Source organism: Apteryx mantelli, chromosome 15 (assembly GCF_036417845.1).
Source record: "Apteryx mantelli isolate bAptMan1 chromosome 15, bAptMan1.hap1, whole genome shotgun sequence".
Classification (NCBI taxonomy): domain Eukaryota; kingdom Metazoa; phylum Chordata; class Aves; order Apterygiformes; family Apterygidae; genus Apteryx; species Apteryx mantelli.
In genome coordinates, this window is record NC_089992.1 from 11,844,828 (window position 1) to 11,980,495 (window position 135,668).

Consider the following 135,668-nt stretch of genomic DNA (forward strand, 5'->3'; position numbering starts at 1 on the left):
TTGGGAACAAGAAGTCAAGTCTCGCCCATGCATCTGACCCGTACCTCCAGCAGCCTGCCATCGGCGACCCCTCCTTGTGGTCCCCGGGGCTCCCCGTGCAGTCTGCAGTGCAAGTCCTTTATTAAATCTATCCTGTCTAACCCCTTATGAACCTTGAGTGTCTCTCTCCGCCGGTATCCGACCCTCTCTTGCCCGCCTTGCGGTCACAATAATTAACTTCTTTTGCATATTTCTAACTGCACAACTTGAATAGCTGAGATCTGGAAAATCAAAATAGTTTCATACTAGCATTCTGTGTTTCTGTGTTCTAGAGTTTTGGTTTGTTTTTTAATAAGATTTTTTAAATTTCTATTCATTCTCATTTTAAAATGCAATTTACAGTAATTTAACTTGTACTTTGATCGTAGTTTAAAGGGAAGTGACAACATGGGATGAAATTAACCTTCCAAATGTCTTAGCAGAGGACTTTAACAGGCAGTAAATAGAGGGGTAATCATGGCTAACTGGGAAAGATCTTTGAGCTTTTTATATTGGTGAAAATATGTCAGTTGTTGGGAAGATGCTAGGGCTATGGGAGAAAGAAGTGCTAACTTGAGAGTAAAGAAAAGTGGTGTAAAATTTGAGATGCTTATTTAAAATCAACAGTTGAGTGGTCACTTGGAAAACTGTTCTTTCCACTAGAAGTGTTCTTCCACTACACCCCCCCAGTGAAAATAAAATTAATCAATGTCCAAAGAGCAGATTATTTTCTGTGAGTTGGAAACTCCTGAGGAGAAGAGAAGGAGGGAGGGAGATAATGGAAAAGAAGAAGAAGTGGTCTTGAACCCCACTGATCTTAGCAGTCTGTTACTCAAGGAGAACTACTTTTAATTTATTCTTTTCTTTCTTAGCAAATTAAAAAAAATGGTCTCTAAAATCAAAGGAGGAGCGAATGGAGGGATCTGCAAAAATGGGATGTAAATTTAGATAAAAGGAGAACCGGAAGCAGAGAAAAAAAGGATTGGGGAAATATGTTTTTAAATGTACACATGAAAGATGAATGGAGGAGGAAGAATGGTGTAAACATGCTAGTTCACACTTGCCACAAATGGGAGAGTCAACACAGCCTGGAGAGCTGCTGGCACATGAGCAGAGGGATTTTTCAGAGAGAAGACACACCTAGAGTTCTTCTTTATGAATAGAGAAATGAGTCATAATCATCAATCCATAAACTTAAGGAAAATGCTGTAGAATTATATGAAATTTTAGAATAATTTATACTTTATTACTATTTTTAATTGTTTTTTCAGCTACCTCTTAACTTTGCAAATTCACACTTTTTAGCATTTGCAAAAGACTACTTTTTGACTCTGGCAAATGCCAGAAGAGTATTGGCACTGTACAAAATCTGAAATATTAAACACAACAAAATGACTGTGTGACTTTCCTAATGTATCTGGACACTTCTTGTCCTGTCATGAGTTTTCTCAGTTTAAAAGTATGTAACTGTGTCACATGTTCTTTTACTATGAATTGTCATGGTCTCTGGTGATCGATTCCTAGAAACAGATCATGAGATCAATATGCTGGACTTGAGATGCTGTGCAGCTCTTGCTTAAAACTTTAACCACTTAAGTGCTGTGAGTTTGTCACTGGCACATATGCTTTCATTTGGGGAGTGTCCCTTAAGGTACAACCAGTCACACAGCAGGGCAGGAATTGGAGCAGGGAGCTTCGGGTCTGTTCTCCATGGGATCAAAAAGCATCCTGTAGCTCATAGATCTCACATGAATGAAAATCTTGCATGCCTATATACTGTTGCCACATTTGGATTCCTGTCCTTTGGTCATGTAATTGGCTTCTGACCATGTGAGGACAAAGCCTGCAAGATTGCTGGGAAAGAAAGGATCAGGAAAGTACAGGCTACCAGAATTAATAGCTTGGAGCTGCACTGTGACTCAGAGTGAACCACAGGCCAGATAAGCTCCTCTAGTGGGTCAGTTTATTGGCTTCAAATTGCATGCTCTTCAGGAATAAAATCAAAATGTTCCTAAAAACAACACGATGAAAGTATTTTTTAGGATTAAGTAAAACTGCTAGTGTATGGTTGGTAATGCTGCTCTTTTTCAGCCTGTTAATGTTTAATTCTTACATGATTGGGATTTCAAGTTCATATAAAATCTTACAAGGTTAGGACATTTTGAAACATTTTTAATTTTAAAACTGAAATCTAAATGCACTATTTTAGTGCTTTAATGAAAATTTGTCAACTCAATATTCAAAACTGCATGTTGAAAACTGTACCTACTAGATCTTAGTTTCTTGAAAGTAAACTTGTCAGTGATTGTGAGTGGCAAGTCAGCCTGTTATTTTGATCAATAACAAATAATGTATAGGTTTCATAACTTAGTTTGAAATGAACTAAATTAAACTTTAACTAATTAACACTTCAGCATTTAGTTAAACTCCTTTCTAAAAGCTGTTTGATGTAAATCCCGTTTAAAGAGTTAATCTAAAGCATCACTCACATTTTCCAAGTGATATGAAAGCAATTTGAATGAATTTGAGTATTGTAACGGTAAATGTATACTTCTTGGTAAGTGACACCAAGTTTAACATTGAAGGCTATATTTAGTTGTGGATTAGCATGAATGAGCAGTTAGCAATGATTGAGAATTAGTTCTATTTTAGGAAAGTAAAAAATATTAATAATGAAGAATGTTAACTGAAACTTTAAATACAGGTTTCCATTACTTAGATCTCCCCTTGTTGCAAACAAGCTCATTACTTTCACAGGCTTCTTCTGTTAAATGCAAACTGCTTATCATTACTTTAAAACTTCTAAACCTGTCTTCCATCTCTACCTTCTTAATTTTTTTGGTTATTATCTTAAAAGCTGATGAAATATTGATAAGATTATCTTCAATGTCATCAGTAAGAACAGTCATTTTTTAAAAGTCCTCCTTTCTATACAGAACTTCAAAATAAATGTTGTCTTGCCTAGTCTCAAGCGACAGCTGCTCAGGAAAGATTTTTCCTGGTTTTGGTGAAGATTTCTATCTCCTGGCTCACTGCTAATGCTAAAACCTCAACCAGTCATGTAGTCTCAAACAGTGGAGACAAGCCAGAGTTTTTTGCTATGGCAGTCTGCAGCAGGAATAGGAGACTCAAGGTCATCTGCTAGAATATTACTTGCTTTTCTCTCTTCTGTACCCTAGGGAATAGTGACTTTGACATAAGGTATTACCAAAGTAGAAGTCCTTGATGCTGTTCTCCTCATGATTGGGAAGCAATATAGCCTTGGAGGGTTATATATGCATATTTAGAAATACAGCTCTTCCCAGTGCATCAAAAGAGATTGCATTAGTATGTTAAGTAATTCTGCAGCTCAGCTGTTGTTTACAATTTAGTAGCTATGTATAACTGGTACAGCCAGATCAGTCTTGGGGAGTAATATGTATTTAAAACAAATGTATGCTATTAGGTTAACATAATACTCTTTCTTCAACTGTTTTATTAGTTTATTAATTTATAAAAATGTCATGTGGGCAGCTGTTGCATATTCATAGTGCAAATCTTTGACCTGTTTTCCAAATGCAAAGAGACTCTTACGTTGTGCTTAACTGCACATCAAGATACATTTTCATCATCTATATTTGTATATTGTTTTCCAGGTTTCTTTACTCAGATGAAGTTCAAATTGGTCCAGAAACTGTTATGACTACTCTTTACACTGCTAAGAAGTATGCAGTTCCAGCCCTGGAAGCACATTGTGTGGATTTTCTAACTAAGCACCTCAGAGCAGATAATGCTTTTATGTTACTTACTCAGGTAGGTTCATTTAAGCTTAGTTTTGATTTACTATGAAAATCAATATTTGGAGAGAAATGACTAAATAATATTTCACAGTGGGTTTAGCCATGACATAGTCTAGTTTATGTATAAAAATCTATCATTGCTCTATGCTAGCATTTTTATGGACTTGTTCTGGCTTCTTATCTGGTAGCGTTAATGTGGAAGGAAAGGATCTTGGGGTTTTTTAATTAATATGCAATGTATTGGGACATTTCAAACAGGACCAGTTTACTCTTCGGTGTATTTGCATGAATATTGTAACTTTTTTGTTAATACTGTATTTCAGTTCACTATAGTAGATTTGATTTGTACTTATTTTACTTACCATATTGCCAAAACTAAAAACATAAGCAGAAAGGAAAACTTGCATGCAGTGAATTCTCTTAAATCCTCAAAGTACGTAATTAAAGTGCCCTTTAAGGTATAAACACAGGTGTACTTAGACAAATCAGCCTACTAAAATTAAATCTATTCTAGAGTAAAAATATTTGTTCATTAAGATTAGTGGTTTGACAACTTGATGCTTGCAATACCAGAGTAACCAAAGTGGTATTTCTTTATTTTCCTAGGCTCGTTTATTTGATGAACCTCAGCTTGCTAGTCTTTGTCTTGACACCATAGACAAAAGTACCATGGATGCAATAAGTGCAGAAGGATTTACTGATATTGATATTGGTAAGTTGCTTTCTGTGTCCCAAGTATTACAGTTCTGAAAGGAACCATACTGTTTTGTTGCTGCATGGTTCTTCTCTATTCAGAGTTGCACAGATCTGGTACAAATTATGGAATACATTTAAAAAAATAATAATCTAAACTGCTGATTTGTTTCACCTTTTAGGAAAAGCCAGCAGTTGTAAATTTGGTTACTTCAATTTTTCCAAATTCCATTGTTGTTTATGTCTAAGATCTTACTCCAGTTCAGTTAAGATGTGTCAAAAATTCAGACTGAGGGTGGGTATTTCAGCTGCTTAAAGAACTTGTGAAGTCATTGTTAACTCTTGTGTTCAGTAGGTTTATGGTACTGTCTGTGACTGTTCATCTCTGTTCTTGGTAAGTCTCAATCTGTTGGGACTTTCAGATGTGATATTTTCTATGACACCAGATGTGCCTTGCTCAAATTTGGGGTATGTAATAACTCCTGAAGAAGATAGAATATTGAGAATGTGAAAACACTGTTTTTCAGGCTTGTGTGAGAGGAAAAGTAGAACGGACTAAAACTTAAATATTCACTACAGAATTTTTATCTATCTGTCGTTCATAAAATGCCAGAACGAGTATATAGGAAAACTTGCTTTTGTAAAACATGTGAATACCTTGCCTCACATCCTGTGTTCCACTTTCAAGCTTTAGACGATAACTGACAGCCTTTTCTGAAGGAGTTATTTCAATTATTGCTGAATTAGCTTGCACCTATACTTGCAAGGAGTGCTTATTTCTTGAGGTTCTTCACAGTATTATTCATTTGAATTGGTGTTCACCAAGTAGTTTCTTATACTTTACCATTATCAAAGTTGTGCAACTCCGTAGGAACTGTTTTTCTTAGGAAATGGACTGTGTTCTCTTTTATATAAAATAACTAAGAACAAGTTCTAAGTTAATATCACATTCGTGTATCCTTAAATGTTTTTTTGCAACCACTGCTTCTAGTGTCTACTGCTGATCCAGATTGGCAGGTGGATATGCAGATGAAAAGACAGTGTTGTCATGAATAACTTTTTTTTTTCTCCTCATAGTGTGCATTCATCGCTCTACTTATAGCAATTCCCCTTTTGATCTTTCCCTAGCCATGGAAGTTCTTTAGGGTATTTGTTGTCACTATAGAGATTATATGCAGTCATAATCTTAGGAATCAAGAAGACATTCATATGCTGTCTTCATAGCAGGAGGAGGGGTAAGGGTTTTTAGTTTGGAGTATATGTTTCATTCGGAGATTTATCTTAAGACATCAAAGATAAGACAGTTTGTCTTATGTCTGTTATAAATGTCCTTAATGTTTATTTGTTTAGCTTTTAAGCTTACTTGAGATGTATAGAATTGTTATTAGTCTGAATGAATACTGATCCAAGCCTGTCAACTTCTTCTTTAGACACATTATGTGCAGTTCTGGAAAGAGACACCCTTAGTATTCGAGAAAGTAGGCTTTTTGGAGCTGTTGTTCGTTGGGCAGAAGCAGAATGTCAAAGACAACAACTGCCTGTGACATTTGGAAACAAACAGAAAGTGCTTGGAAGAGCTCTTTCCTTAATCCGTTTTCCACTAATGACTATTGAAGAATTTGCAGCAGGTGAGTGTTTGGGTTCTTTGTCTTACTGTTGGACCATATCTCTGCACTATACTGTTCATCTGCAAGTGTTTAGATGCTTAATACTCTATTATGTTATTAATATCCTACTAATGAAAGATGTGATGCACTCTTAATCAAAGCAAATCATCCTGCAGAAGATGTTCTGGCCTTTGAAAAATGTTATTGTCATTTTCAGTTTGCAAATATATGTGGTTTAAATACACCAGTTGGAGTAATTCTTAGAATCACTGTAGACATTTTTTCTTTTCACAGGTCCTGCTCAGTCTGGAATCTTGTCAGATCGGGAAGTAGTAAATCTCTTTCTTCATTTTACTGTCAATCCTAAACCCAAAGTAGATTATATTGACCGACCAAGATGTTGTCTTAGAGGAAAAGAATGCAGCATTAACAGGTTCCAGCAAGTGGAGAGTCGCTGGGGCTACAGTGGAACAAGTGATCGGATTAGGTATGGCTTTTGAAACTATTTGGAGGAGAGGCAGAGAACTGTGGAAAGAAAGGAGACATCTTACTCAACTGCTGCTTCTTTGGCATAAGATACAGTAACAAACATGAGGGTTCTGTTTGGGCAGGTTTGATTTTTTCCTTTTTTAGGAAACTTAGGCTGTTCCACACATAGCAAAATATAAAGTAGCAAAGAACAAACTTTTGTAAGGCTGAATGCATCCTAGAGCACAGGATTCTGGTGACTGGATATTTGGTGCATATCCCATTTTAAAATACTAAGTCTCGATCTGTTTTTATTTTGGAGAGATTCAAAAGAATATGGTTATCTTTTGTTTAGTGATCCTGAATATTCAAGAATATCTTTGTATATTAGCAAAGCTTTAGCCTGCAAAACTGATACCTTAAGCATATTGCCATTGAAATCTAATAGAAAACATTGCTGAAAAAATATTAATGTAATGTCATTTTAAGTTTACTTCCCTACTCCTCAAAAGGAATCCTTTCTACTTGATTTGGAATAAGGTAACATGACAGTTTTTTAAATTTCTTTCTTGGCTTGTGTCTTGTTAGGTTCACAGTTAATAGAAGAATTTCCATAGTGGGGTTTGGGTTGTATGGATCTATTCACGGACCCACAGATTATCAAGTTAATATACAGGTACAGTATATTCTGTTGAAATAGCATATGTAGAAACTACTACAAGTACTTGCAAAACATCTGGTGTATATTTGAATTGGGTAGCAGCAGTATGTTAGGCAAAGAATCTAATCTGTGTTTTGATCCCAGCAGTGGTCATAAGCAGGTGCCTAGGGAAAAGTAAGAGCAATATGAAATTTTTCTCCCTTTCCCCTTCTGGCCTCCAGCTATTTTCAGTATAGGGGATTTCCTGAGAATGGTTTGGTTTCTCTGTTTAGTAGCTCCCAGTGAATCTGTCTTCAGAGGACTTGTCCAGCCTAACCTTGAACTCCTGTAAACTTACAGCAAAGGAATTTTACAAGTTTCTGATCTGTTCATTGGGCTCTAAGTCTGTCCTTTATTGAAATTTCTAGTAATTCAGGCAGTTACAATTCAGGAAAGAGATCTTGGATTTGTCATCAACAGTTCTCTGAAATCAGTGACACAACATGTAGTGACTGCCAGAAAAAAAACATTAAAGGTTCTGTGTCATCAGGGAGATACTGAAAACAAGATAGAAGGTGACACTGTGTTGCTGTATGAAAGCCAGGTGTGCCCACATGTTGAGTGCTGTGTTCATGCCTGGTCTCTCACAGTAGTATTAGAAGGTAGAGAAAGAAGTAATTAAAATGATTACAGGGATGGAACTGCTCCTTTATGAGAAGAGACCAAAAATGCTAGGACTCTTCAATTTGTAGAGGAAGAGGCTAAGGGGAGGTGTGATCAATGCTTCCATAATCACAGAGGCACTGGGTAAAGTAAATGCTGAACTGTTTGTTATTTACCAAATCCTACAATATTAGAACTAAGAGACTCTTACTGAGACTAGCAGGAGAACAAAACAAATATGAGTATTTTTTTATACAGAGGATACTAAACATGTTGCCACAGGAGACAGATATCCCTTTAACCTGGTGGTATTTGGACAAATTCATTCAAAAACAACAGATCCTTTAACAGATTCCAACAGGAATAGAAGGAGGATGTACACTGTAGCATCCCTAGAAGAACAGTTGTGCATGCTGGGAGAATGGACAGTAGAGTCTGGATTTGGATCCTGTCCATCAGAAGCATCTTCTGTTGCCACTGTCAGAGCATATTGGACCTAACAGACCAGTTGTCTGACCCAGTAGGGTGTGTATTATGTTCCTAGCTTGCCTAGCACGCATATTGGCCTTAGAGGCTTGTCATTGCCCAGGCCTACAACTGTTTGGAAAGACTGACATCTTGTTTGCTACTCCTTCAGTCTTAGGTGGGAGGTTGCACGTTACTGTTACCGTAACTGCTTTTGTAGTTACTTAAGTTTTAGGCTTACTGAAAACATAGTTCCAGCATGGGAATCTCCTCAGGTTCTTCTGCTGATAAATGATTCATTTGTGGTGGTCATCTTTTGACTTCTGTGTGAAGACCTTAACCTGCTGATGCTCATTTTATATCCTGATGGTGTTTACCCCACCAGAGAGTCTACAGGGCTTTCTGCTACTGCTGTGTTGAAAGAAGTATTTTACACTGGTTTTGAAGCTTTCAGCTGGCTGTTTCCTCAAACCTTCTCTTGGCCTGCTTAATTACATTTTTTTACATTTTAATCTGTCAGTTTGAACCTTTCTGTTTTAATCTAGATAAAACTTCATCTTTCTATAGAATGCCCCTTTTTGCTTCCAGTATTAGTCCTTTGCTGTCTAGTCATGCCAGCCTCTTTCCCCTTTCTCAAGCCTTTCCTAACAGGTGATATGTACTGATGTTGTACTTGGAGTATGATGTCCTTCAGTAAGTAGTCTGCATGCTATCTGTAAGGATTTGATTCTCTTAATTGTTCCTTTTAGCTTCTTTTTAACAAGCTTCTGTGTTTTTCTCTTTTTGAAGTTTAGCGTAACTGTGGTGGATTTGTTTTGGTTGCTCATGTAGGAATGTTGACTCTTAAGTATATTATGGTCACTGTTACATAGTGTTTCCATTATGAAATTTTGAATCTGATCCTGCTCATCACTTGGTACCAAATCAAGGGTTGCATTTCCTTCTACCGAGCAATTGGTAAGCAAGCTCATGAAATGGTCAGTGATAGCATCTAAAAATGTCCTCCCTGCTTTGTGTCCTGGTGTGACACTTGGCCAGTCTGAGAGAGTAATTTAAGTCATCACTAAAACTCTATTTCATGTCAGGATTGTCTTCTAGTTAAGTGGGCAGTAATACTGATCCAGCACTATATCTTTAAATATGGACTTTCAGTCTATATGAATTGTGTTATTTATTGCAATTAGTTTTGATTTGATTCTAAGCTTTCTAACACGTACTAATACTCTGTGACTAGCCCAGTTCTGCTGTCCTGTGTATTTTGTAACCCGGTATTACAGCATCCTATTGATGTGATATATTAGGTGTATAGGAAATTTTGTGGAAATAGAAAATCCGTGACTTCACTTAGCCCATCTTATTCCATAGATTTCTAGCATTTGTTGAAACTGTTCCATTCGTTCATTTCTAGGCATCTTTTTTTTTAAATGGCAGTTCATTTTTCTTCTGTTTCCTATTAAGTTTTTTCCATTCTCTGACCATCCTGTACTTAAGGATAAGAATTTTTGTGTCCGTCTTTCATGAAAGAATGTTATGTCTTCTCTCTTATGATGTTCCAGAGAGAATGTATCTGGGATGAGGTTTCAAAGGAATTTGTTGCTTTTTCCACATCCCTCAGCTTGAAAGCTCACTTTTAAATTCCTGGATTTGAAATGCCATGAGTTTGGTTTTTTCAAACTGCATCTATGTAAGTGAGTAGCACAGTGCACTAGGAATAGATCTTTAGAACAAAACAGTTGGTACTGAAGACCCAGGAGCTACACTATACATATTTTGGGATTTTTACTTTGTACTAACTCTTGTTTGATCCTTTGAACTAAATTCCTGTTAGCAGATGAAAAGCATTTGGTGTGCTCCTTCAGTGTGTTTTCCGGATTTATTTCCTCTGAAAAGAATTTAGTTCTTTCAAGGCAAACCAAAGCATGTTAAGAAACTAGTAAGAGATTCACTTGAAAAACACACTCCTGAGCCAACCTGAAAGGCTAGTGTACCCCTATGGTTCAGGTGAAGGCCATCCATCCTATACGGATTCCCTTTATTCTGGAAGTATTCCCAGTGCCTGATGAATCTGAAACCTTGTCATACAATCTTTTCAGCCAGCTATTTAAATTCTGCCTCTCTGCCTTTCTTCCTGGACCTGCATGAAGCACTGGGAGAGCTACAGAGAAAGCTAAACGTTTTATTCTTGACTTAAAATAGTGATAATTTATATTACAAATACATCTTTTGTGTGAAGTGGTATATGACTTCAGCATTATAATCTGTAGTATTTCTATTGATTGTGGCTAAAAAAACCCCACAGTCTGAAGCCCTATTTTAGGCAAGATGTACTCTGTCTTATTTGTGCGCTACTAAAATTATATAGTAATTTAATAATAAAATATTAAAGCTGATTGGATTCTTGTTAGTGCAGTAATCACAAGATGCAGTCATTCATGTTGCTCTAATACTCTGCTATCCAACTTCTGCAAGAGACGTTCAGCAGCAGGAATTGCTATCCAAAATGACAAGAGCATATTTTAGCTAGCGATTTCTGTTCTCAACTAAAACTGAAGGGAAAAGAAATAGAATATGCAGTCTGAATGTAATTTTTAGACTGAATGTAAAATAGAAAAAATTTGTATAATTGTATGGTAGTGGGGTTGTTGATCATTGAAACACTGAAAGTTTCTTCTTATTTCTGAGAATGTATCACGGTCTGTTTACATTATTTGTGAAAACTTGTTTTCCTAAATTAGCCAATGCCAGTGAAGAGGCAGGGCCTACATACTAGTTTTGCGCTTCTCATGTGGGCTGTGTAGATGTACAACAGAGATTAGCAAATCTAAGTACAGGATTGTACATAGTCTATGAAGGTCAAAAGCTGAAAGTCTAACAACTATTTTTCGTCTCCTCCCAAGCAAAACCTATAACCTGATCGGAGCGCAGTGTTTGTGGGCTGAATTCAGCCTGCAGATGGATAACCTGTGCAAAAATGTACAAGTTGTGCTTCAGCACACTGCTGGGTGAATCCTAATGGTATTATCGGGAAATTATACCTGCCTTCCAGTTCTGAGGTTGCACTATCCTTCCAGTAAAACTGGGCAGAGTAGGCAAGTGTTCACTTGTAATATTCTAATATGCATGTAACAGGAATCTTTCTCAAGCTTGTAAACCTAAAAATATTATTTTCATGTTTTTATGCAGATAATTGATTATGAGAAGAATCAGACACTAGGACAAAATGATACTGGATTTAGTTGTGATGGAACTGCCAATACATTCAGAGTTATGTTCAAAGAACCTATAGAGATTTTACCAACAGTCTGCTACACAGCTTGTGCTACACTGAAGGTAAGAACAGTATAGAAGAAACTGTTGTTTTGACCCAAGATTTTGTCTAACTTGTATTTGTTTTCTGATGGAGGAATGTCTTCTAGGTCTTCAGTTTAAGTTCAGCGCTAAAGAAGGCTGCAGTTAAATTCTGTGGTAACTTGTAAAATTGCTATTTCTGTTCTGTGCCGCAGCACAGAATTCATAACTGGAGTGAGAGAGGTGGGGATGCTAATTTATCTTCAATTTTTCTCCTTTGTTTTCCCACTTTCTGGCTCAGTGTGGGAGTTGGAATGGGTCCTAATGGAAGTCACTGTGGCCCTGTGTGGGCAAAATCACTACGTACAATATTTAATCTGGCAGCTATCTGTATCAAAGTTTAAGGGTTTTTTGTTTTGTTTTAAGATTTCTTTTTATCAAGGATATTTCGGCCAATAGCTATATCCAAGAAAATCAAAAGCTTTATTTTTTACATACTAGTGCTTGAAATACAGGAAGGAGTGATTTGTTTTAGGAATGGCTCCTCCTAATGTTAAAGACAAATGTATTCATTCAATGTTTTATCCAAAATTGTTAAAAATTAGTATTCTTTTAAATCTAATTCCCTATACAGAAATCAAAGTTGAGTAGGTTGGAAAAAAAAAAAGAGGCTGAGGCAGAGAACTAAGTGAGGGTATGGACAATCTGTATGACAAGGAGAAATACTATAAAACACTCATAACTGGTAAGGTAAAACCAAGTGATTTAAGTCTTCTTTCAGAGAAGCTTTTTTTATGTAGACTTCTAGGCTTTTACTTCTTTTGTCTGTGGTTTTGTATGTAACTTAAATTGCTGTGGATACAGTAATTTTATACTACTATAATAATCTAAGTCAATAGAACTTCAACACTTTATGGGTTTTGCTGCACATTTCCATTCAGTTGCTAATCTCTTCTGATGTTTCTAGGGTCCTGATTCTCACTATGGAACAAAAGGATTGAAGAAAGTGATTCATGAATCTCCTACTGCTAGCAAAACATGCTTTGTATTTTACAGTTCACCAGGTAACAATAATGGTACATCAATAGAAGATGGACAAATACCAGAAATAATATTTTATACATAATTTCACGTGATCACTTTGGATGTGTCAGTGTATCAGTGGACTTTAGCTCACTATTGGTGTCAGTCACAAAATTCTGTGAAATTACATGAATATGTAAAAACAAAACTAACTTGTTTGAGAGGTACCAGAAAAGCTATTTTCTCTGCATGATTACTGGCAGAATGGGATTAACTTAGCTTTTCCTCTTAACGAAGCCTCAAGTGGAATAAGTACGCTGTATATTGAAAAGATTGTTTTAAATAGTATCTTGTGATTAATGGCTTTGTATTTTGACCCCTTCATTTCTGACATAGTGGAATTCACCTTTTAAACTGGAAAACGTTATTCATTATGAACTTCTAGTGTACATTTTCCCCAGCCTGTCCTAAAAAGACAATAAATCTGCTGCTGTATTCCCAGCTTCCATGTCTCTCCAAAATAACCGTGGAATGACCCTATGAACCTGCATTACTATTTGTTTGTAAAGTTCATCAGCGAAGCTGGATTCATACTAATATCATTTTGACTCTTTGGATGAACCATGGAGAATTAATGGACTTAGCACTTCAGATAGCATCAGCAACTGTGGTGAAGAAATACTAAGTCAAAATCTGCAATATAGATGTATCCAGAATCTCTTAATTCAGAAGGGCTGTTTTGGAACATAGAGCTGGTTATGGAGATAGCCACTGTATATACATATGTGCCTGTAAGAAAATGTATAATGTGAAAATGAGAATACAAGACTTGTAATGTTATTTTATGACTGGATGCTCTAATACTAAATGCTAAAAAACTAGTATGAAATAAGGATTATTTGTGTACAACTAGTTTTACAGAATGTGTACAATAATTTGATGTAGTTATGGTACATATATGGTATTTAGTGTCTTGCAATATTTGCTGTAGTTTCACAGGTAAATAGTAGAACTCCTTCATGTACAGAGACCTGTGCCCTCTCCCAGACTCCCACAAACTGAAGCAGCAGTTTGAGAACAATACTGCTTTGAGAACACAGGGAAGAAACCTTATCTGCTCTAGAGCTACTACCGTGTGTACATTCACCTTTATAATGCTTTTACTGTCGCAGTAATTAGTTTACTTTTTAAAATATGGAAACAGGTAAAAACTTGCATCACTTCACTTGCAAATACTGCCTTTGAAAAGGCAGCTGGCGCTAGCTTGCTACTTTAACTAACTTGATCAATTTTCTATTACAGAAGATTCACCTTTTCAACTGGAAAATGTTATTTGTTATGAACTTCTAATGTACATTTTCCCCAGCCTGTCCTAAAAAGACAGTAAATCTGCTGCTGTATTTTCCAGCATAACCATGGAATGACCCTATGGACCTGCAGTCCTATAGTAATAGTAATCTTGCTATAGGGACTATTGCAAGAAAGTAATTCTATAGATATCGTTCATTGATTTGACCCCTTTTGTTGGCAGAGGGGTTTTAGGTGCAAGCTGAACTTGCAGCAGCAAACCAAAATGAAGTCGGGTTCTGGTGTCCGGTTGCTGGAGCTACTTTCGGGGGGGGGGGGGGTAACAGTTTGCTCTATGTCCCAAGCCCCACACTGGGTGAAGGACGAATTACCGCTGTGGAACTGCCTCTGTGGTTTTAGATGCATGCCCTACTTAGTGTTCAGCCGCCCGCCAAGGCGAAGGGCCGGTAGGTCTCCGCTCTCAAACACCGCCTTCAGCGTAGGCGCCGCGCTGCCAGTAGCGCGGAGCAGCGGCGGCGACGGAGCCGCCGCATCCCGCCAGGCCGGGCCGCAGCGCGCAGGCGCGGCCGGGGGCGGGGCCTCGCGCTCCCGGGGGCGGGGCTAGCTGCTGTTGCCGGAAGCGCCGGGCCGCGGGATGCTGGCCCTCGCCGGCCTCCGTCGGCTGCCGGGGCGGCGCGGCGCGGCCATGCCCCGCAAGGTGGGTGCGGGCCGCGGGCGCGGGGCCGGCGCGGGCGCGGGGCCGCGGCGGCGCTGACGGCGCGTGTCTCTCTTGCAGGGAAAGGGCGGCGGGGAGGCCGCCCCCGCGGGGCCCGTGGCGGCGGGCGGCGATGGCTCCGTGCGGGTGGCCGTGCGCGCCAAGCCCGGGTGCCGGCGCAGCGCCGTGACAGGTACGCGCCGCTCGGGCGGGCGGGCCGCGGCCCCGGCTCCGGCACCGGCTCCATCCCCGGCGGCAGCGCGCCCTGTGCCCCTGGCCAGGCGCGGCCGCCCGCGCTGCTCGTTTCGCCCCTCCTGCGGCGGGGGCCGGGCCTGCTTGGGGGTCGGTTTGGGACTGCGCCGGGCCCCCCTGCCCTTCAGGAGCGCTGTGGCTGCCGGCGGCGTTAGCGGAGCGATAGGGCTGATCTGTACGGAAGGCGCCTGGCGCTGAGCAGCGGGTGCCGTGGCTCTTAAAGGAAAAGTACGCACGGGTGCGACATGGTGACAGGCGGGAGGGTTTCCCTGCGCTGCTCCTGACCTGTCCGCTTAGCTCCGTGGCCAGCGGGGGGAGCCGTGCACCGGCTGCGCGAGGGCTCCGTCGCCCTGAGGTGGGTGGAGCAGGGCGGTTTGAGAATTTTGAGCGGTTTTACGGGAAAGCTGCTCCCGTGGCTTTTCTGGATAGACAGTGCAGATCATCTTTCTCACTCTAGAGACAGCTGTCAACAATTCAGGACGCAACGGTAAAAGTAGTTTTCTAACTAGACCAGTACTCACCTCCATCCCCCAAGTTGTTAAACGTTTCAACAGAAAATTGAAAAGTAGTAATTTCACATTTTTCTTAAAAGAAAAAACAAGAGTAGCTCTTTCACATTCACCTGCCGGTAGCACTGAGTGGTGCTGTGAGCATTATATAAATTCTTTTGAACTGATTCTTTTTGAAAAAAGTAACAACAAACATATTTGATCAGCTCTTCGATGTTGCATGTGTGATTTCATGCGTACTACTTGAGTCCCAAGAGCTTATGTGTTTTTTTCCAACTATAAAAGTTTGATCTAATCAAATGTGTTCCCCCTCTGCAAATCTGGACTTGCTTATGTACAAATTAAACCCAGTCTTTATATGTGTATGAGGCTAACATGGTGGACCTATTATCTGTAGTACAACTTACTACATCCTGTGCCTCTCATCAGAGGGATGTTAAAGTCTGTTTACAACTGTTAGATGTTTCAACAGGAATGAAAAGTAGTAGCAATAAAGCAGGTTAAGGCCATAATTGGTGTTGTTTAAAAATATATATAAATTTAAAAGCTGAAGCAGAGTAGAAGTGAATTTTAAGATCACATATTTAAATATTTACACTCAAGAAACACTGGGCAATTTGGTGAGATTCAGTTGTGTTCAGTAAAATGTAAACACGTTGGCAGTAGGTTATAGCACAGTATGCAGGCGCGCTTGGCTACCAAGAGTCTGTTCATGATAGCATAGATCTTTGTGCAGGCTTTTTTATCATGCTTTTTTGGGGGGTAACGCTGCATGCTGCAAAGCTGGATCTACAGCAGCAGCAGAATGGGCCTTGTATAGAGAGATTTAGCCCAATACCCCAATTGCTATAGTGTAAAATCCGTTAATTCTTAGATGCAATCTAATGCAGGTCCGTAGGGTTTGTTTGTACTGGCTGACTGTTTTAACTCAGAGTAATTTGTGGAGCGTAAAAATGGCAAGTTACCTGCTGTTCTGGGAGCTTATTTGGATTTAAATTAAAAACACTTCTGAAAACATAAATATTAATTTTTAAGAGCTAAGAACTAGATATTTTGAATACTTTGAGCATAAAATCCTTAAAATATTTGTTATAGATGTGACAACTGAGGCAGTAGGTGTAGCTATTGCTGCACCTCCGTCGGAAGGGGAGGCAAATGCAGAGCTGTGTCGCTACCTCTCTAAGGTGCTAGAGGTGAAGAAGAGTGAAGTTATTTTAGAGAAGGTACTTTTTTTTTTTCTCTCTCCTTTTCTTTCAGTCTTGCCGTGCTGCAGTTCAAATTCAAGCTTCTGAAACTTATTCACTGGACATTTGATAGAGGGAGCCTGTTCTCCAAGTACTGCTGATCGAGTTTCTAGCATTCAGTCCAAAAGTGTTCACAAGACATTTGAATGGTGTTTAACTGAGTTAATGGAATGACTCATTCAGAAAAACCTAGTATAGGAGGAACCACAGCTGGTTTTGAGATCTTTAATCAGAATGGTTCTCACTGTGATATATTTTCCAAATTTGTGTGGTTCATGTTTTCTGTGACCTTTAAAGATTCACTTGTTTTCTTTTCAAATCCACTTCACAAAATTAATGCGCTTTGCAGAAAATAAGTATTTTATTAGTAACTTTGCAGTCATATTTTTGAAGATACTTCTGTATTTGAGTGAAAAATTTCTGACAAATAATTCTGCCACAACAGTAAGAGCATATATAAATACTCAGATTATAGCTGGGCCTTAAGAATTTCTTTGTAGCAGCAGAACTTCCATGTTTTGGCTTTGGCAAGTGGAAACTGTTTGTTTTATTCATTGCACTGAATAAATAATTTATTTTATTAATTCATTGTACTTAAAGTCAGTTTTTCCAACCCTGTTCATTTATAGTTTATGAACATGAGAGCACAATGAAAAACTGTCCTTTTTATTTTTGAATGTTGGCTGTAAGTTTAATGTAGTAGTTGTAGAAGTCTGTTAACAGTGGTAATGACAATGTGATCAATGAATTGAGTGCTGCTTTGCTGAAAGGTAGAGATGCCAAGGTTTGAGTCCTTTTTTTCCTGAATCCTAGACAAACTACTTTATCAATATTTTATAGATAACACTGCTTTTCTGCCTGAAAGGGACGTTGAGGTTTAACTAGGTTATTCTCATAAATGCTAAGTAGAATCAAGCATAAAAGGGACCAGCATTGTCTGACCTTCTTGACTCAGTTGTTCTGACCTACAGCATCCAAATAATTGCACGCTAGCGTTTGCCTTTGACAAACCACTGTTTGCTCTCAGTGAAGCATAGTGGTAAAGTCTGCATTTTCCTTGTGGCTCACATCTTCCTTCTAATCTGCTAGGTGTACAAAACAAGTGCTTTCTGGTACTGGTTGTTCTCTCTTACTGATACTTGCTTTATGATAAGTGATAACAACATTAGCAAAACCAATCCAAGTAGGAAATGATCTAGTAAAAAACTGGGGTTACTGGATTTTTATGCAAGGGTCTTGATTTTCATCATCAGTGGGCTAGACTGCTTCAAAATCTATTTTTCATTTTAAAATTCACACCTTATTGCTGTATACTAGGGTTAAGAACTTTTTCCTCCTTCAGGATGTCTCTTGTGAACCTTTCAAATACCTTCCTGCTAGGCCACAGACTAACATGCAGCTTGTTTGTTTCTAATGTCTTCACTGAATGCCAGCAAGGTTGTGACCTCAGGCAATATGACATGAGCTTGCAGGTTTTATCAGTTCCTACATTAAATAGTAATTTTGTTGGTAATACTTGAAATATTATTGATTTTTTTCATAAATGCTGTATGAATCTGGAATGTCTCATAGGTTTTATGCAATGCCATTTCTTTTCCTCCTGTTAATAATTATAAACCTGAGAACTCAGCTTAAGAGTAACTAATATTCTTTGGGACACCATGTTGAAGGAAGATCTGAAAGTCCACATCTATCAAACATACACAGTAACTTTTTTAAAGCCAAAATGCAAATGTAGTTGGGGTCTTGCTTCTTGATGATACAACTGAATTATGGAAGTTTATCACTCCTTGCTTCTTCTCCTAGCCCGTAAAAAGAGCATCAATTTAGGGCATGCTCTGGCAGCTGTATCTAATTTTTAAAAGATAGTAGATAAAACATTGCTTTTCACTTTTAAAATAGCTAGAAAGAACACTGATGAACCATTTCTCACTTCTGTTAATTCTGCATACCTACACGCCAAGAGTTATTTTTCCAAGTATCTGATATATTGGCATTACAGCAAGATTTTTGGAATGTGTATGTGGTGGTGATTCTCTGAAAGATATTTTTTGTGTGTGTGTCTAAACCAGGGTGGTAAATCACGTGACAAAGTGGTGAAGATTTTGGTATCGAAGACACCAGATGAGATATTAGAAAAACTGAAAAAAGAAGCTTCCAGTTGACCTAAAACAAGAGCAGGAAATGGAACGATGCATCTTGGTAAATGGTGTGATGTTCTTATGTAAAACTGGTCCTGTTGAGAATTTGGATAATGACTAGGGAAAGATACTTCTTTAGCCCCTCTGTTAGTACAGCTGCTGCGTAGTTGAAGTGTTTGCGTAGGTCTGGACCTTCTCCTTTATTGTTGTATGTAGTGAAATTAGAAAAACTGGTCTTTACAGAGGTTCCAGGTCTGCCTCAGTCACTACAGATTTTTTTTCCTCTGGAGAGTTTCCTGTCCATACAAATTTGTAAGATTTGTCCTCTTTCCTTGTCCCTTAACAAACGGTTTAGAGAACTTGTTTTTAAAGGAAATAAACTTTGGTTCACAAAATAAAAGGCTTGGAGTGACAGGCTTCTAAGGCATTGGTTAGATGTCAAAAGAAATGCCGTGCAAAAGGATAAATCAATCTAGATGGTAAAGAGCACAGAAGAGCATTCTCTGTAATATCTGGTGGCAGGCATAGGGTGCACTTCCCCTCTGTTACCTGCACATCTGTAAGTCTAAATTAAATTTATTTGAAGCCAGTATCCTATGTTGAGCACACACTAACTAAAAGCAGAATCATCTCCTGAGTAACTGAAACAAAATCAGAAGTCTGCAGTATGAAAAACTGACCCAGAACCTAATAATTGCATACATAAAGTCACTTTGTAATAGTCTGTAATTAATTTCCTGAAAAGTAGAGATACAGTCATGGTTTCTTTGCCAAATGTCAAATGTAATGACTGTTTTTAATAATAAAAAAGGCAAAAATATTTCAAACTTTGTTTTGTATTTATATTTTTGACAAAAAAATTGTTTCCTAGGTGTCACTTTGTACAATGTTGGTTTTTAGCAGGGCTTGTTTGCAATCTTTTCTTGGTTTAAAAATTAGTAGTATTCTAGTCAGTAGAAAGCTGAGCAGGGTCTTACATAGAACAGAACTAACAAGAAGTCTGAAACAAAATGTGCAACCGTCCAGTGTCCCAGGATAATGAAGCTTTAAGGGGTAAAGAAGCCTTAAGTTTTCTCCTTATCGTGCTTCACAAGTCAGAGTAAGATTAAACCAGTATTTCCCCAAAATGGATGTGATATTTTACCAGTCACTGGTAGGAGTTTGCTTTTTATCTCAGTAACTGCTGATGTCTGAAATGGTACTCTCTTTACTGTGTTTGTCATTTAAAAAAAAAAAAGTAATTTTAATGGCTAAAATAAAAAAGAAAAAATGTTCTAAAGGTCTGTTTCAGGTTAGTCATACCTTCCTCTGGAAACCAGTCTGTTGTAAATGCAAAAGGTACAGCTAAATTTCTTTATTAGCTTCACATAGTGCAGACTTCATAGCTAACAATTCAGTTTTCCATGGTCAAAAATCTTTTGCCTTAGCTAATTCTTCCTGCTTCCTTTTATTCTTAATATTGCAACAGTTGTTTTTAGTGTCAGAGAACTGATCCTACTGGTGTATACCATGATGCCAGGTCCTTCAAGGAGACTCAATTTCACAGATCTTCTTAAAATGCTATTTGCTTATTTCGATCGAGTTTGGCGGAATAATTCTGTAGATCACGAATGCTATTTGTTTACTGTTTTGTATCAGGGCTCCTTGTTCTCTCAGGCCTGTGGCCAGCCATACGTTGCCTCACGTGCCTCTCCTTGCTTAGCCCTTTCGGTCTGGAAGGGCCGGTTTGGTTAAGTTCTGTTGTCTTTGCTGTCCTGTGAGCTTTGGCTCAGGGCTCCTTGCTGCTTCATCTGTTCTTGCCTGGCAGGGGGGTCCCATCTCTTGCAGAAAAATTAAGGCAAAGCAAGCAAAAAATAAGTGATGTGTTTTCTTTTTTTCTTAGTTTCCAGGCTTCTCTGTGTTATGAGTGGAAAACAGCAATCCAGAGAATGATGAATCCTGCATTAATAAATTATATGCTGAGATGAATCCTGCAACAGCCATTATACAGATTTCCTAGGAAACTGATACCACGTGTTACATGATATGTATTATACACTATGTTGAAATAATGTATTACATTTTTCCATGATTTCAGAGCCATTTTGAGGGAAGAACTGGGTGGATATGTACAGTCACTGAAGTATGTTGGTCTCCAGTGATGATTATCTATAACATTAGCCAACTTAATCTTTCCATTCCCTACTGAGACTTGGTTTAATTTGTCCAGTTTAGTTGTCATAGTTTGCAAAATTTGTTACAGTTAACTATTTTTTAGCATTGCTTCTTAAGCAAAAATATTGGTGGCATGTATTCAAGACCTAACTTCTGTTGCTCAATGCATTAGCTAGTTAAGGTCTTGGTGCAGGTGTAACAAAGCCATGGCAAAAGGAACCCACAGTAGCAATTAAAGCAGAGGGATGAAAATTAAGTTCCATTAGCAGTGGCTTCCCTCACTCAAGACTAAGTGGAATAGCTTGCAGTGTGGCAACTCAGCCTTTATATGCTGGGAACAGAGAATGTATTTAATATCAGTAACCAAAATTAAGTATTTTAGAAAGGTAATATAGGTAGAATTGTGGTGTTGCCATATCTGATATCTGAGAGCCTCTTATATCAGTATTTTTATGCACACTCCCAGTTATATCTATAATATTCCAGTTGCAGATGCATTTATGCTGGTGACATGCCTGGGAGGCAGGAAGATCATTGCTGATGCACTGTACAGCAGAAGTGAGAAACAAGAGTTAAGCTGCATGATCAAACAAGACACCAGTGCCAAAACTGTGATTTAGGCCTAGCTCTTTCAGATCTTGCGTTGAAATCCTAGCCCTTCAGCTGTCTCTTCGTGAACACAGTTAAGCATCTTTCACTCCATTGAGAAATTTATGGTAGCAAATATTCCCTAAACTTCCAGCGGAGTAAATTTTTCATAGAACTGTGCTTTGTGATACTGCTTCCAAGAACTTCAAAACACCCTTCACATTCCCTATCTCAAAGTACTAGACCAGTATAAAAACATTGCAGTGCCAGGTGCTGCCCTCTTTTTAATTGTTGGTCCCCAATTTTGCCCATTTGCCTGAGAATGTCTTTTTCTTCAAGCAACATGATTACTCAACTATTTGATATCCAACAAATTACTCAAGCTCTACCCTCTTTTCCTAATGCATTGTCTGACAAATCTCAGTAGGATAAGTCTAGCAGTGAACTAATATCTTAGTACTTACAGACCTGGGCAGTGGTTACAGATGTGCTTTTTTTTTATATATATAATTAAGTTGTTTAAGCATTAGCAAAATATAAGTTATCTGAATAAGTTTTATGTCAAGCAGTCTTATGGCACAGATCACTCTTGCTCTTTCTTCCCCTCTGTTACATTCATTTTCTAAAATCAAACTTTGAAAGTAGGTGCATGGTTTCATTGCAGCATGCTAGCATGCTAATTAAGGATATGTAATTATACCCTCTGAAGCTGGCCTCTTTGCTCTTTAACTTTCAAATCCACTCCATTTATCATGTGCAGCTCATCCCTATCTCTCCTTGTAGTCCCCTGTGTTTCTAAATCCCTATTTCCTCCTGTATTATCAATCCAAATAATCCTGTATAATTGACAACTTTGTCAATAACTGGCAGTGGCAGTTTACCAGAAAGCACAGTTTAATATCTTCCTTCCCTCAGCCTCCAGGAAGATAGATACACCTGATTTTTCTCCTCATTACTTCACATGTCTTGCGCTCAGTATTTTCCCTCTCATGCTGTTTGTTTGCATATGTAAAACCTGGACCAGCTGAGTCCCATTTTTTTTTTATTCTAGCTTACTGTATTCCCTTCTTAATGTTTTTAGCCTTTTTCTCAGGAGGATGAATCATTGTTATATTAGCTACTGTAAAAATGTGCTCCTCTGTCTCCTTCTGGGAACACAGCGCTTTACCTGCATGTAAAGCATATCTTGGTTAATATTCTCTGCCCCAAATGCAGCAGCCTTTTAAAAAGTGCTGTTAATGTAACCAAGATGCAATAAATAGTCAAAAGGCTGCTTAAGAAATGAAATACTTGCCTGAAAGACTCTGATACTTCTCTAAGGTCCTGGGAATCCATGTCTTCCTGGTCCTTTATATATTAGCTTTTCAAGTAATGAATTTTTAGTGAACCATAAAGAATTTCCTTCATCTATAAATGTGGTATTTGTTTGTTTTTGTGTTGTCTCAGAAGCTGGGAAAGCTGGAGTGAGTTTGTTCAATAGGGAGACACCATGCCGTCTTGCTGCAGCATCAGGCTCAATTTTTGGAACGTTTAAATAACATTTTGGTTCTTTACTGTCAGCCTAATCTCAAGAAAGACAGGTGGAAAGGGAAATACATCGAGTATCTACCATTCAGTCACTATAGAAACATGCTCTAAAGAGAACAGTTGGCCAGGGACTTCAGGAGAAAAGAATGTCAAAATGAACAGCAAAGGGTCAAAGCCTCATTTTGTGCTGCTCAGAAGAAGCAGGCGTCTGCCGTAAGAGAATAACTGGGGTTACAAAGTGCAATTCTGGGGTAATTGCCATTAAGCTGGTTTCTTTTTTCTATTACCTAGTATGAGTGCATGGGAAGGGTTGCAGCGTGCTGTTCTCTGGCCAGTATTCATTGCTATAATGAGTCTTGCAGAACGGTGGTGAACTACGATGCATTAAGGCATAATTTAAAAAAAAAATTTTTTTCAAAGCCCCTAATGCATACTTGGTGCCCATTTATCTGAAAGGGGCATTGGCAAGTTGAATTTTATAAAATAAGCTATTTCTGTGGAACTGTCTTTTACTGTTGCCCTTTTCGGTAGCTTGTCTTAAAATCTGCAAAGCTTTCTGCTTCTTTTTTAATGCTCAGGGAGGTCTTGGGGTAAATTTGAAAGCAGTAGCATCACGCGCGCTCAGCTCAAGCAGCCTTCTGCCTGGCATCTCGGGGCCTCGAGCTCGCTGCCCTCTCGCTGCCCCCTCGCATGTGGTTTGGCTGCTGCTGTGCCCTCCGGCAGGACAAGGCTCTTTAGTGCCTTGTCATCTGCTGGGATTGTTTCTGCTCTTTACTTGTTACGTCAGCAGCGCTGCTGACGCTCGTCTCCTTAGGTGGTACTGCCATTTCCTGCTTATTCTGCTTCTTAGGCCCAGCAGCGCCTTGAGATGCATTCCTTGTGGAAGGGGAAGAAAGATTTTCTTGTGATCCAACCTCTGCAATCAGAGGGCAAACTTGTCCCTTCTGGGGGGGGCTCGTAGCAGCTCTGTTTAGTCTCCTGGCATTCGCCCTTTAATAAAATGTCTCCTTTTGTCTTCAGTAAATCTGACGGCAGTCAGCTAGCGCGTTATGTGAGGTCATGTTCCTGCTATGAGGAAGGGTTGCTCTTAGCAGCTACTCGAATGCACTTCTGAGCAGAGAATTTTCTTCAGTATTTTAGCTGATTCTTAGCTGCCTTTTTACAGTGAAAGTGCAGTCTGTTCCTAATAAACCTGATGGGCCTTTGAGGTGGGTTTTTTTTTTTTTTTTGAAAACCATGATTGAGCTCATCACTGGCTGAATATCAGTGCTAATACATAGAGGGGACCAGGCAAACTGTACTTGGCTAGTTTTACATAATGAGCATGTCTGACTGCGCTTAGTCACTTCCTCACTGAGTTCAGGTTCAACTACTAAAACGGAGCCAAGAGCTTTTGGTAAAATATTTTTGAAAGATGAATAGCATATTATAATGGTGTTCTCAGACCAATTCCTCTATTTGCTGTGATTGCCGTGACATACCAGCAAGAATAAAAAATATATATATGTATTTAGGGCAGTGCCAGGCAATATTACTGGCAATAAAAGATAAATATGAAATTAGAACATCTGAAAACACTAATTTGACAACAGTTGTCATTAAGTTGTGTTTATATAGCAAGGCCAGTCTTTCAGTAGCCAAATGCCCGCGTGGTTAAGAGTAGAGAAGGTGTAAGATCTAATTAAACACAGCTTTCAGTAGTATAAATGTATATAATCCTTTGCGAAAATAAATAAAGTGAATTTGTCAGTGGAGGTGTTTGTATACCTGTATTTATACTCTTAAAGAGACAAAGACAAAAAGAATATGCAGAGCCAAAGCTTCCCATAAGCCAATCTGCTGATTTTATGGGGTTGCCATTGCATGTTTATTTTAAAAGTATTTTTTCTCTAATTTCACTGTAAGATTGAGCCCCACAAGAAATAGAAAATTTTCTGCATCACTGGTTATATCACAAGGCTGGTAGGAAAAGTTCTGCTCAAGCCATGTTTTATAGTTTAACAACCTTCTCTGTAGAAAACCTTTGGTTTCTCTGTGCGATTTTGAGTTTTATCAAACACAAAATATCAGAAAACACTTTTTTTTCCTTATAGAGTAAAAAATCTGTAAACAAAAACCATTTCCATTCAGCTGTACTACACAGCAGAAGCAGAGAAACTGATCCTATTTGGAAAAAATGCTGTTTTTCTTTATAACTTCAGTTATAGATGACTGTAGCATTACACATAACAGTGGTAGACAGAAAAAATCGGAATTGTGAGTCTGAAGTTGCTGGTGCCCTTTGGGTTATTTAAAATCAAAGCAGAGGAGAGGAGGCTTTCAATCAGACGTCTGCCATGTTGACCCCATGCTGAGATATCATGGGTCACACTGTGTTTATTGGGGAGTTTTAATCCCCTGTTTGTTACAGCTTTTCCAACGCACTTGATGTAAAGGGAGAAGACAAGTGAAAAGAGCTTTGTTAGGACTGCTGTGAAATCAGCTTCTGTGGTGGCAGTCATCAATTAAGTAATTCGATGTCCTTTTGGGGGCAGAAAGGACAACATGTTATAACCACTTCTGCATCAGAGAAGAAATCTCAGTAAGAAAACTGTTGCCAGGATGATAAAGATGGGCCATTCTAACCCTGACTGACTGTCCTGTTGTACGAGAAGCAGCTGTTTCCCCACAAGGCCTATTTTGAAGCTGCTGGTTCCCAGATCTCCTTTGAAATAGAAACTGTTTAGAGAAGAGAGGAGTTGAATTTCATGTGACATACCTCCTTGTTATTCAGTGGAAGAACTGAAGAGCTGCTTTGCTACTGGAGAATGGAACAAGCTGAGGCCTGCGAGCTGCCCTGCTACTTGATGGTCTGCAGAGTGATAGCACCGTACGGTGTAAGGTTTCATGACACCCATGTGAAGAAGGTGACACCAGGATACTGATCTTAAAGATAAGGAAACAAGTTCAGAAAGGGTAAATGTAAGTTCATGGTCTTGGAAGAAGCAGTGTCTGAAGCCCTTCTTGCTGTGCCACACTAGCTTCATCTGTAAAATGGAGAACAGTGGTATTTACCAGATGTGAAAATGGAAAGAATAGCAGATTTTAGATGCCAGCAGTCCCAAGATTAGGATTTTAAGGTTCCAGGGATATCTTTGCAAGCAGTCCACAGTGCAAGATGTCCAAATTAAAAAGAATTAAGAAGAAAATCCAAATGACTTGCTGTCCTGGCGTGGTACTCATTTTGGTGTCTGTACATATTGCAGTTCTAAAGAAATTAGCCAAGAACTTCAGCTTCAGTTCAAGAGTTTTCGCAGAGGATTTTCTTCTCTTACTGTACTGTTGCAGATTTAGTTAAAATATTATCAACCTATATATAGATATGAAAGAAAATTATTCAAGCTAGACTTTAACAAGCTCATCTAGCAAATGTTTATGTATGAAGTTTGTTCAGTAGTGGGACTACTCGTCAATTAGTAATTGATCACGCTGGTTTCCTAATGCATCGGTTGCTCTGTGTGTCCCTTCACCGAAGCCCCTGCCAGCTCGACCTTCAGACCTGGAGGTGCTTGTCCTGTCTCTCTACCCATGATCACTAGTCATTTGGCTCCTGTGTTAAAAATTCTTACTTGCTGCATCATATGGTGCATGTGATCAGCTGCATATGATTCCTGCTCACTTTAGTGGTCTAATTCTGTCTTTTTATCTGGGGCATAATTTTCTGAAGTGCCCAAGGTTTTACATGCCTGGGCTTATAAATTTAAGAAACCAATTTCTGTTTGTTTTCAGATCTTGGCTATTTCTAGGATGGGTTTTAGGCTTTGTCTCGCTGGTATCCAGAACTTGTTTGATCGATACCTGAGCTTGCATAATAGGTGAAGTTCTCCAATCCAAAAATAAAGACGTTAAAACATGGTGGGGAGAGAAAGGGAATAATTTACATTATCCAAAGGTCATTTGTTGGGCTAACTGTTGGGCTAACTGTTCTGCTTGGCTTGTTGAAAGTATTTGCTGTGCGTCTTGAAATCTGCTGGAGCAAAAGGTGCACAGAATAGAGGACATGATGGACTTGAGATGTTTTATAGCACCTGCTCTGCTGTTTAGCACTGAAGTCAGAATGGGAAAAATCTGCCACGAGAATAATAGTTTTTGTCGTGTTTTCAAAGACTGTGTAAATCTAATAATTTGCAATGTCATTTCCCCAGTCTTTCACAGTTATTTTTTACTTACAATCTGTGAATCTAGGTGGCAAAATGGTATTACGTATGGCCCTCTCAGGGTGGATCCTGAGCCCATTAAATACCCATCTGAAGCTTTTCGGGAAGGAAAGATTAATCTTCTGAACTTGTGTATCCATGCAAGGGCCGTCCGTGTGTAATATAAAAAGAGCATCTATTGGTGCTGTTGTTGTTTAGGAAAGTGCGGATTAAAATACAGATTTAGATGGAAAAGTTTGTGAGCTGCTCATAACCAGTTCATCTATTCTACCTTCCTATCTCTTTTAAGTACATTGCTTCTACAAAGGCAGCTACAGTTTGCCAGTATTTTTTTTTTCTTTTGGTGACTGAACTATTATCCTTCACAGCAAGTCAAGACCAACACTTTGTAATTGCTGTGAGAGGCTGGCACATCCCCTTGACACTCGAGTCAGCCAAGTGCAGCTGCAGGGGTCTCGTCTCATCTGCAGAGCTTCCTCCAGAGCGTCGCCACGTCTCCCGCAGGTTTCCCTGCTGCTGCCCTGGCAGCCCTGGCAGCGGAGCCTCCAGACATTGCCGCGGCAGGAGCTGCTGCCCGCAGCGCTCGCTCAGCTCGCTGGAAGAAGGGAAGGTTTGCTCTGCAGGGCAAGGCAACTGTGGACTTTATTCAAAATTGTTTCAAAATAGGAGACACTCGTTTCTTTTTCTGTGTCAGAAAAGAAAGCTTGAAGACTCTGATTAGATGACAAATATGAACTCAGAGAAATTAGTTCCAATCATTGCCATCTTCCATCTGCAAATTTTAGACCTAGCCTCTTTGCTGTAGTAATTTCCACTGTTGAAGAAGTACAAATACCAAAAGGTGATGACACTTCAAGGGTTAAGTGAAATCATTTAGGAATGGTAAAATCAGTCTTTCTGATTAACTAACTCCTTCTGTAGTGTGGTATGTGAGAGCAAAAATCAAATGCTTTCTTTCACTTTACTCTCCATGTGAACAGCATTAAGCGGAAAAAATCGGTTTGTTTCTTCCAAAATGATACGCTTTCTCCACAAAGGAGCCTTTGGTCTGCTGTCGGATGCCTGTTTGATGCGTGAGCCCACCGCTTTAGAGGATAAATTAAGCTGTGGCTTTTTAGCTACAAGAAAGAAGTGTGTCTGGCGGAGCTGCACTGATGGTAGTTGGCAGGCTTGGCAGCAAGGTTGCTGAGCTACTGAGACTGTTGTGAACTTTGAGTTGGCAACTGGGGAGATAGCTGTATTTAAGTATTTTAAAGAAGAGCTTGTCCTAAAAAATATGGTGTGAGCCAATTTTAGGGCTTAGGACCGCTGATTATCTTTGTGTCCAGTTTTGTGAAGAATAGACTCTTTTCCAAAGAAGGATGCCAAAAAAGCAAGACAACAAATGCTTATAAACTGGGTATAGCAATTCTGGTCTTTTGTCCTTTCCCCCCAGTCCTTTCTGTTTGTAAAACATTACAAATTCTCATTCTAAATTAGGTGCGAGTTGTTGGAGATGCACGCTGCTCTTTCTTGGATAAGGCAAAGGCTAAAGTCTCTAGTTGCCACTGTGCTACAAATAATAATAAGAGCATAATCAAGGTTGCGTTTATTTTGTGGTTATTCTGAACATTAGAGACTTGCAGCAATTATAATGCCATTAAGTAGTAATGGAAAAAGATTTAAAAGTAGATCATGAAACTTCTGGAAGGAGCTGAAAATGCTGCTCAGTTTTCTTTAGTATCAGAGGCATTGCATTCCTCTCTTTTATGGCAAAAAGAACAAACTAAAATGATTTCCAAAATGCTGGGGTGTAGATCCAGGCCTATGTAGGGTCATATAAAAGACAGGTTTATGCTTGAGAGGTTAAACAGGAATCAAGACAGTCTCAAAAATTTAGTTTTCTGTGATTTTTTTGGAAGTCAAGTGTGCCTGACTGCATTTAGTATGAACAGAGATAAAGATAACTCTGAAGTAAGTCTTCTGTGTACTTCAGTATACCTCTCAACATGGTATCTGGTTGCTTTATGAATCTATGCAGCCAGGGCTGGGGGATCTGAGACGCTGGAGGTAGCACTGGGGCCCATCCGTTCTGCCGGTCGCAGGAAGAGAAATCCCCTGCAATGGCGTGCTACTGCTCCCCACAGCTGGTGACCTCTTAAATGGCTGCATGGAGAACACCCATTAAAAAATTGTAAGATTAAATTATGTGCTTATCCTGAATTCCCACTTATGTATATCGTAGTGTAGCCTGTCATACTGATATGGTATTTATTAATTGCTTTAAAACCCCTTTATTACCTGGTTTGTCCTGAAAAACTGCCTGGAAATAGAAGGCTGCCATAAAAGAAAAACCACATATTTGTATTTCAAATAAATAGCATATGGTTTGAACATAAAATGAAGTGTTTTCAAAGTTTAAAATAACCTTCTGAATGTGCACCTTGATTCCACATAGGTATCTCAATATCTCTTTTGATTTAGGAGTTAACAGAGATGTTCACCAAATTAAACTTCACAGGAAATACACCAAGAATGACCATTTTATTGTAAGCTGCAAGTTAAAAGGCAACTGTAGAATAGCACTAGCTATTTTCAGTTTTGCTGACATTTAGTGTTCTCCTTTTCAGTGAACACTGTGTCTTCCAGTCATGCTTACGGGGTTAATACAGCTTCTGAGGTGGTTGAGCTAAGAGTCTGAGATGTGAAAGCTGCTCCATATTTTGAGGTACATGTTACTGCTGTAGATGGCTGCAGCTGATAATCCTCTGTCCCCGTTTTCTCAAGGATGGGTTTGTGCCAGTGCAGCGTCGTGCCTGTAGCGTGTGCAGCCCCAGGCCTGGGGCGGATGGCAAGAACGGCAGCAGCTGCACGGCTAATGTCTTCCCCTGTCTTTGGGAGGGATAGTTTTATGGAAACAATTTCTTCTGGGTAGTTTATAGCCTTGTATGGGTCATAGAGTCTACATTGTACATAGGGTCTACGTTGTACAGTGTCTCAAGAGAGGCTTTTACTGTTTTTACTGTATTCATTTGTGAGGGAGAGATGATGCATGTGACTTTGGTCACTTTGATCCTTTAAAACAAAGTCCTTCCAGTCCAAATTGGAAGAGAACATCCAAGGAGAAGGAGCAGGCTATGCGTGATAAATACCTCTCTATTGCATAGTTACGGCAGGCTCATAACAATATAAAAAATGTGATTTTGTTTTTCGTTAGCTTTTCAATTTCCTCTTAATAACTTTAACAGAGAAAAAAATTTTTTTTGATCAAAATCATTATCATTTAAAGCCATACAAATTTGAAAGCTCTTAGAAGGTTATGAAGGTTAATTAAAATACCCATTTTAATTGTTCCTCAAACAGGTTGTATTTTATTTTGTTTTATTCATCTACCTCTTCATTTTCTTGTGTATTGTGAAGTTTCCTGACAAAGGGCCAATGGAGAGAAATTATAAACTGATTTTAATATAACCCCATTCTGGCATATATCGGTATTCAGGAGGTATTACTTATCTTCACCTGACATGATGCATTAATTTGACTTGGAAACTGTGTAAGATGGGAACACAGGGTAAACAATTTATTGAATTAAATAAAATCATAACTACAAATCAACGGTTCTATCACAATGTTTTGCTAGTTAAAACCTTACCTTGCCTGCACAGGATTCTGCAGTTTGCCGGCTGTTGCACTCTGCAGCTTCACCTGCAGGCCAGCGCTGTCGCGCGGACAGGCAGGGCCTCGTCGCCCCCGAAGCGGTGCAGAACCAGCGTGGCGTTTACCCGCTGCCAGTCGTGACGCAGGTGTCATACGCGCAGGGTCCTTTGCATACTGTAACATCTGCTCAGGTTCCCAGCATGCTGCAGCGGGTTGGCTGCTGCAATGTTTTGTGTCTGTTATGCTTGCAGAAAATAATGTATTTTATTTAGCAGCTTAATCCACTGGAATTCAAATTAATTCTATCCTTTGGACCCTTTGCTTGTTTCAGGTCCATAGTATTACAAAATTAGAGGCAGAAAGAAACTTCATCTCAATAAAGATGGAAAGAATAGAGACTGCATTTCAGGGACTAGGGAGAAGATGGGTCTGTGGCAGTGAATGGCAACATCAGCCGGCCCCGGTCCAGATCCCTGCCACAGCGACACCGCTGCGATGGGCAGCGAAGAGCAGAGGGCCCTGCGCCCCTGCGGACAGATCCTGCTGAGGTGTCAGTGCCTTCTGACTACCTACGGTCATTTTCCTGTCTTAAATAACCTGCTTTCAGCTGTTGAAACCAAGGCAGTCTTGTGTATTTAACATGAGATTGCCGTATTAAATTCTCCTTCGCTCTCTTGCAAGCAGCAGTAGAGGAGCAGGGTAGCGATGTCAGTAACGGCTTAGCATGGGAAGGACTCTGGCCTCTCCTGAATTCAGCTGGCATCCCTAAATGGGCTGTTTTTATCCTGAGAGCAGTGCAGGCAAAATCTCATGAGAACAGAAGTACCATCAAGGCACCGTGACAAGCCAGTCCACAATGAAGCTGTCCCGACGTAACAAGCTCATAGCTGGTGATAAACAGTGCCGAGGAGGAGGTCACATATTTAAGGCATAGTTAAGGAGGAAGGAATTGGCCTTCAGCTCCAGTAGGTTCAGAGAATAGTTTCCAGTGGGAAGTATGGAAAATCTGTCAATCGGTTCATCTAAAATTTAACTGGACAAAAAACCCCAAACTTGATTGTAACTGTTTGGTCAGGGATTGCTCTGTGTGTGCGGAGAGATGGGATGACAGCATGGTGGAGTCGGAAAAGCTGGAATGAGAGAGACTAGACAAGGCTAAAGCTTTTCAGCAGTGAAAGTTCGGAAATTGTGTCTGTGCGACCGTAGCTCTCGATGCCTAAGTCATAGCCAGAAAATGCTTCTGCTGAGCTGGATGATGCTAAGAGCAGCGTAGAGTCGGGCTGTGCTCATACCGAGGGGGCTTCCTGTAGAGCTCCACTGGTAACTCTTTTTCACGACAAAATTGAAGCTCTTGCAGTTTTATGACCATAATGTCATTTCCTAAACAGATTGGACTGTGCTAGCAAAAAAAAAGTTCTTCCGCTTTTATATTTGTCTATGTGAGCGTGAAAGGGTACACCTTAAGAAAAAATAACTTTAAAAGCTGCATGCGTTGGCAGTACAGGAATGGATTTTATTGACGAGTGGCTTGAAAGCCTCTGAATAGGTAGCTATACCCCCACTGAAGAACTGGTCTATGTGTATTTTTGCATAGGTTTAATTAAACCCTTTTAGTTAGACTGTCATAACATTTTTGCATTTTAAGGTCCTTATTTTCCTCAGAGTGGCTTATTTCAGTTTGGTTTGACCTTGCTTCTAATTTTTAAGAAGTTTTAAACCAAAACAGCACATCCATAGGCTCTGTACAGACACACCAAAGGTGCTTTATCTACTTTGGCTTATGCTGAGGAAAGTGCCTTTGCCCTGTCTGTAAGTAACCAGGTGGTGCTGACCTTCAGTTTCTTTGTGTAGCTACTTTTCTATTTACACACTATTTGAAAACCTGCCCTAATTTTGCCAAATGAAACCAAGACACAGATACTCAGTATGGGTCTTAATTCAGGGTGGAAGTTGTGGTGATCTTGATGCTTATTTTGGGAGGCATAAATATAAAAAAAGAGCTGACATTATTAAAGTTTCTTTTCTTTTGTGCCTTACAAATGTCAGTGTTTTTTAACAGTCTTAAAAGCTTCTGTCCAAGTAGTAGAAAACCTGAAGAGGCTGAGAAGGTTCTCTGGTGCATGTCTTGGGAGACGTGGTTACAGCCAGGTTGCTGCCTTTTGAAACATGCTTAGGAGGTATGATCTGAAGAGATGAAAATTAACAGTTAAGGTCATTCATCAGCCAACGTCCTGTAGCACTGCTGCGTGCATGTGCGGCGGAAGTGGAGATGAGCCAAAAAGCAGCTGAGTCTGTGGATGGTTTTGAATCCAAAGTCACGCTGGGACCTGCTGGGATGTCTAGGATCCTCCCCCAGAGCATTAATGAAAAATAGATGCCATCTGGAAGGATTTTCATGCCAAGGGATTGTGATGCCATCTTTGTCTTCCAGTTCTCATCAATCACAAATGGCTTTTAAACAGATTTATATTTTACCTTCAATCAGATGATTTCATCTTCTCAGCTACTGAGGACACTCTCTTTGACCTTTCAATAGCCTCTTATAGAAGCAGGATTTTTCTTTCTGATCAGAGGCATTTGTTGTGATGGATGCTCTGTTACTCTTCTTTTTCCTTTTCCTGCACCAGTATATTCCTCCCTTTTTCATGGCTCTTCCACTCCTTCCCTTACCACTACATTTTCTTTCCTCTTGTCTTGCCATAGGTTTAAAGAACAGCTTTACCTTTTACATTTCTAAAACTTGGATGCTTAACTATGAAGTTGTAGTATAGTATATTGCATTAAAAATTTTCCATCTGCTAGATTGAAAAAAAAAAAAAAAACCTGTAATACTTTCAGAGAGGCTGGGATTTTTGCACAGTCTTACCGTGATTGCATGGTATGTGTGTGAATGCTTTTGAAACCAATTAAATATAAGTGAATGGTACATTCAATATAGTAGCCATGACAAGTTATGTTGATGTGGAATCTAGCTAGTTTGCATAGATTGCTCCCACATTTTTAATCCACCTCTCTCCAGTTCAGTATTAACTATCAGATTGGACTACCCATACCTCTTAGTTATGATAAGGCTGTCTTTATGCAGCTTATATTTTTGAAAGATATTTCTATTACGTCCGTAAGAGTTGGAATCATTTACTGTTTAGTGCAAGTCTAGTAGTACAATGCGTGGAGAGTTTTCTAGGCCACAGAATCCCGGGGGTGCAGCCTGCAAATAGTCTGCTATATAACAACACAGTAAAATAAAGGCGGGGTTTAAATCAAGTAATTGCCAGCATATTGTCTGTAATGTGTTTAGTTTTAGTTAAAAAAAATATCAGAAAACAATTAATTCCTTCACAAGAATGTTTCTAGTGCATCGTGTTGGGGCTTACAGAGCCCAGCTGAGGTTATGCTACACACCAGACACGTGCTTTAAATGGGGCAGTCCCTGTCTGGGAGAACTGGTAGCTGAAATGATGGTACAGAGGAGGGAAAAGGGGGAGAGTTATCGTTGTTTTCTGGATGGGAAACTGAGACGCAAAAGCGTTAAAGGTGTCTGTAGCTGAGGTGGGAATTCACACGTGTCTCCGGTTCTATCTTCTACAGCATCCTTTCCATTTGACTTCCTTTTTAGGCCAGGTGGAATGACTCGCGTTGTGGTGAAATTGTCTTTTCAGAATTTTTAAATAGCTTTAAAAAGTGTATCTTTAGGAGCGTTCAAGAATATGAGGAACCAGTACAACAGAGGTATCTGACACAGAGTAGCCTGATGCCTGTGTAACGACAGGATGCAGAGCAGTAAAAATACTTGATATGGGATTTTAAAAAACATTTTTAGGACAGTAGTAAGAATATGTCTATAGCAGATGTGGAAAGAAGTAGGATTAGGCTGATCTTTCATTAGCTAGTACTAAATCCATGTTGTCTCTAAAAACTAAAATCCTGCTGGTGAAGTCCAGAGAGGTTCTTCAACTGGATTTACTGGGGCTGCAGGGTATGTGATCAACAGGCATTTGTTTATCATTCCCTGGATCTGTCTGCCTGGCCTAAGGACGTGCAAACTCTGCTGGTGTAACGAGGCAGCTGCTTCACCCCTTGCAGCCACTTAGGTCCATAGTCCTCCTCCTTCCTGAGCGCTGAGGAGAGGAGGTCCCTGGGGGCTGCGGAGGGGGAAGCAGTTGTGCTTTTGGTCCCCCAGGCTGTGGAGTGGCAGTAAAGTCATTTGATAACCAATAATCAAATCTCAAAACATATTTTCCCCGGAAGGGTTCAGGATACAAGGGCATGAAACAATTGTGCCTTTAGGTGAGCTGTGCTCCTTCCCATCTTTGCCCAGGCTGTGCAGCATCCGCTCCCCGCTCCCTTCTTGCCCGAGAACAACAAAACATGTAATTCTGCTGATGGAAGTGTCCTCCGAGGTGCAGGGCTGGGCAATGGCATTGGCCCCAGTGGCAGGTTAAGGTTAAGCTCCTTTAAGTCCTTACAGCAGTTTAGCTGAGCTGCAGCGTGGAGGAGGCTGTGCGCACCCCAAGCGTGATGCTCCATCAGGTCACTTCAGAACGGATGTTTTGAGACGGTGGCATATAAACAAGTAAAATGAGGTTGATCTGAGGAGAATATGCATCTCTCTACACAGAGCTCTTGCACTAAACTGATCTAAACTCCAAAGGTTTCTGCTTGCTGAATTTAAAGGCTCATACCATTAACACCACTGAAGCAGTATTCTTAAACGTAATTTTTTTTAGGTCTCAGTGGCATTCATAAATCAAGGTGACTTGGTGACTACAGAAGGGTGAAGCATAAACTTGCCATGGCAAAGGTCTGTGTGTTAATTTTCTCTTATTTTGTAGAAAGGATATGTAATACTGTGGGGCTGGTTGCATTCAGTAATTATTATTATTATTTATTTTTATTAAACATATTTCCAATAGAAAACAAACTTCAGACATGATTTTGGACAAAGAGCAATCCACCATCTCATCTGCCCTAAAATTCCTTCTGCACGCTTAAATGCTAGGAGTATGGTGTCCAAAAGCTATATGAAACATCCTATTGCTTATTGGTATTTTTTAACCTATATCTCAAAACCACTAATTATAATCTTAAATATTTAATTTATGTGGATATATAAATACCAAATTATTTTTCCTCACACTGAAAAAGAACTTTGAAGAGCTTAATATCCTTAATGAATCTTTTAACATGCAATATGTTTCAGTTTGAAAATTCTGTCTTCCCTCATCTTACTATTTTTTCTAGAATAAGATTTGGCTTTGGTTGTTTTTGCAGTTCTATAACAAATAATTAAATTGTTTTCTTAATTTTAACTCCTCTTTGAATAGATGAGTTTTTCTTCAAATAACAAGCAGGAATAGCTATTGATACTGTATCATCTTTTATTAGTGAGGCAAGGTTTGAATCACACAGTATGCAAAAAAAAAGGCGAAAAATATATTTGTGGGAAAAAGTCATCAAGCTGCCGACTTGAACTCTTTGAATTTGAAAAAGAGGCATGTGCATATTAGGAACAAGATAACATTAACTTATATTCCTGCTTGTTAGAAATAACAAAAAAAGGTTACCAGTAGGAATGATTATATGATTTATCCTGTTCTGTGCTTTTATTAGACTTACAGGAAAACGTACTTATTACCAACTTTTACCATCTCTTGTAATAAATTTGCATTTTAATAGGACAGAGTACTTAAAAAGTCAGAGGGCGAGCTGTACAGAGGTGACATTTTGGCATCATTGTTCTCATAAGCAAATGAAGACTGACAACCACTAAGTGCAGTCAGTGCTCTACTGAAGAAGAATATAAGCCATGGTAAACAAAAATAAATCCAGGCCTGCAGGGCCTAATGAGAAAATAATCCTCTTGAGAGGAAAGATCATTATGCACCACCATACTAAAGTTACCATCTACTATCCTGACAGTTCTGGAGCTGCTGGACTCCAGGATTTATGTCCACCTGTGTTCAATCAGGCTGCATATTTCCTCGGTATTGTCAGGGAAACCTGATCTGCCCTATAATCTTTCTTACTCTCTGGTTGTTAAAATATCAGCACTATGCATAATTTAAGCAGGGTTATATCACTCTCTTCTAACACATGAGGACAACAGGATGGATTACAGTAATATTTCCTGATTGGCAAATGAAAGGTAAGGGAGTTGCAGTTTCATTAAAATGCTGCTAAGATGGGCTGTAGCTGCTGTAAGGGACAGTCCTGGTCTCCCTTTCCTGACCACATGTTCCCCCCCCTCGCTTTTGTCGGAGGGCTAGAGAAGGGGCGACTGCACAGGCTGCAGCAGCTAACACAATTAATGCAGAGTTGTATAATTTCTGTAAGGAATAGAGGGGGAAAAGAACCTTAGGTTAAATTTGATACAGCTAGAACTCTCCCTCCAGCATCTCAGTTTAAGAAGCAAATGTGAACACGTTTCTTGGTTAAGCAAAATATTTCTTAGCAAATTAATAGTGTGACTTTTTATATATATAAACATATTTAAACAGTAGGAATTTAAATATACTTGTGGTTCTAGAAATTGAATGTTGATTATATGCATATTGAAAGAATCACACTTCTCCTCCTTGTCTGAAATCTCTATTAGAGAGCCTCTTGATAGTATTTCAGCTTCTAGCTAACCTTTCAGAGCATGTCTGAACATTTCTACTGCCAGCTGTAGAGTTAGGATAAAATACATGCTGAATAGCAGTGAACACTTGTAAAATTGTATCTCACAAATCACACTAGGAATTTTTTCTACCGCTTTCTTTGCCTTCCAGTGGCTTTCAGCTTAGTACTGATTTGAAGGTATTTAGCCATTTTGAGCATACTAGTTTATCTTTCGTTTTATGCGTGTTAATAATGATGTCTGAGCAAATGTCAGAGGGAAGAGTTCTTTTAAAGTAAAATTTCAGGCACAGAATTTTAATGTTTACCCTATAATCTCCATTGTACTTGAACAATTTCTGTAGTTTTTGCAGTTCCAAATGTTAAAGTTTTATCCTCTGTAGCACTGTGTTATGCAAAGGGAGAAAAAACACTTGAACAAACCTTAATTGCAGGCAGTATTTACCAGATGTAAGTAGTTTGACAGACAACAGTAAAATGGACTTTATCATAAATACTAGCATCTAAGTGGACACTGCTGCAGGTAATAATTATTGAATTCTAATTATATTTCTCTCCAGTGCAAGGCATGCATATATTTTGAATGCATTATTCGTGAAAAAATTAGATTTTTGCTATAATTGTTCTAAAAAAGTTTTGTAAACCACACAAGTCTTAAAAGTTGAATCAAGAGTTGTAATGCTGAGGCAGTAGTGAATAACACGAGTCAAGAATGTAAAACAGAAACAAGAAAGCTGCATTGATCTAGGTGACTCTCTTGCTGGCTCAGTCAAGAAACTCAGAATACTAGAGCCGAGACCATGGAACGTGTGACATCCCCTTGGACAGGCCACCCTAATATATCTGTTTCTCCAGCTTGATCACACTGTTGTAGATAATTTTCCATACCCCATTCTTTATTCACTAGCTGAAAGACACTAAAATAAAATAGTTATTGGGCTTGAGAAAAGCAACAGATAAGGCAAAATCCATTCCTTTTGCCAGGTTTTATTTCAACCTGAGATGCTACTCCAGATGGTAACTAGGAAGAATATCCTGGCTCAGGCTGACTTCCGTGGCATAGCTGGAAGTGTCAGGCTTAGTCTTTGCAGAAAGAGATGCACTCTTTTCTTGGAAGTGGGAGTCTGGGCTATCTGGCACCTTGCATGTGATTCTACATAAAAAAGGAATTCTACAGTACCATCTCGCAGACTTCCTACAGCGCATAGAAAAACTTTGGATAACCTTATTGCCCCCATGTAACAACTCTGCCAATGTTTATCCATGTTAAGCATCAAGGGTTAAAAAGGTTGCATTTCATCCTGGAGATCTCCTCAAAGGAAAACAAACCTCATGCTACCAAATTTCTCAGGTTAAACAATCAAATTCAAGACAAATACTTCAGGGAGTAGAATAATAAAAACTGTATCATCAGAGCTCTCAACAACATTATATGAAAAGGGGGAAAAGAGGAATACTTAGTAGGTAGGTGGAGACACTTGTAAGCAGCCCAGCTTTTGCATCACAAGACTATGTAAAACCTACAAACAGCACACACTTCTAAGATCAACAGTAAGCATACTCTTTACTTTTAAAAGCTATATTGTGAGCTGGAAGACTATGCTTTTAACTTATGTATTTATTCTTTGTTTTTAAATCAAGATCCACTAATTTGAACTCCTTATCACAAAATGTGATGTGATGTAATGACTTATACAACACTCAGCCTGGAGGGTTCTGTGTTACTGTACAATAGCTGAAGAAAATGTCAAGTACAAAAAAATGCACTGTTCTGATACAAATTAGCTTATCAAGTAAACAGCAAAACAGAGAACTTTGACTCTCTTATAGTAGAATGTAAGGTACTGGATTAATGCTCCAGACTTCTTAATTAATCACAATATGTCTCATCCTCTTGATTTTAGCTGAATGGGCCACTCTTCTAATTTAAACCAGCAGCTGTCCAATATTAACACTTATCAGTTAGTGTTGATTCTTGTGCAGCTGTCAGCCTAGATGCCTGTGTTGCAATTCTAAACATTTCAAAAGTAGATTTCAGAAATATTCAGAAACATCCTTAAGCCTGAAATACGCTTTTATTTGTGTGAATATTAAAAAAATACAGAACTCAAATTATTTAAGAACCAAAAAACATACCCTATACTGCTTATGCTATTTTCTCATGCAAAAAGTACAGAACAGTACTTATTATGGTTCAAGACATCCATGAAGCACTTCATAAAAACTAATTACAATCATCATGATTTTACAGCTTTACTTAAAGAAACAGGAATCTCAAAATGTGTCATGCACATACCAAAATTATTTTAAGATGATATAAATTAATCCAAGTTTGGTACTACTTCTCAGATAAAACTTGTGTACCACTGACTATTAGAGTAAGAAGATACATATTTAAATCACTTAATTTATTTCAATTGTTACCATGCTTTAAGAGGAATACTGCATATAAATTGAAACCATCAATTCAACAGACAGGAATTTATCCTGTATGTGAGATCTTGTTTCTCTGATGCAATTCTTTTTATTCCAATAAATTCAATATTGAGAAGCCACACATCTTCATCAATATCTAAAAAAAGTTCCTCTCTTCAGTTTTCATAAATGCCAGCACACCATAAAGTATTTCTGTAATAGCATCTCTCATCTCCTTTTAAAACATCTGAAATTCAAACCAAACTGAGTTTTTCTCACTATCAAGAGCCAAACTTGGAACTTCTCTCCAAAGAAAGACACAATATGTCACTTCCCAAAAGAACTGTCTTAAGACCATGTGCTAGTGCTATGAGCTGCAGACTAGCCCCCTGACCTGTTTTCCAAAATGTAACAGAAAAGTGTACTAATACGCATTCAAACAAAGAAGAATATGAGATAGAAATTTAATCTAAGATCTGCAGCCTCTACACAAACTTAGTTTAATATGCTTTTATTATTCATAAAGGGTACTTCCTTTTTCAGTTTGCACTACAGATAAACAGGAATGGACTTCCATACTGATTCCTCAGTTATCTATAAAACTGTGAATCATTAGAAAACTGAAGACAGACAAAGCCCAACTGACTGATTTTTTTTAATGTATTGTTACTGGACCTTCAAATCACAAGTATCATCAGTAGGGATGGTAACGAGGCCCTGGGTTGTAGGAGTTGTAGCCATACTGTCCATAGTGAGAAGAGTAAGATTGTCCTTGTCTGTGCTGCTGGTAGTTGTTACCCCAACTTCTTTCTGGCCTCTGATTAGATCTATGGTCACCTTGCCAGTTGTATCTGTCCCCTCTAAAGTATCTGCCGTCTTGAAACCTGTAACGAAAAGAAGTGTCACAAAGTTTTGCACAAACATGAGATTTTAAAAGATGAACGATAATGAACTCTTAAATGTTTCCACAAGAACTGTCATCCAACTATTTATACACTCAATTACTTATAGTTTTTGCAACAAACTCTGATAAAAACATATCTACAGTCATCTGAGATCATTCATTTATTTCTTGCTACTACCCAACACATCATTTGCTGAGCAGCGGAAGGCAGAGTGTTTCCTAATACAAAGTATTCACAACGTATTAGATGAAGTTCTGGAACTTTGAATAAAGACTCCAACAGACCATACCTAAAAAGCAGTCAGATGGTATATCTGTAGATAGCTAGAGCCAAGCCAGTTTCAATCTAGTAGCTTCATGGCACTAGGCTGAAAGCTGTGGCAAAGCAGATTTAAGTACAACTTAGCTATCGAACAGTCTAACGTCTTGGAATTTGCATATTCCTTAGAATATATGCTATCATTGCTTCATGGTCTCTTATCAATTACCATACTCAAGAGAGCATGAGTATGTTACTCGGATACACTCGAGGAGTCGCTTATGGTATTTAGTCTTTGTTCAGGCTAAATTGTGTTTTTACAGTAGTAGCAGCATTGCTGTCCACACCTGAGCTGTCTCACAGCCATTTTGCTTGAATATCTAATGGTGTGGTGTAGTGCACTATAGACAAACAATATTTGCATAAGTTGCAATCAGCTTCATGACCAGAGTGGAGACACAACAGTTCATTAGTTAAAAGAAGAATAAGGTTTTGTAAGAATAGCTCCTTAAACAGTCATCCCTTTTTTTAATCTATAGAAACTGATTCTGTTTAACTTACTGACAAGCTTCTAGGGTGAGAAAAAGTTAAAGTGTTGTCCTTTTGTTTTACTTCTCAGAAGGCACAAATCCTGTTTAGACATTTAGTTAAGAAATCTTCCCAACTGTTAGCAGGACTTGCGTTTTAACTACTTTAACATCAAGCCTGATGTCATATGATATGCTGTCATTTTCCTTTTTCAGTCGCACAAAAATCAGATGTTACTGTTCAGAATTAAATAAAAAGCTACAATTACATCCAGAAGAAATGGTATAATTCAAAGTATTTTGGGGTAGGAAAGTATCATTGCACTTGCTAGATAAAGATGATGCATTTTAGTCACTTCTAATAGATAAAAAATGCAATGTTATTGAGGTTGCAAATGAAATGTTTTTGGACAGCTAGCAGTACATAATCATGTTGTTAGCCTGTTCCTTTGCACAGGCAGTTTCCCAATGATTATTATGCAACAGAAGATAGGCTGCTTAGTTTTGCAGAACTCTCATCTTTCCCCGCTGGAAAAGTGTTCCTGGCTGAACAGCAACAAATCCAAGGGCAATGGGTTGAGTGGTTCCAGCTCATTCCTTACTGAACAGCATTTTACGTTATACTTCTATACAACTGCAAAAACTTTCAGTATCAGTACAGAGAAAACATAAAAATTCACTACTTTTTAGAGGAGACTGTTTCTTTTAAATATAGAAGCCTATGAAGTAACAAAAAGATACTTCTGTTAACACATTACTTCTCTTTATTCTGAAATACACCTAACTATGTATTTGTGAAACTACCAAGATCTGTAAAAAAAAATAAAAAATAAAACAGTACCGATCTCTGTTTCTCTGGTTACCACCCGATCTATTTCTCCATTCTTCAACTATAGGAGGTGGATCCGTAGGACGTTTCAGGTACTCTTGGTATTCCTTATCATCTAGCGTAAACCGATGAGCAAACATCTTTTCATAATTCACAGGCATGTCAACTGAGGAAGCCATTCTGAAAATTTTAAACATGAATACAATAGAAGTGGCTTTAACAGTGTATGAAGACTTTTACTGTAATAGTTACCAAAATCCACCTAGGGCAAATCAAGGATAATGAAATGTTACACTCTGATTAATGCAGTAGATGAGTTTTGGGTGGACAATAGAGATGTCTGACTCTTAAATTTGATGATCTAAGACTGTAAATACAAACAAAATGCCCTTCGTTGTCTCAACTCTCCTGAATAGGTTATCTCCGACAGAAAGCAATTCCAGTTCTTCCAATGTCCAGTCTTTGACACCTGTACTGGAAATGCCACTGATCTATCTAAACACTGGGCATGTTTTTGAGGGACTCCATCCACAGTGGAGAAATTAGACTGAAACAACTAATAGCTAACATAGTCAGCCACTACATAGCAGTACTTTCAGATCAGTTTTGACAGACCTGAATTAGGTGAGGTGAACTGTGGCAGAAAGAAATGAGGCATTTCTGTGTTTAGGATTACTAACAGAATTAAAAAAAAATACTCCTTCAGTGCATGCTCCCAGTCCACTCCCAACCCGTCCTCGACAGCAGAAACAACACTACGATCAGCCTGAAAAGTCTGCTAAGGCAGAATCTCACGTGAACCCTACAGACATACATAGCCAGCAAAGCAAAATAATTAGTTTACTCAGTAACTTACGTGGTAACGATTTTATTCAGGGAAAGGTTAGCATCTAAGATGATGTTAAATTACCTCATAATACACCTCTCATAGGGGATTGGTGTTGAAGGCCTTAGTTTCCCTGTCTCCTTACCTCTGTGCATTTGTCCTTCAGAAGCTGGTGCCATCTAGTACCGTACCTCACTAGAAGTTTGGCCCTAACAGCAAGCGCAGAGGAAAGCTCCGCGGCTCCTGTTCTAACGAGCCACGGCTCGCTGAACAGCACCGAAGGTCTCTGCCTCTGGGCTTCCAGCTTGAGCTCCCCCGCTGCCCTGCGGGCAGGACGGGCGCTGCCCCTGCGGACCGGCGGCGAGGAGGGGGAGACCGGGCTCTCCAGCCTCCTCCGCCCCGGCTCCTCGCTCGGACCCGCGCATCTGCCCCCGCGCCCGCCGCGGGAGAAGCTGCGTGTGGGGGGGGGATGCGGGGCTCGGTCCCGGCGCCCTCCTCCCCCGTAGCCGCCCCGGCCCCGGCCCCGCCGCCCTCACCCTGCGCCGCCGCCAGCCGCCGCCGCCGCCGCCTCCTTCCTCTTCCGGGCCGCGCGCGCTGCCCTTCCGCCGCCGCCGCCGGCCCCCGCGGCCCGCCCCGGCGGCAGGGCAGGGCAGGGCAGGGCAGGGCAGGGCAGCGCCGGCCGAGCCCCGCCGGCTCGGGGCGGTTCCGGCCGGTCTGGGGCGGTTCCGGCGGGCTCGGCTCGGCCCGGCCCGGCCGCGGTGCCCCCGGGCGGCGTTGGCGCTGGACGCGCGTGGCTCTTGGCGTGGCTCCGGCGGAGGTGGTGTCGGAAACGCTTGAGTTTTAACGCAAAGGCGCTTCTGAGGAGGGTAAGGGGAGCGCAGCTGCCGCGGCCCCGGCCGCTGGGGGCGTCGCTGCAGCTGGGGCCGGAGAAGTCGCGGCCACGCTGATTTCTGCCCGCAGGAAAGACGTTGAGGCCGCCTGAGGCCTGCTGGCGGCTCGGTAACCGTGTGAGCGGGGCGCGGGCTCTGCCCCTCGCCCAGGGGTTTCGCTGCCCGAGCAAGGTACTCGCGCCCCTACCCGGCGTCGCACGTAGCGCTTCGTCCCGTTGCCCTTAACACGGGTGCAGTAACAAATGGGACTGAAAACTTGCCCAAACTAGGCCCCGGGTATGTAAATCGCTGGAGGCGGAGGGTTGTACCTCCTCTTGCGCACTCCTGGGGTTCTGCTTGTTACTGCTGATTTATAAGCTGCCATAGCAGGTGTTAGCAGCGCACTGCCCCAAGGATTTGCAATAGAGGGACCCATTTTGCCCCTCTCTTCCAAAGGGATGGAAACGTTGAGACTTTCCTGCAGAGGAAACTGTTTGTGTCCCCGTTCCCCTTTGCCTTGTTTCCACGCCTTTGACATTACAAGTATTTTCATTGCTGTTTTCCACAATTCCTAAGCCAAAATTTTTTAAATGTTCTCATGCTCTGTATAAGAAATGAGTTTCTTGTAGAGCCTTTTCAGAAAGCAATGCGTTTTTAAGTTTTATAAGTTCAGGGACCTAGCTATGCTTCACTAGAGAGTCTCCTTACTGCTTGCAGACACTAGCAAAGCATATAAACTGATAATCAAATATGTTACCTTAAGCAAAATACCCCAGCAACAGTGATACTGGCATCCTATTCTCCAAATATATTAGACCAAAATAAGTGCTTTTCATGTGATATAAACAGAAATAATTAAAATTTGCTCTCCAGCATGGCTTACTTCAATACAGACAGCCCAATGCAAATATCTTAAACTGGAGTATCTAGTTGTAAGTCAAACAACTTGTTATTGAGATTGAAAAATAATATATTTTAGCTTAAGTTTTCCTCATATAATCCCTGTTCTACTGACTGCCCTTTTAAAATGGGCAGAAATAAATAAGGATTTTATTCTTTCCCCAGATATCTTTCATTTTGGCCACTGGATATTACAGGTTCAGGTGTGTCTACAGGGGATTACATACATAAAATTCATGAGATGATCCTTAATAAAAGGGAGATCTTTGTAGAGCTTCTAGGCTGCTGTTTTATGAATGAAATATTTTTCATTAAAAGACAAAACTTACTTTAATATTAAACTTTTAATTATAGACCCAAATCATCCATGCATTTAAGCACATACATAATCTAAGCATATATATAGTTCCTTCGAAGGCACGGGCTCATTGTAAACACTGTGAGCAGTATACTACACAAATTGCAATTTTGGTAGGGTGTTGTGATGTACAAGAACACTCACAGAGAATGGCTAAATCAGGATAGCATATATATTTAAAGTTTTGTGTTGTTTCGGCATTAGATCTTTTTTCATACAGTATCTTTTGTGCCCACTATGGGTTATAACATCAATAAGGCAATAGCAGTCCAGGTGGCATATTGCTAAGACTTGTTGTGGATATTGTACTGAAGTTCAAACTGCATGTAAAAAAAACAAAGGGACAGGTGATTTTTAAAGGAATAAAGGCACTTAGACAGGAATATTGGCACCAAGTAGGACTTTCAGCACTCCCTAAGCACCTCACATAGCGCATACCTACCTACATTTGCAGGTGGCCGAGTACTTAAAGGGTTTAGCTCCAAGTGTTGTCAAGACTGAGGACTTGATAATCTGCTCTTGTAATCTTTCTCCTCACTTCAAGCCTCTCCAAGTAATTAATGTGTTGTTTTTGTACAAACAAAATCTCATAATCAGCACCTCTAAAGTCTACTGTAGTGTGATAAAGCCTCCGAGTTTTTGCTTTTTTTCTATGAAGTTTATGATGTTAAATATAGTACTGTTAGATAAAGGCTTATCTTACAAATTTTAAACTAAGAACTGTTCCTTTTAGCCTATCTGAAATTAATGGAGCTTTTGCAGTATGGTGCTTCCTGGCTGAACAAAGCAATAGGCACTAAAAGCTAACAAAATCTTTTCTGCCTTAAAACAGTGGAAAAAGACAGTTCTCTTTATAATTAGTGTTGACAACTTACTGTTCTGTCACAAAATTTTGTGTTGGATGTTTTACGTAAGTCCACAGCTTCTGAACTCAAGCGTTTTCAATATATTTGATTTTCATTATAAAAAAAAATTTTTAGCTCTTGTGATTATGGACACTTTTTTGAAAAGGAAATAAATCTTTGTACAGGATTCTCAGCCTGTACCAAGAAGCAAATAGAATAATATTATTAAAGTCTTATTGGTTTAAAATCTTATATTTTTTACAATTTTCCTTTTTTTGTGACAAGGTTCATTGCTTTATATCAGTTGAGGGTGATGGCTGTGACATTTTTAATGAAAAGTCAGCATGTATCTTGGTTCCAGGCAAAAAGGGAAACTACATTTTTTGTACATTTCTGTATCTTTAAACAGGAGGAATCCTTTTAATCAAATGTTAATATCTACCTTGAGAAATCAACTAAGGAACTAATATTCCCCTGTAATTGTGTCCTGTCTGATCAAGGGAATATTGGTTTATATATGAACAAGCAAAGACACCTGCAAATATTTTTATGGATCCTGCTGTTTTTTAGAACAAAAAATAATACATCTTATATGAGATACCATTTTAGTGAAAATGTATTTTTCTTCAAAACTCTGATTTTTTTCTTGCTTGCTGAAGCTGTTCAGTGATTTCCTGTTAGCTGATTAGCCCCTTTTTTCATTTTCTCAGTTATACTGTAGTTGAAAGCCTGTTTTGTTTGTACAATAAAAACTGACTTCTCCAGATAATTTATTCTAGGAAATGGAGATGGCTGGCACTGTCAGGGAGACCAAGACTTTGTGTTCTGGCTAAGGGCAGGTACAAAGGGCATGCGTGTCAGCCTTGTTATTGATTACCTGCTAATGGAAAGCCGTGTTTCTGTGCATACAAGAGGCGGTAGGACCACCAGGGGACATCTGAGTAACTAATGACCATAAATTATTTGCTAGGTCATTCGTTGCACTGAGATACGTAAGCAGAGATACTCTTCAGCCAATCTGTAGAAATATTTAGAGCTGTGCTCTTTCTTTAGGACCTCCTGTGCTTACCAGATCAGTTCTCATCACTGGGTATTATTCCTTTGGCTGGAAAGGATGATTGCCCAGATGAATCTCACTTAAATAAGCCAAGATATAGCAGCTGTTAGTGACGAAGGCATCCGAAGCCTGTGCAATAATTCTGTCAGATCTTTGCCTTGCCTGTGCCATTATCTTGTATTGTACAACATCACTGAGCTTCAGATACATACCTCCATATGGTATTGTAAAGTGAAGTCCATAAAGGAACAGACTGCAGATTTCTACCAGCTTCACTAAACTTAATACAAGAAAAGTTTCCTTCCCATAATGACCTTTACATGTTAACTGCAAAAAATATATATATATTGTTCTTTTTCTGAGAAGGAGAAAGCCTAATTCATGGTGTTTGATTGTGTTACAAAATAACCATTTTGGTGCTGCAAGGCCCAGTACTCTTACATTAAGCTTACAACAGTATGACTCTTGATTAGAAATAATTTATTCCTAATTTATGCTAGTATGAAAGAAGGCCTTTAATTTTCCAAAGAGCTATTTATGTTATCAGTCTTTTAAAACATGCAGTCACATTAAATTATATTTCTGGCATGTTGTTCTTAAAATTAGTGCAAAGGTGGTGTTATCCAACTATCATTTTATATATATGTGTGTGTGTGTGTGTGCGTGCACACACATGCACACATATATACAAATTAAAAATCAGTATATTCTAGCTGCCTTCTTTTATTTTCACCTTTTAAACTGAATAAGCCAGCTGTGCCCTTTGGGGTCTATAAGAATGAATCATTTTTATTATTTTTGCTCTCTTAGACAGTAATTACAGAGGAGTATGCTGTCTCTGTTTTTTAATATTATGGTGCCATTTTCATCCGTGGTGTAACACCATTAACTTCAGCAGAGTTGCACTAGAAATGAATTTGTCCCCAGGAGGCTTTTCCAAATGTTCAGTTCTTTCCTCATGATTACCCAGAGGAACAGCGAAGAAGATGACAAGACAGAGGGCCCTTTGATATGAGGAATCTAGTTCAAAGAGAAGTCTTGTGTGCCATTCATGGAGCTCCATATGTTCCTCATCTGGGATGGAGGTGGATTAGATCCTGTGGAGGCACGCATGCTGTGTCTGAAGGGCAGGCAGAAACTCTAACATAGCACATCTGGTGCACAGGTTATGTTCTTTCACTGTACAAATGAAACAAAGTGAGAGGAATATTCAGATGCTTAAAGTATACTTCAGCGGAACTGTTCGAAAGCCAGAAAATGAAGTAGCCAAATGTTAACTCATCGTAATTACCAAGTTGTCCAAACTTCAATCCAGCTGCTTATTAGATTTCAAGCAAACCTGTGCGAGGGGATATATGAATCAGTGCTACCATGGATTTGCCTATTGTAAAGATATTCACAAAATATAAAGGAGATATTTAAAATATGCCACATCAGTGGGGCCCACAGCTGGGCACAGCAGGGCTGCACCACAGCCAGGTCTGAGGACAGACACCCCTCATCAGACACTGAGCGTTGCCTGGGCCCGTGGGCAGAGATATGGGTGGAGGTGAGGCTGGTCAGGGCAATTAAAGCCTGTTAGTGCACTCAGGACCCTGACAGTCACATGTGGTAAAGATTTTTCTTATGTTTAAATCAGAAACTCAGATCCTTGCAGAACCTAGGATCTAGCGAAAGGAAATGCTTCTGCCTTTTCAGTAAATGTCTAGTGTTTTTCCTGGTTTTGATAGTTGATGCAGTTAGTGTGTTATACATCAATCAGTTGCCTCAGATACAGAGCCAAATATTCAGCCTCTAAATAGGATACCCAGATGTCCCTTTTTAGTCTCTGAGTTTCGCTTCTCTTGATAATTACATTCCCCAGGCACTAGAGAGTTGGTCTGAGGTTCCTAATGTGGAACTCAAATATTTTCTCAGGGACCCACATTTGAAAATTGCCTTTGTTTGTAGATAGATGTGCAAAGAGGTCCCGGTCATGTACGTCCTCCTGCAGCTGTGTAAGTACATGTTTAAACTCTACTAAAGGCAGTGAAATAGCGACAGTATTTAAGTGTTTTGTTCCCACTCAAAGCCCAGGTCAGTAGAACTGGTGTAAGTAATGCTCTTCCCTTAGATACTGAACATGGCTCTCTGCAGATGGCATTACTGAGAAGCTGTTAGTTAGCACAGGAATTTGTCTCCCTTCTTTCTTGTCTTCCCTTTGTCTGCATGTCAGGAAGACTTCTTGAATGTTCCCCCTAGTTCCTCTTCAGCTAAAGGGTTATTAGAGAATTGAGAGCCAACTTTGTACTGCTTCAAGCTCAGAGTGTCTTCTAAATCTGAAACAGTTTAAAAAAAAAATTGTAAAACAGCTGAGACCCATATCCAATCCACATTAAGACCACACTGTGCTAAAACTGGGCACAATATAAATGTATTAGCTGAAGAGAAGCCTCTAGGATTTTGCAAAGTTGGACTGAACAGTCTGCTCCCTGTTTTGGCATTGCCTGGCTGCTGCTGTGTATTTCCCCTGCCCTTCCTCCGTGTCGTCCCTTGTTCTTCTGTACGTAATTTGGAAACTCTTTGGGCAGACACCATCTTTTCGTTTTATGTTTGTGCCATGCTGGGGCTGGTCCCTGACTGTGGCTCTATTTCACTGCCACTACTAATGGTAATAACTCTCTCTCCTGTTACTAAATTAGGACTGGAGATCATTCTTTCCAGCAGACAACAGTTCCTAATCTTTCAGGAGGCTGCTGTGGCTGCCACCCCTCTGCTTCCCTTTCCTCCCTCCCTGAGACCTCTGCTGGGGATGTCAAGGCACGTCGTCCCTGCCCAACCCTCGGCTGCTGTAATTCCTTCTTCGTCTTTGCCCCTAGACTCCTGCTGCAGTGTCTTCTCCCAGAGCCTTTCCATAGTGCTGCTGTTTTCGTGTCCCTGCTCTCCTCACTCTCACAATTTCAGGTCACTCTCTCTTCACCACTTCCTTGAGTTGCGGCTGTTTCTTTCCCATCCCCTCACTGCCAGTAGAAGCTGTGCTGTGGTGGCCACCCATCCGTTTAATAGCTTGCTAGCACTCAGCAGAATGCAACTTTCAAATGTTGGTTGGGAACCAGTGCAGAGGAGAATGTTTACTACTGAACAGAGTACACATTTAAAAAGATATATCGATGTTACCTTGGAAAATGCAAAGTTCTGATGGAGTTCTGATGGAGGCCCATTAAAAACAAGCCCAGAAAAGTACACGCATTTATGAAAACCACATACTAAGTTTTGGTGATACTTCAAGTGTGGTATTTTTATATCAGGCTATGACTACTCATTCTAAGAATAATAACAATTATTTTCGTGGTCTTAAATGCTGCTGTGGGGGTATCACAAACTTCCGGAGTAAAAACTTTAATTAAAAAGCAAACGTTAATCTCCGAGCAGTATCATCTGCAGCATATTGCAAGATAAGACTTTGCCAACCTGGAAAACTAGGCAAGATTCTAATTAAATTGGGAAAAAATGATGAGCTAGATATACGTTTTATTTAAGGATCACAGTTACGTAAGATATGAAAGATCTCACAATTGCTATCTGGTGGGAAATGTTGTTGCTAGATCTCACAGGCTGTTTGCTGAAAGATAAATCCTGGTTCCCCTGGTTCCAAGTAGGATTGTGATATTGTCTTCAGTGGGGTCAGGACTTTGCCATGGCTCTGCATTTGACTCAGAAGCTACTTCAGTCCCGTTGAAAGCTGCGCAGATGATCCAGTAATGAAGCAATGGATCAGCATGGTATGAGCAAATGCCATATTGCTAATGGTGCCATCTTTCCATTGAGCCACAAAAACAAAGTCCTGACTATTTATGGTTATTAGAGGTCACAGCTCACCTTTTGAAAAGTAGAGCTCTTAATCCCAGTATGCTGGCCAAAATCTATTTTAGGTAATTCCACTCTGGCTATCAGCCTTTCCTGTATTGTTCCAATTGGATATAGTATTTGCCTTCACATCCTGTTCCAAACTGTGCTGTGCTCCTCTGTGTTTTGGAACGGTTGATATTTTCCAGAGGCTGCTACACTGCAGTGGTGTGTGAAGTGATCTTTATATATCCCTCACTTGTCTCACAGGAATGGAATGAAGATTAATCAATTATGGCTGAATCGTGATCCCAGTGAAGTCAAAAGAAGTGTCTTTCCATTGGCATCACTGGGGCCAGGGTTTGCTTTTGTGTACATGTTGTTGTTTTGAGATTCCTGCATGTGAAAACAAATTAAAATGCAAGGCATTACCTTGCTGAAGATGTCTGTGTAGTAAGAGTTCCTTTAGCTAGAGAAAAAAATGCATTTTAAAGGCTATTTCCTCAAGAATATAACTGCTTATCACAACAGGCATTACTGTGCGTGAAGAAATTCCAGTTCTTTGAATGTGGCTTTAAGCACCTGGTTTTCATTGCCTGGTATTTGTGGCTTTGCATGTTCTGTGCATTCAAAAAATGCCTTGTTACGCTTTTAGGGCTGGCTCCTGCTCTTTTCCCAATTCAGCTAATGGTGTGGAATTGTTATATCAGAAGCCATGTTCTCAAAGCCATCAAGAATTCAGCTTTAAATATTGGAAGCAAGTTGAATAGTAAGTAACAATACCTGCTGGTCATTCTCTTTGACCAAATGTTAATTCTTCTGGGCAAATAAACAGAGGCTCTAAAAAAGAGCAACTATGGCTAGATTTCTAAGAGACTGCAAAATATTTTCCACTTAGTTCTTGTGTCCCATGCCACTTATGATGTCACATTTCAAATTGTAAATCAGCTTTCAAGGTGGACAAACTATATCACTGAAAAACATTTTTGCAGGATCACCTAACTTCTTCCGTGCAAATATAATAATAGTACATCTCTTGTGCAAATATAGGAAAGAGTGGTCATGGACTATTTTGGGAAAAGTATACTCAGCAGATGGACATAGCAATAAGAGAGAATATCCAGTCAGCCACTGAGGAACAGAAGAGCTGTAATAAATATTATTAAAGGTGGGTATGGATGGAGGTTAGCCTATTCCTGTAGGAAAACTATCGAATTAAATTTAGAAAAATGTTGATACATACACAACATAAATCATGTGCTGTTCTGCAAGTGAACAGTAAATGAAAAACAGGGTATGTATCATTATTGTACAATATTAAGTTAATTTCATTCTCTCAGGTATGTAGAAAAGGTTCTGATATGTGTATATAAATATTATTCCATTGGCCATGGATTAATTTAAAACATTTGAAATACACAGCTCAGAGCTTTTCTGTAAGTCGTGGGGGTCATTATCCACCTTCCACCAAGTCCTGTTGAGTTGGACTGAATTCTTTAACGGAGTGCTTGGTGTTACCTCCTGTGGTGTTGCCTTGTGATCCCTCCTCTGGCTCCAAAGCCCTAACTGAACAGTGGTAGAGAAACTTAATTTGATACTAATACATGGGTGCTGCTGCCTGCCATATTTTCACTGCTTCCTCAAAACCCAGGTAGCTACTCTGGATCTAGAGCAGCACTCCTCAGGTGCTTCAGCTTCAAACATATCCCTAAAGTTTTTTTTTAAAGATTTGCAAATGAATAAAAATTTGCCTCTGACTTTTCCATATTCTGGATTTTATACATCCCCAAGAACTATGAAATTTCTCTGGAAAGGTGGAATCTAGGTTTCCCGTTAGGTATTACCACTTTTATAACGTATGTTAACTAGCATTACAGAAGATTGTGTTTAAAATGTCAATAGTAAATATTTTATGAGAAGCAAAATTTGGGGCTGAATAAAATATGGTTGTGTTTGTTTAACTGATATGTAGCGTTTGTTTATTTTGCCATCTGAATATTGTTGCAGAACAAAGTTAGATTAGGTAGAATTAGGAATGGAAAACCTCCCTTTAAGCTACCTTTATCTAGGGAAGAAATTCATACAGGAGAGGGATCCAGGTACCTCTGCCCACAAGGAAACACCCAGGCTTTTATCAAGTAAAGGGCATCCAAGTCAATGAATCAGAGCAGACCTCCGGCGTACCCATGGAAATGTCTGCTTTTTCCAATAAGGCAAGCAGGGAGCTGATTAAGGTGCAAAGTCTGCTGATGAGTAAGTTCTAAAGAAACACAAAGAACGAAGTATTTTGCATGAGTTGGGAGCGTGAGTACGTACATGCAGCCAAAGTAAACACTTCTGGAGATCTAAAATGCCCTGAAAGGACCAGTCTAGCCCGAGCCTCTTCCTCTCTCCTTTCTTATACAGAAGAGGAGGTGGAAATGGTGTTTTCTTTGGAGAGGGAGGAGGGTGGGACCACAGTGGGGAGTGACCCCTCAGGGGAGCAGGGTGAGAAGGGGAGCTGCTTGCTGGCCTGTCGGGGACCCTGGGAGAAGGGTGAGAGGGCAGAGGTGCAAGCAGACGCTGGCTCTGCTCTCATGGGCAGTCGCAGTTCTACATGCAGTGCAGGATCACAGCAGAGTGCCAGGCTCAGCAACGGGGCCTCAGCCCTCCTTCCCTCTGCGAGGCTGGGCCCTTGCTCTGCCCGGGGAGCAGAGTGGGCAGCAAACACCGCTGGGGCTCTTCCCCGCCACAGCCCTGGCTCCTCACCCCGTTCTCCGGCCCGAGCCCCCACCCAAGCAGCAGGCACTGTGTCACGCACTGTAGAGCCCATCGCAGCCAGTATAATGGAATGGGCTAATTAAAAAGGCAGCATCAAAGTGCCAGTCTGCGGTTGCTTGGAAATGTAATCCAACTTTGGTATTATTTTTGAGCTGAGATTTTTTTGAATCCAAAATTCCATGTGACGGAGGAGATGGGTATTTAAACAGATGTCTGCAATTTCTTTAAAAAATAGAGATTGAGTTACAGATGGTAAAAAGGGTCTGGGAATTAAAAACTCCTGAGCTACAAGAAAATTTACATGTGAGCAAAATGGTTTGCTAAAATGAATGGTCCTGCAATTCTGTGTGTTTGAAAATTAAGCTTCTTTCACCAAAAATGTGAATATCTTTTCCCTTCTATATTATCTGCTTCTTTACTAGTAGCTTTGGCTGCCACCATCACAGTCAATTTGCAATATGAGGGTCCTGTTTCTAACAGACAAGGCATATAGTTTTTTCCTTCTCCTCTCTCTTGTACAATCTGGCCTGCCAAGACCAAAATTTTTGATCTGAATTAGCTTAAAAAGAAAAATAATCTATCCCATCTGCAGAACTGGTGCCTGATTGCACTAACTTGCATGTTATAAATCACAAATGGAATTGTGTGATATGAGACCGGAACAAAACCAGAATCATCATTTGTACTTGCAAATGAGTTGGGATTTTAATTTTTTTCTTCTTTTGTGGGTTTAAAAAGAAAATGACCAAAATAAAATTTGAGTGAAAAAGCTAACTTGTGACATATGAAATACGAAGTACTGCATATTGGAAGGGAAGACTGAACATATTTTATATAGTTCTAAGGAGCAATTCAGGATCCATCTCATCAGCTGGTAGACCTGTGCATTACTGAGAACAACTTTATGAAGATCCCTACTCATACCTATGTGCTCAAAAAAAGAAGTGTTAGGATGTATATGAAACAATAACAGATTCCACTGCAAGATGTAAGAATATTTTTACATGTGGTGCTCCTCACCACAATGAGGAGTGCCAGTCTGTGCATTGCAAAAACAATTCAAATTAGTGTGATTTCAGAGAAGAGTTGCAAGACCCACTAGGTGCAGAGAAAACCTATCATACGAAGAGTGACAGAACTTACTTACTCTACAATGGAGGGGACATAATCAAATACATCCATCAGTGTATTAATGTATTAAGAAGGAGAACTGGGAGTATCTATTTTCTCTGCTTTATAAATACAAAAAAACAGTTCAGTTAAAGAGGCAAGCTTTTCTCCAAGTATGTGACCACCTTTACGGATGCTGAGGTTCAGTATTCACTCCAGGATGTGTTCCCGTCTGGATTTCTAGTAGACTGAAGTATGGAGGATGCCTAAAGGATCCGTACTGACTTGTTCATTAATGCTGACAGATGCTGTCTGATTATAATAGTAGTATTAGAAATTCATCAGCATGTTACAAGTTTGCAGCCTCTTACAATGTGCTGGGTACTTACAGTTCAGGATTGGGAAACCCATGTTGGCTGGTTTGGCATATTTTGGCTTTGCTGGCTTTGTTTATACATGTATGCCTTTTCTCCACAGAATCTTATATTACTTTTTGTTAGCTGTATTTTTGTCTTTATTGAGAAGGCAGTGTATACCACAGTGTGATGACAGCAGTTTTTGTATTTACATTAAAAACTGCTTTGAACTGATATTTGCATATTTTACAGGACAACCTTTTGAAAATGAGATAGAAACCGCTCATATACCTTCTGTTACTACACTAAGGCAGGAGCTTCCTGACACTAAGTAATTATATGTAAGAATAAACTACAAAGAATAATAAGAGAAGGTTCAGCTTACCCTTTTAAAGATGATTGACAAAAGACGCTTAAAAATGGGCTTGTCCTTTTCACTTTTGCAGACATAGAAGGTAGTTGGAAATGGTTGTTCTGGGATGTTTGGTTTATTTCTGGAGGACTGAGGGGAAGAGAATTGTTTTTACCTTAAAAATCACATGAATGTCAACTTTGGGTTTTTTTTCTGTCTTGCTGGAGGATTTGTTGAAGGTCTCAGATGTTTATTGTGAGCTCTGACATTTTAATTGAAAGGACAAGAGTGTTGATTTTTTTTAAACAAATAGATCCTTTGTCCAAAATGTTTATTAGTTGCTGGATTAAGTAGGTTTTAACAACAAAAATAATAAATCAGAGAGTTTTGAATGGTCTAACTGAAAATCCTTTCTTTTTCTCAGTTGCTTGTCTTTAAAAGTTTATATCCTGTGATATTATAATTACATTAATTCTCCAGCTATCAAGGGATTTTGAAAACTAATTCTCCATTTCAAATGTAAAAATGAAGAATTCCCCAGAGCTTTTTTGGTTAAACTTCTGGATAACATTTAAAGCATGCAAATGGTTGGTTATTTGTCAAAGCAAAAAGTGGAAAATGGCATAGTTCCGCTATAGTAAAATGCAAATTTCATCATTCTAGTTCAAAAAAAGAAAACCACTGTATTGAATATTTTATTTAAAACTATCTGCCATGGGAAATAGGGAGAAGACTGTCTTGAAGTATAGTAGTCCAAAAAGACCAAACAGCAGTTCTTCTGAAATAAGATTATATATAAAATAGAGTGGTAAAAGATGGCAATAATGAAAGCCAAACAAAAGGAAAGAAAATAAACACTGAGAGATAGGAAGAGACCAGCAAGCTCTTTGCTTTTCAGAATGCAGACTGCATGCATCCACTTAGGTTGCCAGAGCAGTTCTCTGAAAAAGATATTCACCCTGTATCTAGGAATCAAAAATTATATCTTTAGGAGGCCCATGGGAATAGGAGAAATTGCTCATCTAAAGAAGTTACATCCATTGCAGAATGTGGATATATTTATTGTTCAGCTTGAATCATGCCGAGGGATCCTGTGCCTTCAGCATTTTGAGTTTTCCTGAACCTTGTCACGGTAATAAAAGCACGTTCGTGAATACTAAATGAGGACTGAATTATCCCCATCCTGTACTGGAACCAAATCGGAAGTGAAATATTATGTCACATATGAAAGTTTAAGAGCTAATTAATTTTGACAGCATATTTATAGTTCTCATTTACAGAGATCTCAAAATACTTTAAGAAAACAGAATACTAAAAAAATTATACTAAAATAATGTGTATCAATGGGATCTCTACCCAATTTAGGACTCTTCATAACAGTGGAGGAATTCAATATTGAATCATCCATAGAGCAATCACTTCATTCAATACTGATAATGTTAAACAGTGTGAATGAAATCTGGGCCTTTTTCAAACCCATGGGACTTTTGCCATTGACTGAAGTGGGGAAGAGGACCTTATCCTCTGTTTGGCAGAGGGAAGAAGGCCAGGAGGACACACGGCCAGGAGGAAGGGACAGCCATCTGGAACAAGAGAGGGAATGAATGTCAGACAGAGTGTGCTTAGGGAAATCCAAATTTGACCAGGAAGCTAGGCTTAATTTGCTCTCTCTCGGACAAAACGTCTCAGGATCCTTGAGATGGAAGCACAACTTTGTCTTTTCTGAATGATGGTTCTGAAAAGAGCGTAAGTCAGGCTTTACAAAGGGGCAGGTAAACCAAAGCAATACACAAAACATTTTCTCTGTACGTATCATGGTAATTCGCAGCTACATATGCTTCCATAAGCCTAACCTTTTTTGTAACTAGGGATGAAAATACACTCCTTAATGCTAGCTTGGACAAGATTAAAACATTAGAAAACATTAGGAGAACTGCAATTTCAATTTCCAATTTCACTCCTATCACAAAGCTTGTAGTACATTACTCCATTTTGATCCAATTCTGTTACATAGTTTTAAGTCATGTACATCACTGGTTCATAAAACACCATTTTCTAATACTCACAAAAATGAGCCAATTAATCAGTGAGGACTAAGACAATGTCTCTCCCATAAAAAGAATTTGTCTGTAATTCAACAAAATGAAGTAAATGTTGTAAAAAGTGAGCTGAAATAATCCAATTTATGTTGGGAATTCTTCCAAAAGATTGTCAGACTGCTATTTTTTTCCCTTAGGGAAAGTTAGACCTCACTGTTTTCCTGAGAAGAAGTTATATCAAAGCACTGTTCAAGGCTAAGATCAGCATGAGTGTGAATGGATTAACACTTTGGCTATGGCTATCCAGGAAGACACAGAAACTCACTTTTGGCTGGCAGAACAGGACATGCAAAGTCTTTAGATGTCAGCAATTAGGTAAGGAGTTAAATCCCTTCAAAATCCACAGCAGGCTGCTTGACTATATGTATAAGTAGGCTTGCAAAGAGAGCAAGTATGTTGGAGAGGTGTTGTTCCCCCGCTCAGAATGAGGTTGTTGCCCTCTGAAAATGTATATATAATTTGTCGTGCTTTTTCCCCCCAGTCTGTGGACTTTATTTGGGTATATGGGGTTGAGATCCCATTTTGGTCTTCTAGACATCAGGAAATAGCTATTAGAGTGGGAGAATAAATAACAGCCTTATTTTTTGTAATTGAAAAGTGTTAGGTTGCTGGGTAAGTTTTCCTTCTGTGTTGGTTCTCCTGAGATCCCCAGGTAATACTGGGGATAACCCCAGTTATTACACACAAAATTGAAGAAAGAAAACATTAATCTTTTCCCACAACTTAAAAACCTTCTTGAAAGAAAGGATAAGTCAGCATTTGAAAATGAAAATAATCACTCCTGATGGCAGTATATTAATTATACCTTTGTGTGGGTGAAGAAGTTAAAATCCTCTTATGTGGATTGGGCATCTTTTCTCCCCAAGAGAGTAAATGTGTCTCTGTAAGAGAGTCCCGCAAATACCAGAGCTGGTGGCTCCATGGGGTTTGTGTCCTGTGATTGCACCTCAGTGACATTTCAGTGCCTGCTGAAACTCTTGTGGTTGGGCATCCGTAACATGGCTCGTCCGCATCGGTGCAGTGTTTCCCTCAGTGGAAAGGAAACATCCTGCCATTTATTTTCGTGAAACCTACAGGGAAGTAATAACTTTGAGACTACCCCGGCGCAGATTTAGGGGGGAGCGGGGGGGGGGGGGGAGGCTCAGTCCCCCTGTTTGTGCTGCTGACGCAGCTCCCACCGCTGGGTCACGGTCCTGCGCCAGGCCCACAGCCAGGTCGGGGCTGTGGGGCTGAGCTTGCCCCCGGGGAGCCCATTGCCCAGATGAGGCTGAAATCGCCTCAAAAGCTGCTCGGCATGGCCGGAGAGACAGGCACGCGTGGCGCTACGTTGCCTCCGTTTCCCTAGGAAAACCGGTCAGAAGTACGAGGAGCCGGGGAGAGGGCTCGCTCCTCACGGGAGCCCGCGCGTGCCCTCCGCTCCCGGCGCGGGGGCTCCGTGGCCCCGAACTTCCCCGAAGTTTCCTCCGCGCCGCTTGCCCCCAGCGGGTCCCTGCCGCTCGGCGCTGCGGGCGGCCCCGCCGGCGGGGGCGGCTGCGGGGCGCCCGGTGACTCCTCGCCGCCGCCGCCGCCGCCGCCGCCGCCCGGGGGGCCCGGCCCGCGCCCCGCCGCGCCGCCCCCGCGCCGCCGCCTCGCAGGGCGGCGGGTGCCGCGGGGAGGCTGCTCCGTGCCGCCGCCGCCCGGGAGGGAGGTTATGTAAGGGGGGAGGCGGCAGCGGGAGGAGGAGCAGGACGCCTCGCCGCCGCCGCCGCCGGCAGCCGCCGCGCCGAGACCCGCCACCGCCGCTGCTCGCCGCCGCCGGGGCCAGCGGGGCCGCATGTGCGAAGTGGGGACGCGGCCGCCGCCGGCCGCCGAGCCGCCCGCGGCCGCCGCCGCCGCCGAGAGGTGCCGCGACATGGGGTGAGTCCGCCCGCCCCCGCCGGGCAGCAGCGCCCCGCGCCCCCGCCGCGCGTGGGCCCCGCGCCCCGACCCCCGCGCGGGCGCCGCGCCCCGGCGCCGCCTCCCGCTCCGCGTGGGCGCCGCCCCGCGCCCCGGCGCCGCCGCCGCGGCCGCCCGCTGGGCGCTCCGTAGCCGCGCGTGGCGCTCCGTGCCCCAGCGCTTCGTCCCGCGCCGCGGCGGCGGCGGCGAAATGCGCCTCGCGCGCTCGCGGGGCCCGGACGGGAAGAGCCGAGCCGGGCCGAGCCGAGCAGAACCGGGCCGGGCCGCGGGGCCGCGCGGGGCTGAGCGCGGCGGGAGGTCCGGGCGCGGCTCTGCGAAGCGCGCCGCGAGCTCACCTGGGCGCGGGTGCGTGTAAACATCCCCCCCCCCCTTTTTTTTTTAATTTCCACATGTAAGGGGGCTTTGCTCACAGGTGACAGCCTGTCGGAGAACTCGTTCTGGTCCTGCTGAACATCAGTTGCGCGTTTTCTGTATCCTCTAACTTTAGCAAAAGGACAAAACCCCAATGCTGGCATTAGAGCCATTTGTGAATATTGGGAAAGCAACTGTAATACTGCGCTTTCAGCTTGAACTATATATAAATTTGAGATCCTCTCGACCGGAATGGAAGGCGATGTCTTGGGGGATTCCAAACCCACACATTTAATTTGCTTTATTTTTATCCTATTATGTTATCTTACACCTTTTCTGTTCTTTGCCTCTCCTCACCCCACTGTGGCAAAGAATCATTCTCTAATTTCTGAGCTTACTCATGCCACATCTAACTGTGCAAGCTCCCACTGTGGATTTGTGTATGTTATTGTCAAAGTGACACAATTTGAGACTATAAGGATAAATAATGAATTAAAATGCAATGGAGTGTCTGAATTTGATATCCAGCAGTACTGAATAGAAGTAAAGAGGTAGGGGGAGAAATAAGATATAAGTGAGTATCTCCCAGTGTTTCATTTCATAATTACCAGGGGCTCATCTGTTCTATAATTATGTAAGCCTGCATTTAAAAAATTAAGACAGAAACTGTCCTTGGAATTGTAAAAAGAAGCATCAAAATCTGACTGAGGTAGAATTGCCTCACTGGGTCTGTAGATGGACAGGAAAACCCGTGCAAGGGAAACTTGCCCCAATCGTCTTACTTGGGTGTCTCTAAATGCAAATATTTTCGCTGCCGTCATTTTTAACTGTTTCTGTACTGGCAGAACAGCATAGCTGAAAAGTTCAGCTGGACCTTGGGCAGGACGGGGTGGAAGATCATGGTGTCCCCCCGCTTGGCAGTCTGTCGTAGCTCAGAGCTGTCAACTCAGAGCAGTCAGACACTGCGTGAGGACCTGTCCTGCCTGGCTGCAGAGGGCTGCAAGCCTTTGGAGTGCTCTGCCTGCACCTGTGCATCGCACAGCTCCTGCCTGTGCTGCTTATGGAGATCGCGCAGGCAGAGGATATTGCGACCTGCATGGCTCAATACCCCGACTTTACTTTTTTAACTTCAGTTAAGTTATTTCAGACTTAAAGCAGTGTTCATGAGAGGAAACTCAAGCTCCCATCATTCTGTCCTGGGGTTTCAGTGTGCGTTGTACACACCTGTATGCTTTGTATGGTGGACAGATGGTGTGCTTTCTGGATGTGCATTTTGCAGGTGTCTTGTGTCGTTATACTGCCTTTCGCCTTTCAGATATAAAGAACTTCAAAGTACATTTGTAAGAGCGTTAGTGCAGCAGGAGCTTGGAACATGTGAGATGAGTTAAAAAAACACACACACACATGCGCGCGCGTGCGCGCTTCCCGTCTGTGAAATGGGCACCTTAGTACTCATTTGCCTTTTGGTAAAGCATTTTATGATAGGACTCAATCTTCGTGTAGCTGGAAGCACAGATTTTGTCCCAAGAATCCCAGGTTTGCTTCCTGGGCAGGTTTTGGTATCAGCTATGGGACACACTCGCAGAAATCATGAGAATAACTTGACTGTTAGAGTTTTAAATAGTTTTTATTTATTTATTTATTTATTTATTTATTTATTCTGGGTGTGACCATTACTAATGATTCATTTAAATGCTGCCTATGGATTTGGCACTGACGAATGGTACTATGAAACCTGATATAGCTGCTTGACCTTGACAAAACTATTTAAATTGCTCATTAGCTGTGAGCTATTTAAACTGTTGTTTCAGTTCAGTTTACTGGACAGCGAGGTATTGTCAAGCTTTACAAAAGTCATTTATATGTTTGAAAAAAAATAATGCCTGTAATTCAGTAGATGTGAAAACAATTTAAAAAAAAAAAAAGTGTCCAGGCAAAAAAAAAGTGTGCTTCAGTGACCATTAAAGGCCACGCAAAGGTTCCTGCTGGCTGAGAACCGCTGTCTTCGGGGCTAGCTATTGTTTGGCATCTCGCTATAGAAATGTTTACTTTAAAGGAGGGAAAAAAATCTTTTTCTAAATCACCACTTTCCTCTACTGTACACACCTGTCGTTACCTCAATAGTCTAAGGCTTAAACTTCAGCTATTTTAAAAACACAATGTAACACATTTCCAGTTGTGGAGACTTCTTTGTCTGAAAACATCCCTTGATTTGTCTTTTCATGCTGCTGCAGAGCTAACAAAACCCAGAAAATGACTAGCTCGTCGACTGCTTGGATTTTAGTGAGCTGTACCTGATAATCTAATAACGATGATCTGATTCAATTTGACCTCAATTTAAACAATATAAGCTAACTTTCCAGTTATAAAGATGCTTCAATTTTAGTTATTAGAATGATTTAAGGAGGTAATGGCAACCTTCTTATTCCTCTTCCTGTATGCTTACATTCTTGTACTACTTTTATTTCTTTAGTATCTTTGCATTTCCATATCTGTAACAAAATATTTCTTGTTACTAGGCATGTGACAAGTATCCAGTCTGGATTAGATGTGTAAATCACTTCGCTGCTGCTGAAGGTGTTATGTATGTATTATCTGCTGGATTAAAATTCAACTAATTTAAATACCCTCTAGCAATAAAATTGAGTTTGAAATCCATTTTTATAAATCATATCAAAATGAAGATCAACCACCCAAACATTAGAAAGTATTGGAGAAGGCCATATACCAACCTGAAAGTCATATGTGTGTTTACGTATGTGTATGTGTGCGCCATATAAGTTAATGATGAACTAGCTGGTAGCACGTGTTGCTTTTGGTTGATAGGAGTCTGCACCGTGTCGATGGGGGCTGCTGTGGTAAATTTGCCGCAGGCCCAGGCAGGGGATGCTCAGCTGCCCCCAGGAGCCCAGGACGCCCCGTCCAGGGTCTGCGGGGACAGAGCACTGGGGGTGCCCACGCAGGCACCTCTGCCTCATCCGGGAGGGCTGCGGGCCTGCACCATCCTCCCAGAAGGTGGGAGAAGCAGAGTTTCCAAGCCTGCATCAAGCAAAGAGGCAACCACATCTTGAGGAGATGGGACTCACGATTAAAATTTTTTTTTTCTTTTTAAATTCTGCCTCTCTAGTGTTTTCATGAGAAGGTATGATTGGGGGCCTGTATTTCCGAGAGTAGTGATCTATTTTTTATTACACAGTGACATTTAAGAACATGGGGAAAGCCTACTTTGCACTTTTCCCTTTTGCTGTTAGCAATAGCAATGTCCATCGGCCAATGTACCGCTTTAGCTCTCTGGGGAGTAAAAGGGAAACAAATGGGAGGGCAGAGGAAAGAAAAAAGTGAAGGAGGCAAGAGATGCAAAAAAGTTAGTGTTATAGGAAGCCCTTAATTTTGGACGGTGTTCAAATTGGCCTTTCCTGTACCAGCAGCATTTCAGATACCATGGTGATAAGCTTTGCTTAAGAAGCCCCATAGCAGGGAACAGCGTGTTGCAGAGGAAATTCACCTTGGCTGTCATCCAGCTCCTGTGGAAATCGATGGGAACCTCGTGCTGGCTTCCTCCGAAGTCCATCCGAGCCATCTGTCCGCCATGGAGAGGGCAGGGGGCCAGTGGGCAGCTTGCAGCTCCGTCCTCGCACTGCTCCAGACCAACAGAAAGCCGCGGTGCAGCACGCCCAAAGGAAGGGCACCCGTCTTTGCTGCCGAGCACGCAGCGCCCAGCGCAGGGCTGTGGCAAGCGTGCAGCTGGATGCAGCCAGGGGGGTACTGCGAGGTCAGGACCCTTTTTGGAGGCTGCAATGTTGGCAGCTTTGGTTTGGCTCCTGGCAGAGCTCAGAGGCCCGGTTGCACCAGGCATCATCCCACTGGTGATGGTGCTGGTGTCCGAAGGTGACGATCTGAATAGGCACTGAGGCTGTTAACCCCATCATTTTTTTAAGGCAGTTGGCTGGATATACTTAGTTCTTTACAGCCTTGGTTCTTTATCCTTGGTTTCTTATGTAGCTATTCCCATTTTGCAGAATGGGTCTAAACGGTTGCTGACTTGGAGAGTTCGGTGTCTCCGTGCACAGGTGTAAGTGGCTGTGCAATATCCAGTGGAGAAGTCAAGTGTACAGAATTTTAATTTCTGGAGCAATAGGCTGGGTCCATTGAAATGGATGGGAAAAACTCAGTTGACCTCAGCAGTATGTATAAAACCTATGTTATACATATACATAGTTCCTTTCATATGTTAAAACAAACTTAAAAAGGTTAGAGAGAGGGAACTTTGAAAGGAGAAAAAAATAGATAAACTGTTATGAGGATTTATTTATGCTCCAGATTTTGGTGTGGTTGCATCATGGTGAGGGATCAAACCTTTAATGTTGTTTCACCTGAGCTTGCCATGAAGTGCCGTTATTGCCCTTACTGCCTCTCGCACGATCATAGCATTGCAGATAGATGCATGTAACTGAATTGGGTCAAAAATCCCCAGTGTGAATAAGCTGCAAGGAAAATACAGGGTTGGGGGGAAACAATGATGAGACAAGCAAATAAAGAGTGGCAGAAAGAAATGATGAATGAGTGATTGCCATTAGAGACAGGAGGTGGGATAAGTGCAACAGGAAAAATCATTCAGTACCACAACTAGTTTGAGTGCTCTGGTGAAAATTTCACCAGAATTTGCTCACATAGACAATGCTATAGGAAAACAGTGATGAAAAAGAGAAGTTAATTCTAAGAGAGTCTTCCTGGTCAGGTTTCTTTTAGCTACCAGCCTAATTAATTACCACTTTAATTTGATTATCACTTGAAAAAAGCTTATGAATAAAATATTCTCCCCAAAGTTGGAATGTCCCTCAAGCCCCTTCCTCCACTTGCAAATAAAATGGTGAGTAGGTCTCCTGATAACAAAAGCATCAGCTGAAATGTTAAAAAGAATTATTTGATGTTTTGTTTCTTTTAACTGAAAATAATTTTAACAGGTTCAAGCTCTGACAAAATGTCTTGAACTGTTTGAGCATATTCCCAGTATGGCTAAAGCGGGCAGAGAAGAGCAGGGAGTTTTCTGGGAACCCCAGAGTAGAGGGCATCGGTCTGGTTTTGTATCTAGATTTTCTGCATTGCTTTTTGTTCATTCGTTTGGCTGTATTCATGCAGTACCTACAATAAATAGCTTCATGCATGAAAATATATTTAAGAAAGTGCAGGCATCTTGAATCAGCTGCTGGTTTTCCTGTTGACTTTTTGATAGGGAGTGTGCTGAGTGGGAAGGTCTTCAGTCCCAAAGGCTGCTGCACAAAGCTCTGCCTGCTTTCACCTTGAATACTATTAGTCATGTTTGTGCACTCTGGGCACCACAAATACAGTGTGTGACTTATTTATCCTGTGGTTTTGTGGTGGCTCTTTGGGATGTAAATGTGCTGAGGGGAACATATTTCAACTGTGTTTCTCCAGTAATTCAGCTGTACACTGTAAATAGCTGGCAATCCTGTTATTAAGTCTCAGAAAGTGCCAAGACAAGGGCACTGCCTTCAAAGTAAGACAGGAAACATTTAAGCTTGAGCATTAAAGAAGCGCTCTTAAGGGCAAGAGCAATTAGGCAGGGAACGGGCCATTAGCGTCCAGGGAGGTTACTGAGGCACCGTAAGCGCGTATCCTCCAGAACGGGCTGGAGATAGCAGGAGCAGGAATTGTGTAATGCGAACTCATGCAACATGCACAGCATCAGCTTGGATGATGCAGTTGGTCTTGATTATATTTTTGATGACACATACTAGCTGCTCTCTGCCTGCTTATGAGAGAGAGCTGCCCGGCGCTGCTGGCTTGGCTGCTCCGTGCTGAGCTCACGTATGACACGAGTCGCTGCCTGCTTGCTTGTCACTGACGTCGCAAGGCTGCTGGGCCCTCTTGCATCACTTGGAAATGCTTCATAATGGTAATTTTGCCACTGGGGTTGGGATTAAAATGAAGATAATATTTTAAATAATGGATGCTCTAGGCATTTCAGGATTTGTTTTAAAAAAAAAATTTTGATATTGCTGGATGACATCACTAAGCGGGACAGCCTGCTTAATGACTCATATGGGAGCAGTAGGCTCTGCTGTGTAGGTGTTTTTGGATTTGTGGGTTTCATGTTGAAGGCTGGCAAGACTAGGAGCTTTAGCTGCAAAACAACTGTGGCTGTATCATGGAGAAGAGAGAGCAGATTTGACACAGAGGAGAAAGAGGGTCTGGCAGTGAAGGTGTGAGCAGAAGTGACTGCTGCTTGCTGTGCAAAGCATGTTCACTTCAGTGGTAACTCGGCCTCCCTTGCTGCCTCCCCCAGACACTAGTCTGATTTTATTTGTTTGACGTGGCTTATCAAAATGCAAGATTGTAAGCATTTCTGAAGTGATAAACTGTTTATTTCTGTCTGGAATTTTCACTGCAGCCTACAGGATTTAGAGATTCAAATGCTGCTGCAATTCAAAAAGAAATTTTCTGTAGAAGTTGCACCCTCCTGCCTACACATTGAGGGGCCTGGAGAAGCTCTCTGGAGCTGCTAGGTGTTGTTTTCTGTCATCATTTGCATTATAATAATAGAAGCCCTGCAATTGCATCCGTAGCAGGCAAGGCTTAGTATCAGTGCCACAAGACAGCAAAGGTCTCTTTGGAATATATTTAAAAATATAAAGCCCTCTTGTACAATATATTTTCCTAAAGCAACTTCTAGTTGTGCTGAGGATCCTTCCTTGTGGACTGTGAAACGGTGTGTGCAAGCACTCACTGTGTAAATACTTGTTGTTTGTCTCTGCTTAACACTTTGCAGTAGATGCTCATCAGATATGGAGCACTGCACTCTTGAAAAAAGCGATATAGGTAAACTTGAAGGCTTGCATGGGCTCTGAAAGGAAACATTCATTTTATTATGTGGAGCCGTGAGTGTCTTACGTTCAGTGTTCATTACTGATTGCTTCATCCTTGGAAGAAGGACAGGTGGTGTAGCTAGAGCTGGCTTTTGCTTTGGAAAACAGTTCTCCAGCAAGATGCACGCGGTCTCTCCTTCACATTAATTACGTTGCAGTGACTGACTCAAGCTCTTTGCTTTTGGAGGGTTGCTCTGTAGTCTGTAACAGCAACACCTTGGGGTTGCCTTTGTTTCATTCCCCTGTTTTATTGTGCTTTTGTGTTCAGGCGTCTCACTATAAATGTGTCGCACACATCTAAAATGTCTCCCTGCAGTTGTTTAAGTGAGAACATGTGATCTGTTTTGTGATATTGAAAACTGTCAGTGGGAGCGTTTGGAGAAGGGGAAGAAATGCTTGGAGAGGGGCCGAGCACAGTGTCAGTGCCCGAGCCCTTCCCCGGGCCCGGGGCTGGTGCCTGCTGTGGGGCTTCAAGCTCTTTGCCAGGCGTGGAGGGAAACACAGGGAAAATCTGACACCTTATAATTATTTCTTTCCATGATGGTAAAGCCTAAAGATGAGGTCGGGGCCCTATTCTAGTAGGTGGCTCACAGAGAGAAATGCAAGGATGGCTGCAGCGTAGGAGCCTTGCATTTATGCCTCTGGAGTTTACATTTTTGTGCCTTATTTGTACCCCTGTCTCTGCCTTGACATCACCCCGTTTCTTACTGGGATTTATCTGTGCGTGGCCCCTCTGGGGAGGAGGGAAGCGGTGTGGCATACTGCCATCCCTACCTCTTCCACCTCTGCACAGTCCGAACTGCTGGGAACAGGGAAGCAGAAATACTCCCCGGCCAGCCGGGACGTTGCCGCACAGACACAGGGACCCTGGGTGTTTGCGGGGGAGGATAGCTGTTGCCCTTGGGTATACCGGGAGGAGATGAGAGCATCTTTGGACACTATTTATGTACACGTATAATCTAATGCTTGTCATAGTAATCTCCTCTCCTCCAGCTGAAAGAGGAAGAAATTTATTCTTCTGTGAATCAATACAGGATTTAGTTGCTTAAAACTTTACAGCATATATCTCAATGACAGCTCTCTGCTTTCACAATTATTTGGTTTTGTGTGTCTGTCATTTATATGTGGTCCATTACAGGAGATAGCTTGTTTTCTGTTGCCTGTTGTTTATAAAGGTGGTCTTTGTAAACTTGTATTTTAAGGGATCTTCTAAAAATGCTGGTACATAAAGAAGAGTCTAATTTGGTTTATGATCTTTTTTCTAGACGAACAGAAACTGGCTTGACTGAGAACTGGGATTTGACACTGTACAACACCCACCTAAATTCAAGGAAATCCAATTCAAAGCTTGAATCTCTTATCTCAGTTACAAATAAACACAATAGCTGTGGAACAAGGGTCAGATTTCATGTTCCAGAAAGTGAGCTGTTGGTTTGGGAAAATTGTTTGAGGATAGATGGGGAGGCTGTTTGCTGCCTCCCAGTCAGATCTAGAAGTGTGCATGAATCCATGCTTTCTCAGTGATTTTTTTATTTTTATTTTTTCCTTTTCCCCCTGTGCTTCTTTCCGTTTCCTCTGTGTTTTGGAGCAGACGAATGGGTTTTTGTGCATAATGTGAAATTCCACTTTGTCTTTTGAGAGATCTGAAGGACAAATAATGTCTTTAAAGTTTTTTGCACAAGCTCCTTCATGTTGTGATCCTCAATGACATTCCCTAGACACAGATGCTTCTGAGCAACTGGTTTCTGAGACCTTCAAAATTGCATAATGCGGCAGATATATTAGGTTTCAAGGCCTTCCTTAGTCATATTCAGTTTGATGCTCGCAACAACCTCTGTCACCCTGTCTGGCCTCTCCAGATTGCTCTGCAAAGGCTCAGGTTTTCTTGGGGCAGTGGGAAGAACTTCCTCCTTTGCCTGGCCCAGAGCTGGGCTGAGCTCCTTCACGAAGCTTGTTGCAAACACCTTTCCTGCAGCTGTGGTTTCCTCCTTTTTCCTCTACAGAGAAGGTCTGCTTTGGATTTTTCTGCCTCGGAGCAGTAATCCTGCATACATATTGTTTAGATCTATGGGCAAGAACTTTTCCCCACTGATTTAGAAAGTAACATTTCAAATTCTGCAGGGGAGAAATTGCCAAAGGTTTTATATTTTGAACATCAAATTAGAGGATTAGAGTTAGGAGCTGAATCAAAATATCTAATCCACTTTGCACTCCCTGTTTCATCTTTCATTCCAGCCTTTTGAACTGAATTGTTGTCTCTAGGCGGTAGAGCAATATTGTGTGACTTAGAAGGCTTCTCAAGACCATGAAATATAAAAGTAACATTGCAATGATTTGCAGCGTTTTCCAATAACTATTAAATCAGCATAAATGACAGAGCTGTACTGGAAAGAGATTATGCTCATCAACTCCTTTACTAAATGGCCTCTAAATTATTTGCCAGAAGAGAAAATAGACACATGACTGCTGGGAGCAATTTGGGATGGTTCTGTGTTGCCTGTTCTCCCTCGAAAGAATAACTGATTTCTATGAAATGGGAATGGTCCAAACTTGGTGGCTTGGCGCCTTGGATTGAAGTTTCTTGCTTTCCCTTTCTTTTCTCTTTTTCCATCTCCTTTTGGCCCCTTCCTGCCCCACAGCGACAGCCATGGGGGCCGGCAGGGGCACAGACACACACTACTGCATCCGGGTTGTCTACTGGGAGCTGCGGAGCAAGAAGCAGGCAATGCAATGCATTTTTTTTGCTGCCTTTCAAAGGTAGTAAAGCTACCTAAGAGAGCTCTGTTTAGAGAGATCTGTAACAGAGACCTTACAAGTCAAGTCGATTTGATTCTTAGGGTGCTAAAGTGTGAACTTGCAAAAAGCATAGTAAGAATTTCTCACCACTTGGCACCTTATCCTCCATAGCTGAGTGAGTAGTTTATCCATTCTGCATACTAACACCAGGCTCTAATTTTAGATCACAGGGACTATGAGGAGTGCAGATTCTAGCTCTTGGCTTGCTATAATTTACTTACAGCGAATAGGGGAAACCGATGCATAAACTTCTCTCCCAGAGAGGCAGACATCTGCCTTCACTAGCAGGAATCTCATGCTACGAGAGCGCACTCAAAACAAATCGCAGTATGATACAAGACAAGCACTTAAATACTATTTTAAAACACAGAAGTTTGGAATTTTTTTCTGAAATAAACTGAAAGTCACATGAATTGTGTAATATGGCTTATTGTTCTAGCATAAAAAGTGTGGTTTGAATTTATTGAGCTGATTTTGCTCACATTCGTTTGGTACAAGTAAGCAGTAACTCAGAGGGGAATCAGGTCTCCTGCATGTACTCTTCTGTTGTTTTTGAAGGGTGAATTCACAGCTGCATAAATCTCATAAAAGGTTCAAAGCTCCGCAGTGAAAGTATCGATAAAGAACAAAGCCACAAGCAGCTTGTGTCACCTGGGTTGCGTGTCAGCCTGACGTATTATCCATTGAATGCTTTGTTTGCATTTACTTTACTTACACATTATACCTTCCAGGGTTGCTTGGGCACAGCTCTGTCCCCATGTGGCTGATCACTCTTTTGGGGACAGAAGCAGGGCCAGCTCAACGCGTGCTGGGGGCAGCCCTGCTCCAGAGGTGTCCCTACTGCTCCTGGTTTGGGCAGTCCTCTGCCGCTTTTGCGTGAGTCAGGGCTTGGTATGTGGCTTCCTTTAAAAATAAAAGAATGATTATTTCAATGGTTTTTAAACCAAAGACTGGAGAAGGATTTGGGGAGGAGGGGAAATCAGGAAAAGAAAATAAATGTGTCAGTGTTGCCAACTCACAGGGCAACCGGAGCATCAAGCAGCAAATAGTGGCAACTAAATAAGGGCAACACAGAATAGCTAAAATGAGGCATGTTGTCCTCTGGCTATGACAACACTGTGGTGCTCCAGCTGAGGACCCAGCACACGCAGCCGCTTTGATCGATAGCAGCGTGACACCCTGGGGCCCTTGAGCCTGCGCTGGCCGGGAATCATGGGAAAGGGAGTTTAGCTCCAGAGCGCCGGCGTGGCCAAGCTTGTCGTTTTTGTCTGAGTTCACAGGAAAATTATTTTAGATCATCTCAGTGCTTTAAACATTTTGGTAAGTGTTAATATACTTTCAGTGCAGTGGAAATAATTACCATATGGCTGTAAGATTTGCCATCTGTCCAGAGACACTAAAATGCAATTAGTCCATGTAGTCCATTTATCAATCTATAAGTGACGATGTTCACAGTCCTGGCAACTTTGGCTGCTGACAGAATCAGAACTTTTATAGGCCTACCTGTCTGGCCTTATTACAATCAATACATAAATGAGATGGGGAAAAAAAACACTGTTCAGCTGGGTCCTTTGCCCTTGACAGAAAGGAAAAAAAGTCTACATTGGTGTAAATGAGATTGAGGAAATGTTACACCTTAATTTTTGTAAGTACTAATTGGATTTTTACATCTAGTAGACCTTAATTTTATAAGACAAAGCCAGATTTACTTGCAGTCTTTCAATCAAGAAATACCAGTAGGACAGAGTGCATTACAGGGGAAAAAATATTATTAAATGCTGCCCTGTTGTATTAACATATGAGGCACATAAAGCTAAATGTTAGAAACGTAAGAAATGTGATCATTAACATCGTACATTTAAGTAGATTTTTTTCTTCCAAGGTTTCTTGTTTGGCTTCAAAAGAGTGAGCAGATGACTTTTTGGCGTAGTGAATCATTTTTTGAAATAAGGTCAGGGCTTTTTTATTTTTAAGTTACTAATGATCTGACACTCTAAGGGGTCTGATTTTTGAAAGCTACTGAAAATCTAGTCCCTCGAGGGTGTCTTAGCTGGGCTGCTTAGAATCATTAGCCTCTTTAAAACTTGGGTTAGATTCGTAATGGATAATACATATCCCAAAAAATAACTTGGACTTTATATTTGGGTTTACATATTACCTGGACCACACTTAAACTTACAAGTTTGTAATAAAAAATGTGTGATCTTTTGTTTATTCTATCAGTTTTCAGCCAGCCCACGCTAATTTTTGAGATTCTGCTAACATACGAATGTCATTTTTCACATTATTTGCACTATAAACCATAATTATGTAGCCTGCATTACATGAAAAATGATGATACTTCAAGTTAAGTCCTCACATAGCCCGTACCCTCACATAGCCCACAAAAAAATTGGAAGTGTTGGCATTTAGCGGTCAGAGGTGTTGAGAGCTTTGGAAGTCAGGGAACAGGACTGAGGGATCAGAAATAGGTGGCCGTTGGGATTCAGGAATTTCTGGGATGAGTTTCTGCCTGTATTACCTGCAAATATGTATAGGTTTACTGCAGAGTCGGAAGGTTTTCAGGGTTTGGTTTTGTGGCATTGCTGGTATAGTTTTTTGGGGTTTTTGTTTTTTTGTTTTTTTTAATACTATGTTTCTCTCTTATAACCTATTGGCTGAGTTTTTTAGGCTTAATCTTCTCCGTGAAGCTCAGAAGATTACCAGAGGATCTGCACTTGTGTGCTGGCATTGCTGACAGCTTATTATGCTAACAAATAAATACACACTTCTGAGATCCCTACTATAGATCTGATGGCAACAGATGGTGTTATATTTTTAAAGATTAAAATTATCACTGAATAACGTTAGCTCCTAAATGTTTGAAATTTCCTTTGTATTTTTAACTTGAAGCAGAAAAAAAATCTGTCTGTCTTCCAATAACCTTATTGGCTGCTAGTAAATATATTAGGTATAAGAACTGAGGCTCCAAGTTCCTTAGAGAATTGCGTGACTGTACTAGCAGCAACAAAAATATTATTATTGTTGATGCTATTATTCTCCTAAAGTTCCCAGAGCATAGAAATCAGCTTTTCTCCAGGTAGTCTAATTTACACTGTACTGAGTGTGGAATGAGGCTGGCTTTGGCGGTGCTTAGCTGTGTGCTAGCACCTCTCCTTCTCCGGGCAGCAGCCAGGGGGTTCCTGGCTGCAAGCACGGATGCGCTTGCGCTGCGATCTGCATCTTGCGTTGGCGATGCCCCGTCCGTGGCGCTCCTGGCTCTGCATTTGGTGCTTTTTGCCTCCCAGAGGGCCTGCCCCAGGAGGAGGCCTGGGCTGTGGCTGCACTGGTTTTGGCTGTGGTGCCGCTAGCCGGCTTGCCCTCCGCACAGGCAAGCTGCTGCACGTGCCTGAAATCTGGCGTGGGCACTGCCTTGCTTGCAGCTGCCTAACCCTTTATGGGGTAAATTGTTTGTTCATTAATTGCCTTTAATTTTTACATGTTCAAGTTTCACTGAAGGCGCGCGTCATCGTGCTAAACCATCTGTCAGCGCCCTTGTTCATGTCCTCTCAGAAATGCGAGTGTTTATAGACCTCCCAGGTGTTTTGGCAGGGTCTCGGGTGACCACAAGCAGCACCCCGCACGCACGAGGGACACCGGAGTGCTTCCTCCCGACGGCCTGGCTGGAGGGATCCCATCTTGGATCCTGCAGGCAGTAGATCAAAAAGTTATACAACTTGTTCTTTAAACTGAACTGATTGCCTTTTTTTGTTTTGTTTTAGTATAAGTGGAAGAAAAGCCTCGGGAGAGCATTTGAATAGTGTATGGGCAAGCCTGTCAATGATTACATGCATGGATTAATGCACACAAGAACTCTCCTCCAAGGGTCTGCTTAGTTCTGTGGTGTCTGAAATAAGGGAGAGTTTAATCATATTATTTCGCAATAGTGAGGCCTTGATTATGTTACTGATTAAAATCAGCTTTTCAGATTGTTTGTGCGAAGATAACCTCATCTGGCATTCAGATTCTTCTCACATGGGAGGGGAAGAAAACCCTAAACATGTTGCCCTGGTGGTGTCGGTGTGTCTTACATGCACAAACACACACAGATGATCTTTTACTTTAATCTTATGTTTGTAGACAAGATGCATTTAAATCAAATTTGGAGGCTTTTCTCCAAAATATAACCTCTCTATTTTTTAAAATAAACCCGAAATGGCACACACAACCTCAGACTATCCCCTGCCTTCTGCAACACGAAGGACACAGTGCAAAGGATTAATAATAATAACAATAAAAAAAAAAAGAGGACTCAACTAGCAACTAGGACTCAACTAACACGCTAAAGAATGCGCCCCATCTTTTTCAAGTGCAATACATGACGTTCTTCCTCCAAGGCTGTGTCTACATTTTTTTTCTCCTCTTTGACCGTTTCTCCCCGATGCTAGCACTAGAACAGCACATCCTCCATCAAGGAGGAGGATGACGAGGGCTCAGTGTGTGTGTTTTGCCCGAGGGGCTGTGGCGCCCTGAGGCCGCATGGACCTGCTTCGGCTGCCAGCACCGTCTGCGCCTGGGCGTCCTGCGCCTCAGCGCTGCCCAGGCCAGAGCTCCTTCCACGGGGATGCTGCTCCTCTTTCTTGGAGGAAGCTCCAAAAAACTGTTGTTTGGACTCCCTCCAGAATTGGCTGCCAGGCTGCATGGCCGTGTGTTTACCTGCATAAAGTCTGGGGTATTCTTGCATCTTAAAGCTGCAAATGAAGACCTCAGTGCGCCCATGGGCCTATCCACCTTGCTTGTGCAAATGCCCTCCCCGAGGATGAGTCAGGGAACGGTGCTCGAGGAACATGGTGTACCTCAAATTTGCAAGCTGCCTCCTTATATCTCCTTTGCTGAAGAGGAGAAAAAAAAAAGTGAGCAGTAACAGACAGGATGTGCCCTGAGTTTGCATTGGGATGGGAAAGTGTGGGCATCAGAGCAAAAAAGAGAGAGAGAGACTGGTTTCAGGCTTTCTTACAAACTTGCACTATCTAGTTCAAGATTTATACTTTCAATTTACAATGAAAATCTGTCAGTGAAATATTACAGTGCAAGCAGTACCTTTTTTTTTGTGTCAGAGGAGGCTGTACTAAAAGCATTAACTCTACTGGAACTGAGGCAAACCCAGAAGATATAATTTTTAAGCTGTCCAGAGAAATATGAAGGCTTTGGGGAGTCTGTTTATGCGTTGATACAGCCTCATTTGTCACTAAGGGCAGGAGAGTGTGTATCTATCCTAGCAAAGGGGGAAAACAGAGTACAATAATCTATTTTCCTCAGTTTTACTGGGTTTGCATTTATCCCTGTGTAAATGAGAGGCCATGTAAGCATTTCTTGGGTGCAAATGTATGGATCCTCTTTCAAAGTCTTCTAAAGGAGAATCTCTAAAATAATCAAAGTTACACAACCAGTTTCACACACATATGCTCCAAAATAAACTTTCATGATCTTTGTTCGTGATCTGTCATACTGGCAGCCTGAATTTGTTTTTTTTCAATAGACAATCTTACCTGTAAAGTATTAGTTCAGTTCAGTTCTTATCACCTGTGTATGTCTTACTCATAGAATATCTTGAAAGGTTAATAAGCCTCTGGAGGTAGCCCAGTAAGTAAAGTGCAAGCTTTTTCACTGCCCAAGTTAAGCCTTTTAATTTATATATTGACTTCATAAAGGCACAATGGTATTGTGAGATCGCACAGATGTTACAATGATTTTCACTCTGAGAGCTTTTGTCCTGAAGATTTATTGTTTTGGACTCAGCTGCAAATCTAAAATGAATTTAATTAACATCTGTGCTTTTAACAGTAAGTTCCTCTTTAGCTAGCTCGGTCTTTTTTTCTTAATTGTTTGTGTCTAAGTAACTAGAACTATTACATTTCCTACAAATGCAAGAAACACTTCTGCTAATTACATTCTGTCTGTTAAAATAATAATTCCTTTAAAAGAAGAGAGCTAAAAAGATGGCAAGAATTTAACGTGTTTCTTCAGGTGAGCTGATATCAAATGTAGTATAAAGTAGGCACTAGAGAATCACGGTTGTGGTTATTTGAACAAGTTGCCTGACCTTGCCCTTAATTAGCACTGCTGCTGAATGCAGAGCTGCTTTCCGAGCGGGTAACCTCATCGCGGTCCCTGATGAGGGTGGAGGTGCGGGTACAAAACACATGAATTTCAGCAACTGAAAAATCACAAACAGGGACTTTGAAACTGGGTAAAATATACTTAAAAAATAGCTTTATCTCTTTTTTGTTTTCACCTTTTTAGGTATGGTGTAATCGCTGTCCAAATAGTCTGGGTTTTTCAAAAGTTGTCCCACTTACACTCCTATTTTTACAGCCAGAGTAACTGTGATTCTGTCCTGCAGCAAAAAGATGCCTGCGAATGCAATGTTTGGATACTGGAGTACTAACGAATGCAGTTTAGGAGGTTCCTGCATTTTTTTTACAGAGAAAAAAATGCAAAAATCAAGTGCAGTGGCCTCCTGCTAGCCCAGCCTGCGGCTCTGAGCCTGCTGCTCCGCTCCTCACGTGGGACGGCTGCTGGGGCCTCCCTTTTCCATCTCGGAGCTCCATTGCTACCTCTTCTGTCCTGCTTCGCTCCGGGTTGCTTCTCCGTCCTTCCACGTAACTTCTGCTTTGGAAATACTCGAGTGAAAGGGGCTGTTTGCACCTGAGGACAAACAGGAGCTAATTAGACCTGGCCGAGAGGTGCGCGATGGCCTCGCAGCCCGGCCGGGACGCCGGAGCGGGCGGAAAGCAGAGAGGCTGAGCCACTTTTAGGCAGCGCGGTCCAGCCACTGGATCCGCTCCTCCTGCCTGTGGGAGGGTGTTTCCCAAGGATTGGCACCCTGCCTGCCCCCAAATCGGGTGGGAGAAACTGCTAAAATTGCTGAGAGCTTCTCTCTTGTCTGTGAAGGCTGTTCATTTTTTACAATAGCCTCTTTTATTGAGCGGTGAATATTCGAATGTTGGTAGAGCCTTTTAAATTAGCATAGTTCAAAACTTCCCCGAGTGGAAGGTCTCATACCAAACTGCCCTGCCAAGTTAGCGATAGCAAAGCTGTGGAGCAGCAGCAGTGAGGCGATTTGATTTTATTTCCAGGTTTGCTGCTGGCTCTGTTAGCCGGGATGCCGTCCTGCTCTCCGCGGCAGTTGCCTCAGGTGTAAAATGGAGCCATTACCCACCTGCTTCCCTCACGCTATGAATTTCGCAGTCTTGTGAGCTGACACAAGCTCTTCCCTTCTGATCGCTGTGCAGGCTGGCGGCCGACACTCCGACTTGCCTGTTGGATCTGATGCAATCCCACTGACCCAAATTAATTAGCGTGTACCAGTTTGGGAAGGTAGCAAGCTGCCTCCTTCCGTAATGTCGGTTTGTGGCTGTCACATCTGTAAAGCGCGTGGGATTTGTTTGCCACTCTGCAGCCCCGTGCTGCTCTGCGTGACAGTGGCAATGAATGCCTAGAAAGCCTAGCTGCCTTTTCATGGATAGTACACGCAAATCTATTTCGATTTTGGACAGCTGAGTCTCAGAAAGGTGCAAAATCAGCTTTATTTAAAAAAAAAACAAAACAACTCCCTAGCTTGCTACCTATATATTTAACTTAAGGTAGACAGCCACTGCCCTGCCTGCACACCTTGTCCACACGCTAGCTCCACGCGTGAGCTCTCATGGCCCTGCCCCGGGAGCCCCCAAGGCGCTGCGGTGCCCGTCCCCGCGGCTCGTGCCGCCCGGGCCCGTGCTGCCCGTCCGGGCTCCGGCGCCGAGCCACGTGCTGGCCTGCGGCACGCGCTGAGGTCCCGGCGCCGCAGAGCTTCAGCCTGACACACCTGCGCTTGCCTCCTTTGCGACAAGCACAAGAGCGGTTTGCACGTCTTGGCTTCTCCGGAGGTGAGATTAGGAGCGGGTCCTCTAAGCGCTGCTCTTATTCATCAGTTGGAGGGTAATTCATGCGTTTTTCCGCTTTGTGAAAAGATTTGATACAAAGCCAAGAACCTTCAGTACGTGTAGTCGGCAGGCTGAGGGACAGCTGATTAGCTCTTTTGTTTTGAGCAAAGATTCATTTTTGTGGATAAACTTCAGCCAGCATGCTGATTACCGTGTGGGATAACATGAAGTGTAATTTTTCCCTAAGGAGGGGCCATGTACTTCTTTAGAGCTGTGCCTTTACTTTGCTTTTGGTGGTTTGGGTGGGTTTGGAGAATGGGGCAGGTTGTTTGTTTGTTTTAAGTTTGAGACATGCGTGTGTGAACAGATGAGTTTTGCTTGGATAGGTGAAGTGGTATTTTTACAAGTCATTTTTCAGGAATCATTATTTGTCTGGACTTTCACGCAGATGAATATTTCAAACATAAGAAAAATCTCACTGCCCGCGAGGGTCCTCGCTGCTGGGTGGCATCTGGATCGTCTCCTCTGAGAGCCGAGGAGAGGTGACTGCAGAGCTTGTAGCCTTCAAGCTATAAGACACGCTTGTTCTGATTTATTTGGGACCGAAGCTGTGCGCTTGGCTCACTAATGTGCCGTTAGCTTTTGGAGCTGTGCACGCGTTTGTTGGAAGTCAGAGGCATGAGAAGGTCCCGGCGGCTTTTGGGCTGGTGTCAGGACCTTGGTCGCATGCAGGGAGCGACACGGCCATCAGGGCGCTGGGGGGGAGATCTGTGCATGCTGCTAGCTAAAGCTGGGGAGGGGTAATATGGAAACAACGCTTTCCTTTCTAGCAGTGTTGTTTATTTTTAGACTACCATAAATACATTTGGCACTCCAAATTAGACTAATGTACACATCTAAGGTTTGTTCTTTTTGTTTATAGTGCTGCCAGTGTGGCAATGCTTGATCCAAATAACTTTTGACACCATGTTTATCATATTGCATTTAGCAAGTGCAAATCTTTGTATCATGACGCGTGGCTGCAATGATGGGGAGGGCTATGTCACAGTCTAGGATTTTGTGCTAGTACTCTTTTTCTTTCTTGGGAGATCCTCCTTATCTAATACTTACTATAGCAAATCACTGCAGATCTTTTGGCGCTGTCAGGTAGGATAAATATCAGTGTGTGCATGAAGATGGCCTGTAGCAGGAAGTGCCACATTCCAAAAATTACCCTGATGCACTGTTTAGAGGCATGTGCATCCTGTACCAAATGTCAGTTATATGAGGACATATTTTGGAAGAATATCTTTATTTAGATTGACAGATTAGACTGTTAATGCAAAGCTCTCTCTCTTGTCAGTGTAGGGATAGCACAAATAATCCTCAGAAACCTGAGAATTCTTTTAATGTAACATTGTATGTGATGCATTGGAAGCTTTTCACAAAATGTGCAAATAATATTTGTGTTTCCACTATAATACCAGGCAAAATTTCTGTCACAAATATCTGTCATTCCAGATACTACAACAAGTAAAGGAGCTGCTTAGTTCTTTTTATTTGTTGTTCAGCCAACAGGGCGGCCACCCGACATGCATTTAGCTCTTAGCGTATTTAAATGAACCCACGTCCTTACCTGTAGGCAAGTCCTCGAGTCATGATATTGCACTTATTACCAAAAAGTTGCTCAAAACCGTGAATGTTTCTGTACTCAAGGCCTTGTTCCAGAGCAGTGGGTGGCTGTGAGCAGCCCCTGCGCGTCACATGGGCTCAGCCGACAGCGAGATCCCGCACAGTGGCCGGCCTGGAGCTTTCCAAGCCATAACTCCATCGGCCGCAGAGATCCCAAAGCTTGCAGACATTACAGTGCTGGCTTAAAATCAGCAAAGATAGCTTACAGCTCAAGTGATTTAAATCACTGGTTACATCCGTGATTCAAATATTAAACAAGGAACTTTGAATTAAATAATTTGAACTTTTCATAAGAGAAAGCCTGTTCCTGTTGATTAGGAATAGCAATATAAAACATGTGGTTTGTAGTACAGCTAGTTATACGCTCGTAAAATTTGGCATGGTTATATATTAATCAGAAAGCGATAATGTATCTCTCACAGCTGTGGATGTAGTTCATTAGCTTTAGAGTCTTAGGGTTTTTTAATCCTTAGGAAAAGGTTAACAACATATTTCTTAATTAATAGAGAATTATTTCTTTTTACTTGAGATTTGTCTCAAATGACATGAGGATGGAAGTTAGAAGTTAACAAAGACGCACAAAACCGTGGCTTGAAAATTATAATTGTATTTATAAAACATGCTGGTCACAGAAACGCCTCTCACCACCAAAACTCATCAAAGTGTATTTTCTGTCTTAATCTGCATTATTAAACAAAGAACTATAACTGTTAACTATAGTTTAGGTCTCCATTTGCTAATTTCCAGTAGTTTTACTTTAAACATTGGATGTTACTGTCAAATTAATTAAAAAAAATTTTTTTTTAAGAGAAATGTATTTAATCAATCATTAACAACTTTGGTTAAAATACATGAGATTTTAAACATTCATAAATTCTCTTTGTCTTCTGATTTACAGCTTCCACAACTCTGGTAGCTAGAAATGATATTACTCCCTGCCTCCCCAGTAAAACTGACAATTACACATAATCACCAGATTACAGGAGCTCAGACATCAGATAACACAGGATGTGCTACAAGAATTTCAAGTTAGTAATGTTGGGTTTTTTTAGATGTAAAACTTGATAAATCTCTGATAAAACAAAAAGGAGAGAAATCCTGGAAAATGAAATAATTCCTCTGTTAGTGAAATGCTTTCTTTAATGTCAAAAGTTGCAAGTGATTAATAATCTCAATTTGGAGGTCTATCAGGCCGTGGTAAGTGTTGTAAAAGTATATAATTGACAGTGTTTCAACTGAAGATAGAATGCTACAGTTTTATAGTTGCATGTATGTGCTTCACTGGTCAGAAGAGTTTGGGAGCCCCCGAATGCAGACATTTATCCCCCAGATTAAAAGTTGGGCCACTGGAGCTCATTAGTAGCAAAACTGCTGGATTTGCAAATCCAGACTGGCGATTTGGAAAGTGAGCTTTCGTCCCATCTCTGGCCATGCTGGGCTCACGGGCCGTGCTCAGGGGTTTGCATTTCTTGGGGAGAAGCTGGGCGCAGACCGGCGAGTGAATTCGGCAGCAACGATGGGACAGAGCAGGAGTGGGCTGTGAGCAGGAGACACATGGCCAGAGGATCGTTGCGCCAAAATGCCTCGTCTTAATTACTACAAGCCAAAGCTGGACCATCCTTATGGGAGGGTGCATCTCATGGAGGCTTTGTCTGTTCCCACAAGTCAAAAATCTGTCATGGGCCTCGATTTCCTCTAGAGCTGACCCTGGCAGAAAGGCCAGAGGGGTGGATGAAGAGCAACCAACTGGCCTGTCCGCACTGGGGACTCAATTATAGGTCAATAGATGACTTATCTTGGATGTGTTAAAACACTTAACACCTTTTTTTTTTTGTAATAGCATATCAACTAGCAAACTGCATGACCAATAGGGCTGCTGTTTGCACCTAGGAAGACAAAGTGTGCTTTTCTTGTTTGTTTTAATAATCATAAGGGTTAGAAACGCAGTCAAGTTTTGCCTTTAGTTTTTAACAAAAGTCACAAATGAATGGTTAGATGGGTATTTCAAGACCTGAACTTTATTTTCCATTAATTTAGCTACTTGGATGCAGGTATACAGCTCATGTTGACAGTAAGTTGCTGTAAGACTTCTGGAAAAAATGGAGGTTTTTTGTTTTTCACTTCATCCTGCTTTCATTATATCCAGATTTGCTTTATATGGTTACTGCCACTGCTGCAGAGAGGCCAGGCAAAATTTCAAACGTTGTTTTCTGGCATTGCTAAGATGTCTTAACAGAAATGCAATTGTTGTGGGATGAGCTTTCAGGAAGGAAAAATCTGAAACTTTTGAAAGTTAGGCCTGAAATATATAGGTCGTATTAGCATTAGCAAAAAACAATTATTAATAGAATCCACTAAAAACTCAAAGCTAAGTAAAAGGAGAAATTCTCCTTTTACTTAGCTCCACTCACAGAATGTATATATTTTTAGAGTAAAAGAGTAAGTAGCTTGGGGGAAACTCCCCTGCATTCCTTACTGCAAATAAACCACTGTCACTCAGGTGACACTTCCATGCATTTTATGGGAAGGGAAGCAGAAAGTTCAGTTGCTTTTACTTGCTTCATAAAAACGTGACCTTCTTGGGCTTCACACTGCTAATCCTTTGTAATGTATGATTGAAATATTTAAAAAATGATACAAAGACCTACCCTTTTTTTCCTAGCTGAGGACTGCACCGGGGCAACGTGCTCTAGGTGACCCTGCTTGAGCAGGGGGATTGGACTAGATGATCTCCAGAGGTCCCTTCCGCCTCAACCCTTCTGTGATTCTGTGATTTTAGTGTATGAAATGAGAGTCAGATTCAGTGAGCTGCTGATGAGGAAGAGCTGGAGTGAATGATACTCTTCCACAGCTGTAACATGACAGTCCTGTTATATTTTAAATTTATTTCATAGAAGTGTTTTACTGAGTTCAGCACAGCTGTCTATCCAGAAACTTGCTTGTCAGCCCCTGGAAAATGTAAAACTTCGCATATGTCTTGAAAGGGAAAAAAAAACAGTTTCATTTTCTCCTTTCTTAGGCCTTATTGGGCTTTGCAAGATCCCACCATCTTTCCTGAGCTAATCAAACAGTTAGATTGCTTCATCTGTTTAATACTAGTAAATTTAGTCTCCTTAATTTTAATATCGATTTTTGGTGTGATTGCTTTTTAATTACTTGTAATATAGCAGCATTTAACAGTTAAGATTGTGCTTGATGTTGTATACAGTTCCTACATACAGTCCCTGAAGTTGTTATATTCTAAAAACACAGAGGTGGATATAAAAGGAGTTGAAGATTATAGAAACATTAATAAAAACATAATTCCAAAACTCCAGGACTGAGAATAATAGAAAAGAATTCTTTATACAAATAGAAAAGAATAATAGATGAGAGAGGGAGATTTTTGGCCTTTCACCTAGCTCTCCTCATTTGTTTTGTGCACAGTTCTGTATGGCGGCCTTTTTGGTTTGCATGTGCTAAATATTTTGGGGAGTTAACAATGATGTACTCTATTGTAATACAATTATTTTTGAATCCTAGCATAATTCTGTCAAGTTGAACTATTGATGATATAATATTTTGTGCATAGTAAGAATATGCCGAATGATACACTTAATTAATATATACCGTTATTTACTGTAGCTTTCAAGAACTAAAAGCACAAAAACATATTTATAAACACCATAGTCTTGACTTGCAGGTCACTTCCACTTCTAAATTTGGATTAAAGTTATAATTTGCAGTGGATTTAATTTTAGGGCCTTTAAATAAGTCTCTATTCTGATCTTGAACCTAACTGACTTTTTTTGTATTGTGTTTTGTTCTTTTGGTCCTGCGTCTTCTCTGCTCTTACATGTGGTTTGCATTGCCACATGTATAAGGTAAAACCAAAACCCTTGATCATGAGTGAAATCTTCTTGTTGTGTACAAACACCTGCAGGTTGATGAGGAGTGGGGTGTCAGAGGCAGTATTTTACCCAGAGATACTGCTTGTTGCACTGAAATGCAATACAGGGATTTGGCAGTGTTTTTTCCCCTTGTTTCCCGAGATGATTGATTAACTATTTTTGCATTTGGTGAAGTTTTCATGCACATGCATAGAACAGTCTGATTCTGAGGAGAGGGATTTTAATATTTCAATAATTATACCCTGCCTTTACTCTGCTAGAGTGGGGGAATCTGCAGAGAGGTTCTGGCTCTAAGTAGCAACTCACGTGAATGAGTGATAGGAGCAAAGGCATCCGCGTGGGGGTTGTTTCTGTCTTTAGCAAAATCTGTGCACTGAGAAAGGATGCATGTGACTGTCCTTTCCTTGAAATAAGTATTATCAGTTTTGAGAAAAAAGTGGGGTACCCAATTAATATAACATGGGGAGAAAATATGGCCTTGTGCTGCTGTTCACCTCCTGGGCTCTGGCAATGACTCAGGACACTGTGAGTCACATCGCATGGCCAAGATGGGGCCGCGGTCGCTGGCATCCTCTGCCTCGCAAGGCTGGGTGCCGGGCGAGCCGGGGCCTCTGGGACACTTCATCTCCCAGGGACTCATGCCTGTGTTTCTCCTGTCCCTCCCTATTCTAGAGAGCAGCCCATCTTCACCACCAGAGCCCATGTCTTCCAAATTGACCCCAGCACAAAGAAGAACTGGGTCCCCGCGAGCAAGCAGGCCGTAACTGTTTCCTACTTCTATGACAGCACGAGAAGCAGCTACCGGATTATCAGTGTGGATGGAGCCAAGGTAGGAGGCTGGCGGGATGCTGGCACGTTTGTGTGTGGTGAGGGCCACAGCTATCACAGCTAGCCGTGGACGGGCTATGTCAAACACAGAACTTCATAAACACTCAGTTTTTCATATAACCCATTATGAACACTTGTAGTGATAAAGCTTCTGACTGAAAAACACGGGGCACATTAAAAGTGATTTTGCCCAACTTAATTGGCTCAGACAGGATTTCATCTCTGATGGGTTTGACTTCTTTACTATCTTAATGAGCCGATAGCTTTAAGTGTCAAAATTGAGTCTATAGTATCTAAACCCACCACCTGTACTAAGTAGATAATGCTGAGGCTTTTTTGGTGGCAAAATGTCCTTTTTAAAGGGAACAAAGAGACAGATGTGTGCAGACTAGAGCTTTTAATTTAAATGCCAACTGCGTATTCACTTTTGCCTAGTTGAAATGTTTATAGGTTAGCATTTAATTTTCTTCAGTTTTCACACTGGAGTTCATCAGCCTTAGGTGACAAATTAGGCATGAAGGCTTCCCCCCACCAGCTTCTTTTTTTCTTATTTTGTCATGCATTGCCAGATAGTATGCTGGCGTATTTTTTTAAGAATTTTGATTAGTTGGACTGAATGATGGATTAGACAACCATTTTTATTATATACTAGATTCATCCCTCTGATTAGTTCCTCTGAAGTTAATTCTAAGTGACCATTTTCCCTAGCAGACTGCAGTCAGAGGTATGAGTTAAAACATTTCATTCTTGTGCAAAATTCATTAGTCGTTTCTGTCAAAGCACAGAACACAGAATAACGAGACAAGTTTAGTTTGTTATCCATGTTTGTGTTCAGGGAAGGATGTTAAAATATCACTATTCTGGGAGAGAGATCTCCCAGAAATCATCCCTTAATAAACCTTTTATATCTGTCATGCCTATTTCACGTGCTTGTTTTTCTAAGCATCTGCTGTGCTGTACTTGGTTACGTATTGGCTTATAAATCAGCCATACTGCCTGTTTAAATTGATGGTAATACTTCATTAACATTGGTACAGCATTAATATATTACCATCATTACATTGTTTCTGCTGGTGTGTTCATTTCTAAAACCAGCAGCAAAGTGCCTTGGTTTGCAGTTGGCACACTCGCAACCCGTGTAACTTGCAGGGAAAGCTTAGCTTACCAAGAGCTCTTGCTTATGCCTAGCTAATTCTCCTGCTCATGGTAGTAGTGGGCTGTCGGCTTTGAAAACCCAGGCTAGCATTACTTCCAAGCCAAAACTATTGTACTGTCAGCAGTGGATTGCTTGACTTATGTATGTGCATGCATGCATTACAACTAATTAATGAAAAGAAAGTAATTATTCTGTGCGTGGGGAGGATGCAGGGGCAGGGCAGTACATGCCTACAGCCAGAGTTCTGCCTCGCAGTGCAAAGCAGGTACTGAGAACAGGATAAGCATCCAAGCTTTGTGTCTTAATCTGCCTGAAAGACATTCAAAAGGCAACCACCCCTCGCTGTAGCATGTCCCAGAAGAAGGTGAGCCTCCTGCAATTAAAATTTTCCCCTGGGGCTTTCTGAGCAAAGAGTCAATTGCTTCCAAATGAATTATTCCTTTTCGCTAGTTAAGGAGCAGGTTAAGAAGAAATGCTGTCTTCAAGCTTGCCTCTAAAGAATCTCTAGTTACCCTCCCTGTCCATTTTAAGAGTCCTAAAGGTGCTGACTTGGAAAAAGGAGGATGTGTGTACTCAGCTAATGAGAAGGGTTGATTTTTCTCCCACAAACAACTATTGTTTAGCATTTTGACTTACTTTTCTAGCCCAAATGAAACCTGATCGAAATGTGAGCAAGAATACAGACAGCATTTGTTGGTTTGGTCTTGCTTTCCCTACATCTCACTTATTAGAATACAGTCTTCCATCCAAGGGGCTCCTTCGTGTGTTGGCAAATATCAGACAGATTAGCTTCGCAGCATCACTGTGGGCAAAAATTATCCCTGCTTTAAAGATAAAATAGCTGAAGCTCAAGTAAATTAAGGCACTTGGTCATAGAAGGAAGGTGGTGATGAAGAGTATGTATCTTACAACTCTCCATCCTTGTTTTACCTGCAAGATGGCTGTTCTAACAGGCTTTTTTAGACATATATGTATGGGGCACATTGCAATGCTTGCAGAGAAATCACATTTAAATACAACTCATAGGCAACTGTTTTGGCAGGGGTGCCTTTTTGTGTTTTGAGGGTTTTTTTGTTTGTTTGTTTGCTTTTTTACCTTATCAAATTGACATTACATAGCAACAATACCAATATTTTAAAATGTTCAAGAGCACAGGGCAGTTCGCTTGAATGTTGTTTGTTACTCAGTTACATAAGCTTTGTTTTGCTTTTAGGATTCAACATGTTGCTCTGGGCAGCGTGTTGAATTGCAAATATGCAGAAGAACGTAGGGCTGCTCAAACCCGTTAGTGCTGCTGTCATCCAGACGATAGGGGCAGGCTGTGCAGTGAGAACTTAATGAATATTTAGCATCCTTCTGATGTAGCACCGACCTCATGGGCTGTGCTTGTTGCGCAAGTGGCTTGTTCAGGCTCCTGCCGCTGTCCTCAAAGGTGCGGGAAGGTCCAGGTTTGGGGGCGGCCACAGTCCCCATCCCTCAGCCCCATCCTCTCTTTCCACAGCAGCTGCTCTCCTTCCAGGGAGGTCCCTTGCCTTTTCTTCAAGCCCTGTGGCACAGGGGCTGCCCCAGGGCAGGAGGGTGTTGGAGGTTTTGGGAGTGATGGGCTGAAGGTGGAGATCAAGAGGAACCATTAAGCACCTGTGTTTAAAGGCATTAATATTGGGAAATCATTTTGCAAGTGTGGCTGGCAGAGGGGCCTGAAGTTTGCTGTGCTCTGCTGCCTTGCGCAGTGGGGCACTGACTTCAGTTTCTGATCGTTTTGGCAAGTTGTGGAAAAGAACAGAAGGGCCTGGTTGGGACGTGCAGAGGTGGCAAAGACAGAGATTGCATCAAAGAGGAAAGTGGGACGGGAAGTAATAAGGTAAAGAGTGAATGCAGGGGAATTTCAGTCTTTCTTTGGCAGAGGGATTATGAGAAGCACATGCTGAAAGCCAGGAGTCTGCTGGGATGGAGAGCAGCCAGAGGACAGTGTAGCCCTCCAGGTGCCAGGTTTCTCCCAGAACCGCCCAGCCCCACAACAACAAAAACACTTACCAAAATGCTCGGGGAGTCAAGCACTGAAAAGTGGAGACTCTGGAGTCGAAATAGCTTGTACCACTTTAATTCTACAGATATTACAATTGCTACATCTTTCACAGAAAAACAGGTGCTTTGAACAGTAGATTGCAATTTATAGCAAAAAATTTCACAGATACCATAAAAGTATGCACAGGATGATCTTAACCAAGATACTATTGCCAAACAAGGGAATAGATTAATATATCTTTTAATTACATTATAATTGACTTGTATGTTGTCAAGAAAGTAATTTCATCATAATGTTTTACAAAGTTTTTAGCCAGAGGCTGTCTAAACTGCAGCATAATGAATGCTAGAGGCAACAATCCTGTGCAATGCAAGGGCACACACTGATTCAGAGTTAATGAGGCAGCTGAGAGACTTTGCCATATGAAAGTCCTCAGCGTTGTGGGCAAAAGTCAGCCTTGTTGAAAAATGACAAAGTATGGTGATGGCGCAGGGAGAACATGAACTCCTAAGTGCCAGGTTGTTGTGCAGTGTGCGGGGAAAGCCACACACAAGGCTCCTCATTAAAACTGACCTACGTTATTCTGCCTTTTAGAGTGGGAAAGAAAGTTTGAGAGCATAAATATTACTCAGACTGATTATTGCCATCTTCCTCTGGAATAATGCATGATAGTGTCTGGATTGGTGAGGTTGGTTTTTTTTATTTTTTAAGAAATTGGAAATAGGTATTTTCCAAGTTATATAGAGGAGAAGGGGAAAGGATAAGAAACTATTGTTTCCATATAGAATTTGAGAAAGGAGTATTGAGAAAGGAGTATAATTCCTAGTCCACCTCAAAAACAAGCTTCAGCCCTCGTTTTCCCCAAATGTTATATGTCTACAGAACCTTTGATTTCCACAGCGTCATTTTTATCTTTTGAGAAATAATTTATCAACAGGGAACATAAAACTAGCTTAAAATTAATATCCAGCAATAAACCATAGGACGTTTGAGATCTATGCCACAAAGAAAAGCATCACAGTAAGAGTCATTTCAGATGCCAGTCTTAAGTAACTTCCATGAGCTGCTTAGACAGATGAGTAGAAAAAATTAAAATCAGGGGTTAGAAAGATGAATAGATGGCAAGACTAACTTTGATAAATACATAATATAGAAACAAAGACTTTGTGTTTCAGGGAAAAATTTTTGTTGGCTGACACTTATTCCCAATTGTTAGATCATTTAAAACAGTTTATTACCTAACATTTACCTTGAATATTGAAGATCAGCAGCTAAGTTGAACATAATTGTGTTAAGGTACTAAAGAGATAACCAGAAAAATTGTTGTGCTGGGAAAGCAAATTCAGTGGGTCTATTTCTGAAGTAAATTGCAATTAGTAAGAATAAGAGTATGGGCCAAATTTGGCCAGTCAGTATTCACATAATGTTCCACAAAGTGAATACAGTACACAGTGTGATGAAGCTGCTTGATTGCTAAGTGGAACATGTACCCGCATACTAGGACATGTCAGTGAGTATCATACCAAGAAGGGACAACGTGATTTTGAGAGCAGAATGAAGCTTACAGGGGCAGAGCTGCTATGCTGAGCAGGACCCAGCAGTCTGGGGTACCCACGATTCAGCCCCAGCAGCAGTCTGTAGCAGATATTTAGGGAGGTAAGAACAGGTGATGTGTAAATCTACTAATGTTTGATGTATTTCTGGCTTTCTCAGTTCTTGTACCAGTCCTAATTGCTACCTAATTTAATAGCTCTGCACCACTTCACGACCATGCTTTTTTGTTCTCATGAATGGAGGCTGGCTTCCCAGGTACATTTATAGGAAATTCTGAGTCCTAGCATTACTGTATTCAGAGATTCAAAACAAATAATTTTCTTCACCCATGGAACTGAAATTATTTTAAGACATAGCTGTTAAAAATATTCTAGGATATTTTGCCAAAAGGTGGGTCTTAGATTTAAGGAGCTTTCCTTTCATAGGAGAAAAAAATTGCAAGGTGTGATAACATGGATGAAATTTCTTCATTTGGATAGTTTTTTGGGTTTTTTTTAATTGACCTAAAATCAGCCCTTATCAGTATCAATATCAACTCTATCAACCAATATCAACTCTTTCTCAGGAAAAATCTATCAGGTGATTTAGATATTAGAAAACTTTTGGTGATGACTTAAAAAAAAAAGCTTCTGGCAATGTGAACCTTGCAAGGTGTCTGTGTTGTCGTTCGAGCATTTAACTGTGCCTCTAAGACCTGGTGGATCTGATTCCCAATAACATGCAATGGAAACAATCACAACACCTCTTTCTGTCTTACATTTAGAATATCCATGTGAGTTCACCTGATCCTCTCCTAGCGGAGTTAGATGGAGGTATGTCCTGCAAGGAGGTTCCCACAGTCATGCTTAGCTAATGTAGTCCTCCAGCTGATGTGACTACAGCAGCTCTACCATGTGAACTCTCATCTTTCCATGACTTTTACAGGCTTCACAGTATTTTTTTCCATTGTAAACAGATTACTAGAAGGCAAAGGGCTTCCCAGCCCTGCTACTGTTGTGACTGACTTGCTGCAGCTATATGTTATAGGGTCCCTGTGGGTTCGTTTGTTTTTTTTTTTTCAGCTGAGTTTTGGGTCATCTGATTTGGCTGAAGCCAGCCATACTCTTAGCTGGCAATATGGGATTCACACTTAAGACCTACGTTTTCAGGTTTAATAATTTCACAGTGAAATTATTGGAGGATGTTTTATAGCCTTGGGTTGCAAAAGATAAAGGAATGTACAATAACTTTAAAAGTGACTTTAGATGTGATGTGCTGCTTTTTCTTTTTCTTTTAATGTGTACAGAGAAATCCTGAATTAAACGTTATGATTTTGAAAGGTGTGGGTGAGCATATATGTGTGTTTTGTCAAAGGGACAGAGATTCTTTTATTTCCAGTTTTGCCTGCCCTAGTTTTCTGTATTACCCTAGCTTTATTTATTGTCATTGCTTGTCAGCACTGTTGTCTGCTCTTTGCGTTGTGGGAGAGCCTGGTGCTGATGTGGGTCAGAGTTCGCGGCCCCGTGCATCTGGAGATGTAGGGAGGCCCTGTTCCTTGCCCTGAAGATTATTCTGTTGACTGCAGTACTGGCAGGACTATGATTTCCGGAGAAGCCCTTTTGGTAAACTCTGATTAAATTAGCAGAAAATACTTTTTATTCCACCTTCTCAAAGCTTTTTCCTCTGATGAGTAACTGAGATGGATATTCCTTTTTTCAAAACTTTCTGCCATGTTTTTTTGCCCTTCATGCTGTTTCTTCTAGACTGGATGGGAAATCGCTGCCAGCTTCGTTTCTAGTTGTCCTAGAAAGAACATCAACCATAAAATGGGAGAAGAGGAGCACTAGCTCAATATTACCTATTCTTCTGTCACTGAATATCAGCATGAAAAGGTCCTTTCATCAGGAAGACAGTGTGTGACACTTCTTGTTGTGTGAAGAACCCGAAAGGCATATCCCAGCTCAGGAGTGAATCTGCATTAGGATAACCCAGTGGAAAGGTGAACAGATTTTGACCTCTGGAGCTCCAGGTTGACTAATCCAATATTGCTGGGTTCTTGTCCATGTCCAAGTTGACCAATCTAATATTCCTGGTTTTTTGTCCATATTTGTCCACAACAGAAACCTTAATATACCATAAGAAAAGATTTCCAGTACTGGACTAGCTGAGTACTGTGATACAGAAAATTGAATGTATTTGATGACCTTCATCTCTTCACCCCTATCATAATATGCTAAGTATTTCATGAACTATTGGAACAAATTTCAACATGATTATTAGCGCTGAAGATAATATTTGAACCATAAAAGAGTAATTCCAGCCAATGGAACTAATTAACCCCACACATAAAAGAGAAGAACATCTTTTGAGCTATAAAAACATTGTATAAAATATAATTTTAAAGCATAATCCTGTCTCCCAGTGTGCATAATTTGTGTGTATGTTGTAATAAACATCTTGTTGCTTTTATGCCGGCGAGATGCCTATTAAGTGAAAGCATATTAGTTGTGGCTTTATGATCTTTATATATACATAAATATGATACAGATAGCTGCTCTGTCTCAATGGTAAAGTACTTATTATAATGCCTGCATGTATATATTAAACTTCTCTGAAATAATTTGATGCTGTTCTAGCCTGCTCTCACCAGAACAGTTTGCTTTGTAAGGCAGCTGCAGTGGAGGCTGCTGCAGCTTAAGATTTCCTAGCACATGCAGAGGAAAGATGCTCGTGTACGAGATGCACGTTCTAGTAACATTTGCGCTGAACAAAGTACTTTCTGAAAGGTGCCTGAAGAGGCTCTGGTTGCTTTTCAGAGTCTCTTTTGGGTTCGTTGTTGTTGTAAATAATGAAGCTGGATTGGGCTCCTTGAGAGGCAGCTGCCGCTTTTGTAGCGAACTTCTCCTTCATTTTGTACGATGAACAAATGAACAGCAGGAGCACATCTGTCCTATGCCGAGTCCCAGCGTTCTAGTTTAACCTAAACTGGAACTTGTTCTTTCTCTAACTGAGATAGTGAAACAAATTATAAGGAATAATTAATAATTTTACTGTGCTGGTTTTAATATCTACTTTCTGATTTCACTTAAGGATGTTAGAGGAGTTGTGGTGAATGCAACTTCCAGATTTTTAGTATTGGTTTAAAGGATTCAGACAGGACTCTCAATTTAGGGAAAACCTGCTGTCAGATGAGTGATCTTGGTGCCATTTTAGGCACAGGTTGCTGGCCTGGGCAGATGCTCCTAACATGCTCTGTGTGCCTGAGTAGCTGCACTCCGAATTTGGCCCTGGGGAGACGCAAATAGGTCAGTCTGTGGTGTATCAAACAGAAATGTGAATGTTGGCATTACAATGGCCACATTAGGAAAAACTTCTAATCATCTAGTAGCCAACGAGACAACAAGGTAGTGACTGGAAGCTGAAGCAGGACAGATGCAACCAGGAAATAAACCCACATAATTAACTGTGGGGTCCACACACAGAAGTATGCAGTGAGTCCTTCTGTTATAAAGCCCAAGACTTAGTTTTTTTCTCAACAACATCTTTGAAATAAGAGTGGATAAAATTAATGAAAATAACAGTCCACAATGATCTTAAAATATTTTGTGTTACCTGTGTTTGTGGTGTACTCAGCTTGACTAAAGTAGTTTGAGATTTTGTTCTCTCCAGATACTAAAATAACTTGAGAACATTTTGTCTGGAATTTGGTGATGAAGAAATGGATCACTAAAGGCAAAGTAGAGCTCTTGGCCAGTGATGAGACTACCCAGCTGCATCATCCTTTATTTGCTTAAGATAATATCAAATATTCAGAAATTCAGTCTAAGAGGAGCTGCAGGATTTAATACTTTGGAAGATAGTGTATTGCCTAGAGTTCTGCCTGCAAGAGAGTTTTCAGCTGTTGCTAAGACTGGTTTAGATATGCAGAGCTAGTAATGTTGGGTGTGGTTGTGTAGACAGGTCTTGAGTGTTCAGAGGAAAAATAGTGTTACAGCTTAACTGCAATGGTAATTCCAGAATTGCTAATATCAGGGGAGATGAGCTGTGAACAGAGGGAAAAATTAAAAATGTTTGCATAAGCAAGACCTAGGGCTGTAAGTGAAAGAGAACTTGCCACAAGCTGGGAAATGGAACAAGTAAATAACAGGAAATTTGGCCAGTCCCTTGAGAGTGTCCCTTGAGACTGCATCAACCACAAGTCCTGATCATCTGCTGAAGATGTGTTTTGGTTTAAAAAAAAAAAAAAGGAGCTATAGAACTCGTATCAATTATATGTTTCTATATTAATCTCTTTCCAAGTTATTAACTTCCAAATGTGAAAAATTCTCAGTTCATTGTCTGGACTATTTCTGGAAGTAAATCCTTCAGAAGCCAGTTGGTAAGCTTAGGGGAGCAGATAACAAAGTGCTGGCAACAGCTGTATGTGACAGAAGAACAGAACCACATCTGCCTCTCAGTTTGATCCTATCTGGCTAGTTTTCTGCTGAAATATACAGTGCATCTGTATGTCACTGGATCTGTACAAAAAGGACACACAACTGAATCCAGGAGACTGATGTTGCAGAAACCTTTTCATGGGCCTGGTTTGCTACTCTTTAAGAAGAAGATGTTAAAAATCCATGCCAGACAATTTCTAATGGCATCACGTACCGGCAAATAGAGAAACTTTGGCCCAGATAAATTTTCCCTTTTTAAAACCTCCCCATAAAATGTCTTGGAAAAGCCCTGTCGAAGAAATTGTTTCAGTACATAATTGCCTCTCACAGAATTGTTTTTTTCATCGCTAGACTCAAGTATTAATGTTGGTATCAGGATGTGCCAAAAAGGTTAATTAAGCCATATGATGTTATTGTAATGAAACCTGGAATCAAGCAAAACGTGCCTGTTTCAGGTCATGAATGTTGAACTTAGCAGAGGTTTTGAAGACTCTCTAACAAATCTTTGGTGAAAATAACCCATGTCTGTTATCAAGTGAAAACTGAGGAAAAAATCAAGGTTTTCATAGCATCATCAAAATAGACATAACATGGTAGAGTTTGCAGATGCTTTTCCTTATCTGTTGCATTTCATTAATGATCAAAGCAAAAACTGTGGGATGGGATTAAAATAGGCAAATTTCCCACATATGGTAAACACTTTCATATCAGCTCACCAGACTTCTGTGACCAGGGTGGGGCTTGGTTTTGTTACAGGTTTTGCATTGTGCTACCTTTTTCTTCCAAAAAGAAATGATAAGAGGGCTGAGGAATGGAAACCTTATTCCCAAAGGTGACTGTGTTGAGCCCCTGTTCTGCCTTCTTGAGCTGGAAAGCCCAAGAATTTCCTCCCAGGAGGACTTAGCTTGATTTGTTCAGAGAAGCAGAACCTGCTCTCCGTTATATTAGGAACTTCTGTCGAGAATTGCAATAAATGCAGCACTGGTTAGTTGTTTGTCTCCTAATTTGAGATTTTTACTCCCTCTTTTTTAAGTTCAGCTACTGAAAGTAATACAGAACAGTTTCTGTAAGCTGTGCTTTGTTAAGTCCTAAGGATTACTTTCCAGCAAAAGAGCTATATCAATTATTTGTTTCTTTTTTCACCCTGCTGCAATGCCAGAGGTATATAATACTTGGAAATCCCTACTCAGAAAGTTAATGTATCAGACATGCTAATCAAGTCATGCCAGATGGAGTTTATAAATAAACTACACCGTATTGCATATTCTTAAAATTTGAGCGTCAAACGATTTGATGCAATATTTTCCCAGTTTTACAAAAAAAAAAACGCACTGCTTCCTCCTTAGTTCTGGATTGTGAGTCATGTGCAGTGGCACAATAGTCATTAGATGGAAAACGATGAATACTGTAAATGACTGTTAACTATTAAAAACTAGATGAAGTCCAAAGCTGATTCTCCCTGAGGAGTGAACAAGATGATCGTGTGAGCCTTAGATAACCTCCATCTGGCTATATTTTCTAATGGCAAAATAAGAATGGGGCATTTCTGCAGAGGCAGAAAGAATATCATTTTATGTTTTCTCATAGATACAGCCTATCTTCAGTTGTTAGTGTATTGCTCCTAGGTGTTATTAGACCAGGCTGTACTTTTCAGACTGTCCCCTAACAGTGACCACTGTTAGATGCTATAGAAGATGCCAAATAGATACTGTCGTCTCCGAAAAATAGCTTATCTGTCTTCCTTGGACATTTTCATGCCAAGGAACAGTTTTTTCCAGATTTTAGAGAGGAAGGAATAAGCTATCTCATTGCTGACCGCTCACTTAAGGTGTGAACACCAAATGTCTTCATCACAGCTTCTCCCATCTTGGTATGATGAGCAAGAAGGGAGATGCAGTCATGCCCAGCATTACCCCCACCACAACAACTGAGGGTAAGGCCAGCGAGAAGGCGAGTGTTGTCAGCAATGTGGGGGACATTGTTTTACTGGGATAGGGATCTTTAGTGATGCTTAAGACAGAAGGAAAGGGAGGCATGAAAGGATAGTTTGAATACCAGCCTTGTATTTCGTGCAGTGTTCAAGACGCAGCCCAACCTGGTCCTTTTTGAGCCAAATCATCTTTCAATGTCAGAAAAAGCATTTTAGGGTGCCAGGGTGGGCCCTGAGTTCTAACAAGTGTTTGTGAAGAAAGCCACAAGGATGAAGTCCACTGCTGCAGGCTTGCTGTCCTCCCACGCTGCCCATGTCCAGTCTAAGGTTTCTAAGCAGGGGCAGTGGGCAACACTGCCACGGTCTTGTCATTCTGTCCCCAGAGAAATGCTCACTTCCTACATCCCTGCTTCAGTCTGCTGGTTCCAGCTTCACAGACATCATCTCAACCTTGTCTTTAGAGGGTATTGCTCATCCATTCCTGGTTTAGCTCATTCTGGTTTTGATGTGCATGTGCTTGGACAAGCTGGGATCTTGAGAAAGTCATTTCTGACCTCTGCATAGGGGCCTTCATGCTGAAGTGAGCATGAAGGCTGTTGGGATAGAGCTTTAGGGATGTAGAAATGATCAGTGGTTAAATGCTTCTTATAGGAGATCAGTTAAATTATAAGGCTATAGAAAAGATAATGTACTTTTATTAAATACTCCAAAGCATGAGTATGATGTAGCTATGTATTATTTTTATTGTGTCTCATTGCAAGAAAGTGCAGCCTTTTCCCCCACCTCATTTTTAGTCACCAGGAAAAAAATGGGCTCTACTGTATTCTTCTCCCTGCCTCTGAAAACATGAGAAAAAAGATTTCTAATTTTAAATAATACACAAATATATAGGTTTATATATTTTATGAAATGTTGCATGAAATTCCTGGGCAATAATTTTTTCCAGTATAGAGGACTTGAAATTCCTCACTGTAGATTTCCTTCATGAAACAGCTGCTGGTGCTTTGAATCGTGTGGGTGGTTGGATGTGTGTGCTGTGCCTAAAAGGAAAAAAATTCTAGTCAGATGTCAAAGCAAAAATAGGAGATTTTAGAGATTTAGACTGGGTGGAGGAGGTGGGAAACCAACTCTGCAGAGATGTTAATTACCTTGGGAAGAAAAAGAGTACAATGGAGTAGGTGTAGCAAGAGATTTACTTAATAGAATTCACATAATCATGAACCCACTTTTGTTTCTTTTAGACAGGTTCTCAATGAGGACTTTATAACAGAAATATTTTACCAGGGGAAAACTGTTATTAGTCTTTTCATTGGGGGGTGTCTATTTTTACACCTCTCTTAAGAAAAGAGGTTAAGAGCCACTTTCAAATGTAAGGCATAAAGGTTTTTGTTTGATTTATTGGAATGTGGGATTAAAAATGAACCACATCATTCATTGAATTATCCTGGGTGGATGCAAGGTGGATCTCTAGGAAGGAAAGGTATGTACGATTGTAGAAATCGCCCCTTTCCCCACAAAGCAAGCAGCAGCATCGTACAAGATAGTCTATCCATGAAAGGTGGTCACATTTCTGTAGGGTGAGTTCAGGCTGAGAAGTAAACGGTTTGGATTGCAGCAAGTCCTCTTTGGCTTCCAAGGAGTCCTACTGTCTATGCACAGTGCATATGAGTCATTATAGTTCCCCTTGCTTCTACTCTTTCATGTAGCAGAAATAAATTATGTGGTTACGGAAGCTTTTAAAATCCATGGATGGGTGAAATAGCTAACCTCCTGATTAACTGTAGAGAACAGAAATTGTTGAAAATAAGTGGCTGACCAGGCTTGCTAGCTACGTAGGGCTGACATGATCAGTATCTGGAGCAGGAGTCTGGTGGCAGATGTTCTGCTGTCACCACCTGTCTTTTCTGTCTTTTGAGGCACCCAGTTATGCACAAGTGATGGAGAAGAGCAAGGAGGAACACCAAAACTGAGAAATTAAATGCCCTTTAACATGTGGTTACAGTGCTTCTATTCAAATTAATCCATACCCTCAGCCTGTCCAAAGTAGAGCACCACTTGTGTCAGGTGTTGCTGATGAACCAAGACTAGAACAAGTGCAATTGCTGCTTTCTTCTTCCCAGGCCATAGGGAATTTTGTGATTGTGATTTTTTTTTTTTTTTTGAAGAACCTTCTACAAAGCCTTAACGAAAAGGGTGGGGAGAAAGATTTGATCCCATCTGCTGGCTCTGATTTGCAAAACAGCTATCTCTAATCCCCCTGTATTACAGGTTCACTGTTTTGGCCAAAGGCTGTTCCTTCTTTCATCTGTAAGTTCTTACATTGCTGTGAGCTTGTCTTTGTGCTACTCCTGATTCACTTTGGTAGGTGGCCACAGAAAAGGTCACGCACACACACGTGCACACACACACATACACACAAGCACACACTCTCTTTCTTTTTTTTTTTCTTCTCTTTTAAATAGCATTGTCTTGATTAACACTGTGTGTGCATGCTGGCTGTGTAAGATTAGAAGGGAGATAATCTAGTATCACAGGGTTACAGGTAAAATGTTGATGCAATCCAATATTCAGGTGCCAGAAAAGACCTCAGGTTGCAGTGGCTTTCTGGTTTTAGTTGAAAAGAGACAACATGGAGAGTTTAGCACCTTCATCATGAAACAATTTGCCATGTTTTGTGCATAAATTTATTTTATAATATCTCCTGTGTAATGTCCAGCTTCTTTTTCCTTAGACCAGTAATTTATTGGTGAGCAGACATTACATGAAAGTCTTGAAGCTGTCAGCAGAAATGCAAAGGATGGTAGATAGCAGAGGATAGCACAAATCATGGAAACGTGGCTAGGTATGTTCCATGAAGGAGTTGCTGAACATTTGGGACGGAAGGAGAATTTCTCTGCAAATCCACCCCTGCCTCCTCATCTTCATATCCGGTGCTGCTAGCATTTCTGGTTTGCGTTTACTTGATGAGCTGGAAGAACCTGCTGAGCCTGTGATAGCTGTGGCCACAGGATTGGCAGCTTCTTCCTTTTTCAGTTCTGTTTTTAGACTGAGATACATCTTTATTGAAGATTAGCAGCCTGGTGGGTTGGGGAAATTACATTTCACAAGGGGCTGCAAAGTGGAAAGCATATATTCAGAGGTGTGAAAATGAAATGGGAAGGTTTTTGCTCTCTAGCTGATGTAGTGACTACTTAATGAATAGATACTATGGCTTCATGCCTTAGGGCTTTTCTAGAGATGAAATTACTCCAGAATAATAAGTGATTTAAAGGGGAAATTCCAGAATAATTCCTAATTTGGCACACTTGTCCTGGAATAAGAATAGGTCTGGGTGAATTGACTCATCCCCCGTTTGGCTGTCTCATTAGAGGAAGTGTTCTGACCCGTTCCCGCTCGCTCCTTCGCCCTCCTCTCGAGCGTGCTGCTGGGTCTGCCAAGCGCCCGCTGTGACCGTTTTTCTCCTCCTCGCGGAGCCGAGCTTGCTCTCGTCTCTGCTCGTCCCTCCTGTCGCTCTGGTGAGCTGCGGCCAACGCTGCCAGGGCATCTGCTCCGAGCCAAGCTGGCGAAACCCCAGCGGGCTCCTCCAGCTCCGGCCCGTCTGTCCTGCCAGCCAGCTAACGTTCATATCCACCTTCAGTTAATAAAATGGTGACTTGAGAAAATGTATTTTCATAGGGAGATAGGCTGACTTTTTCTCCCTTAGTGCAATGTTGTAATACATACCTGTGATGTGGGGAGTTGGGAAGGGGAACCCTGTAAATACTGGCAGTCCTTTAACACTAGCATCCCCTAAAACAAAAGCTGGCTGTATATATGTACACTGCTCATATATTATGAGCAACATGAGCTGCTAATACATTTTTTTCTTCTACACACTTAGGTTTCCTTGTGACCTCTCTCTGCTTGATTTATTTGGCAGTTTCTCTCCGTGGGAAGGCAGTGAGATGGGTGTGTTATACTGTACAAATGTTGTATGCCAGCTTATTTGCATTCATTTTTATCTGATGAATATACCTGGCATGTTTTTTAAATGTCTAGAGTCATTTCTGGTTGATGTAGCCTTACCTTGTACTGTGAAAATTCTTCTGTGTCATCTTTAAATGAAAGTTTATATCTATCAGGGTTGTTTTTCCCCCAAAGGAAATAAAATTAGTATGAGATTTTGTTTGGCTTGTGCAGCCGTATCGGGAATGTTCACCATCTGATGCACTTGCATGTAGATGAGAGCAAAGGCAGATTTTTTTTTTTTAACCACATGTAGACAACTCAGCTCAGTCAGTATGATGAATGAGTTTATTATTCTGTAAGGTGCTTATTATATTGTGGCTCATCTTTGCCTTTGTCTTTAGGGAGAACTCTTTAACCACTTCAGGGACTGATCACATTTGATTAGAGAGTTGTTTGGCTTTTGAATCCATTAATCCCGGATAAAAGTTCCTGAGTTTATTCAGTTTTCTGAGGCAGCTGGAATTCCATCGTATCTGTGTTAAATGAGTGAGGACCGAATGCAAAGTTAGTTTGTAAGAGCACATTTGAATTGGTGGGTTGCCTTTTCTTACCGAGTAGACTAACAGGTTGAAGTTAGGGATGGAGAAGAGCCCACCAGTTCACTGTGTCAGGAACAGCTTTTAAATCAGTGACCTTCCCCTTCTGCACTGCTTCTCTCACCTTTGTCCTTCCTTCGAAGCTTGAAAATTCTGTTTCTTTCTTTCACCAAAAAAGAGGATTTTCCCAGTTTGGCTGAACGTTCCTGTTGCAGCGGTCACAAATGCGTCCCCTGTTTTCTGCCCAGGCAAGAGGTGTCGGGGCAGGGAGATGAAGACGTTGCCAGGAGTACTTTCCTTCAGTTTGGCGTAGCCATGGTTGATCCTGCTTTGGGCCAGGGGATGGACTCAATTACCTGTCAGGGCCCCTTCGAAGCCCCGCTTTTTATGATTCTCTGAAATAACAATGCCAGTTGTCTCCTTTTTTTCAATGCTTTTTTAACAGCTCGTGCTCCCTTCCTAAATACAACCGACATGATTGTTCCCTGGAGAAAGTAGCATCTCTGTTCATAAGAGGTTACTAGATTTACAGGTTGGGTGAACCTGCAGGCTAAATACTCCTGAAATTTAATGTAACAGCGTCTTGCTGCTCGTCTGAGGAGCTGACAGGGTGAGGATGAGGAGGGAAGATGGGGCAGCACAATATCCCCGCCAGGGGCCGGCTGCTCCGAGCCATTTCCATGCAGCTCTGGTTTAATCTCTTTGGCTTTCACCGAGGTTTCCACCTGTCCATGGGAACACAGGATTTCTGAAGTGCTTGACTGGCAGAGGAGGGGGGTTAAAAAAAGGCAGAGCCGCTTTCCAGGCAGTTTCACTAATTGCAGCTTATTATAAATTTAACAGATGAACTGTCAATTTCTTGAAGGTGTCTGATCACCACAACCTTTTCTGGGATGCGGCTCTGGCTGGAGAAAAAATTACTCTCTAAGGTGCTAAGCTAACCTTTTTAGTTTCATTGCTAAATGAGATGTCTCTTGGTTTACAATTTGTAGACTTTATTACTCCTTTATCCCTTGTTTCACATTATTGGACTGGGGTGTAAAAAATATCTTTGGTGTGTTTTATATATATATATATATATATATGTATATATGTATGTGTATGTGTATATATATATTTAGTAAATGATTATTATAGGAGGTATGGAAGAAATTTATTGTTCTCATTGTCTGCTTCCAGTGAATAAGGCTTTTGCCTTTCAGTAAAAGGGGTCATTTTATTGGTTTTACTCCACAGATATCTAATTTGATATGCACGGTCGGACTGAAGTAATACTTTTAGCAGTTGAAATTTCAGGGTATTTCAGAACTTCTAAAATAAATTCTGTAACTTGGCAAGTTAAACATTTTTAAGTAGTTCCTGTGTCTGATGTAAGATTTTTAAAGAAGGAATATACATATAGCACTTTCCTTAAAGTTTTTGGAAAACATCCCAATTATTATGAGTAGCTTTTCCTCCCTTTCTTGTGACTTAGTTGTATCATACAATCCTCATATCATCACACTCCCTTTGAATTGTCAAAACTATACGTAAAATCTTGGAAGGTTTTAATTTTCCTGTAGTTTAAATATCTGAAATTGCACTTAGGTTTTGATTCCTTTCAGGTGGAAGATTTTAAAGGGACTGCATTTCTGTTGTGTGACTTGCTTACAGAAGGGTGTATCTGGGCAGCTCTATTTATACCTCCAGCTATGAGCCAGCCTTGCAAAAATGTGTCCCGCTCTGGAAGCTCATTTATAGATCCCCTGTGTTGGCCGCTCTGGTTGAGGTATCACCTCTCACCCTTTACTGTCCTGATTCTTTCCATAGAGAAAGCAACTTCTTTATGACTATCATCCGCCTGCTCTGTTTTGATCCTTTTGGTAAAACTTTCAGAGGGAGTGTTTTCAGACTCCTTCAGAATCAATTAATTTTGCATGCTGTAAGGTGACGCAAAAACCATGCCACTGCAAATTGCAGGAAATTATATGTTTATTTGAAAGTGATGATGTAAAAAGAGAGAACCACTGAAGCAGAACAATTTGTAAGAAAGAAGATAAAAGTATTGGCACAAAGGCTAGAAGTCAGGGAGGGGGAAGGAGGCAAATAAGGATCTTTCTCTGGTAAATTTAATTCACACTTTTTGCTAAATGTAAATGATAGCTTAGGAAAAAACTGCTTGGAATACATAGTAAATGACGTTGCCAGGATACTTCCTGATCATGTTAATTAAACTGTCCCACAGATTTGGCTTAATTACTGCATAATTTGCATATTGGAAATGATGGTATGCATTACTAAAGAAAGCTCCTATTCTGTTGGCAGAAAGAACGTTGTGCAGGAATTCATTTCCAAGGGAAAGAGTCTCTAGACTCATGCAATCATGTATCTTGAAAAGAAAGCTAAGATTTTTGGTAATGAACTGACACACATCTCACTCCTTTTTGTAGGATTACAGTTTATGCTTGTTCCACTAAGTTCCTCAGGGACCTCATCCCAACAGCCTTCCTCTTGTTGGCCGTTTCTTTAATTAGACGAACCACTGTTGCTTTTGAGGCTACTAGTAGTGAAATATGTATTAGCTAACCTGTGTAAGAGCAGCAGAACTTTTATCCTGAAGAGGCCCACGTTTGATATTACCTATGCATTGCTAGTGATGCCCTTTACCACCCTCCCAAGTTAACCCCACTATTAAATAAGCTATCCCATTCTTCTTATATTCTGAGTTTTTTTTCCTTGTCTGATGTGTCTCAGGCATCCTTCTCTGTGGCAGGCCGAGGCCAAATATGGCTTGTGTCCCTGCTATTTCTTTGAGTTGCCATTTCAGTGAAGTTCCTGCAGCAGCGTTTAACTGTAGGACCATGATAGTACTTTGGAAAAAGAAGACAAAGTTGAAAAATTCCTGAATCAAGACAAACTATGAAACTGTTTCATAAAGGGAGAGAATTCTTCATAAATACAGCAATTTCCAAATTTAGATTGCTAATTGCTCTGAATTATATTGTTGCTAGGATATACATTTCCAGTGTGACTTCTGCTTTTTAATTATTTTTTGATCTGTTTTTAAACAGGTGATCATAAACAGCACAATCACACCTAATATGACCTTTACTAAAACATCGCAGAAATTTGGCCAGTGGGCGGACAGCAGAGCAAACACTGTATTTGGTTTGGGCTTTTCTTCTGAACAGCAGCTGACAAAGGTAACTGGGCTCACTTTACTTCTGAAAAGGCTGTCTCGTTTCTTAAGAATTAGGAACCATACATACCCATCTGATAGGAATCTCTTCTAAATTGAATATTTCTGCAAGTCCTTTTCATTTTAGTCAGTGCAAGTTGACCACTTTCTATAATTATCTAGTGTCTGTATATATAGAAGCAGGCAGTATTGCAAACTATGGTCAAAACTATAAATCAAATTTTATCACTAATGATGGTTATGGTGAAGTGATCTTGATGGTATCTTCCCCAGGTTGGCTGAAAGCATTTGTGTTTTCAGACGTTTCCAGAAAAAAATCTGAACTTTATAGTATTTTTCGCTATTCCCCCAGCCTGTGTGGTAATTTCAGATGAAAGTGGCACTGTATTTTGATGAGTTGCTGCTGTTGATGGCTAAACCAGCTAATTAGTATTCAGCCCCTGTTGCTTGTTTTTGCCTTCATTTTGCAGTTTGCTGTCTTCCTCAGCTGTGCCGATACAACTGTTCGTAGGGCCAGTCTGTCAGTAGCATTGATAAACTGATGTGGGTTAAAATACTACTACTACTACTTTGGCATTTCAGCTCAGTAACCTCATTTGCAGCACAGACACAAAGCTGTTTTGTCACTGAACTGAACAGATGATGGTGACTCATGACAGGGAAGTGGGAAAGAGGAGCCAGGAAAAGCCAAGTTTGCTGTCAGAGCCAGCATCCCTTTGAGCTACACCCCAAATATGCTTTTGGTATCAATGCAACTCTTCCCTTTCAACAGGGACTTGCTATGGTGTCAGGCTTGTGAAGTCTAGAGCTACCTCATGTAATGAATAACCAGCAGTTCAAAATACATTCGCTGTTGTTAGAGCAGTAGTCTTGCCAAATGCTCATCAAGCAGTCGAGATGTTTGTTCATGCAGTAAAAAGCACTGCTTATCTAACACATAGTTGACACTTTAAGCATGGCTACTTGGCACCAGGTTTTATCAGTTAACTAAACATTGTGTCCTTGGACATGGTACACAATCTCTTGTGTTGCTCTCTTCTTGCATGCTTTGATTTGAAAGGAATCAGGAGAACAAGAAGTTTCTTGTAGTGTCTAAAATAGCAAAGGCAGACCATTGCAATTAAAGGAAAACCTTTCCATGAGTTGAATTACATGTTGTATGAACAGTATTTTCCAAAAAGCTGCATTTTTTGCAAGTATTTCTTAATGCAAAGCATATTTCACTTTTCGTGTAGAATTATTTTGGGACTTGGAATGTCCATAGAAGTGCTGTGGCAATAATCTGGTGTCCTGGGATGTTAAGGTCACCCAATCAAACACACGCAAAATTGTTATTTTAAAAATGAGATCCTGGTGATGGTGACACTTTATGGTACTTAGACTTAATCAAATGTAGAAGACTGCTCATTTCACATGTGCACATTCTTCACTCCCGTGAGAGAGAGGTGTTTGTAACAACTAAATAAGTAGTATGGGAATATGGGAGGATTAAAATGGACCTAGGGAAATATAGTTGTTTTGAGTAACAGGTAAGCATGCTACAATGTAACATTGGGACACGAATGAAAGAATTAGCACCTTGAGATAGTATTTTTTTAATCTTGGATCACAGAAATCGCTCCTCTTCAGTATGAGAGGTGACTCCGTGTACCTGGGTCCTGGAGGGGACTAAATGTGCACTGTGCGGGGCTGTGTGGCGCTGAGCCAAGCACGGGGCAGCCAGGCACGATGTACATTTGGAGCTCCTTGCCTCCTAATCAGAGAGATTTTACCATTGTCTCCAAAACTGTCCAAACACATACTTAAAATAAACTTAATGCTGATCTCGGAAAGCCCTGCAGCAGCTCTTTAATGTTCATGTGGCCAGACTGGTGCCAATCGGCAGTAAACCCATAGTGAAACCCACATTGTGTGGGTGCAGGGTCCTCCGCCAGCTGCTTTACCCTCCAGACCTGTTTGCAGATGTATTTGCACTGCACTATCTGCTAAATGTAGATGGATCCTATTGCCTCATACAGCCTTCTCACCTATGGATGCAAAAAGAGCTTTCAAAGTCAGCAGAAAGCCTGTTTCTGGTCCGAATGCTGGAAAAATATGGTTTAAGGGGCACTTCTGAGAAATGGATCAAGATAATAATTAAAAAAAAATCTAACAGTTGTCTATCTAGAAAATGTTAGAAAACCTGGGTTATTACTACTATTCAAAGGGATGGGACAAAGATATCCCTTATCATCCATGCTTCTCAGTTTAATTATTGAACCATTAGTACAAAAGATCAGGGATGATGAAGAGATTACAGAAGTATGAGTGTACTGGGAATAGTAAAATCAAGTTTCATTTTATGCTGATGTCATTATGCTTTTATAAAAGATATAAATAAAAGCTTGCCAGCTTTACTGGAAATAATTGAAGCTTTTAATCAGGAATTGGGAGGACACACTAAAACTCCTCTAAACCAGAGATCAATAGTCTTGGCTTAAAAAAAAATTCCGAAAAATGTCTGTGGAAAGCAGTGAATAATAATGAGACATGAGAAGAGGTTAGCACACCTGAAAACTTGTGCATTTTTAAGAATATTGGTTGGCCTAATAAAAGATTTTATCTCTTTCTAATACTTTGCTTCTCTTGAGATATTTAGGCATTAATCCATACCTATAGGGACAAGCAGTTCAAATTAAACATGAGCCATTAATGAAAACTGCATACAGTGACCTAGTAACCTAATTACTGTTCGCATTGATTGGGAATATCCCAGTGCTTAAAATTAATGTCCTCATCAGGGTCCTTCTTCCTTCTCCCAGGAACTCGCTGTCCCCTGCTTCCCTCCTTCCCAGCCCCATGTCAGAAAGGTCTCCAGACATTACTCACACGCTGCTAAAGGCAAATCAAGCAGAGTTGCTGGTGTGTCTGGGCTGATGCTGTGAAAGTAGTGATGTGTTTTGCACAGGAAGCCGTTAACTAAAATTTCTGCTGTCATTCAGGACACTTTGACGCAGACACGGCAATCTCAGGAGCAGCAGGTAGGTGAGGGCATAGGGATGTTGATTTATACGAGTGAGAAACTGAGGAAATGTAGCTTCCTGCAGGTTTCTCAGTTTCTTTAAACAGGCTTTGCACATCATAACGCAACTGCATCCAACATCTGGGAAGTGCTGGACCTTTAATTTTGATTTATGCATGTGCATATTACGCGTGCGCTACCTGCCCAGCGTTAAACATAAGCAGCCTGGCCCATCCATCTGATGGACTTCGCTGTCAGCAGCACAGTTCCGCTAGTGCAAATTACCAGCCGCTTTTTGGAGTCAGTAGTCTTGTCTGCTCCTGACCTGCCTGGGACTGCAGGCCTGAGGGGACCCTGCAACAGCCACATGTGGGCCGTGAGCCAGGGGACTGCAGCGCTCGCAAGCTGTGACCGTTGTGTCTCCTGGCCTTGGCCTTCCTGCAAAGGGAGAGGGCGATGAAATACTTATGAGCTTGCTTTCAGTGGGAGCAGCTGCTTCATGTATCTGACACTGGCACGATTTGTCAGTAGGAGAAATAAAATATAATGCCAGATCAGGGGCTTAAAACTTACACATAGAAAATAATGCTTCTTAGAGTATAAAATGTTAAGAAGGTCTGCTTGAATGTGTATATTTCTCTGGGTGACAAGCTGTCTCCAGATTTGAACAACCTTTAAATAATGTGTGCAATATACAGTAGCATCTTTGAGTGCCCATTAAATTTCACTGGCTAAGATTCATAATCAAATGCAGTGTTCATGTGCTGCAGCATCCTTAGACTGCAAGAGCTTCACAAGCCTTGGGAGCAACACATTTTTTCCATATTGCGACTTGGTCTCACAGCTTCCCAGGGCATTGGAAAATGCACTATATAGTCCATGACTGGCTGTTGAAGCTGGGGCTCGTGTGGCAGCGCTGTTTAGTCTGCTAATTTGGGGTAGCTTTGTCTGCCCAAGGACAAGGATGAAGGGAGTAAAGATGGTAAGGAGAAAGAACATGATGATTTTTTAGTTGGTTTCAGATGTTTACACACCCTAATACCCCTTGAAACCATGTTTACCATGTTTTCCTTTAGTAAATGAAGTGTACTTCACTTTTTAACCAGGAATTTCACATTTAAAAAGCACTCACTGTTGTTGTAATGGTTTGATAGCGCAAAGCCAGCTCACGTCTTGGAGATGGCACCTGATTTTTTCAATATTAATTATTTGTCATTTACTTGTGGTCAGGGCATAACACAGTCAGTTAGTGGCAAGAAAGTGTCTCTCTGCTTTCTGCCAGCAGTTAGACACTGTGGCCGTGCCGTCTCCGTCACCAGCGGCAGTAGGATCTCGGAGCCATCAGAAATGCCTTGCCTGTTGCTGTAGGAATTAGCAGGGGTAATGCTATGAAGTTTAGGCTGTCACCATCGTGATTCTGCACAAAGAAGAATAATCAAGTGAAAGGCTTTAATTTCATAACAAGCCAAGTGAACCTCTGTAGCTTTCAGAAATAGACTGTTAGTAAAATCTAGCAGGTATTAATTAGCTAAGAATAATAAAGAAGAAACAGCAGAACTCTTTATGGACTGACTATTTCCAAATGTATGGAGTAAACAACAAATAGAGACAGTTTTTCACTGCAGTTTCTGTTACAGGGGTCTTTACATTTGTAACCATAGTAAGAATTAATTTTGGCTCTTAAAGCTGAATATCTGTCTCTAAGTTGGTGAAAAAATCACTTGCTGGTACTTATTTCTAAAAGCAAATGTATTAAATGAATGTATTGGTAAACTGTAGGCATTAATAACATCTGGTGTGAAATGAGATCATTATCAGTTTTGTATTAAAGATAAGCTTTGTTTAGTTGTGTACCCTTTTTTTGGTGGAAAATGTCCTTTTCTTCTGAGCTCACGTTATTTTTCAGAGCAGTCCTGTGTGTTTTATGAAGACAGTTGCAAAAATCAAATTTGATAGATGACTTCCAATTCTTTTTGTCTTTTCATATTTCATATAGCCCATGAAGAACCCTCATAAATTTTTCATGCTTGCCCATAAAGATTTATTGTAAAAGAATGACTCAAAATAGCCCTTTAGCATTTGCAGAAAATCCAAGCATAGAACTTGCTGTTGACACAGTGTTTTAGAAATAATCAGTTTATTATAGATGTTGTGTTACAGCAGAAGATATATTTTACATAAAAGTTGAGTTAAATCACTCAAAGCCAAAAGGTAATGAAGTTGTTCCTAATGATCTTTATGGTGCTACAAAGATAATCAAATCACTTGTGTGCTGACTGCACATCCCAATAGATAGCAAACACTTTGCATATGCAATTTCAGCTGTTGGGTAGAAGGCAGCTGGATTCAAGAGCTCAATCCTCCTTCATAAGCATTATCACAGCCTGGAGGCCACAGCTCTCCGTAAGGAACACTTGAAATTTCACTTGGCTTTGCGAATGTGTGCGTGCGCCCAGTGGAATTTAAGAATATATAGATATATAGATATTTGTTTGTTTGTTGTATTGATATATAGATATTTGTTGGTGATCTCCGTTCTGTGTGTTTATAAAGAATAGAGGTACCTCCACATACGTATGCACATTTCTCTTAGAACTGTGGGAAAATATTAGTTTTATCAGTCTTTATAGTCCTAGTATTTTACTGAGAGTAAGCATGCTAAATTTTAGCCAGAAATCTAAAAGATAGAAAATAAGATTAGCAACTGGAAAATGATTCTTCCCATTCCTTAACTATAAAGTGTGATTTTTCCCCCCTGCCCCTGCTCTTATTTACAACTTTGTTATAAGTGATCTGAATTAGTGCAGTATGTAATGGAAATCCTTTCTATTCAGGAAGTGTGCAATGAAAGAGATCTATTTATATGAACTTTTAAGGTGTCTTTCCTTTCTAGTGTTTCAAGTTCCTCAAAATATAGGCAAGTAAGACTAAGCTGCTTTGTCAGAAAGAGGAAGTTACCCATTCCTGTAGTGGACACTTCTTAGGTTTTTTTTTTTTTTCCTGACTTTTTTCTTTCATCTTTGCAGTCCTCCTTTTAAAACCTTGCTTGTGGTGCAAGCCCTGCAACACCCAATGGCTTGGATAGTACTGACATTTCAAAAATGCCAGACTAGCTTAGGAGCAGATGTCCTACAGCGACTTGTAAAAATCGGATAATTAGTTTTCATCTTTATCTTTACTTTCCCCTGCCTACCCCAGTTTGACATAACCCTCTTACAGGAAGCATTCAAGCTTTCTCTCTTTCTGAAGTCTTCTGCATTTATTTTTGCCAGTGATAAGAAAATTAGACCAAAAAGTGCCAAGTTTACATATGGGCCCTTGGCTTGTTCAGACCTAGCTTTTTCTCTTCTCAGCAATGCCTTGCTTGCAGTCCTGCAGGTATCTCATGAACTCATTTGCATTCTTTAATTTGACTTACTCTTAAGAACAGAAGCCATTTGATCATTTTTTATCTAAAACTACCTCTTTTATACTTTAAATTTTAATAGACTATCAACACCCAGTGAAACAGAGGAGGAGGAGAAAATAAACAAGAAGAAATTGAACAAAGATGCACTAATAGCTCCTTTTTCTCCATGGGTTTTTACTAAGATCACCTGGAACTATGAAGATGCCATCCCTCTTCTAGAAGCAATACTGCCATTATTTTTGGAGACACCTGCCCTGGATTTAATGCAAAATTAATGAAAAAATTAAAATACTTTTTCTTGCCAACAATTTAAAATGATCAAAATTAGTTGTGCACTTTTAGACTTCTATGTACCATATAAAGATAGTAATCTGAATAGACACATATCACATATCATTTTAATAAATATCTTTCATGCATTTTGCAGTTTGCAGAGAAATTCCAAGAAGTAAAAGAAGCTGCCAAACTAGCAAGAGACAGGTCTCAAGAGAAAATTGAAACCTCAAGCAATCATTCCCAGGTTTGTAATTTATCTTAATACCTGTATGCATACAGGATAAATGATTTAAAGGAAAAATTTCTAGTGGACTCTACCAGCTTCTGGCAGCAAACTTAAAGTATATAAGATGAAGATCGCCAAAGGTAGTTGTCAGATGCTGGGCATTAACATTGTCAGAGGAATATTTTTCATCCATCCATGCTCTTTGCCTTCATTTCAACATAATTTTTTTCAGCAGTTATTGAGCTGTTATAACATTTTTAATAACAGGGAAAGCTATATGTCCTTTGATTTGTACTGCTACACGTAGTCCGGATCACTGGAAAGTAAGTCACAGTATAGCGCTTCCGCAGACGATCAGTAAGATATATTGAGGTATTCCTTTTTTTCACTTGTCTAATCTACTTTTGTAGGAGTTCAGTTTGCAAATATACAGACTTATTTTGTGGTCATAGTGTAGTTCATTGCCTGAACGTGATGAATTGAAAGTTGTGATGTAGAAACAGAGGCAATGCTTTAGCAAATGGTTGGAAGAAGCTTATGTTGCATATTTCTATAATATGCTTTTCTGGACAGCACACCTTACTATAGTGAAGCGCCTCTGTGTCCGGTGAGAACTGTTTTTGTTACAAATTGAGGAAACTGTTGTCACAGTCCCTCTATAATCATGTTAATGTGATTTCATAAGCACTGCATTAACCCTTGTTTAGTGGGAGTTCTTGGCTTGTGCTAGTATTTGGAGAAAAGTTAGATTTTGTTCAGGAGAAAGGCAATTGCATGATCAGAAAAGTACAATAAAAGTTGCTGAATGCTTAGCCTTGCAAATAACCTACCTCATGAGGTCCTCAAATACAGGTCTGAGAGGCTGACTTTGGATCCTCTTTTTTTTTTTTTTGGCTTTGGTCATGGCCTTTATGATGTTCTTTGTTTTGTGTTAGTGATCAGCACTAGGCAAGGCATGAATATAACCCCTTGGAGTAGCAGTATCTTTTGTTTTTATTTGTTTGGAATTTGTGTGCTTCCAGGTGTGCTTTATTGTTTCAGTATCTTAAAAAACAGACAAACAAAAAAACTTTAGAAAACACAAGCCTTTTCAATTAAAAACATTTTTTTAATGTCTTGAACATTTTAAACTTCTGTTTTGCATATCATTGCCATTTTTTTTTCATTCTTTTTAAAGAGACTGGCTTTGCACTCAAGACGTAAAGGTTGTGTGTTTGTAACCACTACTGTATCCAAGAGAGCATGTGGCCACGTAGCCTTTATTTTCTGAAGGGAGTTGGCATTGTGGTTCTGTGTGGGACTGTGGTCACAAAAAGTCACACGATGACCCTAGGCTTAGTGAAGCTATCACAATGTACGTAATCGTCATGTTCTTATGAAGTATGAGTGTCCAGCTGAGCATATGTTATCTTCCCTGCATGTTTGTACATATTTTCACCAGCAAATTGATCTGAAGGTACAAATAGGACCACATTTTGTCTGAAAGAAAGGAAAACCTACTTTGATCCTGTTATATGTAGCCATTACAAGTTACATAATTTTCCTAGCAGTTGTGCTGCATTTGGTTCAAAGCAATCCAGGCTGTTTTGAGGGAGATGTGGGAGGCTGAAAGAAGGCTCCTGTTAACCTGTGTGTTGTGCGGCAGGAATCCGGGCGAGAAACACCATCTTCCACTCGCGCATCCAGTGTGAACGGGACAGACGACGAGAAGGCGTCACATGGTGGTCCTGCTGATGCACATCTGAAGTCTGAGAATGATAAATTAAAAATTGCTCTAGCCCAAAGGTGAAGTTCTTTTAATACCTAAGTTGCATTGAAATAGTTCGCTGTAACTACCTGATGGCTAATGGTATTAACAGAAATTATTCAAATGTAATTGCATAAATTTAAAATGATGCAGCAGAATGAGTGAATGAGCAGATTTTAGTAAGTACCTCCTGGTATCCAGTTGGGAGACATTTACCAATTAGTTTTTTCCTGATTTAGTCCATGATGAGATAAGATCTCTTTTACTCCAGTGATGCCAGCTCATATAGCATCCTTCATATGGGAGGGCATACAGCTACAGAAATAACATATAGGCCATGGGGGAGCAATTGCTCCTGATAACTTCTTCTTTTCTTCTAGTCTTCTCTTCCTCTTTGAGCTTGCAGGGTTTACTTCTATGAAAAGAGGGATATTTAAAATTACAAAAGAGAACGAGCTGTTGAAAGTCGAAATGAAAAATATATCTTCACTGTGTTTTTTAAGTCTTTGGGGGATGTTTCTAAAGCTGTGGACAATGTCCCTTGAAGTCATGTTTTGTGCTATTTGCTTTGATAAATTATTTGAAAATGCTGAGAAGAATAATTTGAAGCAATAGTGAAAATACAGCAATTGGAATGTGTGAAGTCATGACATGACATTAAAATACCATAATTCCCTTTCCGGGATCTTACTTGCCTTGTCTGCCTCTTGTGTATGAATATATCTGTGAATAGAAAAAAAAATGTATCAGGATTAAGCTACTCTTAAAAAGCTATTTAAAAATTAAGGCAGCAGCAACATAAGCAACATTATACAGTGAGCAATTCTAAGGTTGTATATGTTATATTTGAAGTACACCATCTCTCTTTACTGAAATTTCAGTAGCGTAACCTATTTCAAATCATGTTTGCTCATTCCTACTGCTGAAGACACCTCCACAGGCAAGCAGCAACTAGTTTATAAGGAGTTTCAAAGCCTCCCATTCACTCTCTAATCTCTTTCTCTATACTGTAGCTTGAAGATTTGTGGAATGAGTTGATCAGTTCTGTAGCATTGCCTAACACTTTTATAGTTTAAGACTGAACATAAAAAGAAAAAATAAACTATAGAAAAAATATATGTATTACATGAAAAAATATATGTAGTGTCAACCACTCTGGCATCTTTCATTCTGAATGGTCCCAGCATCACCTACAAACGTACAGAGATGTGTTGTTGTATAGGTACCACTTATCCAGGACTGAAATACAGCTGGTGTCTAACGAGGCTCAGCTATGCAGCTCTGGAGGGGAGAAGTGAGGAATGCTGGAGTAGAACACAAGTCTGCAAAAGGTGGACGTCCCACTTACCAGCTTAACCCTACACCCCGCTTATACAGTTGGACTTTTTGTTCCAGAGCACAAATCTCTGTTGCTGGAGTTGACAGATCCCTTTGTTCTGCCAGAGACAGTCAAATTCAGGCTTATGTTCTCCTTAAGTGGGCAGTGCCTAGAGGCAGTTATATACATGTGAGTATGCAGATCATTGGGACATAGACCACAGGTGGTTGCGTTTGTAGTCAGGTAAAGAATAATAATATGCAGGATTAAAGGTTAAGCCACCTAATGGCATCTTGTTGTTCTCAGTTCATCCAATGTAAAGAAGTGGGAGACGGAGCTGCAGACGCTGAGGGAGAGCAATGCCAGGCTGACCTCGGCACTCCAGGAGTCCGCTGCCAGCATCGAGCACTGGAAGAAACAGTTCTTGGCGTGCAAGGAGGAAAACGATCAACTCAGGAACAAGGTAGCCCTGATGCTCTGGCTATAATCAGATGAATGCCAGAGGCCCCTCATGCCTGGGGCCTGTTCTCCTCTTAGTAAGCACTAAAAAGTTAAAGCACAGTGATTTTAGGGTGGTAGTCAAAAATAGCACCAATGCTGAGATGCAGCCACAAAGTTCCAATTTCCATGGTCTTTAAAATGCAGATACAAATGTATGTACTTGAAAGAATGTGTCTGTAGTGAGAGTGTTATATGAACTTAGAAAAATTGTCCCCAGAGCACTTTGAATGCTCCTGTTATGTGCTCCCTGTCTCTCATCTGAGGCAGAGAGTACACAGAGGAAAGCGTCTCTTTTGAGTTAGTTACTCCTTCTATTGTTCTTTCTCTTGGATTTCTGCTGCTTTATATTTTTTCTGTGTTAGGAGACTTTGTCTTTGAAAGGAAAGTGGACAGGGAGAGTTGTTTCCCTGTGCTCCCAGTGTGTGGGGAAGTTCAAAGGACTGGGGATCAGCAGGAGGACCCATGCTGCCGTATCACACGAAGCTTCTGGCCTCTTGATCTGGGAGACTTGCTGTCTGTCTGTAGGGGCTGCTGGCAAGGGTGATAAAACAAAAGGGTTTTAAAAGAAAGATTACTATTGCATACTCCTTTCAAAGCTCATTTAAATATTGCCAGTTGATGAATGAGCAGAAGGAATGGTTATGGCATGGTTACTCATATAAAATAAAGCTGGGAGCCACTTGGTAATAGAAATAAATCCCACAGGTAGACAGATGAATGAGAACGTGAGTTATGCTCTCAACCCTGCAAGCGCAAACAGCAGGAGGGACCAAAGGGCCAGGCTGAGAACCCAGTCCTCCAGCTCTCATGCAGGGAGCGTCACGTCCCGAAATCTGCACAAAATCATTGCCAAAAGCCTTTCCCCCTCCCTTGCTGAGCATGATATTTCTCAGTAGTGTAATACCAGCAATGAGCATGGGCCACGAGAGAACAACCGAGAAGTATAAATTCAGATTTTCAAGGCTCAATTCAGAATATTCATTGGTCCTGCCACTAAAATAATGCAGTGCTATCTATCAAAGCTGGTAAGCACCCCACACAGTGTTAGCGCCAACCTGAATACGGTGCAACCTGGTTTTCATGAGCACAGCTGGATCCTTTCCCTGTTCATTTATATGGATCACTGGGACATTTGGTACAGAGATCAGGTTGTCTGAGTCTGGTGGGGTTTTTTGTTTGTTTAGTGCTTGTTTTGCTTTCAGAGACAGGAAGGAATTTTATACCTTTTGTATGTCAGTAGGCTGCAAATGAGGTGTTTCAGTGTTGGAAGTGATCCAACTTGTCTATCAACGCTCCAATGCCAAGTGGAACAACCTTTCCTTAAACAGATATTCTATTAGACTCTATCTATTTGCATGTATTTTAGGTGTGATGATAATTCAGAGATCAAATCAGAGCTGTATTACAGGTTAATATAGATCACTGCCTAACTGATATTACTTTGACATTAACAAATTAGTATTAGTTGTTAGATGATGTGGGCTTCTGTATCCAGTCTGTTTTTTGGATAGGGGAGAAGTGAAAAACAAGAACTGTGTAAGAAAATAGCATGATTTGCTGTGTAGTTTTTTGCTTTTCTGTATTGTTACAGAGAAGTTGTTCTCATTGACATTAACTGATGAAAATATGTCACTTCTCAAAGGCTGTGGCCTAGTGATGAAGAGACTGTCAAAACACGGCCTTACTGTAACTGACTGCAAGGTTACTGTAGCAGTGACTAGGCAGACTCAGGCTGTTTGGGGCCATGTAGCAACACTGTCTGTATAATGAGCTTTTTCCTATGCAGAGATTTTTGTGAGCCTTTTCCCCAAGTAGGTTTCTTGTTAGGCGCTTGCAATGCACCACTGCAGTGCTCTGGGAAGCTCCTTCTCCTTTATTAATTGGGTCAGAATTTTTTGTGTATTGCTCTGCCTTCAAATGAGTGAAGTTATAATCCCAAAGCAACAAGAAGCTGAGAATTAAAATATATACTTTAGTGAGCTGGCCCATTGGCCTGTGGGAAGTGCACCTCATGGGAGCTAAGTCCGGAGATGGTGAGTGGAGATATGGGATCAGCAAAACAATTCCCTGGGTGAGAGAACAAAACAGCGTATGTTATGCTGAACTGGTTCTTCTAGCAAAGTTTTGATGTTGTGTCCCTCTTACTCCAGCTAAAATAATAAGCAAACCCTGAGGAGGCAAAGCTGGGAATGCTAGAGGGATTTCTTCTCCTTGCCTCCTCTTAAGAAAACCCACCCATTATAATCTTGTATTGGTTTCATAGAAGTGAAGTGCAAATTTTATCCCCAGCCTCTGTTACTCATTTTAGCACCTTGGTGTTTTGTGCATTCTTGAGTAATTATATGAGATACTGTGTGAGAGATAGTAAACACAGTTCCTGGGCTTCCTAGTGGATGTGTAAATTGATTCCTTTTAAGTAAAGAAGTGATAATCTTCATGCACTGAAGTGAGTGATACAATCTAGGAAACAGATCCTTAACAAATTAAAATTGTCCTTGCTTCCCTGTGTTCAGTAGAACAACGCCCGTTTATATCAGGTGTGGTCTGCCCCAAGTTTTCAGAAAACTGTAATTTTCAACTGGTGTCTGACATTTCTTAAAGATTGAAGAACTGGAGGAACAGTGCAATGAAATAAATAAAGAGAAGGAAAGAAATGCACAGCTGAGCAGACGTCTCCAGGAACTGGAAACAGAACTTCAAGACAAAGAACTGGTAAGTGAAATAAGTACAGAAGTGGCACACATTTTCAAGTTTGGGTTGGTCTGTCTGCTTCTAATTTTGTGTGTGTGGATTTATGGAATGGCTCACCTACAGTCAGAGAAAGACCAGCGTCTCAGGCATTGCCCTTTATACATCGTCTGTGTAAAATTCTGCAGTAGCTTGATGGAGTTCTTCATGTCTCAATTTCATGATGTGCTGTGCTGTGTGACCACACATTTTATTTTGGCAGGGGTTAGCAAACAGGATAGCTTTATGTACCTAACACCTTCCTCCTAATAGAGGGATTGGAGTGGTTAAACAAGTTGCCTAAAGCCAGACAGACGCATCCTGAGAACAGAATTTTGTCTGTCCTGTATTCCCTTAGCCACCGGGAGCAAGAGGAGTTGTCATTAAAAAGGCATCATTTACAAAATAACTTGGTACCTGTGAAGCAATGCCTTTTCTTTTTCCAAATGTTTCACAGTCTTCAGCCTTGTCATCTTTCTGCTCTGCCTCTGATCTCAAGAGTAATGCCAAGAGTGAGAAATTCACATTCATTTAGAGTACCTCAGGTTGTCATTTTTGACAGACAGGGTGTTCGTTTTTTCCAGGGAGAATGATGTTGATGACTTGAAGTCCCTGAACAATGGGGAAAATAATGGAATCCTTGTTTTTTTCCTTCGTTACCTTGACCAAATGCTCTGTGCTGGCTGAAGAGCAAAAGCTGTCAGCAGGTGCAGTAAAGTTTGCCTGGTGCCATTACAGCATCTCAGCTGGTGCTCTTAAAAGCAGTGCTGTTAAGGGGTTTTAAGATGGCACAAGGAAATAGTTTAGGAAGATGGATTTTGATGCAGTGTTATAAATATAATATGGTTTTCAGCACCGTATTTCAAAGGAAAATGTCATGCTTTCTTCCCAGCTTCTCTGTGGTAATAGCATGTATAATAACCCTTATTCTCTGCTAGCATTTTCCTGGAGATTCACATTTTTACAGTTACCAAATCAACTGGAAAATTGATTGACTTGTGAATATTACAGACCTAACTTCCACTTACTTTGACAATATACTAACTTGTTTTCAAACTGCATGCTTATATTAGCGAGTTCTTGATTAGGTCTAAACCACCCCTAAGTAACCTTTTCACGGTTTGCAATTCAAACCAGCATGGAGCCGGCTCATGAACGTTGCCATGTGTGAAGAACGGCTGATATTCTGTTCATGTGGGAAGCGAGGAGAGAAAAGTTTAAAAACATGGGAGTCAGGACGGAGCTATCTGGGAAAAACAATATGAATCACAGAACCATACCAAGGGCACTGAAGCAAATATATATTTGTATTTTGAGATGTGAGCTCCCATGTACATATATACATGTATATAAGCATGGGAACTCACATCTCAAAATAATGGGCAAGTTACCTTTTCCCCCCTTCAGTAGCTGGGACGTTACCTGGACATAGTTGCTTTTATACCAATTAAACAGGTTCTACAGTGCAGTTCTCAGAAAAAATCTATGTTAGTACATGATTTGTCCTCTTACATTAATGTAGACAAATGCTGAAAAACTGGAAGGAAACAACAGAAACAGTTAGAATTGTCTAGGAATTATGGAATTTCTCAAAAAATATAATTTATTGATACAATGGTGCTTTGACAAACCTCAGAAGGAGGAAAAAATGCACTTCAGGGTACACTAGATTCTTGTGAAATTTGAGCAAGACTGGAGCTGCTGAATATTGGTCCACTTAGAGCAAAAGAATCTGGAAGTTCTGAGGAAAAAATTTTATTTGTTGTCTGGTTCAGTGGAAGAGCTTGAGTTATATATTCTATTACACTCCTATTGTGCTGTAAGATCACTTGCTAGGGAAGGAGCCACGTTTTCATAGCCGGGAAATCTTATTTTCAAAATGGAATGGTTTTGCTGTCCTATATCAATACAGGTCAGAGAGATTTAGCCTTGTTTGTTCTTAAGAATGTGGGCTACGTGGGTAGTTTCTGGAGGAGGATCTTGCACTCTCTTCAAGGGACAGAATTTCTCTTGGACCTGCAAGCATTCATTTCAGATCCTCTGACAATACTTCTTTAAAATATACCAGCCATCTCAGAGTTCTCCATACCACCTTTATTGGTGGTGTTTGTTTGCAGTGTTAACACATTTAGTGCTCTTAAATTTCCGTCAGAAACATGGTCTGCTATGAAGTCGTGTTGCTCTTTTTGTGAACTCCTTTCAGCTAGTTCCTCTGAATTTTGATAGTGATGCCAGAACTGAATGCAAATTTTGGGAGGTGATGTTCAGGGCTGTACAGTAGAGGAGAGGCTATTACTGCTGAGCTCTGTAATGGTGCTTCTAGATATTCAGCTCATAATTCCAATGGTCTTTTTTGCTGCTGTGTATCATTGCAAATTCACATCCAATTTGCTCTTTGCTACCATCTATAAATTGCTAGTAGCATTACAGCACTTCAGATTTCTCTCTTATTCAATATATCTATTTGCATAGGTATGTTTTAGGTTAAGAGTTCATTAATATAATTAATGGCATTCATACTAGAGATTGGATTACACTGTCTTTTTTGAAGGTACATAGTCAAAAATATAGTGCAAAAATTGAGACTATTCTAATATAAAATAGCATGTGTTTTGGAATGCTGACATGCTGTTTTGATTATTTTAAATCCAAATACTGTGCAGAATACAATAAAATATACAAAGTAGTTTCATATTCTCAAATTTTCATTATGTTTTAAATTGAAGCTTACTGTAATTTTTTTGTTTTCAAAGGAACTGGAGGAGCTCCGAAAGCAGGGTGAAATTATACCACAGCTAATGTCAGAATGTGAATCTGTATCTCAACAATTACAGGTACAGTTTATCAAACAAATTAATCTAAAAATAGTTGATACATTTATTTTCTTTCTCCTAACTATATACTTCTATCTATTCAGACTTCAGGGTTTGAAGGCAAAAGAGCTCCAGTTTGTAAAAACAAGAAATGCTAATTACATGCAAAATGCACTGTGCCTTTCCCAGCATAGGAGTAATTAAATAGCTCTGCTTCTTTGCCTTGCTATTCACAAAAATTGGCTTGCCTGGACCGTGTTGCCTCTACCCCCTGACAGATTCCAGGATATTCTGTATCCCATCCTTCTGGTGCTGTGGGCTCATGTAGCCGCGCCAGCATGGCCACTCCATGCACTGGAGCTGGCAGCCCCTCTCTGTTTGGCCCTCAAGCAGCTCCCTTGCTGCCTTGTTTATGTGCTGCCTCATTTCTTTTTGGCAAAATATCGCTTAGTGTAACTTGTTTTTTCACCTATGGCTCCTCAGCTCGGAGATGGGCACATGGCGCTGGGATTCCTCAGACAGCTGATGTGCCAAGAGCCCTGCCCAGCTTGGGGCTGATCTTTGGACTTCTCAGATCAATAGCTTGTTAAAGTCAGGGCTTGTTTAAATGCAGCAAATTAATACACGAAAGGAGAACAATATAAGCAGTCTAATCAATGAAATCAAATCCAATCAATCAAATAATCCATCAGTCTCATAATCTGCATGCTCTAAAACAGTTGGAAGGCTGCTGAGGAGTGGCAACTACTGCAAATGGTTAACCTATGAGTTTGGCTTGATTCAGCATGGTAAAATATGTTATCTATGTTTTTTGGTGAGAATACGTGTGTGCTTGCACTCTCATGAAATGGAGAAAAATAGGCAGAAGAGGTGATGAGAGGAGAAAATAATAGAGCAAACTGCAGCAAGCAAAGCTTTACATTGCTGACCCATACTTTGCCTGAATGATCAAGCACAGAGTCAAACTTAATCTTAAAAAAAAAATAAATCCCAAAGTACCGAATAAAGTGATTATTTCTCAGGCAGTATTTTGTTAAGCTTGTCTTTCAAGGCTAAACGACCATAGATAATTTTGTATATAATTGGTGGCATGGTGTCTAATTCTGCAACTGTAGCAATGACAGAAATATATGCATAATGCATGATTTAAATCCAGCTGAATTTTAAGATATCAACCAAATGACAAAATCTGATGCAAAGCATCTTTTCCAGTTAATCAGTGCCTTTTCCTGTGCTAGTCAGATAAAAAAGAAAAAAAAAAGCCCACACGTCAGTTGCTTTCAGAGGTGCTTGTATTAATCAGCTTGCAGAAGTCAAAGCAAACTTTTACAATCCGGCTGCCATTTATTGCTTTACTCTATTAAACGTTATTCATCAGTCTCCTCTATGATTCATGTTATTGTCTTTTTTGTCTTAAAGGCCGCTGAGAAAAAGAACAAAGATCTTGAAGAGAAAGTCGTAACACTAAGGACAGAAGTTGAAGAGAGCAAACATAGGCAGACCAACCTTAAAACTGAATTAAAGAATTTTTTAGATGTACTAGATGGGAAGATAGATGAATTACATGATTTCCGACAAGGACTGTCTAAACTTGGGGTTGACAACTAGATGGCAATAGATTTTTGTAATCTAGAGTCTGGATGTTTGATGTTTTCTTGATCCCAAACGTGTGTTTTACAAAATATAATTAGAATGTTCCACTTGTTTGCATTGTTTTTGTACATAGAGGCTGAAAACTTGCTGTGGATTTGGGGTTTTTTTTGTTTGTTTGTTTGTTTGTTTATTTTTCAAACCAGTTGTGCTGCTCACTGAATTCTGTTGAGAATAGAAACTTTCTATATTGCTGCTCTGGCTGTGTGGGGTTGTGAACAGGTAGAGGGTTCTGTCTCAGGAATCTGGAACTAGATCTACCTTAAAATGAATATGCAGTTAGTTGTTGCAGGGAAATTTATATCTTTCTTAAGGGCTGTTGCAACCATAGAAACAGAAAACAAGTCTTTTTCTAGTCTGGACTATCAGCACTCCTAGCAACATACACTTTTATTCCTTGGTGGAGCAGAGAGAAGATGAGATGGAGCTCCTGCAGTTTGTAAATCAGCCTAGTAAAATGTGCCTGTGATGAGCTGCAGTCAAGTGAATCACTTTACACAGATGCCAGTATCCTTAGAGACCATGTCAGTGAGGCCTGATTCACAGAAAAAAATCCAGTGGATTTCATATAACCGCTGATACAGGCTGCATGTGCTTGCCTGTGCTCATACAGCACAAATTCAACAGTGTTGAAATTAATTTTATCTCTTAGACTTCAAGTCAGTCATGCATCTTACCCAGTAGGTGATGACAGCTTGTCTTGCTTAACTAGATTATCTTTCTTTGGCCTGCAATTCTGAACCCATATTGTTTAGTTGGCATGTATATCTCTGAAAAATGCGCACCTGATTCTTGGGACCATATATTTTTTTTAAAAAAGATAGGTTACTATTTTGTACGCGCTGTTGTTTCACTGCCACTGTAGTGACTTGGGAGACACTGATCTGAAAAGCATTATAAAGCTACTAGAAAGGGTGTTGCTCAGAGCAGGTTTCTGCTGAGGAGGCTTGCATGGTAATGACTGCATGAAATCAAAATCTTTTCCTATGATTTCTATGTTCCCACCTTGTGGAATAGTAGGATGGGAATTAGACACCAAATTAGACTTGCAAGGAAGAAACCCCAAAGACAGAAATGCTGTTGTGTTCTATACCTGATTATTCAGCAGCTCTAAATATATTTTGAGTGATGCAAGGTCATATGTTGGATTCAAGCAAGAAGGAAGCTTGATCCATTACAAACAATGATGTAAAAAGGAACAGAGAGAAGAATTCAGCCCAAGTCTTGCTTTTATCTCTAAGACTGCCTTCAATTTCTTTCTTTTCTTTCTGTGTAAGCTGGTTTGAGATTCTATTTACACAGGATCTAAATTAATTCAGGAAAAAACTTTTGTTTATGTGACATTATTATTTACTTAAATCAGGCAACAGCCTGGTTAAGCAGTGAGTTAACGCATTCCAGCAGTGACAGACATAAAATGACCATGTCATGATGTTCATATATTACAACTTAGGGTTTTTTTTTTTTCTTTTTCTTGGCGCATCTCTATTATAAAAGTGACCTTTAAAAGAACTGTGGGTTATAGATTAAAAAAATGCATTGAATACTTTTTGCACATGGATATATAATCCACATGCTGGAACTCTGCGGAGATAGGTTCTGTCTGCAGTTGTCCCTTGAGTTTTGATTTCATCTGTTCCTGTGCGTTATCTGTTTAGACTTGACTTTTTGTATTTTTGCTTTTCCTCCTTTTAAATAACTGCTCTTTTGAAGTTGGGACCTTTTATAACCATTATGACCATTTAAGTCTCTACAAAAGATTGCTGTAGGCTGTTGATATTTAAAAATAAAAGTAAAAATCAGGTACATAGCATGTAGGCGTGTGAAAATTAGATTTTGCCAGTGTGGAATATTCAACAGTTGCATAATGTGGGGTTAGATCAAACTTCTCAAAATTGAAAATGACGTCAGAAACGATGTGTGGTTATGAACAAGTAATCTCCATTTTTAGTATCTTTATTTGATAGCAAGTCAGATAGACATAGTAATTTAACAGCTTGAGTTCCCATGACGCTTTAGAGCTCCCTGAGACTGCAGGCCTGCTAACTGCATCCACTGGGCACCAAGGGATAACGCAATTAAGAGCTGCAAGCAATACAGGCAGTCAGGGCCCTACTCATCACAGTGTTTTATGGCTTTCACTCTGAGGACCTTGCTCCATCTTCTGTTTCCTTTTTTCTGTAGAGCAACCTTACGGCTTGTTTCACTGGTTTTAATATGCAAATATGATTTTAATGTGATTTTGGTTAGGGGGTTGCAAAAGACTCCACAAACAAATTCTTTTATTGGGGTTAATCCAATTTTTTTCAGATTTAGTCAGCTTATTTCAGATCCAGTTTGCTAAGAATGCATTAAGCCACTCTTAAGTTGCAGGAAAAGTGTTCCCATGTGATTGCATTGATCTAACAGATGAAGTTTAAAGCTGGTAAGTTAAACCAGTGTGTTCTTCTGCCACAATGGTTATTTGTGGGTGCCTCACGCCCACCAGAGATACAACGGCAGGAGTCCCCGCTCCATCTCTTCTGGCCTTGTCCCGGATGTTTTCCTGATCCGATATTGCCTCTGAGGTTCCGTTTTGGGGAAACTGGCTGTTTCCATCCTTCTAGGTCCTTGCTGGCATTACCCCCTTTCTTTTTCCTCCCAAACAGCAGTGAGTATGAGGGTCTCAAATCTGAGAACCTCCCTGTATAATCACTCAGAAACATCCCCCCAAACTCCATCGTTTATAACCTTTCCTGCTCTTTCATTGTATTTTTTCCTATTCAAAATCAGAGAGTCCTCTAGGAGGAAATGCCATGTAGGAAACTCCGGACACCAGCTCCAGCTCCTCTCCCCAGTCTTGGCCCTTGCCATGGTGGCTCCCGTTCGTGCCTGCCACCAGGCTCCAGAGCGCACCGGGTCCGTTGGGTGGAGGACTGTAAGTGTGAGACGTTATTTGTACTCTGAAGCTCTGGGGCGGCCCCACAGCTACCTTGTCATGCCGACTCGCGAGCCCTACGCAGCTCCTCAGGGACTTGTCCTGGCACCAGGCCTCCTCCTCTCCCCGCTGTGCCCTGGCGGTGGCAGGCACAGGCGACCCGCTTCCCCCTGCCGTCCTTCCCCTCCTGCCATGGGGCAGGTTTTTCTCCTTTTGGGCATATTTGAGGATTCAGCCTGTACCTGGGGATGCCCCAAGTGAGGGCTCCCCCCCCAGCAAGTGATTTTTGCATGTGTTTTTCTCAGTCTCTCTGAACGGTCTGCAGCCGCACAGAAAGTGTTCCCCTACCCTTGAACAACCCCAAAACGCTGCATCAGGGCTATGTCGCCCAGCACAGGGCTGGCGGCTGGCCCCTGGGCAGCCCTGGGGTCAGGGGAGGCTGGGCTGAGGCGGGCACCCGAGGGGGAGCAGCCTCTCCGGGACAGCCCCGAGGGGAGCAGCCTCTCCAGGACAGCCCCGAGGGGAGCAGCCTCTCCGGGACGGTCCCGCGTTGGCACGGCTGGGAGCTGCTCACCGCCCTCGCCCAGAGCCGGCCGGGCTCGGTGCGTCAGTTGTCGCGGCTCGGTGCTGCCCTGCCCACATTTCCCCCCTTCAGCGCGCGACGGAGCAGGTTAGTCCGCCATTTCTACTGAGCCCGAGCAGGGCTCTGTTTAGACACAGTGATGTTTCACCTTGGGCCATCACAGGCGGACACAGGTTTCTCCCTCAAAGTGTTTAATGGCAGGATATGTCCTACCTCAGCTGCACAGGCTTTTGCTAATAAAGGTCCTGTGCTTGGCACCTCTGGTGCACACGCCTGCCGTTTGCGCTTCCTGGGATCCAGCAGTGAGGCCTGGGAATCACCTCCTTCCCCCTTAGCACGTGTAAGATGGCGGACAAAAATCAGTAACCGTCTTCCCCGATAGCGTCTGTAAAATGGTGGACAAAAATCAGTAACCGTCTTCCCTGATAGCGTCTGTAAGATGGCGGCTTGGTGGCCTCTTCTGAAACCTGGTAAGAGAGTGTCCAGCTTTCCTTGGTGTTTTCCAGTGAGACAGGCCTTTGAGCTGGTGTTAGAGCTGCTGAATAATGTGTGTTTTGTTTTGTTTTGTTTTGTATTTCCCTTGGTTTGGTGGCCAGCATGAGCAATCAAATAAACAGGTTCACTTTGCTTTAGCAAGTTTTCAGGGACGGAAAAATATCTCCAGGTGACTGTTTTCAAGGGAAAAGAATGTTTCATTAAATATGTCATTTAGCACTTTCAGAAGTGAACTTAGCTTAATGTTTTGAATAAATTATTTTAAAATGAAAAAATGAATGTTTCATACACCAAAATAAAACTCTTTTAACCTTTTGCTTTTCCCCCCCTCTTTTGCAGAACCTGTATTTGCTGAATTTGGCTCAAATTGACAAGCAGTTTTGTTTGTCCTAAAAATGTATTTTCAGCAAAATTAGTACTTTCCAATGTTTTTCTGTCTAGGTCTAATTGGCATCTCCTTTACTAAGCGAGTTCACTGGAAGAAAGCAGTCTTTTCTGTAAGTAATTCCATGCCACCTCTCACGTTCTATATCCTATTGTTGCAAATATGCTCTTTTTTAAAAACTGCTTTACACTAGGTACTTCTGTACCCAGAAAACAAATGCTGTTTAGATAATGCCTTTTTATAGACAAACACCTATTTTTATTTTTATGTAAGCAAATTAGGGTGAATTTTTTCAAAGCTGCTCCGTGAATGAGAGACAGCACGAAGGGTTTCCGCAGTTCCTCACCGCGCTGTCTGTGAAATACCGCTGCCGCTTTTGAAAAGAGTGCGGAAAAGCAGGAACCACTGCTGTTTGACGGCATTCAGGCGGTTGCCAGCCGCTTGCTCATGCCACATTTGCTCGCTCCCGCCGGCCGCCTCCTGCGGCAAGGGAAGATTTGCCCTCACGCTTCTGCTCCCTGCGCTGCTCCTCTGTCACCCCCGTTTAATGTTTTTTCCTCCTCTCAGGAGCATTCGTTGTCCTCACAACCTGCCTATTAATTTCTTGTCACCTTTGGCTGCTTTGTAAATCGCAGAAGGGAAAATTCCCCATTAATGCTATCGTCGCGTAGTGGTGGGAGTTTCTTGGCTACGAGGCTGTAATTCAGCGCTCTTCATTAGGCTCTTCATTAGGCTCTTCCTAGCAGTTACTTCAGCAAAATCCTTGAAAGTGTGAGCAGCTGGTAACGAATATAGCGTTGTCTTCCAGAGCGCGTGGATTAACAAAAATAAAACCACTGTCAGGGTGAAATGCCCCTTTCAGCCTAGTCCATTATTGATGTTGAATCCGAAGGGAAGCGGTTTAAATGGGAATCGAAGACTAGTAGCTAATTTTGATGGTCATTTTAGCAGAAGCTTCAGTGAAAAATATGATCTGTCCACAATCCCAAACTGTCTGTAAATGTGCCAAAAGCCTAGGATAGCCACCACTGAACTATCAAGTCATCCGTCTTTGTCCCGACAGTTCTTGACTTGCAAAGCTATGACCTGTAAATATCAAAGTCTTCAGCATATCAAAAACTTGAAAATGTGAGGGATGAAATACTACTGTCCGCACACAAAGCTGTTTGGTGAGGAGGCCATTACAATACTGAGCAACAATACTTCTTTGCTGTTAGAAATATTCAGCCAAAACCAGAAAAAGTTGTTGCCAACCTGTTTGCATCTTGCGGTACCAGAGGTCCTGCAGAAATGCAGGTTTTTAGCTTTGCGGAGGTGAACACCAGGCTTTGCGTCCGCTGCCGTTATTGGCAGCGGCTTCATCTCTCCGCTCCTGGTAGTTAGGACTCTCCTGCTGATCTTATGGGGTCTCGTTATAGGAATGGTGCAGAGACTACGAGACACAGAGCTCCCCGAAAGTAATTTTTCTTTCCATGAATTAATGTTAAACAAGCAACTGTGCATGAGGCAAAGCAATACCTAGTCACAGGACACTTAATCCAGAAACATCTTCAAAAGGAGAGTCCTAACTAACCCACAGACTGTCTAGAAGAATTCGTGTAGCATCTCACAGCTTGAGGATCTTGTCAATATTTTATACTCATTTTTAGAATACAAATTTGATAGTTATGTGAAGTTTGCATGTCTTAAATATGTTCTCTATGTTAAGTAATAAGATACCTTAAGTGTAGGGAAACTATTGATAAATGTGATGAATGTACTTCCCAAAAAACTGTTCTCCTGCAGGCTGAGGGACAGAGCTGGTCCTGGCAGGCTGAGGGGTTTGCTCTCACCTTTGGGGTATTTTGGGATGTCTAACCAGTTTGACTTTCTACTGTGTTTTGTGTTAGCACTTTTTTTTTTTTTTTAACAGATATAGCCTAAACATACAGTCTTCAGATGAAGGTGCCTATACCTCCAAAATTTTTATATGCACATTTTGAAATAGATTGCTTTTTCCTTTCTAGTCATTTAGTTATCTAATAATAATGGCACATACAAGCAAGGCACTTGAGAAAAATCTATCTGCTGTTTTGTTTTGGGATTTTTTTTTTTAACACTGGTCAGCAATAATTATTTTAGCCATATACTAGCTAAAAAAGACTGATAACGTAAGAATTGTGAATGAAGCTTCTAAGTTTGGAGTACGTTGACTAATCTGGGTGTGTGAAAAGGGAGTTATGCTCAATTAAAGAGTATTTTGCAGCATTTAGATGTTTTCATTTAATTGCCTAATAGTGATCATAAACATAATATTCTATAAAACTCATCATGAATGACAGAGCACATCGTTTTTAACATAAATATATCCCTTGTAGTTGAAAATTATGGGAGTGTTTTAGTGTGGTCTGCTATACCAAAATATTTAGATTAATATGAGATTTTAGTACTAAAAATAAACATACACCCTGTTTTTACTGTTTCAAGTAAAGTTTAGTGAATGACTGACAATTTGTTGATATACAACTGTGGGAAAACACTACAGAGCTCTAAATGTATATTTTTGTTTGGTTTTATTATATTTAGTATATGGTTAATCAAAACTGAAGTGTTTACTACAGTTGGATCATTGTAAAAACATCTCTTACCTCGTCATTCTGTCTGCTGTGAAAAAGTACTTTCCTCTTTTTTTTTTTTTAATGACCATAGACAGTAAATGTTAACATTTAGACTCCTAGTAGCAGTAAATGCTGGGTTTTATATATATATATATATAAAAGAAATACTTGATTTTTTTCTTTATGAACTTATTATAAAACTTTGTGATTTTTATCTGATTTTATTGTAACATAAAGTTGTTTTATGTAAAAATATATAGTTTAAGTAAAATCTCTTGTCTGACTGTCTATCATTAACTTCTGAAAATGAACACCCTTTCCCTCACGCGTATAATCTGGTGGTTGTCAGTCTGAACTTGAGACAAGGCTGTTCTTTAATCCTAAGAGCATGGTTTTGAGCAGCCTGCGACTGGGACATCTCACACTGTGGGTGCCCCCACGTCTCCTGGGCTGGGCTGTACCCACGGACCGAATCGGAAAAGCAATATCTAGCAGTGTTTTGGTTAGATAACTTGGGTTAAAACGGGTGCTAACGCTGCTACGCCCAGGGATGGATGTTTCCGAAGTGGGGGCTTTATTTGCATCTACTGTGAGTTGAGAAAAGACCTCTCTTCAGAAGAAGGTTTTTGAGGAATCTCCTTGCTGTTTCCCCAGCTTGGGGGATTCTCAGAAGAGAAAACTCGGGTAGTAGCAGCCCCTGGTGCCTCTGGTGTTTTCTTCAGAGGAACGAGCTAGGACTCAGAAATAATCTTCTGTTTTGAAATTAGAGATGTTTTGACATCTATCTTCCACATCTGCATATAGCGGTTGTTAATAAGAGTCCTCCCAGAGGAGACTGTTTGAGAGGAGTCCCCAGTGATGTCCGTGATGCGGCCCTGATTGATAGGATGGGGCTTCCCTGGCCAGGGGCTATCTCTGAAGTGCACCTACAGCTACTACATAACCATGCTTTCAGCACCAGTGTGGTCATTTTACAGAAACGGCGGGTGCCGTCTTTGCAGCAAAACAGCCTTTCCCAAAGGGATTATAATGGCTTGAAGGATGTTGAATGGATCAGGTTCATCATTGTGCCTTTATTACTGCAGGTTAGAAGGCCACAAATGTCAAATTTGGGGTGAGTGAGAACACATCTTCGACCTTTTGCCAAAGCTCTTCTACTGGAGCCATCAGTAGCTCTGACATGCAGTCAACAAATCCTGGCAGTCCCTGAATAACCAGTAGCTATAAAAGCAGCTTATATACAGTGTGGCAAAATGCAAGTAATGGTCTCTAATTCTTAGCAAAAACATTTATAGAGTTGGATTTGCATAATTATAAACCTTAAAGTGATAGAAGTAACTCTGCAAACATCACATCACAAAATGAAGCACCCACACTTATCCTAAACTAGCCTTACTGTCCTGTTATCATGCTAGATTATCAGTCTACAGTGTACCGTTTCCACTTAAAAATTATAGTATGCCCCTCTAGTCGTGGGTAAGGGCCTCATCCCGCTAGTAATGTGCAGGTTGCCTGTTCTGTACAGGCACATCCAAAACCTCTGTAGCTCACTAGCTGCGTTAATACCAGTATATATTTCTAGCTCTGAGAAAGAAACTGGTAGGTATGAAATGCTGTTCATCACTGGCTTTTTGTAATGCAGGTGATGAACATTTCAAAAAGAAGGAGTCTGGTCTGAGGGAAATGATGAGTGACAGTATCATCAGGGAGCTCTCATGCTAGCTATCTACAGTCCCCTAATTTTCATGTTCTACTGGATTCATATCAGAGTGCTTGGAGGGCCTCCTAAATGAGGTTTGGTATTTCTAAAAGTATTCATTCAACAAACATTTTTTTACCTGTCTGTGTGATACTGAGCTGTAATATGCCACCTTGGGATTTCTGATGAAAATATAAGCTAAAATGAGATGAAGTTTAAATTTTTAAGTTTGACATCTAAGTGGATGAACAGTTTTGTAATGTCTGTTCTTTTTGGTTAGCTTATTATATTCTTTCAGCAAAATAAGAAAAATTAGATGCTAATTTCTTACTGTTTGGAAAAAGAAAACACTGGAGAGTCTTGTATAAAAGTTGTGTACTGGATAAGATACGTAAGCAGGAAAAGTCCTCTTGTCTGTGTAACAGGTCACTGATGACATATCTGAGTTTACGTAAAATTCAACATTTTTCTATCCCACATGCATTAAACACTTTTAATGTTCCATACTTGTCATCTAAAGGCATGTCTGTATCAAACAATAGAGGAAAAAAGGATGTTTAATTATATACTATTTTCTTAACTGCCTCTTGACTTCTTAGGAGGCTTGAGAATTCATGCATGAATCCCACCCTTTTCTCCTTGTTTTTGAACGTAAATGATCAGCTTCTATGCGCTGCACAGCCTGCCTGGAGAAAATACTGCTTGAAGTTTTGCCACTGATATGTACAGAAGTATGTGTACATTTACATTTATATTTATTTCTTTTTAACTCTTAAAAAGTATACAAAAACTTGTAAATAATTTTGATGATTTACATTATTAAATATCCTTTACATAATAAGCATTACTAACCAGAGCTGAACAGCAGCCCCACTCGGCCTGATATGTAACCGGCTAACCTTTTCCTTTGTACATTTAAAAATATATGCTAGATATAAAAATATAGAAATAGTATCTGGAAAAGTAAGCACTGGAAATGAATGTTGTTCTGACTGACCTGTGTTGCGACTGTGCTTCAGACACTGAACTGATTGGAGCAAAATTTAACCATACTTTAAAAGCAGAAAGAAATACCCTGCCAGGTGCCCTGCAACACTAATAATGGCCATCCAAAGACTCCTAAACCAGCTCTGCAAAAGCCATGCTAGCAATCTGAATCATGAGTTTTTATTATTTAACATGCTTCAGAGTTGTAGAGTCATCTAGCTGTCTCAGGCCATGGAGGTCTTCAGTATGGTGAATTTACAAAGCTTGGCTAACCTTCCAGGCAAACATCTGCAATCCTATCACAATAGCGCAATGCTGGGAACATTTTACAGCTCATCACACCTGAGTGGTGCTTAACTCAGACCTCTTCATGAAAAATTTTCAAAGACAGGTCTCCTTGATAGGTCACACTTGGGTGTTAACACTTTCCTTCAAAATTGAATATATTTCAATAACTAACTTTTCAGAACTGTTAGATCTTCTTAGAAGCTCTGACTGAAATGATCTCTGTCCACTCATCTATCTGTAGAGGGAAAACTGTAGACTTTTATTTGGGTTGAAAATAGGTCAAGAAATTTTTGTTGCTGGTGAATTTTGTTGGTGCCAAAATGGGGCCTGGCTTCTGACTTCAAGGACATTACCTTAGATGTACAGCAATAGCAGTTAGAAATATTTTACTGAATCAATCCTGTTCAAGCAAAGCATTTGGGTCCGGTTGGTTTCCAGTGTAAAATGCATCTCTTTATAGTAAATGCTGAGTCCTTGTCTTCATGTACCATATGATTTGTATTCAGTATTGTGGAGCTAAATGCCATTCAGCTTTTCAGAACTGTTCCTCCACACGTGAGTGGACACAATAGGCTGAGGAGTAAAATACCCAGTTTCTTGACACTGGTTTGCATTTAATTAGGCAACTTTATGAGCAGATGCAATTATTGATACATGAAGCACTTTAAGTATTTTTTTTTTCTTTTCATGTCCCTTTCATTGATTAGTATTGGTAGTATATGAAAAAAAATCTGGCTTGTTGTGGCTTGTTGTAATCAAGCAAGAGAGAGCTCTTGCTTTTCTCCCACGTTCCTATCATTGAATATGATTTGTTGTGTATGTCCTGGATTGTGCTTAATGTATGCTGGCTGAAGGTAATTCAGACATAGAGGGAATTATAAATAACACCAGGACAAACAACCTTTTTGCATTATCATGTCACACTGAATCGTATTAGTTTTCAAAGCTATTTAGTTTTAGGCTCTTGCCATTTATTTCACTGCTACCATTAGCCACAGCTTTCATTTTTCTCTGGATGCAGGTCTGCACTGTTCATTAGCCTGGAGATGAACGATCTGAAATGGGATCCTGGGAGCTCTTTGAAGAACAAAGAATCCAGGAAAGAAACCAAATATTTGCGTCTTTCAAATTCTGCTAATATGTAGCAGCGTTAGGTGCATTTTTCACGATAATTCCTGGCTCTGAAACCTGGGAAATTATTGCAGTGATTCACTTTCCCCTTACTCCGCTGAGGATCCACGGTAATCTTTGCAGTCACTCCCATGAGGTGGGAATAGCTTTAGGACCTGAGTGTGAAATGCACACAAATGCTGTTTAAAAAAACAAAAAGTTGAAAGAAACATGGATGCACTGCACAGTGGGCTAGCTCTGCTAAACTGTTTTTTGTCATTTTTTGAGACTTACTGCTTCAGATGAAAGATGACCAAGGTCCAGTGTCCTGGTCTCTCCATAAGGTGAGATGCATTGCCCTTATCAAACCCCAGCTTCAGCTTTTTCACTTTTGTATCCTGTAGGTGGGTGCTGAAGATTAAGGATGGCCTACAGAGGTTTTTGAATGAGCCCTGAACAATTTTCTTCAGAAGCAGGTATGGCTGTTGTAATGACTTTGATTTTTGATAACTTCAGGATGCAACCAATGTTTACAGATCACAAATGTAATTAGCTCCTCTTTAGAGAAGAAAATTAAAGATACAGATAGGCTGTTACTGACGTACAAGTCCTTATTTATGGGTGTGATAAATTTATATAAAAACAAGTACTAGCAGTGATGGGAGCGTAATGTGTATTCAAGCCTGCAAACCAGGCGCAGGAAGCACAGCGTTTAGGCAAATGAGTGTGGGTGCTCTCTGCTCGGCACGGGTGATCTGGTACAACGCGATGACAAAGGTGCAGCCCCTTTCTTCCAGTAGCCAGAGCGGGTAACTAGGACCTGCGCCCACGTCTCCCTGCTTGTGCAGTAAGTCTGAACCCAGATTTCCCAGGGGCTGCAGGAGCATGGTGATGCCTCGGGGTGAGCGGTGCCCGCCAGTCTCTCTTTGCTGTTTGTGGGCAGGTCGCAATGTGCCGCTGAACAGAAGCAAATACAGCCCTGGAAAGCTGCCCCCAGCTAAATGTTGTAGGCTTCTTCATAGGCAAGTCCAGGGGAGGCCTTGGCGTGCAGCCCTCTTCTTTCTGTGCAAAATGGGGAGCAATCCTGGCACTGCCCTGCCCCAAAGCCTCCGCCGGGTCTCTCCAGGTGGTTGTCCAGGAGCCTGGCTGGCTCAGCAGACCTGTATCAAGGGAAAAAGTAGTTTGCCTCTAAATGCCTGGCTCATCTCTGGTCCAGATGTCTACATACCCAATTTAAAGATAATGATAGTTATATATGTAAAGTGATTGCAGCCCTACTAGACTGCTATCTACACTGCCGTGGGACTCGGTTGCCACCTTTGCTGGTAGTCATCTTGCAGAGACGAAGGCCTGTCGGCAGAGCTGTCCCCATCTCTGTAACTAACTAACTCAGGTGCGACCGCGAGAGACCCTGGCCCTAGCAGAAAAGGCAGCTGCCCCTCGCAGCACGAGCAGGGGAACGAGCTTGGAGGAAAGCCTCTTCCATAAGCAATGCCAGGAGGGGAACCCCAATCTCTCGTACGCAGAATATGGCTCCTAGGGCATATAGCCCACTTCCCTGGCAGTGAAACAGAACTTGCTTCTCACAGCATTTCCATGTCAAAAATGCCCTGTTAAGCACAGCAAACAAAATGCTTTTTTGCTTTATTGCTCTGTGTGTGCATGTGCATGTTTACGTACATCTTCCAGTATTTCTATTATAAAAAATTGGCCTTCCTGTTTTGGAGGGGAGGGGACAACAGCAAAGGTTTTCCATGTAGGCTAGCGGAAGTGTAGGTGCTTGATCCGCTTTTGCAGTTACCACTGCTTAGCAGGAAGCAACTCTGGCAACAGCAGTGACTCACTTGCTAATGAATATTGATTAGAGCTTGTTTCCAGGAGGGGAGTACATTTGTTTCTTCACTTCGGGGTTTCCGCTGCCCACTGCCATGGTGCTGCGAGCGCCCGGATACCACGCCGGCGGTGCCACCTCCCCACCTCTCTGAGCTCGCTCCCTGCTCCACAAGAAAACGAAGGAAAATGGGGGGGGAGGGGGAGGAGTGGCGGCTGCCCTTGGTTTTCAGAGACGAGCTACCTTTCAGTTTTGTAAAGACCCCCATGCAGTGGTATTTAGGCCAATGCAAAAAAATATTGCCTTGGAATAGGAAGGAATTGCAAATGGCAAATTATGGCAATAAAGAAGAAATCTTTTGGATGGTGGTAAAAGCAGTCTTTTACTAGGTTATAGAGTTTGTTTCCCAATAATGTGACGGAAACCAGCATTCAGGCTATAGCCCGGCCATGGCCTGAGCACAGCAAGCTCATAGGAAACTGGGAACCAAGGAGGAAGGGGACAGGGGCTCCTTGTGATGTCTCTCTTTGTTATAGATATATTAGTCCTGGTTTCAAGCTACTGAAATGTTCTAAATCTGAGCTAATTTAGAAAGCCAGGCAATAGCATTTCCCCCAGGTGTCTCTTTTCCTGGTTGCTAGCAGGTCGGCTCTGTATTTTGGAATGTATTTGTGTGTGCGTGTGCCCCACATCCTCCACCCTTGGCAAAAATGCCACGGGTCTGCAGGGAGGCACCAATCGCTTGCTGCCAAAAGCCTGAAGTTGAAGGATGGAGCCCAGTGCTGGGGACATAAACCCCAGAAAATAACCAAGTGTAGTTTTTGGCTAAATATGTGGTTTGAGCAGTTTGTAACTCATTTTTACCGGTAGAGCAATGGCTTTCTAAAGCTGGCTTCTTTTACAAAGTGTTTTCACAAGTAGCTGAGCTGTTACTGCTGCTGCTACCTGAGCAGATTTAATTGTGCATCCTCTTCCTTTTTGCCCAGTAGGACATGCTGAGATTGAAAATCACACACCTTTTCACCAGGAAAAAAAAAATACCATGTTATAGGAAACTTTCTAGCTCATCTCCCCCCCCCCCCCCCGATCCTTTTGCATATTGTTCTGAGCCTGCATTTGCTACCAGTGTTTGCAGTGGCATTTACTAAAAGATTCCTTCAATGCCATTCACCTTTTATCGTTGCTATGGGTTTAATTGAAATGATGTGGTCCTCTTTCTTGCCAGTATCATGTTATTACGGGACCTAGTGTGCAGGTGTTCCCTCTGTGATGCAAAAAGGAAGTTTTGGATTAAAAGCACGCTTTTCAAATGCAGGCATGCATAACCTAAAACAAACAAAAAAAAAAAAAAAAAAAACCCTCATGTTTTCTCAATGAGTATGCACTCTTATCTACCAGTCTCCTCTTTGTGAAGCAGGACTGAAAAAAAAAAGAAGCATTTTTCATGTTTTATTAATCCTAATGAATATGAGCTCAAACCCAGACAAACTCAGTAGTCCCTGCGGTCCAGCAGGTTTTCCGTGGCCTCTTCGAAATGGCCCAGCGGCAGCCCCAGCAGTGTCGCCGCTGATCCCCTTGTGGAGGGGCCAGCTCCGGAGGGCGATGGACTTGCAAGGCTTCCTCACGCCAAGCCCACACTGCAGCCGGGCAAGTGCACGGGGAAACTGCCTCCAAGCTGCCCCCTCCAAGGGCAGGGAGCATCTCGAAGGATCCTATAAAGACCATGTTAAATCTTGTTTTGTCTTTTTTTTTTTTTTTTTTAGTAGAAGTGGAATTTTAGGTTTTAATTTTTTCTTGTTTTCAGCAAGAGGGCTGAGAACAGCAAGTGCTTACAGCTTGCAGGCATGGTGTGGCTTGAGACACCCTCTTGCTTTGCTTGCAACCATGGGAAGTTTTAAAACATGCTAATTGATAGAAAAAAGAGGAAATTCACTGTCCATGCTGTGTTGTAACAGTCCAACCAAGCTTTGTACTTCATTAGCCAGTAAAGCCTTGGAACTGCTCTTTTATGGCATGGAGAAGAAATACTGTGCATCCCACTGACAGACACCAGTTAATATCTAAGTCTTCTGCAGTCTCTGTGCCATTTATCTGGCCATACGAGTACACAGGTGAGCAGGTTACTTGCCCTGCACTCCAGGCGCTGTCAACGGGGCGTCTTAGAAAGGAGGAGCGGGTGAGATGAGCTGTGGTTTTTAATGTAAGTCAAGGCTAGCGGAAGTCCTTTCACTGTGCGTCTCT

General features: G+C 40.9%; 4 protein-coding genes and 1 long non-coding RNA gene across 7 annotated transcripts in view; 4 read left to right on the top strand and 1 right to left on the bottom strand.

Moving 5' to 3' along the window:
• Positions 1-13,525, top strand: part of BTBD1 (BTB domain containing 1) — a 17,193-nt gene extending 3,668 nt beyond the window's left edge. The window contains exons 2-8 of the mRNA XM_067305721.1: positions 3,654-3,810; positions 4,404-4,509; positions 5,921-6,118; positions 6,392-6,584; positions 7,154-7,241; positions 11,517-11,663; positions 12,589-13,525. Coding sequence (XP_067161822.1) covers positions 3,654-3,810; positions 4,404-4,509; positions 5,921-6,118; positions 6,392-6,584; positions 7,154-7,241; positions 11,517-11,663; positions 12,589-12,747 — 1,048 coding nt within the window. The 3' untranslated portion in view covers positions 12,748-13,525. The remainder of the gene's footprint in view (positions 1-3,653; positions 3,811-4,403; positions 4,510-5,920; positions 6,119-6,391; positions 6,585-7,153; positions 7,242-11,516; positions 11,664-12,588) is intronic.
• Positions 13,526-14,557: 1,032 nt separating this feature from the next.
• On the top strand, positions 14,558-19,612 carry C15H15orf40 (chromosome 15 C15orf40 homolog). Its single transcript, XM_067305467.1, has 4 exons — positions 14,558-14,649; positions 14,728-14,839; positions 16,503-16,630; positions 18,724-19,612. Exons 1-4 carry the CDS (start codon positions 14,587-14,589, stop codon positions 18,814-18,816), a joined length of 396 nt encoding a protein of 131 aa, XP_067161568.1. The 5' UTR covers positions 14,558-14,586; the 3' UTR covers positions 18,817-19,612.
• Positions 19,613-39,567: 19,955 nt separating this feature from the next.
• RAMAC (RNA guanine-7 methyltransferase activating subunit) lies at positions 39,568-43,876 on the bottom strand. Of its 2 annotated transcripts, none has more exons than XM_067305768.1 (3): positions 43,808-43,876; positions 42,458-42,625; positions 39,568-40,810 (listed from the first exon to the last, which is right to left on the bottom strand). In XM_067305768.1, exons 2-3 carry the CDS (start codon positions 42,622-42,624, stop codon positions 40,621-40,623), a joined length of 357 nt encoding a protein of 118 aa, XP_067161869.1. In that variant the 5' UTR covers position 42,625; positions 43,808-43,876; the 3' UTR covers positions 39,568-40,620. The 2 variants fall into 2 exon arrangements, with proteins under 2 accessions (XP_067161869.1, XP_013812705.1); XM_013957251.2 differs by lacking the exon at positions 43,808-43,876 and adding an exon at positions 43,417-43,779.
• A 5,023-nt stretch (positions 43,877-48,899) lies between these two features.
• Positions 48,900-56,094, top strand: LOC136993431 (uncharacterized). The gene is made up of 3 exons (XR_010885752.1): positions 48,900-51,894; positions 52,176-52,293; positions 54,724-56,094. It is a non-coding gene; the product is annotated as an uncharacterized lncRNA (long non-coding RNA).
• A 3,555-nt stretch (positions 56,095-59,649) lies between these two features.
• On the top strand, positions 59,650-120,565 carry HOMER2 (homer scaffold protein 2). Of its 2 annotated transcripts, none has more exons than XM_067305767.1 (9): positions 59,650-59,698; positions 83,909-84,065; positions 102,740-102,871; positions 109,705-109,797; positions 111,425-111,564; positions 113,151-113,307; positions 115,947-116,057; positions 118,826-118,906; positions 120,305-120,565. In XM_067305767.1, exons 1-9 carry the CDS (start codon positions 59,694-59,696, stop codon positions 120,491-120,493), a joined length of 1,065 nt encoding a protein of 354 aa, XP_067161868.1. In that variant the 5' UTR covers positions 59,650-59,693; the 3' UTR covers positions 120,494-120,565. The 2 variants fall into 2 exon arrangements, with proteins under 2 accessions (XP_067161868.1, XP_013812701.1); XM_013957247.2 differs by lacking the exon at positions 59,650-59,698 and adding an exon at positions 80,340-80,374.
• Positions 120,566-135,668: the final 15,103 nt, after the last annotated feature.

Coding starts and splice junctions, on each gene's coding strand:
- RAMAC (XM_067305768.1), bottom strand. CDS start 42,624: ATGGCTTCCTCAGTTGACATGCCTGTGAATTATGAAAAGATGTTTGCT. Junction 40,811..42,457: donor AACCAGAGAAACAGAGATCG/GTACTGTTTTAT, acceptor TTTTCGTTACAG/GTTTCAAGACGGCAGATACT.
- C15H15orf40 (XM_067305467.1), top strand. CDS start 14,587: ATGCTGGCCCTCGCCGGCCTCCGTCGGCTGCCGGGGCGGCGCGGCGCG. Junction 14,650..14,727: donor GCGCGGCCATGCCCCGCAAG/GTGGGTGCGGGC, acceptor TCTCTCTTGCAG/GGAAAGGGCGGCGGGGAGGC. Junction 16,631..18,723: donor GTGAAGTTATTTTAGAGAAG/GTACTTTTTTTT, acceptor TGTCTAAACCAG/GGTGGTAAATCACGTGACAA.
- HOMER2 (XM_013957247.2), top strand. CDS start 80,355: ATGTGCTACAAGAATTTCAA. Junction 80,375..83,908: donor ATGTGCTACAAGAATTTCAA/GTTAGTAATGTT, acceptor TCCCTATTCTAG/AGAGCAGCCCATCTTCACCA. Junction 84,066..102,739: donor TCAGTGTGGATGGAGCCAAG/GTAGGAGGCTGG, acceptor GTTTTTAAACAG/GTGATCATAAACAGCACAAT.